We start from the raw sequence: 131,838 nt of genomic DNA, 5'->3' as shown, positions 1-131,838 counted from the left end.
GTAGCGGTGACGTCAGGCGCGTCGGAAGCTACTTCGAATCGGCGGCGGCCAGCTTGATGGCCTGGACCAATCAGCGGGCTCCAACTAGCAGCGCCTTGACCAATCGGCGGCCTCCACGACGGGGGGGAGGGTATATAAGCGGAGTCGGGGGCACCTCGCGGTACTGTCCGAGTCTTTACACGCTTTCTGGTTTTTGGGTTTCGCGAGTGCGAGAGGTTTGCGAGGTAAGCGCCGCGGCCTGCTTTTCCTCACCCGCCCTGCGTCTTGTCCACCGCTCCTCCTGACCCCGGGCCCCGTGTCCCCCGCAGATCGGTACGCTCTGTGCGTTTCCTTGCTTTGGGCCTGTGCTTGGATTGCGTGCGACGCCCCGCCTGCCTGCTGACCGACGGCGAAGGCAAGATGAAGCTCTCCCTGGTGGCTGCGGTGCTGCTGCTGCTCGGCGCGGCGCGGGCCGAGGAGGAGGACAAGAAGGAGGACGTGGGCACGGTGGTCGGCATCGACCTGGGGACCACCTACTCCTGGTAAGTCAGGGGTTTGGGGCAAAGGAGGATGGGGCTTGTCCCCGTGGACTGCGGTGAGAATGGCTTGAGCTGATTCTTTCCGTTCGGTTTTTTTTTTTTTTTCTCCCCGCCAGCGTTGGGGTGTTTAAGAACGGCCGCGTGGAGATCATCGCCAACGATCAGGGCAACCGCATCACCCCGTCTTATGTGGCCTTCACGCCCGAAGGGGAGCGTCTGATCGGCGATGCCGCCAAGAACCAGCTCACCTCCAACCCCGAGAACACGGTCTTCGACGCCAAGCGGCTCATCGGCCGCACATGGAACGACCCGTCTGTGCAGCAGGACATCAAGTTCTTGCCTTTCAAGGTTCGGCCGGGTTTTTTTCCACCGGATAGGAAGTGGGTGGTGGTGGCGGTGGTGTGGGAATATTTAAGATTGAGAATTTACGGAAAAACAGTTTTGAAGACAAGAAAGGATAGAGACATGGTACATATAATAATATTTATTTAATAATTCTGGTGTGTTACAAAATTTACCGACACACTTCAGACATAACTACTCTGTCCACAGTAGTTCAAGATTTAAGAGAAGTATTTTTGGTCGGTATAAGTTTGAAGTGTTGTTGCTTCTGTGTCTGCAATAATAATCATTCTTTAAAACAGGTGGTTGAAAAGAAAACTAAACCATACATTCAAGTTGATATTGGAGGCGGGCAAACAAAGACTTTTGCTCCTGAAGAAATATCTGCCATGGTTCTCACTAAAATGAAGGAAACTGCTGAGGCTTATTTGGGAAAGAAGGTAAGTTTCTCTAGAACATGTTAAGTATTTTTATTGTTGCTGCTCTTGATTGTGTTGTATAAATGCCTTCATTGTTTTTATAATTTGAATGACATTCATGTATATCAGTTTTAATTACGTGCATACTTGACTGTATGCCAAACCAAATGCTGGGGACTTTACCTGGGTATAAAACTATGATGCCCATCTTAAAAATAAACTGGCTTAGAAACTAAAGTGATGATTTCACTGTAACTGAAATAAGGGTAAGGCCATGTGATAAAAGACAATTACCGTATGTTATTTTTTTTTCTTTTTTTTCTCTCCTTTTTTTTATTTATTAAATTATTATCTGTGTACATATTTTAACATTGTCCCCCCTCCCATACATACCCTCCCTCCCCAGAGTTTTGTGTCCATTGGTTGTACTTATATGCATGTATACATACCTTATGTTATTTTTTTAGGTTACTCATGCAGTTGTTACTGTACCAGCCTATTTCAATGATGCCCAACGCCAGGCAACCAAAGATGCTGGGACTATTGCTGGATTGAATGTCATGAGGATCATCAATGAGCCGTAAGTGTTAAATTCAAAGGGATGGTATAGTTGCTAAGTAGAGAAATTGTAAACTTATCTAACTTACCTGAAAATTTTTTTTTTTTTTTTATTCTCCTAACAGTACAGCAGCTGCTATCGCCTATGGCCTAGATAAGAGGGAAGGGGAGAAGAACATTCTGGTGTTTGACCTGGGTGGTGGAACCTTCGACGTGTCCCTTCTCACCATTGATAATGGTGTCTTCGAAGTTGTGGCCACTAATGGGGACACTCACCTGGGTGGAGAAGATTTTGACCAGCGTGTCATGGAACACTTCATCAAGCTCTACAAAAAGAAGACTGGCAAAGATGTCAGGAAAGACAACAGAGCTGTGCAGAAACTCCGCCGTGAGGTCGAAAAGGCCAAGCGGGCCCTGTCTTCTCAACACCAAGCAAGAATTGAAATTGAGTCCTTCTTCGAAGGAGAAGACTTCTCTGAGACCCTGACTCGGGCCAAGTTTGAAGAGCTGAACATGGTATGCTCCTTGTTTTCGCTTTGCTGATGAGATCTAGTAAGATTGAGACAATGCATTTAGAAATCTAGACAGTAAGTCAGTATGACAGGCATCACGATAGTAATTATTGTCTTTTATTCTAGGACCTGTTCCGCTCTACCATGAAGCCTGTCCAGAAAGTGCTGGAGGATTCTGATTTGAAGAAGTCTGATATTGATGAAATTGTCCTTGTTGGTGGCTCTACTCGAATCCCAAAGATTCAACAGCTGGTTAAAGAGTTCTTCAATGGCAAGGAGCCATCCCGTGGCATAAACCCAGATGAGGCTGTCGCGTATGGTGCTGCTGTCCAGGCTGGTGTACTCTCTGGTGATCAAGATACAGGTAGGTCCATGTTGTAAGCATCTTCCACAGTTCTTCAGCAGCTTGCTGGCAAGAGTATAATTAGCTGTTGCTTTATAAAGCAATGGAATATGAGCAATAAGGTCACATAGCTAGTAAAGGGTACAGTAAACAAGACCTGGTGCAGTTTTAAGATCCTTGGCAAATATATTATTTAACTGCTTCTAAAATAGTTTTGTATAGAACCTAACCAAGTAGAAAGATTGGGAAGATAAAGTTGTAATGGTCATGAGGAGACTGCTTAGTAGTAATTCTATGACTCTTTAATTAGAAATTAACTCTTATCATTACCTTTGCAGGTGATCTGGTACTGCTTGACGTGTGTCCCCTTACGCTTGGTATTGAAACTGTGGGAGGTGTCATGACTAAACTGATTCCAAGGAACACTGTGGTGCCCACCAAGAAGTCACAGATCTTTTCTACAGCCTCTGATAATCAGCCAACTGTTACAATCAAGGTTTATGAAGGTAATTGCTTATATTTGTTAATATCATGGTATGTGTGTGAACAACATCACTTCTTGCTTTTAATTTATTCTATTGAATTAAAAAGAAATATCCGTTTTTCAGATGGGGTCCCTAACTAGTGTTGAATTTGATATAGTTAGCATTAAAATCCAGTTCTTATCTAGCTTCCTAGCACTACTGCCCATTAAAACAGTTTCTGAGTTAGCTCTAAATTATAAGAAAAAAAAAAAGCTCATGTAAAGCCAGTGAAATTCAATTAAAAGTTAGTAGGAATGCCTGTACGGCATGGCTCAGTGGTTGAGTGTTATCCTATGAACCAGGATGTCACGGTTCCATTCCCAGTCAGGGCACATGCTCGCAAACCCAGTGTGGGGCGTGCAGAAGGCAGCTGATCAATAATTATTTCTTATCATTGAAGTTTCTATCTCTCTTCCTCTCTGAAATAAATATATATACATATATACATATATACTACACACACACACACACACACACACACACACACAGTAGGTCCTCTGGTTATGTCTGACATCCCTTCCTACAGCGCAACATAATGTGATTTTCGCCATAAGTTGAAACCCACCTACTTCACTTACATGGAGCACATACATAGCGGTAATGAAGTAAAACGGTAAAAAAATTTTTTTAAAGATAACAATTCCCGATCTTTACTTGTGGGAAACAAATAATAAAAAACAAAGCACATAGGTCGAAATGACGGAACTTTTTTTTTATATAAATAAATGGGAGATGGTAATGTAACCACGAAATAACGTACATCAAGTTCAGCGTAACTCTAGGACTGTCTGTACATGTATATATATATAAGTATAAATACATATATATGTCTGTATATATATGTATTTTTTAAGGAGTTAGTAGAAACTTAATTCACTTAGTCCATTTGTTGCTTCTTCTAGATCAGTGACCTACTTCTGGCTTGATAAGAACGCCCTTTTCACTGTAGGCTCTGACAGACTGAAATGTAGGGATCCACATGCACTAATGTTGGTCATTAACAAGATTTTTATGTGTCAATTCTAGGTGAACGTCCCCTGACAAAAGACAACCATCTCCTGGGAACTTTCGATCTGACCGGAATTCCTCCTGCTCCTCGTGGGGTCCCGCAGATTGAGGTCACCTTTGAGATAGATGTGAATGGCATTCTCCGAGTGACAGCCGAAGACAAAGGTACAGGCAACAAAAACAAGATCACAATTACCAATGATCAGAATCGCCTGACACCTGAAGAAATTGAAAGGATGGTTAACGATGCAGAGAAGTTTGCTGAGGAGGACAAAAAGCTCAAGGAGCGCATTGATACCAGAAATGAATTGGAAAGTTACGCCTATTCTCTAAAGAATCAAATTGGAGATAAAGAAAAGCTGGGAGGGAAACTTTCCTCTGAAGATAAGGAGACCGTGGAAAAAGCTGTAGAGGAAAAGATTGAATGGCTGGAAAGTCACCAAGATGCTGACATTGAAGATTTCAAAGCTAAAAAGAAGGAACTAGAAGAAATTGTTCAGCCAATTATCAGCAAACTCTATGGAAGTGCAGGCGCCCCACCTGAGGAAGAGGAACCAGCAGACAAGGATGAGTTGTAGACACTACTCTGCTAGTGCTGTAATATTGTAAATACTGGACTCAGGAACTTTCGTTAGGAGAAAATTGAGAGAACTTAAGTCTCAAATGTAATTGGAATCTTCACCTCAGAGTGGAGTTGAAAATGCTATAGCCCAAGTGGCTGTTTACTGCTTTTCATTAGCAGTTGCTCACATGTCTTGGGGTCGGGGGAGAGGAGAAATTGGCTGCCGTAAAAAGTGGGTAAAAAGCTGTTTAGGGCGTGTGTTCACCGTGGAAATGTTCTATTTAACAATTGGGTCATGTGCATCTGGTGTAGGAACTTTATTTTCTACCATAAGTGACACCAATAAATGTTTGTTATTTACACTGGTCTAATTTTTGTGATAAGTTTTCTTACTGGGTCAATAATTTATTTTAGCTTTAGATTCATATGGGCGGGGGTTATGATTTTGAGGTAACACTGGGAACTTGTGTAACTTCAATTTAATTCACCCATATCCTCACTTAGGCAAGGGTCATTTCACAATGCCCAAGAGTTTCCTTGAACGTGTTTGAAAAGTCCTATTTCCCCTTTATAAAATTTACCTTTCTGGTGGCTTTTATTATTTTTGGCTATTAATGATACTTTAGGTTGTTTGCATTTTCTCAAGACTTGTTAGATCACTGATGTTAACTTTACACACTTGAATTCATTATGGTGTAAAGGTATATATATATATATATATATGTATATATATATATATATATAAATAAAATATGTTTTATTGATTTTTTTACAGAGAGGAAGAGAGACGGATAGAGAGTTAGAAACATCAATGAGAGAATCATCGATCAGCCGCCTCTTGCACATCCCCTAGTGGGGATGTGCCAGCAACCAAGGTACATGTCCTTGACCAGAATCAAACCTGGGACCTTTCAGTCCGCAGGCCTACGCTCTATCCAGCTCTATCTACTGAGCCAAACCAGTTTTGGCTTAAGGTATATTTTGAATTTCACTATGTCAGAATCCCCATCTGAAATTTCTCACTACCAAGTGCTACTGGAGTGGGAGCTAGGACGGTGACCTTAACCATATAAAAATCCACTGCAATTTTGGGTGAAAAGCAGTCATTTTTGTCATGACCGGTTCAAGATTATTTGGAGTGGCTTTCTAAGCAAGGGGATGGTCATGAATAAGTAGTGTGATCAATAAAGGGCAGGCTATTTGGCACTAACATGATATCCAATAAGACCCAAGGATAACTGTTTTTAGATGGGCAACTGGCCAAAAGGTTAATTTGCTAACTGGCAGAACTGGGACCTGACAGCACAATTGTGTTACTTTGAGGCCAGAACCTTGGCTGCAATGCCCAGAAGCGTTTGGCTAGGCCTGGAGTAATACTTGTCTTCAGGCCAAGTTAAAGACAATCACAGCAGTGCTGTGTGCAGTAAGTTCAGTGGGTAGTTGAGGGACCAGTCTTTCCTGACCCAATGGCTCTCACTACCAAATGCTAATGGTATGCATCTTTCTGAGGAGCAGCTACTGAATATTAAAAACACAGTTGAACCTGTAAAGCCCACTCTGATTATACAGTTTGTGTTGTACCTAAGAATCATGATTTGTTCAACATTTAGCAACCAATCTCACCAAGTTGTATTGTTGGTAAAAACCTTTGTTATAGGTTTTTGCACTGGGCTGTCCCAATTCATTTCCTCACCTCACCAAAGTAGATAAGAGTTAGAGGATATAAAGTCAGAATATTTTGGAGTTATAAAACAGCTTAGGTTTTGCTTTTTTTAAGAGTGACATTTAAAAGTATCAAAAACGGTGGGTTTTATTAGTCAATTACAGTCACAATACAGTCATCGTAGATTTCCCCTTCGGTATTCATCCCACCAAACACAAAACAGAGCAGTGAGTCAGCCTGACTGTCCTCATGTGAGTCGCCATCTTGAGTCACTCCTTTGTCAGTGGAGTTCCCTTTCTCAGCATCACAATTCAGAGTGACAGGATCTGGATCTTCCTCAGAAGTGCACTTCACTGGCCATGGAATGACACACATGCAATGGTCCAATCGTCCACGGGGTAGAGAAGTATCAAATTTAAGTAAGGTCCAATGCTGCTTCTCTGTTAGGGACAAAAAAAAAAAAAAAAAGAAATGAACAACAAATACTAATGGTAGTGTTACTGCTTTGATGAAGTCATTTCCTAAAAGTTTGGTTTTCATTCCCTTGGATTTGGGTGTGGAGGGACCAAGCAGAAACCAAAGCACTGAGGGCACTTTTAAAAAATAGTCACATTTGTTTATCAAGACCCATGGCTCTGACCACATAGCTCAGTTGGTTAGAGCATCATCGTGATACACCAAAGTTGTGGGTTCCATCCCTGGTCAGGTCACATGTAAGACTCAACCAATGAATGCATAAAGCATAAATAAGGAACAACAAATCGTTTCCTCTCTGTCTCTCCCCCCTCCTCTCTAAAAATTCAATAAAATTTTTATAAAGACCCAGGGTACACTACTTACCTGTTTGATATTGGTACATTGTGTCCAGCGCTCCTGTGGGAGTCATCCCTCCGAAGACATACAAGTGTTTCCCCACAGCCACAGCTGAGTGGGCAGCACAGCCGGTGGGAGCTGTCCCCGTGGGATTTAGTTTCTGCCACTTCATGTCGCCTGCCAAGAGAAAGAAAGTGGGCATAGCCTGGAACGTGCTTTCAAACTTGGCAGATTCCTACAGTTCACAAACCAGTCGCTGAAGGTCACTGCCTAGGAGCTCAGAGGCAATATAGCAAGGTTAGTGTGCCTTGGGGGTTGGGGGGAGGGTTGAACTCCAGTTTGGGTCTCCAGGAAGGGGACTTAATCTGTAGTTTTAAGGAGCATTCCAGATGATTCAGATGTAGGTGGTCTTCAGAGCACACTGAGGTCATCTTTGGTGACTATCACCGTTAGCTATCTTAGAGCCCAGAAGTAAGTGAGGTTACATGTGCATGCATGTTTTAAATATTAACAGTTCCTTAGGAAGCATCTTTGCCAAGTACTAGCTAGACACTTTAAATATCTTGCTTGCTTAATTCTCATAACGGCCCTATGAAATTGCTACTGCTTTTGCCTTCCCTCTTACTTACAAAAAAGATAACAAAACAGGATTAGAGAGGGAAAGAGACTTGTCAGAGATCCCACGGCTAGCAAGTGGCAGAGCTAGAATTGTACTCGGGTCAGACTCCAAATCCTATGTTCTCTATAATGTAACTTTCTGCCTTCCAACCTGTTTCTGCATCTTTTCAAACAAGCATTTAAATGAGGCTGGGAATCACTGGATTTTAGGGTTAGAGATCCATCTGGTTAGGAAAGAGCCAGGAAGTAGTTTCTCCGCACAAAAGAGGACTTCCTCTTTAAAAAGTAAGCATTTAAATATCTTTTGATGGCCTGCAAGAAACACTTCTGTGAAGATATTTTTCATCTGTCAATTCAAGACACGGGTCCAGAGTTGGAAGGGAGAATCACCCAGTTCTGACAAAATTCTAGTCAATGCAGGAATCCCAACCAGTGTCACCTGACCTCAGAGGTCACCAAACCAGAGAACCCATTGTTTGGCAAGGTAGATGGATACACTGCACAGCAGTTCTCATGCCTTCTGTCCTCCACTGTTCCAATTCTTGTAGTCTGGACCAACCGAACATGTTCATGTGCTCGTCCATCTATCCTTTAAGGCGGTCGCCACCAGTGGTCCGTGGTCGGAAAGGTTGGCGACCGCTGCTTTTACAGATAAGCACTCATCACCCAGACACTGAGCTAAGTTCTACAAATACAATGGGGAACAAGAGAGATCAAGTCTCTGTTCTAAGAGGCTCACAGTCTGAAAGAAGGACCCAGAAGGAGTCCAGGCTTTCTAGGGCATGTCAGCCCTTCAGACACTTTAGGACAATTCTCATGTCCTCCCTGTGTTTTTATTTTTTAATTTTTTTTCTCTGTGTTTTTAACTAGTTAGCATGATGCTTCTGGTCACCCACCTCCAGACACACTAGAAATTGCCCATGCCTCTCATGGGCCTGAGGTTAATGACTAATGCCTGGAAGAAATCCAGTTGGGGAACACAAAGTATAAGGAATTTTAATGAAAGAACAGGATTGTTGGAAGGATGAGATAATTAATAGCGAGGTACATAGCAAAAGCTCAGATGTGATTGCTTTTATTGTTACTCATTAGTAGTATTCAGGCCACATTTGACAGACTAGTGAAGATTCTGCTGGCTGAACAAGTTACCCTCAGCTAGGATTAAGGCTATATTCTGGCAAAGCACATTTTATTTAGTTAGTTATTTTTAAATTTCTTTATTGATTAAGGTATTACATATATGTCCTTATTCCCCCATAACGCCCCCAAACCCCTCCTCAAGGCACATTTTATTTCATTTTAAGCAGACAAACTCCCATGCCCTCCACCCTACTTACTTATATCGATGCAGTGAAGATCATCATAGAATCTGTCCCCTGCCAAGCCTCCATGGATGAAGAGCGTGGTCCCTGCTGCCACCATCACATGACCGTGCCGGGGGGAAGGAGGTTTTCCAAGTGTCTCTGGCTGTGACCAGGTCAGAGTGTCTAGAAAAGTAAACTCTTTACTCTCAGATGACAAAGCTACGAAGCAAGAACACAGGAAATACACCCAGAAAGCAGAGATGCTCCAAGCAGAAAGTGATGACCTTGGAGTCATTCACTCTGACCCATCAACCCGATCCAGGCCTCCCCCTCTCCACAGCCGTGCAGCCTCTGCTTGGCTACTCCTAGGGCTGGAGAGTTCACTACCTGACACGCCTGCCCTTTCGATGGGGTACATTAGGAAATCATCCCTAGGTTTCAATTTAAAAAGACCTCCATCTGGTTGAGTCCAGATCCTGTGGCTTCAAAGTTCATGCTTTCAACCACTAAGATCTATCCATATCCCTGCAAATAAAGCTGCACAACAGTATAATTTTATTCCGTGTGTGTTTTTAATAATTTCAAGATTCATACTTGTTCATATATACAATACTTATATACATGACGTACAAATGCATAGGGGAAGTCTGGAAGGAGAAATCAGGAACTGCCAACAAGGTTTACCTCTGTCTGGGGAGGGAAAAAGAAAGGCTAATGGAGGAACTTTTATCTTTTTACTTTATAAACTATACTGCTCCAATTTTTAAAATTGACCATTTATACCTTTTTAAATGCAAATTTTGCTATGGGAAGAAGATATCAGCTAAGGGTTATACTGAATAAGTCTAGAAGTGAGACACTCAGCCAGGATGTCATTTTCTTTTCTTTTTTTTAAATTCTCACTTGAGGATATTTTCCCATTGATTTTTAGAGTAGAAGAGAGGGAAAGACAGAGAAATATCAATGAGAGAGAAACACAGCAATTGGTTGCCTCATGCACGCACACCGACCAGGGCCTAGTTCAGGGAGGAGCCTGCAACCAAGTACGTGCCCTTGACAGGAATCAAACCAGTGACCCTTTGGTCTGCAGGCTGACGCTTTACCCACTGAAGCAAACCGGCTAGGGCCAGGATGTCATTTTCTTTTTAATATATTTTTATCGATTTTAGAGAGGAAGGGAGAGGGGAAAGAGAGACCGAAACATCAAAGATGAGAGAAAATCATTGATCTGTTGCCTCCGGCACAACCCCCAGTGGGGGTCGAGCCTGCAACCCGGCCATGTGCCCTTTACTGGAATTGAACCCAAGACCTTTCAGTCCGAAGGTTGACATTGCTAGGGCATGATGTCATTTTATTTATTTATTATTTTTTTAATTTTTTTGGATTTTTTTCTTCTTGTTTTTGGATGTCATTTTTTAACCTCTGCTTCCCACATCGGGTAAGCTGTGAGCCAGGGAAGTGGCAGCCCTGTGTTGCCCACCCGTCCATACTTGCGTCAAACACATGAAGCTTCACATCCTGCACGGGCTGGGTGCCTCTCTCTCCGCCCCCAAACACATACAGCTGGTTTCCAATGGCTGCCGAGGATGTGTGGAATGTTCTTGGGGATGGCGGGGGGGTGGTCGCCTCTGGTGTGGTCCAAGTCCCGGTTTCTGGTCCAAAGAGAATAAGGCACCTAGAATAACTTGGCTTTGGATATAGGCTGAGACTTGTTTCTAGAGCTACAGAGCTTGGAGAGCTTTTGGATCCTGGGGGCAGTTAAAAGGCCCACAGCCTTCAGGGTCAGAAAGCCCTGGGATTGTGCTGCTGCCAAGTCAAACAGTAGCACCAATGATCACAATAATCACAAGGGAGCTCTAAGCCATTTGACAGACTTTTGTCTTAGCAACAAAAGCAACTAATGATTCACTTTCATTTTTCCCATTTCTTGGGCACCGTGTCAAATTATGCTTTCTAGGAGAGAAAAGGGATCTAGTGGAGAATCAACTCCTTTGACAGACGCATTCCAAATTCTCAGTGTATTTTATTTAAACAGATGCCCACCACTGAAAATCAAAAGGCCAGGGTTCAGACGGATTTCCATCTGCCAAACTATAGTTGCATTAACCACAACAACCATTATTGGGCATTAACTTGGTGCCAGATATTGAGTTAATTTAAATCCTTGCCAAACTCAACAAGGAAGAAACTATTAATATCCCCAAGTGGCAGAGAAGACCAACTACTGTGCAAATAAGTCTACTGTTGACAGAGTTCACTGTCATGTCCAAGTTACTAATATCACCAAAATGAGTATTTAAACAAGATGTTTTTGCCTAATCAAATTAACAGTGTTTAAAAATGACAATATTTAAACACAGCTGGAGATAAGTTCAAAAAAATATTTCTGGCCAAAACTGGTTTGGCTCAGTGGATAGAGCGTCTGCCTGTGGACTGAAAGGTCCCAAGTTCGATTCCAGTCAAGGGCATGTACATTGGTTGGGGGCACATTCCCAGAAGGGGATGTGCAGGAGGCAGCTAGTTGATGTTTCTCTCTCATCAATGTTTCTAGCTCTCTATCCCTCTCCCTTCCTCTCTGTAAAAAATCAATAAAATATATTTAAAAAAAATCTTTCTGTAGAGCAACTTGGTAGCACATATCAAAAGCCTTAAAGTTTACAAGGTTTTGTTTTTTAAAAAATTTTCATTTCAGGGCATCAATTCTAAGACAATAATTTAAAATACAGTCAGCCGGGACCGGTTTGGCTCAGAGGATAGAGCGTCGGCCTGCGGACTGAAAGGTCCCGGGTTTGATTCTGGGCAAGGGCATGTACCTTGGTTGCGGGCACATCCCCAGTAGGGGGTGTGCAAGAGGCAGCTGATCGATGATTCTCTCTCATCGATGTTTTTTTTTTTTTTTTAATATATTTCTTTATTGATTTCAGAGAGGAAGGGAGGAGAGAGAGATAGAAACATCAATGATGAGAGAGAATCATTGATTGGCTGCCTCCTGCACGATCCCCACTGGGTATTGAGCCCGCAACCCAGGCATGTGCCCCTGGCCGGAATCGAACCTGGGACCCTTGAGTCAGCAGGCTGACGCTCTATCCACTGAGCCAAACCGGCTAGGGCTCTCATGGATGTTTCTAACTCTCTATCCCTCTCTCTTCCTCTCTGTGAAAAATCAATAAAATATATTAAAATAAATAAATAAATAAATAAATAAATAAATAAATAAAATACAGTTAATGTCTTCTGAACAAAGAGTTCACTGCTCTGTTATTTATAATGGCAAGAACCTGAAAGCAACCTAGATGATAAAAAACAGGAGAATTATTGTATTGTCATAAAATGGAGTGTTATGCAGCTATTAAAACTGATGTTAACAAAGTACTGTTGTTAATAAGACATAATTTATGTAATTATGAAATTAAAAAGAAAAAGGTACAATGGTGTAGTGTGAAAATAGTATGATCTCAGGCTTATAAAAATGCAGACAAAAGGCAGAAAGACCTGGATGGAATTGGAGAACATCATGCTGAGTGAAATAAGCCAATCAATGAAAGAGAAACACCACATGACCCCACTCATTTGTGGATAATAAAGATCATTATAAATTGATGAACCAAAAGATAGATATAGAGACAGTAAAGCAACAAGCAGATTGTCAAATTACAGAGGGGAGGGGAGGAGGATCTGGGGGAGATAATAGATCAACTGAAGGACTTGTATACATGCATATAAGTACAACCAATGGACATAAAACTCTGGGGAGGGAGGGGATGTCTGGGAGGGAGAGAGGGGGGCAAAAAAAAATCAATAAAATATGTAAAAATAAATAAAAATTTAAAAAGAAAAAAGAAAAAAAAAAGACAGAAAAGAAATACACAGAAATGTTAATAGCCTTAATGTCATAGGATTATGGATAGTGTCTGTCCACTTACACTTTTCTTCTTCTTTAAAAAAAATATATATTTTATTGATTTTTTACAGAGAGAAAGGGAGAGAGATAGAGAGCTAGAAACATTGATCAGCTGCCTCCTGCACACCCCCACTGGAGATGTGCCCGCAACCAAAGTACATGCCCTTAACGGGAATCAAACCTGGGACCTTTCAGTCTGCAGGCTGATGCTCTAGCCACTGAGCCAAACTGATTTCGGCACATTTACACTTTTCAAATGTTTTAGAATGAATATAAATTACTAAAGGCCTGGTACATGAAATTTGTGCACAGGTAGGGTTCCTAGGCTTGCCCAGCGATAGGGCTGATCTAGGGGGTAACCAATGGGGTAATTGGGGGTCCCCACTGGCACCTGCCTTGGCTGGCCTGGGGCTTGCGGGCTGGGGGCAGCTCCTGCACTGAGCACCTGCCCCTTGGTGGTCAGTGCGAGTCATTGTAACCGGTCGTCCGCCATTCAATAGATTTGCATATCAGGCTTTTATTATATTGGATATGATAAAGAGAAAACAACACTATTTTAACTGACAAAAGACAGTCCATCTGCCACGGGTGGTTCAGCCACACCTGCTCAGCAGTGACATTCCTAAACTGCCTCCTCTCTGATAAAATTGCCAGTGAGACTAGCAGGAACTTTGCACTTTTTGGCCACAAATTATACCAGGAGGATCTAGATCAGGCACTGTTGGCATTTTAGACCAGATAATGCGTTATTGTGGGGTGCTGTTCTGTGCAGTACGGGATATATAGCAAGCATTTCCGGTCTCTGCCCGGTAGATGCCAAGAGCAAACTCCCCTCAACCTTCCCAAGTTGGGATAACCAAAAATGTTTCCAGATATAGCCAAATGTCCCCTGGGGAGCACAATCATCACCCTGAGCTAGGTAACAGGTTCTAGCCTGGCTCAGACTCCCTCGAGACTTTAGGAAAGCCACCTCCCCTGGACTTGGGGTGCCCTTGGCATAACTGTTCTCTGAAGTCCCTTACAGCTTTGGCTCTTAAGAAGCTGATAACTGAATATGTTACTAGAAAAACAAAATGCAATTCTGCTATTTTCAGATTCTGCTAGAAGTTAAAATTCCTGTTTTCTCTGAGGTCAGCAAAGTTCAATGGATAATTCAGTACAATCCAAATGGGATTTGCTACAGGAAATGAACTGAAATTTTATTTATTTAGGTAAATAAGATAACCTTTGGCTACTTACCGGGATTCAGAACCTGTAGGCAATTTCGATTTCCTGACTGGTTGGCACCTCCAAACACCCAGATGCTGTGAGGTGTGCAGGAGGGAACGAAGCTGGCATGCTCATACCGCGGCAAGAGGCCCTCCGAGGTGGCTGAGTCCCACTGGTGCGCTTCTAGAAAACATTTCACCCAGTTTCTAGATTGGGGCTGCCAACTGTTTAGATTGCTTGGCAAACTTAGGGGAGGGGAGGGAAGAGAAAACAGTCAAAAGCATAAATGAACCACCATCAGATCACTTAGAGGGAATGTGGTCAGACTCCAAAGAGTTCTGTATTAGACACTTCAGGGGCTATCCACAAACCCTTTTCTATGGAAACTGTCCCCACTTTCCCAACCGCAGGGTTGAACACAGAACCTCTTTGTACTACACCTTGACTTTCTAGCCCTAGCTGATTGGGTCAAAGGTAGTCATGTGACCCCAAACGGGCCAATCAAATACTCCCTCCCAAGAGTCCAGAATCCAAACAAATTCCTGGATTTGGGTGGCCATCTTTACTATGTGTGGACAGGCAGAGAAAGCCAAAGTATGGAGGACAGAAGACGAACTATCTACATAAAGAAGATCTCCCCAAAGAGAGTGAGAAAGTAGGTTTTTTTTGTTCATTTGTTTTTTTACAGATCTGTAATTCCTGCTTCCTCTCTCTCATGAAATGAGATGAGGCTGTATTTCCAACCTTTGGATTCCTCTCTTTACTGGTTTAAAAGAGTTTCTATTACTCACAACTGAATTAGTTCTGGCTAACACAAGTTCACAGAATAATAATACCTAACCCATTAATTCTTTTAGCTAATAAACCATTTACATAGGACCTTCATAGCCTATTTTATTGAATCACTACAACCGTAAGAAAACTAATTTTACAGGATACTGAAACCCAGCTAGTTTAGACAGGTTAGCCAGAGCCACAGAGCTAGTAAGAGGAGACAACAACAATGTAACTGAACTAGACAGTAAGCTTCTTGGGGGCTAGAAGAGATTTATTTTACCTTTGATTCTGGTGCAGGGTGTAGAAATTCAAACACCTACACAGGAGTGGAGGGAATGTGGCAAATTGGAGCCTGAGAGAACCATCGATAGGTGGCAGTCAGCTCCAAATAACTGTTGCCATGTAGACACACAGGCCTACAGATGCCAGATCTTCCAAAATTATCAAAAGAAGCCAAACCATTTCGATTTTTATTTGTAGACTTTTGCACATTTGGTTGCTAAACAACTCAGATTAAAACAATAACAACAATGGCAGTTTTCTTCTGCCATTGTGTAGAGTACATAGTAGTTACTACTCATAAGTCCATCCATCCATCCTAATACTTATAAAGCACCTACTCTGTGCCAGGTGCTATTGTTAGTGGCTGGGGATACAATATGAGCAATATAGCCATGTTTCTTGTCTCCAAGGAGCTTATACTCTTATCGGGAAGACAGATGAGAAACAAACAGACAAGAAGGGAGATTAGGATGGGAAAGTACAAGATACTATGAAAATATAGAGGATGGTTGTGACATTGTGACTTATATTCAGAAATATATATATTTGATTTCCTTAAACCCTGGGAACTTCCTAAGTGGTAAGATCAGTAAAGGTGTCTTATGCAACAAGCCCCGGTCAGTCACACCTGAGTTTGCCAGGGCGGTGACTTTATAGTAGTAGTGGAAATGGACAGACATGGATGAAGAGAGAACTATCTAGGACTTAGTGATTAATTGGATTTGTGGGTGGAAGAGGAGGTGCAGTCATCAATGTCTCCCAGAGAAATAGTTGATAAAGGAATGGCTGGATGTCCAGGGCTCCATACGGTCTCTTTCTCTCTCAAAACACAATGTATTGGTTGGGCGCTCTGCTGAGACCTTAGGGACCTCTGAGTAATGTTCATTTTCTTATAGGAAAACCGGCTGTGTGTTCTGAACTGGTGTTCCTAGGTATGCTCTGGTCCTGCCAGCACCACAAAGCCCTGCTCTCTGGCTACAGGCACACGCCTGCCGCTGCTGGTCTTACCCAGGTCCATGGTGTGCACATCTGAGAAGCTCCTGTTTGGATCTGCTCCCCCAACAATGAAGACCCTCCCTCTCTTGGCATCACCAACGGGGGGTAGATACGAGCAGCTGTGGCCAACCCGAGCACATGGGCTGTCTCCAGCGGGGGTCAACGTGTACCTGCCAAAGGAAGGATGTATTCAGGAGGCCTGAGCAGAGAATAAATGCAGAGGCATGTTCTTCCTATTCCTCCTGAAATATTCCTAAGAATGAGGGTCTTTTACAGACACAGAACACTGTTAAACTGTGTCCGGCAAAGCAGCATTTCCACTTGCACATCACCTTTGACTTTCCCATTTTGTTATTACTTTCATTTGACATTAACCTAATGGCGATGCACTGGGGTAGTAACTGTCCCCATCTGGTAGATAAACTGACACCCAGAAAAAACGTTCAGTGGTGAGTCTGAGCACAGGATGGTAGTTCTGAGCATAGTTTGTGAATTCAGATGGACCCAGTTCAAGTCCCAGTTCAGGTGCTTTCTAGATGTCACATTTTGGAAGTCACTTAACCTTTCTGAACCAAAATTTCCTTATTTGTAAAATGATAGCAACAGTGCTTGCCTGTGAAGAGTAAGATGAAGTCTTGAAACAGTGCAGGGAAGGACTCAGTAAATGGTGGCTAGAGCTTTATGGGCAATCACACAGGAACCTATAGCCCCAGCGCTATTGCCACAACTAGACCGTGGTGCTTCCTGCTCTCAAGTAATATTCACCAGAGTTGACTGATTTTAAGAGCTGATGGAAGCCAAAGCTAGGAGTTTGGAAAGTCAAAACTCTGGTTTTGACCCTAAGATCAATGGGGAGGCACAAAAGGGTTTTAAATTAGGGAATGCCCTAGTCAGATTTCTGTGGTGCAGAGGGCAAAAGTGGACACAGGGAAGCCAGACTGAAGACTCTCTTCCAAGGTCCTGCAGAAGCTCTGCCCCAGCCATCTGTACAGCCTTCTATGGCCCCTGCTTCAGCACGGATCACATCTCATCACATCACCTGCTTCGACACTGAGACTATTCACCTACACAGCAGCTGCCCCTGTCAGGCCAGTGTCAGTTATGGAATGAAGGGTTGATGGAGCAAGCAGCCAAGAACCTGGGAAGCCAGTTAAATCCAAAGCCGACTCCCTGACTATCTTAAAAACGAGTCACAGCTTGGTGGGGAGACACAGTGCTAAAGCTGAGGATGCCAGATGGTCAGGGCCTTCCTCTTCCTAGTAAGTGAGCTTTAATAAAATCAACATCTGCTCTGATAATTACTGCCCCACTACCTGTCCTCTGAAGACCTCCTCACATGGTTTGAGGCTAATTACCAGAAACTGCAGACAGTTTTATCTCCACCCCTTTCAATAGATGCTTAAATATGTTAGCAAACCACCTATAAATGAAAAACTTATGGTTTTCACTGTCTGAATCCTTCCTTACAGACCATTTTGCTTTCCTGGGCTTGTCTCCTGGCTTCAAGACTGGCAGCTGCTTCATGGTGTCCTACATACAAGAAAAGAAAAGGCCCTTTTTAGAAATTTATGATGATCTTCTGCCTAAAACACAAAATTAGGTCACGTCCCTCTTTAAAACCTTTCCTGTTGCCGGGACTGGTTTGGCTCAGTGGATAGAGCGTCGGCCTGCGGACTGAAAGGTCCCGGGTTCGATTCCGGGCAAGGGCATGTACCTTGGTTGCGGGCACATCCCCGGTGGAGGGTGTGCAAGAGGCAGCTGATCGATGATTCTCTCTCATCGATGTTTCTAACTCTCTATCTCTCTCTCTTCCTCTCTGTGAAAAATCAATAAAATATATTAAAAAAAAAAACAAAAAAAAAAACCTTTCCTGTTGATGTACCAATTTCTAGGATCTGATAAATTGGAATAAGCATTGCCAACTTTTTAATAGCAAGTTATACGTGAGAGGCAAATATAAACACAACTTTCTTAACACAATTACAGAAGAGTTTTGGCTCAAGTTTTCAGTGTCTGCCCTGGCCGGGTTTGCTCAATGGATAGAGCATCGGCCTGCAGACTGAAGGGTCCTTGGTTCGATTCTAGTCAAGGGCACATGCCCAGGTTGTAGTCTTGATCCTCAGTGGGGGTGTGCAGGAGGCAGCTGATCCATGATTTTCTCTCTGTTTATCTCCCTTCCTCTCTGAAATCAATACAAATATATATTTAAAAAATAGATAAAGTGTTCAGTGTCTGTAATTTTCATGTAGAAGAGGCATACATCAAAATACATTTTCAGAGGTCAAGCTTATGTTTATCAAAAGATAAAACACTTCCAAAGGCTGACAAATGCTGAACTCTAGAATAAATCCTAGCCTCATCATCACATTTGAAGCTTTCTGATCTCAAACTTTTCCCCAGAAACTCACTCCACAGTTTCCTGCTATATTTTTCGTTCCTCTAACATGACAAGCCCTTTCATACCTTGCATCTCCCGCTGCTTTCCTTACCTGAAATGTTCCTTTCCTTCCTTTCAACCAGCAAACTCCTAGGTCACCTCCACAACCCGGTTGGAATGAATGAATCCTCTTCAGTCAAATCGTCACTGATTTGCTGCTTTTCACTTAACATCCCCAAATTACTTCCTTCTCCCTCCTAAGGTATCTATTAAACCACCATCACTGCAGGGGTCACCGTGAATGTAATTCCCTATGTAAAAGCCTCTAAACTAGATTCTTAGGCTAAATTCCAAGAAAGCTGGGCCTGTCGAATTCCTTCAGAAAACCTACCTCTGAGTCCGGCACAGAGTAGAACTGAAGGATGAGTGAATGAAGAAAGTGGACGAGATTTCTGGGAGATGAATGGATAAATGCAACTTTGGCCTTAAGCCACTGCCCCCAAGCTCAATGGGATAAACTTCGTGTGGGCGGGGATATCTCCAGTCTCTGTCCCCGCGTGGCAGTGACAGGAGAGAGGAGACAGGGTCTGGAGAGAGAACAGACCGGCTCCTTTCCATCCAGGAGCCCAGGCCAGAGCAGGAGGAGGCCCGCTCCAACCCGGCCCGGGCCCACGCCCGCTTCCCTAAAGGATCAGGCCGCCCCCACCCCAGGATCCTGCCCTAGGAACCCCCCCAGTCCCAGACCCACCGCATTACCTGCAGCGGCTGGGGCCAGTCCCGAGCTGTGGCTCCGCCCCACGTGGGCGTGGCTTAGGCCGTCACCCAATCCCAGGCCCCGGAAAAGCGAGGCAGCCAACTGCTTCCCTCCGCCCCCCCCTCGCAGGGTTCAGCCCCCAGGGATCGCCCTTAAAGGGGGCGGGGTTCTCCGGGCTGGGACGTAGACTATTCATTTCCGGGGCACCAATCAGGCGGGCAGTTTTCGGGGTCTTCACCTTCCTGGGGAGTCAGAAAGCCAGGGGCTACTTGGAAAGGATTTACGAGAGAAATGCTGGAGGCTGGACGTCCCCGTGGGTGACCCGATTGCGGGCTATCCTAAAGGGGCTGGGATAGTTCCAGTTCCAGCGGCTGTTAGAAATGGATGCTGACTGAGCTAGGAAGATGGAAGCCCAGAGTTGCCCAAGAGAGCCCGCCTGTGCATGAAGCCAGCACAGGAAGTAAGAGGGCCAGAAGGTGGAGCGTGCCTGGATCCAGCCATGCCTGAAGCCCACATTACCTCTTTGAACATTTCATTTATGTAAGCGAGAAGTTTTCTTTCTTAAGCTAATTTGACTTTTTCATTTGACTCCTAATAAATGACCTCTCGGTAGGAGGAAAAAAAAAAAAAGGAAATGGTTTCTGAAAGGGAGAGTTAAGGATGCTTTCCCCGAGTGAGAAATCTCGCTGCGCAGTCTTGGGGCCAGTTCAAGTTTTACCGCCTTAAACGGTTGACTCATTCCAGAATTAGCAAGTATAATAACCATGGCAGGCACTATGGAGAACCAGGCAAACAAGGTCCCGGCCCCCTGGAGTTTACAATCAAATTAGAGAGGGGGGTTAAACAAGAACAAACAACTAGGTACATTTGTAAAACGTGCAAGGAATAGAAAGTCCATCCATCAGAGTAGCTATCCTTGGGTAAGTTGCTTTTCTCTGGGCCTCGGTGTCGCTCCTGTAGGATGGAGCTAAGATTTCTGTCACGAGGTTATGATGGGGAATACATGGCTAATGTATTTAAAGGTTCAGTGCCCAGCCGCCGGTGCAGAGCTGGTCCTCCATGAAGTGTAATGTGCTTCCGAGCTATAAACCAACTCTAGACACAGTCCTCAATAGGAAGTATTCCATCTGCATTATCTCTGGGCTCCATAACCATTGGTTCTCTGTGGCTTTCCTCAAAATGGAGAGGTGGCTCACCTATGTCTATGTTTTAGAGAATCTCAAAATCACTTAGGAGGGTTGAGGCCAGTTGTATCCTAGGAAACAGCCAAGAAAAAAAAAAAAAAAAAAAAAAGCAACAGGAGCTCCTTAAAAACAGCTATGGGAGCTTAGTGGGAAGAAGAAAGACACACTTGGGTTCAAATCCAGGCTCCAGCATAAACCATCTAACCCTGACATTTGGCAAGTTCATTCCTCCGCTCCGAGCCCTAGTTTCCTTCTCTCTACAATGGGGAATAGTAATACCTACCTCCCAGAGGGAGCAGCTGTGAGGATTTGATCGTACCAAGATTTACCAAGGTGAAAAGCCAACTTGGTAAATTTTCTAGCTACAAAATGAAAATTTATTGACAAAATGGAATGTGAGGTCTGAGCCCTCCTCAATGTTCAAATACCCTATTTCAAACACCCGGAGTCTTTGTGAATGCCCATATTAATGGGAAATCTCCATGGACTGTCTTCCTGAGAGGAGTTTAGGAATATTCAGTCATTCTGATTTCCTTCAGCAAAGAAAACCAAGGCCAGGTTGGCTCTGCCATACGCTCATGTGCGTCTACATGGACATTTTTGCTCAGAGCTGCAGGATGCTTTGACATCCCCTATGTCTTTTGGCTAGATCCATTTCAAGGTGACATTCTGGAGTTGTGCAAAAACAAAAATTGGAAGAGGTTTATGGGTGAAAGAGCAACGAGTTTTAATTGTGGAACCTCTGCTTTTAGACTAGAAATCACATTTCAGAAAGTGCTGGAAGGAACTTTTTTTTTTTTTTTTAATATATTTTATTGATTTTTTTATAGAGAGGAAGAGAGAGGGATAGAGAATTAGAAACATCCATGAGAGAGAATCATTGATCAGCTGCCTCAGCACCACCCCCACTAGGAATGTGCCTGCAACTAATGTATTAATACATGCCCTTGACCGGAATTGAACGGGATCCCTCAGTCTGCAGGCCAATGCTCTATGGAAGGAACTTTTTTTATTTTTTATTTTTTAACTTTATTGATTTTCCACAGAGAGGAAGGGAGAAGGATAGAGAGCTAGAAACGTCGATGAGAGAGAAACATCGACCAGCTGCCTCCTGCACACTCCATACTGGGGATGTGCCCACACCAATGTACATGCCCCTGACGGGAATCGAATCTGGGACCTTTCAGTCTGCAGACTGATGCTCTATCCACTGAGCCAAACCGGTTTCGGCTGGAAGGAACTTTTGAGACCTATTTTTATAATGGAAATCAAGGCCCAGAGAAATTAAAATGACTAACTCACGTATATGGCAGAACCAGGAGCCCACATCTCCTGGTTTGTGCAAGGAAGATTAACAACATATTCCAGTCAGCAAGCTCCTCATACTGGCTCTGTAAAAACTACCCAATGCACCTATTACCTCTTCTAAGGACCTAGCCCACACTCAGGGATGCTCTCTCTGCTCTGGATGTCAACAGTGAGGTTCACTGAATGAGATGGGTCTGCAGAATGGAGCTTCTTAATGCCAGTTTGGCCATGTGAACACTACCCCCTATTTCACTAAAAGGGGATACCATCTGCTTTCATTACCTACCTGTTCACTGACTTATCGGCAAGGGAATGAATGATGCTGGTGACACCTTTTTTTGCAGCACTTTCTTTGTCCTCCTTCCCAATTCTGAGAAGGTATTTTGGGTAAGTTCATTCCCAGTTACTGAGGTTCAGAGATGAAAAGTGATTTGAAGCCGAAACCGGTTTGGCTCAGTGGTAGAGCGTCGGTCTGCGGACTGAAAGGTCCCAGGTTTGATTCCGGTCAAGGGCATGTACCTTGGTTGCGGGCACATCTCCGGTAGGGGGTGTGCAAGAGGCAGCTGGTCGATGTTTCTCTCTCGTTGACGTTTCTAGCTCTCTATCTCTCTCCCTTCCTCTCTGTAAAAAAAAAAAAAAAAAAAAAAAAAAAAAAATATATATATATATATATATATATATATATATATATATATTTATTTTTTTTTTTTTTAAAAAAAAAGAAAGAAAAGTGATTTGCCAGCTTTCCAAAAAGGACTGTAATTAAAAAAAAAAAAAGTTAAACAGCAGTAGTATCTTTTGCTCAATTGGAAGTTGTTTCAACAAGAAACTGAGCATATTCTTCCTATACATTTCCCCCCACTAAAGTCTTAAATGTTACCTCTTCAGAAAAACCTTTCTTGTCCACCCAATACTCAGAACTAACACATTGCACCCACTCTGTACATAACATTGTTTTAAACCTTTCCCATAGTAACTATTAAATTCCAATACAAGCTTATAAGGTAAGAAGTATTCTTGTCATCTCCATATAAAATAGACACTGTTATTACAATTTCCATATTGTAACTGAGTAAACTGTGAACAGAAAGGGTAAATAACTTTGCCAAAATAACATAATGAGTACTAGACTTGAACTCTGGCTATCTGATGCTTGAGCTGGTTGGAGCATTTTTAAAAAATCCTCACCGGAGGACATGCTTTATATTGTTTCTAGAAGGAGAGGAAGGGAGAGAGAGACATAGAGAAACATCCATGTGAGAGAAACATCAATGGGTCGCCTCCCGGGCACGCCCCTCCGGGTTCAGGGTTCAAACCGGCAACCCAGGTCTGTGTCCTGACCACAATGGAACCGCAACCTTTTAGCGCAATGTTCGGGTGAGGGAATGCTTAAATGGGTCAAAGTGAGAAACCGGGGAATAGCTAGGGTTACCTCCTTCGTTGTTTTGCTCGGAAAAGCCTCGCTGGGTCCCCTCAGAAGTGCAAGTCTGGAGAAAGAAAACTGGAGTATCTAGCATCAAGACTACAAATCCCAGCCTGCCCCGCGGCAGCCAACTACGGGTCCCGGCAGGTTTCATTGTCCCGGAGGAACCCCTCAGGGCCCGCCGCCGGAGTTCCGGGGGGGGGGAGAAGGTGTGGGGCGTGTCCAGGCGGCGGGGAGACCTAGGTCAAGCTCTACGTCGCCGCGCCGTCGTCTCTCACGGGCCGGACGTGACGCAGGGAGAGTTCCGGCTTCGGCCTCTGCCGCTGCGGCCGCTACTTCAGCCGCCGCCGCTACCGCCGCCGCCACCGCCGCCGCTGCCGTCGTCGGGGCTAGTTCTTCCTAAAATGGCGCCCCTCGACTTGGACAAGTATGTGGAGATAGCGCGGCTGTGCAAGTACCTTCCGGAGAACGACTTGAAGGTAGGCTCGGTCGGGGCGGGAGCGCCGCTGGTCGGGCTCGCCCCTTCCGGCAGCGGGGCGCCCGCCGGCCCGCCCTTCTCGACGCGGGACCCCCGCCGGCCTCTCGCCCCGTCTCGGCGGGGGGCCTGACGCGGCGCCGAGAGACCCGGTCCCTTTTGGCGTCTCGCTGAGGGCGGGGGTGGACGGAGGAGCCGGAGCCCTCCCCGGAGTGCCGTCCCGGTTCCGTAGCGGGGATCCTGAGGGATGTCGCGGCCTCTGCCCCAGGGTCACCGCTCCGCGCCTTCGGGCCGCCGCAGGGGCTCCGAACCCTGACAGCTGTGCAAAGAGGACTGCCCTCGGCTGACCCATCCCCGGTGTCCCGGAGTCCGAACCCTGCCCTCGGGCTGGGGTCATCCCTCCCGAGGCGGTGACAGGAGCGCGGGGGCCGGCGGGTGACAGATGCCCGGGCCTCGGGAGCGCGCCGCGGGGGCCGAGGTGGGAGAGAACGGCGGGGCGTCCCTCCCTCCGGCCCTGCCGCCGCTCCAATTGTTCTTCCCCGGGGCTGGCTTTCTCCTGCCCCGGCCCTGGAACCCCGTCTTCCTGGGCGCCGTGAGCTCAGTTAAGCTCATTGAGGTGGACCATTTGGGAGTCCCGCAGTAAATTACAAATGCTTTCCTGTTTTTTTAAGTTGTTCCCCCTTGATCCCTTCTTAACTCAGGTTTGCATTTTCTTGGTTTCCTAAAAGAGGTGAGTTTTTTGTTGCCGCAGAGTCCAAGGAACAGTGTGTGTGTGTGTGTGTGTGTGTGTGTGTGTGTGTGTGTAAAGGAACGAATGGAGGTCTTTTGACAAGTCTTTCTGTTTTTGTGCGTTTGTGGAAACTAGGGCTTAGGTGCCTAGTTAGTGCTACTCTCTTTTATTTGCTCAATTAGCATTGATTTGTTTGCTGTGGGTAAGTGGGTAAACCGCCAATAGTTTTTGAAATTGTTTTAATTCTTTAAGTTGTTTTTTAAAGCAATTTATCTTTGTGAATTTTTTTTCTCTTAAGGAAGATGTTGCTGTGTGTGTGTGTGTGTGTGTGTGTGTGTTGTTTTTTGTTTTGCGGTCTCTTTTGGTACAGGTTGATATTTAACGACAGCAAAAATGCAAGATGTTGAAAGCCAAAGGTGCTGTTGTGAATGTAACTTATTTGTATTTATAGGTAAATGATGTGCACTGTATTATAAGGGAGTCATTCTTGTGTGTATTTTCCCTTTAATAGGATAATTTTAAATGAGGACAAAGCCAATATTAGTAGAAATGGAGCTCTCATGCTCATCTGGGTCCTTTGTGGCTTCTTTAAAAAATTTTTTTTTAATTGTTTAAAGTATTACATGTAGTAGTACATACATCTCCATTTTTTCCCATTGACTTTCCCCCAGCCTCCCTACCCCTCATCCCACCCCCCAGAGTCTTACATCCATTGGTGTGCTTATATGCATGCATACAAGTCCTTTGGTTCTCTTTCCTCCTCTCCCCAACACTCCCCTGCCTTCCCGCTGTAATTTGACAGTCTGTCCTGTGCTTTACTGACTCTATATCTATCTTTTGGTTCAACAGGTTATAATGTTCTTTATTTTCCATAAATAAAGAGTGAGATCATGTGGTATTTTTCTTTCATTGCCTGGCTTATTTCACTTAACATAATACTCTCCAGGCCCATCCATGCTGTTGCAAATGGTAGGAGTTCCTTCTTTTTTACCGCAGCGTAGTATTCCATTGTGTAGATGTACCACAGTTTTCTAATCCACTCATCTGCTGATGGGCATTTAGGCTGTTTCCAAATCTTAGCTATGGTGAGTTGTGCTGCTATGAACATAGGGGTGCTTATATCCTTTTTGATTGGTGTTTCTAGTTTCTTGCCCGGTGGCTTCTTAAGGAAACAAAGATACAAGCAACATTGGGACCCAGATCATGGAAAATAACCAGACATCTTTTGGTAGCATTGTTTATCCCATGAGAGAAGTGGGGTTTTGCATGTCAGAGAGTTGAGGTGAAATTTTCTGTTCTTTAGCATATAAAGCTGTTTTAAGCTTTGTGTTTATATTAGTAAAATGTTGCTTATTATAAAAATATATGTTGAGCCGAAACCAGTTTGGCTCAGTGGTAGAGCGTCGGTCTGTGGACTGAAAGGTCCCAGGTTTGATTCTGGTCAAGGGCATGTACATTGGTTGCGGGCACATCCCCGGTAGGGGGTGTGCAAGAGGCAGCTGGTCGGTGTTTCTCATTGACGTTTCTAGCTCTCTATCCCTCTCTCCTCCTCTCTGTAAAAAAAATCAATAAAATATATATATTTAATAAAAAATGTTGATACTAATTTGAATTGGATATTAAAATGATTTGGATGATAACTAGTTGGATTTTCTTTAGACCTCTTAGTTTGATAAACAGATTTCCCTCCTACCTCAAGGAAATATTTAAAAAAATATATATATATTTTATTGATTTTTTACAGAGAGGAGGAGAGAGGGATAGAGAGCTAGAAACGTCGATGAGAAATACCGACCAGCTGCCTCTTGCACACCCCCTACCGGGGATGTGCCCGCAACCAAGGTACATGTCCTTGACCGGAATCGAACCTGGGACCTTTCAGTCCCCAGGCCGATGCTCTATCCACTGAGCCAAACCGGTTTCGGCTCAAGGAAATATTATTAAATCATTTCATTTCCCCTTGCAACACAAAATGGACTGTATTTGGCATGTATGTTTCTTAAGAAATTAAAAAATCTTCTGGGCAACTACTGGGGAAAATTATGAATTTTTCTTTTAAGCAAAGGCTTTTTTTTTTTGATCTTGGAAATGTTTTTGTCAAATTAATTTGCTCCTCTTTGGTATATTTAAAATAATTTAAATTTGATTTTACTTCTTGGCATGAAGTTCAAACTAAAATTAGGCAGGCCAAGAAAGTATTCCAGGAGCACCTTTTCAGAGACTTTAAAGCCAAAGTAAAAGATTCTGTGAGGAAGCAAAGTAATCATTGGGGCCACTTAATGATCATATGGAAAAGATTTGTTCTGGTAGAAAAGACAGAAACTCACTGTGTTTTAGACTGACTAGAAGTTGGAGGTACTAAATAAAACAAATGCATAGGATATTCTAAATCTAATCATGATTTCTCTATACCTAAATTGGAAGTGGTCCAATCACTAGTACTGAATCAAGTTAATATAACTGTTTTGAAGGAATAAGGATAAAATATAAGAGTAGACAAAGTATAACCTTTCTTTTAAAAGAGGTCATGTGATTCTCATCTACAATAAAGATTTCAGAGCTGCTCGTAGACGATACAGATTCCATATCTGGTTGTGGAAGACTGAATAATAAAAATCAGGTTTATTGAATATTTAAACTTAAGTACTTAGGTGGGTGTGGGTTTTATAACTTGAAGACTGTCAGATCTCTTTTTGTGGTCATCAAACTGCAGCTTGCGAGCCACATACGACTCTTTGGCCCCTTGAATGTGGCTCTTCCACAAAATACCATGGCCTGGGCCAGTCTGTTTGAAGAAGTGTCGTTAGAAGAAGTTTAAGTTTAAAAAATTAGGCTCTCAAAAGAAATTTCAATCGTATTGTTGATATTTGGCTCTGTTGATTAATGAGCTTGCCTACCACTGTCTTAGATGGTTCTTAGAAGGGACATGTAAACGAAGAAATTGCATGTTGAGTTGATATTCAATTTTCTTACTGAGGAACTTAAGACAGTTACCATGGTAAGGGTTGGGAGAATACTAGTGTCTCTCTCAGAGATGCAATACAAAGAATTGTGTAATTCCACAGTAACCACTTTTATGGGTTAATATTATAGTATAATCTTTGTAGAATTCACTTTTTTTTTTTTAACCTGTGCCATCCCTGAGTTTTTTGTATAAGGCTACTTGCTCTGCAAAGTTGTACCTCTGTCTGAAATGCCTCCATAAAGCTTCAAAGAATTCTCCCTTGCTTTTTTTCTGATATTTGTTGAACAGCATTTCATAAATTCTCATTCAGCCTTTGTCAGATTTTAGAGATTGTCATCATATATTGTAGTCTTTATCTTTCCATACATACTTGTCTCTAACCTTATTGCCTGTCTTATTGATCATTCTATTTACTTGAGTTGTTTGGTTTTGCATTACATCTTTCTTCAGGTAATATAAGGAAAACTGGACATAGAACAGGACTTTGGTACACACCATGACTTTATAAGGGACCAGAAGAGTGTTTTTAAGACTTTTTTATAATGCCTTACATTTTGTTTGTCATTTTGGCTACAGAATCACAGTCTCTTGTGTATTCTGAAAATAGTCTGTAACAGTGCTGTCCAGTAGAAATTAAAAAAAAAAAAAGCTTAGAAATATGAGCCGCAAAATACATTTTCTTATTTTTAAAATATTTTTAATGACTGAAGAGAGGAAGGGAGAGGGAGAGATAACAACATCAATGATGAGAGAGAATCATTGATCGACTGCCTCTTGCATTCCCCCTATTGGGGATCATCCCACAACCCATGCATGTACTCTTGACTGGAATTGAATTGCAGGCTGACGCTCTATCCACTGAGCCAAACCATCTAGGGTGCAAAATACATTTTTTAAAAAGTGAAAAAGAAACAGGTGAAATAAATTTTAGTACTATTTAACCTAATTTCAACATGTAATTAATATAAAATTACTAATGTAATATTTCCCTTTTTTGTACTAAATATGGTGTATATTTTACATTTATGACATATTACAGTTAAGACCAGCCTTATTATAGTTACTCAATAGCTACATGTGGCTGCAGGTATCTAATGGGCAGGGCACACCTCTAATAACTCCCCAGCCCATTTCCTAGAATTGCAGACCTGAGAGAGAATCAGAGTTCATCTAATTCTATACCCTTCTTTTTCTACTGAGGGGGTACTCAGCTTTGTAGTGTTTATGATTTGTCTGAGGATGCCCGACTAAGCCATGAATTAGGTTGAAAAGCCTCCTTGTGCAGCGCTCTTTCTGATACAGTTAATAGCCTTTTTAGGATGACAAATAGCTTGCTTTTTTATTATTTTTTTATTTTTATTTTAAAAATATATTTTATTGATTTTTTTACAGAGAGGAAGAGAGAGGGATAGAGAGTTAGAAACATCAATGAGAGAGAACCACTGATCATCTGCCTCTTGCACACCCCCTTGTCATGCTTTTTTAGATGTGTTTTCCACTTCATCACCTTTTAAAAAAAATCTTCCATTCTAAGCACATTGGACTGCTGTCTTCTGACAACATGCTCTGTACTTCCTTTCCACTGTGCTGCTGCTGCTTTTTTTTTTTTTTTTTTTTTAAGTCCCGATCTGGACTTTTTTTTTTTTTTTTTTTAATATATTTTATTGATTTTTCACAGAGAGAAAGGGAGAGAGATAGAGAGCTAGAAATGTCAATGAGAGAGAAATATCAACCAGTTGCCTCCTGCACACCCCCTACCGGGGATGTGCCCGCAACCAAGGTACATGCCCTTGACCGAAATCTAACCTGGGACCTTTCAGTCCGCAGACTGACGCTCTACCACTGAGCCAAACTGGTTTCGGCTCTTTGCTTCTTTTCAGTCTGTTTTTGTCACCTATTTAATATGTATGATACATAACACATATATTAAATTATTTAATACTCTGTGGGTTGAGTACTAATATTTACAAACAGGTAACTGAAGCACAGACAGATTAACTTTCCAAAGTCATGCAGCTAGTAAGTAAATGGATGAGTGGGGATTCAATCCTAGGCAAGTCTGGGCCCAGGGTTCATGTCCATAACTACCACTTATGCTTCCTCTATGCAATACCCTCCATGCCTCTTTTGAGCTTTGGCTCAGATGCCACTTTCTCCATACAGGGTTCCTGGATTCCACAGTCAGAATTATTAGTAGTGATTAGAATTTACATAGCTACTTACAGTCTTCTGAATACCTTCATGTCCATTCTGTCATTTACACAGTCCTTGTAATAGGCAGAGTAGGTACCAAAGCTAGGAATTGATGAGGTTTAAGTGATTTTTACCTGAGTTACTCAGCAGAGGACATGCCTGAATTTAATTGCTAATAAAAATTCCCATTCTTGCCTGGCCAGCAAGGCTCAGTGGTTGAACTTCGACCCAGGAACCAAGAAATCACTTGTTTAGTTCTGGGTCAGGGCACATGTCCACGTTGCAGGCTCAATTCCAAGTATGGGGCAGCCGATAGATGATACAATATTTCTCTGTCATCAGGTTTTCTATCTCTATCCCTCTCCATTCCTTTCTCTCTAAAAATCAATAAAAACATATTTTAAAAAATCTCCATTCTTTCTTTTCTATGTTAACCTTTACCCTATAGCACTTTTACTCGATTTTACCACTTACAGTATTCTGACTTTTCTGATAGCAAATATGTCCATCTCAGCATTAGAATACAAGCTTATTGAGGGCCAGGGCCATATCTTGTTTATTATATTCTCTACAGCAGTGTTTCCCAAACTTTTGACATATGTGCACCCCTTCTATAATTTTCGTAACGCTGAGTACCCCTAGTACTCATGAGAATGTAGAATTAGGCGCAGCTAAGCACGGTGCAGTGCATATCCCCACCAAACTCCGGTGCAACGCGTACCCCCACCAAACTCTTCCCGTCCCCCTGGGGGTACACGTACCACACTTTGGGAAACACTGCTCTACAGTATTAGAACATTGCCTTGTATGTGATAATCAGTTAATGCTTGTTGAGTCAAACTGTATACTGTTTAACAACAAACATTTCTTTAAATACTTCCTGTCAAGTACTGTTCCATGTGGGTGCTAGAGATAGAATCCCATATTTGTCTCTGCCTTTGAGGGGCTCTCAGTGTAGTAAGGGAGATATGAAAGGTAAACACATAATCATCGCATGGTGTGACAGGTGCTAAAGTAGAGGACTGTCTAAGATATTAGGAAACAGAAGCAGCATCTAATTCTGACACCATCGAGGAGAAATGAGAGGGATGAACAGTTTGTTCAGGTAAACAAAATAGGAAGGAAAGAACATGCAAGCAGGATAAATACCATGTGGCATGGCATAGCTTAATCTGAAAGAAAGAACATATTTGATTCGGGGAATCTGAGGCAGTTGATATGCCTGGAAGTGGTGCTGGGAGGACATGCAGAAGTCAAAATCATGGCAAACTAGGCTGTTAAATTTGGATTTTCATATTTTAAGTGGTACGTAGGAAAACACTTTGAAATGTTTTTATATTTTAGGGGAAAACATTCTGTGACTTTTTTATATTGTTTAAAATATGGCTAACTAAAAAAAAAGTAGACTCAAAGAAAACTATTATAGGAATACACTGTTGTGTGTAGTAGAAGTATGACAAAATCTTGATGATGGTACTTGAATGGATTATTGAAAACACTGCCTTAAACAGAGGAGTACCCTTGAGAGATTTTAAAGGAAGTGACAGTAAGTTTTAGAAATATGGCAACATTGTGAACTTTGTGGAATGGGATAGGAATCTCATAGACAAAGTGACAGGAGAACTTGAAGTATAATAGGATCTGTTGATATAATAGAATAAGTCTAGGTGATGAGGGAAAGAGTTCAGCGTAATCTTTTAGTTTCTGGCATGGATAACTTAGTTAATACTATAACTAGTAGATTAAGGAATGCAAGGGAGTTTGGTTTGAACATACTGGATTTGAGATGCTGCTAAGTCAAGACATTGAGGTAGAGATGTTCAGAAGACTTAGATACACAGGTTGGCTAGTTCTCAAGTATTTATTGATTGCCATATGTGCTCCAGGCACTGTTGTAGTATTATAGTATTAAACTCAGGAGAAGGTCTATTGCCAGTAGTTCTCAACTGGGGATGGTTTGCACTCATGAGGGTGTTTGGCAAAGTCTGGAGACATTTTTATTTGTCACAGCTTGTGGGGTGTGGGGATATAAATGTGGGTATCTAGTGGGTGTAGAAGCCAGAGATGTTGCTAAACAGCCTGTAATTCACAGAAGCCCTCCACAATAAAGAATTATCAGTAGTAATGCTATGGTGGAGAATTTAAGCCCAGTGTATCTGAGGGACTACAGGTAACAGGGAGACGGGAGCAGAAAATAGAATGGAACCACGAACAAGTATCTTGAGGAAAAGGTAGACAAGGGGAATAGGGTCTCCTAAGAATGGGGGCTATGAACCCCTACTTGTTTAAGGATTAGGAATTAATTGGGCACCATGTGGAGAGGTGGGTGTAGTTTAAATTTGGGATAAGATTAAGAATCTTGCCCTAGTGCCTGTTTTGGAGCAGTTAAGTATAACCACACTTCCTACAAACCAAGCAGCAAGACAAAGATGTGAAGGTCTTTGGAGGAGCTTCTCCCGTGGCAAGGTTGGATTCTAGGGGGCCACTGTATGTACTGGTATAGTTGGCTGACATATGTAACATTTGTACTGAGATTTCAGACTTCCTATTTTTGTGTTTGCTTGATAGGAATTTGTAAGCTACTGCTGAACTGGAGAGATGAGAGGTAGGGATTTGGCTTAGAGACTCTAAATCCTCAGTTGGGACTGTAGATGTGGCAGTTATAGGAGGCAGCTTTTACTTTACTCAAGTTAGTGTTCCTGCCTTCAGGTTACAGACGCTGCCTGAGTAATTTACTTTCTCAGGCCTTTGCGATTGGCAGGTTTCACAGTGATGTTCTTTACAGTCTGCTGTTACTTTCAGATCAGTACTGGAGTATGGGCCAGTCTCCTTCAGTTCTGGAGGCCTCATGGGCTAGGAGAGGCAGTCATATTTTGGTGAAAATTCTGGCACATTCAGATATGGTAACCATGAGATTCCATCATGAATTTGTGCTGTGATTAGTGTTGTGTTTTTTTAAATTTAATAAATCTTTATTGTTCAGATTATTACAATTGTTTCTCCTTTTCCCCCCCCCCATAGCTCCCCTCCACCCGATTCCCACTGTCCTTATCTATAGGTGTACGATTTTTTGTTCCAGTCTCTTTCTGCACCCCACACCCTTTACCTCCTGAGAATTATCAGTCCACTCCCTTTCTATGTCCCTGATTCTATTATATTCACCAATTTATTCTGTTCCTCAGATTTTTAATTCACTTGATTTATTCTGTTCCTCAGATTTTTAATTTCACTTGTTGATAGATATGTATTTGTTGTTCATAATTTTTATCTTTACTTTTTTCTTCTTCTTAAAGAATACCTTTCAGCATTTCATATAATACTGGTTTGGTGGTGATGAACTTCTTTAGCTTTTTCTTATCTGTGAAGCTCTTTATCTGACCTTCAATTCTGATTGATAACTTTGCTGGGTAGAGTAATCTTGGTTTAGGTTCTTGCTTTTCAGCTGTGATTAGTTTAAAAGTATTAATTAAATGATGATTCACTTTGTTTCCATAGGATACAGAGTGGTTAACAAAATTGCATTCAGTATAGCGAAATAAATATTCAGAATAAGTAAGAAAAATGAGACAAAGAAAAAATAAAGAGAGGAAATCAAGATGAAGCGAGAAATAAGAATATATGTAAAATAAAAGCTGTGATGATCAGGTTACTTCTTTGAGATTAGGCCCTGAGTTTTCTGGGAGTGAACGAAAGGTAGGAACTGATCAATTAAGAAATTCAGAGTCTATAAGATGATAAAAACAAACTTCTTAGGAAATCACATTTATCCTTGATAGAGATATTCCTTCCGTGGGTCCTCCTTGAAGGCAACTGTTTAATCACAGCATCCTGTGTGCCTCATTTATAGTCTGCACAGTGACAGGCTCTGTAGAGGACTGTTTCTACAGTGTCCCACACTACAGGTTGATGTCATGACTGTAAAGTGCATTTTGGGAAAGGAGGGCAGTATAATGCAGGGTGAGGACAGGCCTCTTTAGAGGACAATCTGACTTAATTCAGGGTGGAATTTATAATAGATTTTCTTGGGTAACATTTTAAAAATTGATCTTTAAAGGTGTATAAACAGTGGGACCCTCAAATTTACAACAGTACCTGAGAGTAAGCAAATAGAAAGATCAACATTGCAGGAAACAGAACTTTTCTTTCCCAGAGATGCATTCTGGAAAGAAGAGTGGAAGGTGAGCTTCTTTGGCAGCTTGTGTCAGAGGATGTGCTGGGGGGAGACATTTAAATTGTATTCATGGTATGGGCTCTCACCTCCATTGATGGACATTAGGACTCTTTTTAAATGATGTCAAATTTGAAAGGGAGTGTGGATAGGACAAGTGCCTGACAACATGCAGGTCTCATGGCAACAGACAAAACTCTGTCCACTCTTGTACAAATGACAGCAAAGCACTTCTACAAATACTTTAAAAAAATAGATTTTTATTGATTTCATAGAGGAAGGGAGAGGGAGAGAGAAATGGAAACATCTATGAAAGAGAATCATGGATCGGCTGCCTCCTGCATGCCCCACTCTGGAGATCGAGCCCACAACCCGGACATGTGCCCTTGACCGGAATTGAACCTGGGACTCCTTAGTCCTCAGGCCGATGATCTATCCACTGAGCTAAACCAGCTAGGGCTCTACAGTTACTTCTGGTGAGATTCTCTTTGAGGAGGTTTGGTTAGAGTACCTGAAAAAATATTCCAAATATTTATACCTAAGAAATATTCCAAATATTTATACCCTACCTGCTTTGGCTCATTGGCAGGTTGTGAGCTTGATCCACAGTAAGGGGCATGCAGGAGGGAGCCAATCAGTGATTCTCTCCCTCATCATTGATGTTTCTATCTCGTTGTCCGTCTCCCTTCCTCTCTGAAATCAATAAAAAAATAATTTTTAAAAAGGTGGGTAAGATCTTGAAATAGGTACTTTAAAACATCACTGTATTGTTTTATTTTTGAAATTATACAGTAGCAGAAAAAATTGTTTTAAATATTAATTGCTACTCTGTGAAGCGAACCTGAAAAGAGCAGTGCTCTTTATTCTGGCAAGATGAGAAAGAAGGTGGAAAAGAAAGACTATTGAAAACAACACAGGCCAAACATGGCATATTTGTTCTTTGGAAGTGAGTAAGAGTTGTAAACTTTGGGAGCTAACTACTGTAAGCATCCCCAGAATCATCAAAGACAGTTTCCTTTGCTATCAAACAATTTAAGTATTAATACTTGTCTTTTTGTCATGTGATCCTTAGTTTTAATATTGTAGTAAAAGCTTGCATTTTATCTTTTCTCCTTCTAGCGGCTATGTGACTATGTCTGTGACCTCCTCTTGGAAGAATCAAATGTTCAGCCAGTATCAACACCAGTAACAGTGTGTGGAGACATACACGGACAGGTAAAATTTCATAAGCAGATTTTTAGCTTTGTATTGTCCATAGTACATGTGTATTTCCATTTGTGCTGCAAACAACAAACAAAAACAAATAAAAAACAACAGCTGGTAGTTGGCTAGGTTACTTCAGTCTGTATGACTGTTAACTAAGTGAAAAAAGCAGTGGTCAAATTATTCATGGAGTTTGTTGAAATTATGCTTGCGAAGTAAATAGAATGCAATACTATTCTGTGGAAAGGGGGAGATATAAAACACAAATGTGACTGCTCATAGTTATTATGGTCAATAGGAGGTGCGAATTTCCTTGGTGGGAATGAGAATAGCAAAGGTTCAGAAAGAAAATTGTTGGCGTGTGATTTCCCAGCAAGCTACTGCTTAGAATTTATTTTTTCCTCTGCTGGGTTTTATTTGTTTGTTTTTAAGAGTTTCAGTGCAGGAAGGGCATATGTCATCTTTAGATTCTTAATGTCAGTGTTTAGTCTAGTTGGAAACCTGTGTGTTTATAAAGTTATTTTAAATAGGGAAATGAAAGGTGAACTGAATACTCATATCTTGCTATATGTATACAATGGAATTTGGGCTACAAGACAGATAAACACTGTGAACAATATAGTATTTATGAATACTAACAGGACTTACTGTCTTCTGACAATTTCCTGTTTTACATATGACTACTTAAAGGAGCAGAAGGGACTGGCTGCTGAATGAGTAAAAACTTACTTTGACTAAGAGAGTTGTTCATTTTGGCTTTTCAGTATGTTCTCTAAAGGTTGAGATTATAATAAATCTGACATCTGCATATTCTCAGCTTCTAAATAGATACTCCATTATGTCACATGTGATTTGTTAGTAGATTTTAAGAGTGAATTTTCTTTTGTTTTAAAAAATTATTGATTTTTTACAGAGAGAAAAGAGAGGGAGAGAGAGTTAGAAACATGAGAGAGAAACATCAATCAGCTGCCTCCTGCACACCCCCTACTGGGAATGTGCCCACAACCAAGGTACATGTCCTTGACTGGAATCGAACCTGGGACCCTTGAGTCCACAGGCCGGTGCTCTATCCACTGAGCCAAACTGGTTAGGGCTTGGAGTGAATTTCTGAATATTTCCATTAACTTCTCTCCAAAACTATAATAAACATTTACATTTTACATAACATAAAGGATATTAATATAAGCAGTTTCTTTTAAAAATATATTTTTATTGATTTCAGAGAGGAAGGGAGAGGGAGAGAAAGATAGAAATATCAATGATAGAGAGAATCATTGATTGTCAGCCTCATGCAGCATGTGCCCTTGACAGGAATCGAACCCGGAACCTTTCAGTCCTCAGGTTGACGCTCTATCCACTGAGCCAAACTGGCTAGGGCTAAGCAGTTTCTTAATACATTCATAAAAGCTGGAATAAACCAAGCAACATTTTCCTCTGATTATAACATTAAAGTTGCCTTAGCCGGCTTTGCTCAGTGGTTAGAGCATTGGCCCACAGACTGAAGAAGGGTCCCAGGTTTAATTCTGGTCAAGGGCACATACTTGGCCCACTCTAGGGCGTGTGTAGGAGGCAACCAGTCAATGTGTCTCTCTCACATCAGTGTTTCTCTTTTTGTCCCTCCCCCTCCTTTCCACTCTCTAAAAATCAATGGAAAAATATCCTTGGATGAGGATTAACAGCAATAATAATAAATAAAAATAAAGAAACTTACTGTACTGATATGAATTGATTAAAAAAAAAAAGTTAAAGGGTTGCCCAGCTAACATGGCTCAGTGGTCGATTTATGAACTAGGAGGTCACAGTTTGATTCCTTGTCAGGACACATGCCCAGGTTGCGGGCTTGAATCCTCAGAGTGGGGTGTACAGGAGGCAGCGGATCAATGATTCTCTCTTATTGATATTTCTATCTCTTCCTCTCTGAAATCAATAAAAATATATTAAAAAAATTAAATTGAGGGGTTATCAAGAACTTTTCAATATGTGAATTACAGTCATGATCAAAGATCAAGAACTTAGAGATAACTTCAGATTGTGAAAATTAATTGAAATCATAAAATTGTACTTCTGTATTACTTAAATGAAATGTACAGTATTTGCTAACATTTATCTTGTGTTTTGAGGTTAATCAAGTGCTTTTTAGCCGAAACTGGTTTGGCTCAGTGGATAGAGCGTCGGCTTGTGGACTGAAGGGTCGCAGGTTCGATTCCGGTCAAGGGCATGTACCTTGGTTACGGGCACATCCTCAGTAGGGGGTGTGCTAGAGGCTGCTGATCAATGATTCTCTCTCATCGATGTTTCTAGCTCTCTATCCGTCTCTCTTCCTCTCTGTAAAAAATCAATAATATATATATTTTTTAAAAATAATGTGCTTTTTAGCATATTCCATGTAAAATTTTCTCAAGAGTTCTATACAGTTGAGTCATTTTGTAGAGAAGGAAACTGAGACTAAAAGATTGAAGAATTAGCCCAAACTCTCACAGCTGTTAAGGAACAGAGCAGAGACTTGAAATTCATTTGGATGCCCAGTAGTACATATTAAGTTAAGTATACCACCAAACTGTGAACATTGTTTCATTTGTACTTGACCCTTTAAAACAATTGCTAATCAGCTGAAACCGGTTTGGCTCAGTGGTAGAGCGTCTGCCTGCGGACTGAAAGGTCCCAGGTTTGATTCTGGTCAAGGGCATGTACCTTGGTTGTGGGCACATCTCCAGTAGGAGGTGTGCAAGAGGCAGCTGGTCGATGTTTCTCTCTCATCAACATTTCTAGCTCTCTAGCTCTCTCCCTTCCTCTCTCTAAAAAATCAATAAAATATATTTAAAAAAAATAAATAAAAATAAAATAATTGCTAATCAAAAACATGGGGCTTGCCAAGGCCGGTTTGGCTCAGCGGTAGAGCGTCGGTCTGCGGACTGAAGGGTCCCAGGTTCGATTCCTGTCAAGGGCATGTACATTGGTTGTGGGCACATCCCCGGTAGGGGGTGTGCAAGAGGCAGCTGGTCAATGTTTCTCTCATCAACGTTTCTAGCTCTCTCTCTCTCTCCCTTCCTCTCTGTAAAAAATCAATAAAATATATTTTTTTAAAAATTAAAAAAAAAAACCACAAAAAAAAAAACATGGGGCTGGTAGAGCTTCTAACACTCTGTTGATTGAGTAAACTAAATGTAAGATATGTCCTTTGGGACTTGTATAGTTGTCTTTCCCATGGGCCAGTCCTGGAATTGCAGGATTGGGTTATAAATATAAATAAACATGCTGGCAAGCGTATACAGCTGTCCCTCAGTGTCCTCAGGAGATTGGCTCCAGGACCTCTCACAAATATCAAAATCCTGTGATGCTCAAGTCCCTTATACAAAAATGGCATAGTATTTGCATATAACTTATGCACATCCCCACATATACTTTAAATCTAGATTACTTATAATACCTAATACAGTATAAATGCTATGTAAATAATAGTTTAAGGAATAATGACCAAAAAAAAAACCCACAAAAAAGTCTGCACTTGTTCAGACCTACAATCATTTTAGGCCTAATACATGGTACATGTCAACAGAAACATAACATTCTCTGTTCACCCGCCCCTGGTCCCAAATATTTCGATACACTGCTTGTTGAATGGGATGAGTTCACAGTAAGAGTCTGGAAATCTGCAGATACGAATGACAACTACACTGCTGAGAAGCATTGAAGCAGTGTAATCTAGTTTGGAGATGGTAGACTTCAGTATCAGACAGAGCTTGTTTTAAACCCTGACTGGGCAATGCACTGCCTGTTTAAAAAGCCACATCAGCCCTAGCGTGAACCCATTTGGCTCAGTGGATAGAGTGTCAACCTGTAGACTGAAGAGTCCCAGGTTCAGTTCCAGTCAAGGGCACATGCCCAGGTTGCAGGCTTGATCCCCAGTAGGGGGCATGTAGGAGGCAGCTGATCAATGATTTTCTCTCATCATTGATGTTTCTATCCCTTCCTCTTTGAAAACACACACACACACACACACACACACACACACACACACACAAAACACAAAAAACAAGAAGTCAGACATCCCTCTCACAATCCAAGACTGCTGGCTCCCAACTGCTCACCTGCCTTCCTGATTGCTCCTAACCGCTTCTGCCTTCCAGCCTGATCACCCCCTAACCACTCCCATGCCAGCCTGATTGATGTCTAACTGCTCCCCTGCCAGCCTGTTTGCCCCCAACTTCCCTCCTCTGCTGACCTGGTCATCCCTAACTTATCTCCCCTGCAGGGTTGATAGCCTCCAACTGCCCTCCCTTGCAGACCTGGTCCTTCTCAACTCTCCTTTCTTGTAGGCCTGGTGCCTCCCAACTTGCCTTCCCTTGCTGCCTGATCACCCACAACTGCCCTCCCTTGCAGGCCTGGTGCCTCCCAATTGCCTTTTCCTGCTCACCACCTTGTGGTGGCCATCTTGTCTCCACATGGGGACAGGATCTTTGTCCACATGGGGACAGCTATCTTGATCTTATGTGTTGGGGTGATGGTCAATCTGCATATTACTCTTTTATTATTTAGGATAATAGAATCAGGGCCATAGAAAGGGAGTGAACTGACAATCCTTGGGGGAAAGAGTTGTGGGGGATACTGGAAGAGACTGGACAAAAATCATACATCTATGGAAAAAGACGGGGGTGGGGTGGGAGAGAGGGTAAGGGCAGAGGGTGGGGTGGGAACCAGGTGGAAGAAGCTATGGGGAGAGGGGAGGAGGAACAATTGTAATAATCTGAACAATGAAGATTTAATTAAAAAGTAGAAATGAAAAAGTGACAAAACTAGAAACTAAATATAGCTCATGGAAAAACAAAACAAAAAAAAATATTGTTACTGATTTCAGAAAGGAATGGGAGAGGGAGGGAGGGAGGGAGGGAGGGAGGGAGGGAGGGAGACAACAGTAATGAGGGAGAATCATTGATTGGCTGCCTCCTTAAGGTTAAAATTCTCTGCTTAAGACTTAAACAGTTACAAGGAGGGGAAATGCTTTATTTCAGTAGTTAACATTTAAATGTCAGTTTTGTTCACTGTTACTAAGATTCTTGTACAGTTTTAACCATTAGAAATTTGATATTTATTAGTGATATTTTCAAGTCTAAAAAATAAATATGTTGGAAATTATTAGTTGTGGTAGGTATAGTTGATTACAAAAAAACTGAAGTTTCTTTAAGAATTAGATTAGGGTTATCTATAGTAAACTGAAGTTTGTCCTTTACCAACTTTTAGTCAAGTAGAATTAGGTGAAATATGCAGTTTCTTTTTACTCATTATTGAGAGGACATTTTACATTTGTGGGGGCTAAGGGTACACATCAACAGTATTCTGTAGGAAGGTAGGTTGACCTGTTCTGTAGCGTGTAAGTTTATTCTTTGAAATAAAGTTTTACCTACTTGTTTACTTATCTTTCTCTCATTGAAATAGATGTTAAATATGTGATGGGATGGTTAGGTGAGCTTATTGGAAGTTATGTAACTGATAAATAATTTCAAATTCTCAAGTAATAGGTGAGGAGATAGATATATGAAAGAAACTTAAGAGGAAGGCCTATAGCATTAATGATATATGAATGACTTTAAAGGTAATTGAGCTTTATTTCAATGCTTTCTTTTTTAAGGCTTGGGAGCTGTGTGCTTGGCAACTTTGCTTATACTGTTTTCTTTTTATTGTTAGTATTTGAAGTCTTCATAATTAACTGCTTCTTTACACATTTTGCTCTCAGTTTTATTATTTTATTCCTTTATAGGAATTTGTAATCAACAAATATTGCCTTTCTTTTATAGTTTTATGACCTTTGTGAACTATTCAGAACTGGAGGTCAAGTTCCTGACACAAACTACATATTTATGGTATGTAAAAACCAGTCACATCAAGTACTCATTTAAAAAGATCAAGTACTTATTTAAAAAGGAAAAGATCTGTCTTATTACATGTAAATTACATAATAATTTTATTGCCATGTGATAATCACTATTTAAATATCTAAAAAGGTGATTCTGTACCTTTTTATATTTTTCTGGGTCCTCTAGTTGAGAATAATTGATTTAGTAAATTGCTGAATACCTAAGAATGGGTTGGAGCCCTCAGTAATGGTTGGGAAAAATAATAATCCTAGAACCACTGGTTTATAGCATAAATCTTTAATTTATTGTTACTTTACCAAACTTTTTGGAGTATTCATTTTTATGTTATTAATCTATGAATTGAGGAATAAGCACACAGACACATTTGCTATGAAGATGCATATTTGCTTACTTTTCTTTCAGAATGTAATGTTACTGTTTTATTTTTTCTGTATCTTCCTTCTGTAAGTTTCTGGGTACTTTCTTATTATTCGTTTAGCTGTTTTCTTATTGGTCTACTATAGGCCCAAGTAAAACATTAATGGGAAGTGTAAATAGCATGTCATCACATGCCATTGCTAAACACAAAGCTGAACATGGAACACTGTGGTAATTGTGGTGTTTGCTTTTTCAAAAGAAAACAAAAATATTTTATTCAAGTTGGTAGCTCTTCTGATTCAGTTAAAATATTTTTGAAATTTATTTAAAGTTTTTGATTTACACATCTTTTTGAAACATGTTACTGTGGGTAATAGAGAACTGAAAAATGGCAGTTTGCAGGGGGAAATCATTGAATTGTACTGCAAGTATCTGTAGGCCTCCTGAATTGTGGACTAACACAAACACTAGTAAAAACAGCCTATTTACTTCCATTGGAATTTTTGTTAAAACTCAAATTTCCAAATAATTCAATGTATAACTTCATTTTTGTTATTTTGGGCTGTGTCTCTGATTTATGTGCACTTTGGTATAATTTGTAAAATATATTGTTGCCATTGTATTGTTTGTAACTGTAATCTTTTGCTTTACAGGGTGATTTTGTAGACAGAGGTTACTATAGTTTGGAGACCTTCACTTATCTTCTTGCACTAAAGGCTAAATGGCCTGATCGTATTACACTTTTGCGAGGAAATCATGAGAGTAGACAGATAACACAGGTTTATGGATTTTATGGTAAGACCTTCTGTTTCTCTGATTCTGAACATTATTTTACATTCCTCTTTGGGGAGAAAACACAGAAGTCATACATGTGTTTTATAGTAAATTTAGAAAATACAGATAATCTTTTTCCACTTTCTCACTCTTTAACTTTCTCTCTTCCCCTAACCAATGGGAAATCTTACCATGGAGAGAGAACCATTCTTAAACTTTTGGTGTGCATCTTTCTAGATCAGTGCCTCAAAGCACTGTTCTTAGTTTACCTTACTGGAATCATCTGGGGTGCTTGTTAGAAATGCAGATGGCTGGGCCCCCATGCAGAACTTTTGGGACAGGACCCTTGAAGTTGTAAAGGTGAATGTCCTGCTCATTCAAGTTTGAGAATTTATTCTATATCTATTTCTACATATTTATGTGTGTTTGTTGTATAATATATGTGTGTGCATACACACCACACTAAAATGGGATCATACTTGCTTCTTCATTTAATATTGTGACCTGCCTTTTTACTTCATTAAAGTATTTTTTATGGCAGCTTATATTATACTATATGGATATCCTGTAATTGATTTAACCAGTCCTTTTAACATTGGATATTGGAGTTATTTTTAAGTTGCTGATATACACATATCTGAATGAATATCCTTTTATATCATATACATATGATATCCCAAGGATATATAAATATCCTTTTACATATATATTAAAAATGTGTGCTTGTTCCAGAGAATCTCAGGACATCAGAGATTAGAAATATAACTCAGAAAAACAATATCAAATAGAACTCATATATTAAAAACAGAATAGCTGCTGCCTTGGCCCGTGTGGCTCAGTTTGTTGAGAATAGGTCCGTGCACAAAAAGGTCTGTGTTTTGATTCCTAGTCAGGAGACATGCCTGGGAATGTGAGGAGGCAGCCCATCAATCTTTCTCTCACATCAGTGTTTCTCTTTCTCCCTCTCCCTTCTTTTCTTTCTAAAATCAATTTTTAAAAAATTTAAAAATTATTTAAAAGCAAAATAACTGCTTTTATAAAACTTTTATATGGTTGAAAGTTTTAATAAACATGGTTAAGAAGTTCTTTGAAGAGGGTAGACATAAGAATTGTTGAGCTTATTAATATGAATTTTTCCTTGAACACAAGGTAGATATTGAGTGATTTGAAAATAAATTTATAACCCTTTAGTTTCAGATTTTTATATTTTGAATTATTTTCTATCATTATAAAGATAAGCAGGACTATCTTACTGGTTTAAGCTGAATTCCTGTTGTCCTAGTATTTGATGTATTCTTTATTAACATTTTTATTTTATTATCATTTAAAAATATATTTGTATTTATGTCAGAGAGGAAGGGAAAGGGAGAGAGAGAGAGAGAAACATCAGTGATGAGAATCATTGATCTGCTTCCTGCATGCCCCCAACCAGGGATCGAGCCCGCAACAGTCATGTGCTCTGGTTCGTAGGTCAATGTTCAACCACCAAGTCACACTGGATGGACTATTTAAAAAAAAATTTAATTTAGAGATAGGAGGAAGGGAGAAAGAGAAAAGTATTGATTTGTTGTTCCACTTATTCGTGCAATGAATGATTAATTCTTGTATGTGTCCTGTCGGGATCAAACCCCTAATCTTGGCATGTTGGGAGGATGCTCTGACCAACGGAGCTACCTGGCCAGGGCTATATTCTTTATTTTTATCGGCACATTCAGAATTTCATTACTGAGAACGCTCCTGTTTCTTTTGTAGATGAGTGCCAAACCAAATATGGAAATGCTAATGCCTGGAGATACTGTACCAAAGTTTTTGACATGCTCACAGTAGCAGCTGTAAGTTTATATGAATCTTTCTAAAGCCACAACATATTTCTTGCCAATAACACTTTGCATATTTTTATCTAATTGCTATCTTAGTTATATTGATATTATTGATTCATTGGAGAATTTGGATATAATTGAATTTATTATTATATGTTCAACTCTTTGTTATCCTTTTTGTTAGTTAATAGATGAGCAGATTTTGTGTGTTCATGGTGGTTTATCTCCTGATATCAAAACACTGGATCAAATTCGAACCATTGAACGGAATCAGGAAATTCCTCATAAAGGAGCATTTTGTGACCTGGTTTGGTCAGATCCTGAAGATGTGGATACTTGGGCTATCAGTCCCCGAGGAGCAGGTTGGCTTTTTGGCGCAAAGGTCACAAATGAGGTAAAGTCAACATTTTCGGAAAAGTGGTCTGTTGGTTGCTAATGAACTATACAAAGAACTATGGTGGCTGTAGATGATAAACTTATAGTCTAGTGGTCAAACTATGGTGATTATGGATATAAAATTCCTCATCTAGTTTATCATGTAATATATAACTCCTTAGTAATTAATGAGATGAATCATGAAAGCACCTCCTTCAGCATCTACTTGGTAACATATATAAAATAAATGTTCCTTTTCTTCCAAATATTGCAGTTAAGTAATAAGATTAAACAAGGTCAAGAAAGGCAACTTAAAAAATATTTTTTTCCATATTTATGTTTTTAGTTGAGATACAATTGATATTTAACATTGTATTAGTTTTAGATATACAACATAATGACTTGCTATATGTACATATTGTGAATAGGCAACTTTTTGAGGTCCAACTATTTATACACACACACACACACACACACACACACACACATATGCTATATTGGGAAGTGATCGAATGTGGAATCAGAGAGCTAGGTTGAAGTTATCTTGTCTGAATCTCTGTTTCATTACACTGAAAAAGTAGTAAATCTCAGAATTTTTGCAAGAACCATATTAAACACTCAGTAAATTATAGATATGGTAACAATATGTTTATTGTTAAACCATAACAATTTTGTTTCATATCTGATAGTACTTGTAGGATGCTTTTCTTCCAGAAACTTCTAGTTATGTGACTGATGATTTCTAAGCTCTTTAATAGTCTCAGGCCAAAGTGACTCTTTAGCCTATAACTCATTTAAATTATTGGGGTTAACTGTAGAGTTAGTTTTATAGTCATGAGAACCATACTCAGTAGCAGGATTTATGCTTTATTTAAATGTTTATTGTATATAGGCTGGTATTTTTAAAAAGAATATGCTGGATACTTAACCAATCCTTTCTAAATTGCAGTTTGTTCATATCAACAACTTAAAACTCATCTGCAGAGCACACCAACTAGTGCACGAAGGCTATAAGTTTATGTTTGATGAGAAGTTGGTAACAGTATGGTCTGCACCTAATTACTGCTATCGTTGTGGAAATATTGCTTCAATAATGGTCTTCAAAGATGTAAATACAAGAGAACCAAAGTTATTCCGGGCAGTTCCAGATTCAGAACGTGTTATTCCTCCCAGAACGACGACGCCGTATTTCCTTTGAGGCCTGCGCCCATCCTGCTGACCGGTCACATTTTCTGCCCTCTTCTTACCCCAACTTTCGTGTATTACCCTCTATAATATACTTTTTATTGAGCACTTTGCTGCTGAAATGCTGCCTCTTGCCTTTTTTTATTTTAAATTATCTAAATTTATTGTTTGTTATGGTGTCTATAACAATGTTTTCCTATCAGTTTTCTCCCCCATCCCATCCCCACCTTGGACTCATCTGAGAAGACTTGAGAAATGTCTTAATACTCATACTGCTGCATGTAGCTCTTGCTTATTTACTGGTCTGGGGGAAACAAGATGTGTTTCCTTTTTAAAAAAGCCAATTGACAGAACAGACTACACTGAAATACTCCTTTTGTATCATTCAGCCTTTTGTTTTAGTTTGGTAAGTTTTAAGAAATTTCAGCAGCAAAGTTGTTATCCAGTGGGCACGATGGACTGCAAATGCCTCGAGTTATGTATACTTGTCCCAGCTGTAAACTTCATTGTCCTTTGTTGGATATTTTAAGTGGATATAAAATAAATTGGTCTAAAGGGCTGCCCTCGTTGTGTTTTTAAATTTGAGTTAAAAACTGCTACAGCTTATGATTTTGTACATTAAGATAATTGTATTGATCTTTTTTCAGATTCCTTGTATTTTTAAATAAAGTAATCTTAAATAAAACCCAGATAGGTTAAAAGTGTTAGAAATTTTAAACAGCTTACATTGTTAGCTTAAAATTACTCTTTTTTTTTTTTTTTTTTCCTAGTCAGAGTTCTTGACCCTTTGGTTATTGAGTTTAAAACTTCAACTGAAATTCAGTACTATTTATTTAAGAAAAAAATCACTAAACTGTGCCTAAGAACATAACTGCCATATTAATTAATGTTTTGGTTTATATCCTCTATAGTAATAGAAAAACATTTAATACTTGTAATGCTGATATGTTCATTTGATACCACTTGAGTAAAATGTGATCAATCCAGTTTACAATCTATCATGAGTATTATGAAGTAATATCTATGTACTTTTCAATAGGAATCATTTTCTTGCTGTAACACTTGACCTTAACTTTTAGAAAGTGTTCTTTTTTTTAAAAAAAATGCAACTGGAAAGGTTGAAAAGTCAGGACTTATATTTGTGAACTGTAATCTGAAGCAGGTTTTAAAAAGTGTGGAAAGAAACAAATTGTCCTTTTTTGTAAAGGTCTGTGATACCATGTTTCGGCTTTGTGTAAGTAATTTGAATATCCAAAGGATTGTTGGTGATCAGTCCTTGATATGCAACGTCCACTTAATAAGGACAAGTGTTCCAGTGTCTCTTATGACTGTGGTCATAAATGATGTTGGAATTTACCATTTTGTGAAATAGTTGGTATCCTTTTACTACTATAATTAATTTTTGTCATTCCAGGAAATCTTTGTGAAGCCAGCCAATTAATAAAGCACTTTAGTATCTGTTCAGGTAGTAGTTTTGAAAATCAACTTTTCCCCTTCAGGATAAGAACTTCCAGGTTACCTAAAAATGCAATAAAAATCTTTATAGTCTACGCTTCTTGGCACATAATTTTTCATCAGGGTTTTCTTTTATTAAATGAGCACAACACTTTTGATTGTTTCCCACAACCACCCAGCTACTTGTGTAGTTTTTAATTGTAAAGCTATATGAAAGACGTGACTAAGACATTTGCTGCACACACTTGAACTGTGGGGTCAGTATCTTTGTGTCATTGCCCTGACCTCAGTGTAATTCAGGGGGAAAGTTATTAATCTTACAGGGATATGTAGCTATGTATTTTACTAATTGTTAAACACTGGAAATTAATGATGCAGACAACTTGATGTGGTCTTTAAACAGCTCTCTGCAGTATTTTTTTCCTTTTACCATAAATTGTTCATTTGTTTTTGTTAATCCTCACTTGAGAATATTTCTTCCATTGATTTTTTTTTTAAGAGAGTGGAAAAGAGGGAGGAAGAGAGAGTAAAAAACATTTATGAGAGAGAGAGAGAGAGAGAGGGAGGGAGAGAGAGAGAGAGAAATGGGGGGGAGAGAGAGAGAGAAACATTGGTTGGTTGCCTCCCACATGCAGGGAACATAGCTGCAACCCAGGTATGTGCCCTTGACCAGGAATTGAACCGGCGACCCTTGTGGTGCGTGGGCCAACATTCCAACGCTGACACACACCTGCAAGGCTCCTGTTACCATGAATTGTATTCACGTGTTTGCTCTCCTCTGCTTTTAAATTGTACCAGTTAAACCAGTAACCCTGAGCCCTCCCTCCCATTTGATACTCCCTAGCTTAGATTGATGTAGTTTTAGTGATCCCTGTAATGTGACATTTTTAAGTCATTGCATACTGCATTTGTCTGTCACTAGTTGGGCATGTGCCAATAATGTTCTGTCCATTCCTTAACTGCCATCTCTGTTCTGCCTGATTTTTCCCCCCTCTTCAACCGAATTACAGCTTTTTGCATGGGAAAAAAAAAAAGCTTTTACTATTAGACATGTAAAGGGAAAAGAGAGTGAATGTATTGTTTTGTAAGCCTAAAAGGAATATTTGGATTCCTCTACGAAATAAGGGCTACGTACTATATACAGTAATCTTATGGTGGAAGATACTTGCAGGCCATAGGTTTGTAGGCAGATCTGTTACTCCCTGTGTCTAGGCTGAATGTAAAATCCCTTATATTGTATTATTGGGGATAATCACTATTTTTATTTGCCTATGATATACTTGGTTTCTAATAAATTGTCCTAGACTCTAGTGAGAACTGTCTACTTTTAGTTGCCAATCACTCCCTGTCCTTACTCCCTGATATACTCTTGGCTAGCTTTTTATAGGTTAATGCTTTTTCTTGAAATATCTCACCACTTTAAATGTGTGAATTTGGGTGTGATCCTAAAAAGCCTGGGTCAAGAGCATATCTAATATGCAACCTGCATCAGCTCCTACTCCAGCTGGATGTCTAGAACTTTTGGAAGATTTTGATGTCTTAAATCCTGGGTTTTGCTTTTGAAATAAGGTTTGAAATATTGTTCATTGCATTAAGATTTGTGTGTTTTTGCTTTGTAAGCCCAGCAGGTTTTGAAAAATGCCTGTATTGTGAAAGCAAATCTGAACTCTTTCTGAGCCTCTTTTATTGTGAGAAGTAGAATTGCTTTTCATCAGCCTCCAGAAAATTGTGTACCTGGAGTTGAGATTTAACAGCAAGAATCCAGATTTTTAAATGTAATTGTTTTTTAACTGCTAATGTTTGTAAAGCACCTTCAGTTCTTTGGATGAAGAGTGCTATATTCTCTCAGTGTAAATTAATAAAAATATTATAGGAAGTTTGTCAAAAAATTTTAATGCATAGTTTGTAGTATGTCCCAAAAAGAAGTTAGCATTTTATATAACACAATTTAAATTAAAAATGCTTGTTCCTCCACTTAGTTGCTTGACTAGTAAACAGAAGTGAAACTTTCTTGTTCCATATTTGACTCTGAGCTAAGGGTTCCATTTTAAAAATATATATATTTTATTGATTTTTTACAGAGAGGAAAGGAGAGGGATAGAAAGTAGAAACATCGATGAGAGAGAAACATCAACCAGCTGCCTCCCGCACACCCCCCACTGAGGATGTGCCCACAACCAAGGTACATGCCCTTCACTAGAACCGAACCTGGGACTCTTCAGTCTGCAGGCCTATGCTCTATCTACTAAGCCAAACCGGTTTCGGCAAGGGTTCCATTCTTTAAAGACATTATTCATTGTTACACCCTGGGTCTGGTGGCCAGAACCATGCTTCATGAGATTGTCACAACTTTCAATTGTATATTTACAATTTGCGGTCATGCTGAGAAATACACAGTAATAAAACACCAAAAAGAAGCATTTGGAAAGTCCCCTAATATGCAAACACAGTTGATGCCTGGCAAAGGTTGGTTTCTTAGTCCCCTCTTAATAATTTTCTCTTTCCTTGTCAATCAGTTGATGAATATGTGTCTTAACCTCATGAGAGCATGTTTATGCTGTCTTGGGTCATTCAAATATTTTCTTGACTCAAAAATGCATGACATTTATGAAGATTTTTTGTGTGTCAACAAAAATACTTATTGCATAAGTATATTCTACTTAATCCCTTGACACCCACTGTTGTAAGCAATCTGCTTTTATGTGTAAATGGGAATAGGGTAGAAAAGACTGCTTGGAGGCATCATGGAATAGTGGAAAGAATATAGTCTTTGTGATCAAATTTGGACAAAAACAGCAGCCATGCCAGGCAGCTGACCTGTATTGACTAAATGCTGTGGTACTCTGTTGTGGTGCCCTGACTATATGACTATATTACTTTTTTTTTCTTTCTCCTTTGAATGGGGAAACAGGGTAAGGAGGTTGGGTAACCCCTGTAGGGCACACCAGAGTAAACTACTTTAAGTCCCCTTACAGCACTTTTGAGTAGATTGGTTCTAGCTATGTGACCCTGAGCAAGCTGGATTTTCTGAATCTTGAAATAATGTATCTAAAACAAGAGAATATCATACCGGCTTGATAACAGGATTAAAAATAGCACTCATAAAGCTCACAGTCCTTGGCCCAAAGCTACTATTTATTGAGTATGTACTAATACAGCATTTGCCCCAAATCAATGTTGTTGCTAAGTAAGAATAACCCAAGGCAATATATAATTGCTGACGTAGTAAATCTTATGTTAGTGCAACAAATTTAGAGAAGGAAATATTTGCAGTAATTAGTAAAGGCTTAAAAGAGGAAGTATGAAATGTGAACTGGAATGAGATGTGCATTTCTTACACAGTATAAGCACAAAAGCAGAAATTACTAAAACTTGGACATGATGCAGTTTTCTACCATTATTTCATAGAAGGAAGTAATTTTTTAACATCAGATGTAAAAAGAGCCATTTCTGCATAAATGCAGCCATAAATTTGGTTTTATGAAAAACGGTAGTACCCTTTTTTGCCATTTGTGAAGATCAGTGAGAGACTTGTTTTCAACCTGAGTACTAATCTAGGCTATCTCATCGGTGCATAAAAATGTGTTCTAATAAAATGGAAGTAGTCGAAGAGAAAGTTTTTTGCCTCCTCCCAGCTTCAATTGGTAGATTCCACAAGGATCTACCAAGCAAACTGTTCACAATGAATCTAGAGAGGCTGACGGGGATAGCACCTTCACAGAATTTTATGTGTTAAATGAGCTATGTCTTATTTTCAAGTATGACCTTCTTAAAGGTAACATTGTGCTTATGTGCTAGTCAGTCAATAGCAAAAAATGCAGTGAAATTTATTTTGATTAGCGTGTAGAACAAAATCATCTGGTATCACAGGATGGTTAGCATACACTCGGAGATCTATTTAGGCCTTTCAAAATGGAAGACACTGTTTTCAGTTATGGCATCAATTGTTTGCAGCATTGCTCTTTCGTGGCAATTAAAAAGAATGCACACAACTCTTGCTCTCTTGGAAGTCCACTCTCAAGCTTGTGATCTTTTTCTGCTGAGGATTGAGCATCTAAACCATGATTTATATGGTAGCTTACGTTTTCTAGCTGGACCCTCTATGAAGGGTATCTGGGAGCTGTGAGAATATTTCATTCAGCATGATATAGAGCAGTAATTTTTCAATCTTTTCCACCTACCTCATGGCACACTAAGATTGTGCGGCACACCAAAAAGTATATTTTTTGACGATATGGTAAAAATTAGGTATAATTTTGGTTCATCCACACTAGATAGCTATTGTTGGCTGTTATCGTTTTTTAAAATTTGACAATCTAAGGGAAAAGAGGTCAGTGCCCCTGACTAGTTAGGTATTGAATATTTTAAAAATTCTTGTGACACACCGGTTGAAAATCGCTGATGCAGACACCGGGACCGCAGACAGGGTAGTTAAAAATGAAGCTCGTTTTGGAGAGTTGCCTCCCTGTCGCATCTGCCAGAGGAGTTTGGGAGATTGCAGTGCTTGGCTTTGAGTCCTGGCATGGTGCAGTGTTGGGGGCGCCAGCAGGTGTGTGGGTTGCAGGACACAGTGAGCAGAACCTGCCTGCAGGTGTCTGAGGCGGAAGGTGCAGTGTCCGCTTTCCGACGCGCGGTGGCGCTCAGTCTCCCCTGCCCTGCCAGTGGTCTCTAAGGCACCTCCGCCGCCACCTGCAGTCTCAACCAAACTCTAGGTGGCGGGATGTGACGGCCCGAGCGCCCAATCGATTACCAGCATTTCGGACATGCTGCGCCTCTAGCCAATGGGAGCCGAGGAGAGGCGCAGGGGAGGCGGGCCCCGCGGCAGCCTGGCCGAGGCGCGAGGCCCTCCTCCCGCCTCTCCGCCTACTCCATCCTCCGCCGCCTCAGCTTCCCCAGCGAGCCCTGCGGCCGCCGCAGCTGCTCCCGCGGCGGAGCCGGAGCCGGATGGTCAGAGGAGCCCGGCAGCCTCAGCAGCCGCGGAGTCGCCTGGCCGCCAGGTGGGGCGGGATCTGGGTGGCAGTGGAGGTCGGCGATGGGGGCGGGAGCGGGCCCAGGGGCAGCAGCCTGGGGCCGGGAAGCATTCGGGGCGCAGAAACTGGCAGGGCGGGGGGTTTCGTTTGGAGGGGTTCGGGGGGTTCGGAGGCTGCCTGGGGGTTGGTGGCGGGGGTCAGGGGGGGAGGAGAAGCTGACTGGGCGGCGATCGCATCCTCGAGGCGGGAGGGGCATGGGCGGAGGGGGCGCCGAGGGTGAGGCGGGGGGCACGGCCCGCGGAGGGGCCAGGAATGCGGGGGGGCGCGGAGGGGCGGGGCCCGGAGGGAGGGCGTGCGGGCTGGCGAGGGGAGCCGGAGGGGCTTCCTGGGGTGACGAGGCAGACAATGAGTAGGTAGGTGGTGGTGCTGGGTGGTTTTGGGGAGCCGGGCTGTGACAAATGGGAGCTGAGGATGGACGGAGGGGGAGACCCCGAGGCTGAGCGGGTCTGGGCTGAGCGGACGTTGCGGGGACGGCGGGCCCCAGCGCCGCTCGGTCTGGTTCTGGAGGGGAGGCAGCATGGGCATGTGGAAGGTCAGGCAGGGGCTGAGCGAGCCCTCGGCCCCGGAGGGGGGGACACGGAGCTGTTGACTGGCAGAGCAGGGCCCCGCGACCTGTTCTTGTGTGTGACTTGGAGTTGTCATCCCGTCTGTTTGCTCTGCAGACTGACTGGCACAGTGGAGAAGCCACCTCGGAAACGGAGAAGCAGGTAAGGCACAAATGCCTGCCCGTTTCGTGTCGTGTTTTTACATTCGCTTGACTGCACCTGTGCCAGACTGCATACTGCTACATTGTCAGCAGGTGAAGTCTTGATTTAGCTCGTTTCTTAATGAATATAACTGTCTGCAAGACTTTTTTGGGGGGAAGGGGAGGGAGGGGAGTAGTCTAAGATTATATGAGAAAGAGACATGGATAATTGAGAAATCCTAGTTGGTATTTTTTTTTTTTTTACGTTAGCCATAATTTCAACTTTTCCACCAGCTCTGTTTCAAAGCCAGTGTTTATTGCCAGATGCTGTGTGCTTTGTATGTGTTGTTTTCTGTAACCCGTAAAGCACCCCAAGGAAGTACATAGCGTTTTCAATGTTTTGCAGAAGAAGGAACTGAGGAACAGAGAGGCCAAGTGTTTACCCAGGATCACACATCTCCTAAGTGACAGAACCAGGATTTGAATCTAGGCAGTCTGACTCCAGAACTTATGCTCTTAATCAGAATGCTATCATCCCTCTAATAAACGTCATCTTGAAAATAGGTCTCCCAATTGCTTTTTCTTTCTTTTCTTTCATTGTACACAGAGTCTAATAACACATAGTTGAGTCCTAGGAAAATAGAAAAAAGGGCTGTGTAGTCTGCAGACAAGTGAGTTATTTCTTGAGCGATGAAGAAGAGCATCTGTCCATTTCATGAACATTTCTTAGTGCATGCAGCATGTCTGGTTCCATAGAGCAGTTCTGTATAGTCATTAGAAGATGCCTTTTATTTTATTTTTTAAAAAATATATTTTATTGATTTCTCTACAGAGAAGAAGAGAGAGGGATAGAGAGTTAGAAGCATCGATGAGAGAGAATCATTGATCAGCTGCCTCTTGCACCCCCCCCACTGGGGATGGGCCTGCAACGAAGGTACATGCCCTTGACCAGAATCGAATCCAGTCCGCAGGCCGACGCTCTATCCATTGAGCCAAACTGGTTTTGGCTATTTCTTTCTTTCTTTCTTTCTTTCTTTCTTTTTTTTTTTTTAATATATTTTTATTGATTTCAGAGAGGAAGGGAGAGGGAGAGAGAGAGAAACATCAATGATGAGAGAGAATCATTGATCAGCTGCCTCCTGCACTCCCCCTACTGGGAATTGAGCCCGCAAGCCGGGCATGTGCCCTTGATTGGAATTGAACCTGGGACCCTTCAGTCTGCAGGCCAAGGCTATATCCACTGAGCCAAACCGGCTTCGGCTATTTCTTCTTTCTTTCTTTCTTTCTTTCTTTCTTTCTTTCTTTCTTTCTTTCTTTCTTTCTTTCTTTCTTTCTTTCTTTTTTTTTTTATAAGATGGCTTTGTTTATTTGTTTTTTTAAATATATTTTTATTGATTTCAGAGAGGAAGGGAGAGGGAGGGAGAGAGAGAGAAACATCAATGATGAGAGAGAATCATTTATTTATTTATTTATTTATTTATTTTTACATATTTTATTAATTTTTTTTGCCCCCCTCCCTCCCTCCCACACATCCCCTCCCTCCCCAGAGTTTTGTGTCCATTGGTTGTACTTATATGCATGTATACAAGTCCTTCGGTTGATCTATTATCTCCTCCAGATCTTCCTCCCCTCGCCACTGTTATTTGACAGTCTGCCTGTTGCTTTACTTTCTCTATATCTGTCTCTTGGTTCATCAGTTTATAATGATCTTTATCATCCACCAATGAGTGAGGTCATGTGGTGTTTCTCCTTCATTGATTGGCTTATTTCACTCAGCATGTTGTTCTCCAATTCCATCCAGGTTGCTGCAAATGATGAGAATTCTTTCTTTTTTATGGCAGCATAGTATTCCATTGTGTAGATGTACCATAGTTTTTGGATCCAATCATCTGCTGACGGGCACCTAGGCTGTTTCCAAATTCTGGCTATTGTAGAGAGAGAGAATCATTGATCGGCTGCCTCCTGCACTCCCCCTACTGGGAATTGAGCCCGCAACCCGGGCATGTGCCCTTGACTGGAATCGAACCTGGAACCCTTCAGTCCGCAGGCCGAGGCTCTATCCACTGAGCCGAACCAGCTAGGGCAGAAGATTCCTTTTTCACAAGTGTAGGCACTGGCTTAGAGAAAGTATGCTGTAGTAGTGAGGATGTGACCAGCAGGGCTGCTGTCATAGCGGATTCTTGGTAAGTTATTGGTGTTAGTACACAGAAAACTTCAGCAGCAGGCAGGTGTGAAATGCAGACTGTGGACGTGCCAACAGCCATGGTTCCTTTGTCACTCATGAGGCCTATAGTGTTCAGTATGGTAGGCCTATACGGCTGTTGAGCACTTGCAATGTGGCTAGCATGACTGAGGAACTGAAATTTTAATGCTGTTAATGATAATTAATTTAAATTTGACTCATTATTGGAAAATGTTTCAGTATGTTTGGAGTAATTTCGGTTTGTGAATCTACATCTCCATCTGTAAATTTTGTGAAATTTAAATGCAGATTAAGTATTTCTAGTGAAAACTTCATGTCCATGTCCAAAATGAGGTGTGCTCTAAGTATAAAGTACGTGCAGATTTCAAGTTAGTACACAAAAAATGAATGTAGCCTTAGGCGGTTTGGCTCAGTGGATAGAGCGTCGGCCTGCAGACTGAAGAGTCCCAGGTTTGATTCCGGTCAAGGGCATGTACCTTGGTTGCGGGCACATCCCCAGTGGGAGGTGTGCAAGAGGCAGCTGATCGATGATTCTTTCTCATCGATGTTCCTAACTCTCTATCCCTCTCCCTTCCTCTCTGTAAAAAAATCAATAAAATATATATTTTTAAAATGACAATTTTCTGGTGAACCTTTGATGATGAATTAATTGCTGAATGTAACTCTATGTTCTGTTTGCCATTCCTGGAACTTATGTTCCCTCTTTGCTCTCCGTTTTTTTACACTTTTTCTTTTTTTTCTGTAATACTTCCTCCTGTTTCTTGGCAGACTCCCTCCTTTAAGTCATAGCTCAGATGTCTCATCCTCCATGCACACTTTCTCCACCCTCACCTTCTCCTTCCTCTGCTCTATCTTGTTGCTCCCCTGATAGCCTTTACATACACCTAGAAATAATAGTTTGGGTTGAATTTGAATGCAAGTTGTGAAATCATATGCAAGTTAAACCTTTCTGAGCCCTTATCTGTATAATAGAAATAATAATAGTTCAAACACAGAGTTGTAAAATGCTTAGTATAGTGCCTGGCATATAGAAAATATCTAACAATAGCCCAACTGGTGTAGCTCAGTAGTTGAGTGTTGACCCATGAACCAAGAGGTCATGGTTTGATACCTAATCAGGGCACATATCCAGACTGCAGGCTTGATCCCCAGTGTGGGGCATGCAGGAGGCAGCTGATTAATGTTTCTCATCATTAATGTATCTCTCCATTCTTCTCTGAAATCAATAAAAATACATCGAAGAACAAAAAGATTAATTGTAGAGAAAGGATGTAATGACTGTAGCCGGAAATTTTTACAGTTGTTACTATCAATTGCATGCTGTGGCCTTAAAAATTCTCAATATCAAATGGTATCTGGTGAGCACATCAAATGAATTAATTGCCAAATGTAGTCGTAAATATCCTTTTGAGTTGGCCTGTTGTGTAGAATTGTTGATTATTAAAATATATATCCTGTTACATTTTGAAAAACAGGTGCCCAAAGTGTGATTTTTTTCAAAGTGTGATTTTTATTTTAGAATGGTAGACATAAGTTAGGGCTGAGTTATCTTTTGAGAACCTTCCTAGTTCAGGTCAAACTATAATACCATTAAAAAAACAAAAACAAAAAAACTAGAGCTGAAACCGCTTTGGCTCAGAGCATTGGCCTGCAGACTGAAAGATACAAGTTCGATTCCGGTCAAGGGCATGTACCTTGGTTGCTGGCACATCCCCAGTAGGGGGTGTGCATGAGGCAGCTGATCGATTAGTCTCTCTCATCGATGTTTCTCTCTATCCCTCTCTCTTCCTCTCTGTAAAAAAAAAAATCAATAAAATATATATAAAAAAATCTAAAATAATTTGAGATAAGCAAGCATCTCATATCCTACTGTTACTGATTTTTAAAAATATATTTTTTGTTGTTGACAGTATTACAGATATCTCCCGTTTCCCCCCCTATCCCCCTACCGCAGCCCTTACCCACCCCTCCAAGTCTTCACCCCCCTATTGCCTGTGTCTATGGGCTATGTATATAAGTACACAAGTTCTTTGGTTGATCTCTTCTTGTCTCCCAGCCCCACATCAAGGTATGTCAGTCTGTCCCATGCCTTCCCGTTTTGGGTCTTATTTTGTTGGTCAATTAATTTTGTTCATTAGATTCCACAAATAAATGAGATGATGCGATATTTCTATCTCTCAGTTTGAATTATGTCACTTAGCATAATATTTTCCAGGTCCATCATGCTGTCCCAAAGGATAAGAGATCCTTCTTTTTTATAGTGGCATAATATTCCACAACTTTTTTATCCATTCATCTATTGATGGGCACTTGGGCTGTTTCCAAATCTTAGCTTTTTGTAAATAACACTGCTATGAACATAGGGGTGCATATATTCTTTCTGATTGGTGTTTTCAGGATATATTCCCAGAAGTGGGATCCCTGGGTCAAATGGAAGTTTCATTTTTAATTAAAAACACACATACATGTTTTTTTAATTTCAGGGAGAGGAAGGAAGAGGGAGAGATAGAAACATCCATGATGAGAGATAATCATGGATTGCCTGCCTCTGGCACGCCCCACACTGAGGATTGAACCCACAACCCAGGCATGTGCCCTTGACCGGAATCGAACCCGGGACCCTTCAGTCCGCAGGCTGACACTATCACTGAGCCAAACTGGCTAGGGCCATTTTTTATTTTTTGAGGAAACTCCATACTGTACCTTCCTAGGTACAACACACGCCCATTTCCCTCCAAGGACTTGCTGTTGTGCCAGAACACTGCTGGGAAGTGGAGTGACAGACCCCCTCTTTCTGCGGGTCCCAAAGACTCCTCCTTCCCAGATAAAGCACCCCAGTTTTAACGGCACTATCTTTCCATTCTTTCCGGAGCCTAACCTCCTCAAGGAGTTACCATTTTCAGAAAGCAAACACAAACCTCCCCCGAGGCAAGGGCTGTCTTCTCGGGGATTGGGGAATACAGTGAGAATAAAACATCCATCGATGTCTTAATTAATAGCTTATCCAGCTCCTTTCTCCCCTCAGCAATTCTTTTAGTCCCTGTGGTGGTTTTAAAGATCTGTTTACAATTTTTTTAAAATTTTTTATTCTCCTTTCTTTAAAAGATGAAACTTAGCCGAAACTGGTTTGGCTCAGTTGGTAGAGCTTCGGTCTGCGGACTGAAAGGTCCCAGGTTCGATTCCGGTCAAGGGCATGTACCTTGGTTGTGGGCACATCCCCGGTAGGGGGTATACAAGAGGCAGCTGGTAGACGTTTCTCTCTCATCGATGTTTCTAGCTCTCTATCTCTCTCCCTTCCTCTTTGTAAAATATCAATAAAATATATATTTTTTTAAAAAAATGAAGCTTAATTCTTCTCTTGAGTGTGGGCTGGACTTAGCGACTCACTTCTATTGAAGGAATACAGCCGAAGTGAAGAAGTCTAACTTCCCCGATCCTGGCCTTCTGGCTTGGGTGTGCATGTTCACTCACTCCCTCTCTCTCCTGAATCGCTGGCTGAGGGGTGGGGGTGTGGGAGGGGGGGGGAGGCTATAGCTGCCATGGTGTGAGTCAGCCCGGAGAGAGGGTAGCCAGTGGCCTTGTGAAGACACTCGGGCAGCCTGTGGGGAGGGTGGTGTGGTAGGAACGCGAGGCCTGCCAGCAGGAGTGAGCTTGGAAGGGGATCCCACGTTAATTGAGCTTGGAGCCGAGTACAGCCCTGGCCAGAGGCTTGACTTACAATGCTGGCTTCACAAGGGCTGAGTTATATGAGCCTGTGACTTATTATTATTATTGTTATTTTGAGAGTCTCCTTTTTTCTAGCACTAGACAAGCACTGGTTCCATTATACCCAAAAGGCCAAACCTCTGGTAAGCTTTTTCTCCTGGATAGGTGTCTGATGGTGTGTGTGTGTGTGTGTGTGTGTGTGTGTGTGTGTGTGTTGGGGAAACAGCTATCTTTGTATTAGAGGCATTGAAGGACAATTGCTTTCAGGTCGTGACGTGTGCCTAATAACTAAATCTCTAACTATTTGCTCTTTATCTTTAGTCATTGCTCTCTCCCTGGTCTTTTGTCCCACAGATTAGAAGATAGTTCCTGCTCATGTTCACTCTTTTTTTTTTTTTTTTTTTTTTTTTTTTTTTTTTTTTAATATATTTTTATTGCTGTCAGAGAGGAAGGGAGAGGGAGAGATAGAAACATCAATGATGAGAAAGGACCATTGACTGGCTGCCTCATGCACGCCCCCTACTGGGGATCAACCTGGGCATGTGCCTTTGACTGGAATCGAACTCAGGACCGGTTAGTCCGCAGGCTGACGCCCTGTCCACTGAGCCAAACCGGCCAGGGCTCATGTTCACTCTTATTAAGGAAAGTTAAAAGGTAGTTGCCCAGTGAAGAGTCTCTCCCTGGTGCCTGTCACCAGCTTTTAAACTCTTTTCAACCCCTTCTTGGCTGACTGGGAAGAATGGGCAAATCAGAGTCAGGCAAGAAGTGATGGTTAATTTTGTGTCAGTTAATTTTGGGCCACGGGATGCTCAGGTCAGACGTTATTTTGCATGTGTCTGAGGGTGTTTTGGGTGAGATTAATATGTCAGTCAGTGGACGGAGGAAAGCAGATTGCCCTCCCCGGTGGGGGTGGGCCTCATCTCATCAGTTGAAGGCCTGAAAAGAACAGAAAGACTAACCCCCTCCTGCCTGACGGCTTGAGTTGGGGCATCCGTCTTTAAAGCCTTTGGGTTCGAGCGGAAACTTGGCTCTTCTTGGGTCTCAAGCCCACCTGCTGCCGGACTGGAACTTACACCATCAGCCCTGCTGGTTTTCAGGCGAGTCTGGAACCCCACCATTGGCTCTGGTGGGTCTCCAGCTGATAGGTCTCGGCACTTCTCAGTCTCCATCATTGTGTGAGCCAATCCCTTATTTTCTGCACATACACACATGCACTCACGCACACACACGCCCTGTTGCTTCTGTTACTCAGTAGAACCTGACTAATATATAACCTACTCTTTTATGGCCCGTCTTTCACCCCTGCCTTCCCAAAGTGCTCTTAAACCTGTCATAGCTTCTGCATTGCCAGCTGTGGCTTTTCTTCGTGGGCGCAGACTGCCTTGGAATGGCCATCTTTCCGCAGGCCGAGCGAAGGGAGGTGTTTGTGTTTTCACAAACTTGGCAGCTGTTTTGGAAACATTTCCCTCTGAGGCTAGACACCACTCTGTGTTCTGTTTTGCAGCTGGGCTTCTTTCTTCCATCTTCTGTCCATGTGCTGCATGGGCCAGGCGAGGGTCTATGCCTGTTTGGCAATATCTTGGGAGTTCTCTGGATGGGCCCAGGTTGAGGTGCTCACACATGGTTCCCTAATGCCTGCAAAATGGCAATCAGAATTTTTATTTATTTATTTAAAATATATTTTATTGATTTTTTAATAGAGAGGAAGGGAGAGGGATAGAGAGCTAGAAACATCGATCAGCCGCCCTCTGCACCCCCGCTACTGGGGATGTGCCGCAACCAAGGTACATGCCCTTGACCGGAACCGAACCCGGGATCCTTCAGTTCGCAGGCCAATCCTCTATCCACTGAGCCAAACCAGTCAGGGTGAATTTTTATTATTTTAATTTTTTAATGTATTTTTATTTCAGAAAGAAAAGAAGAGGGAAAGAGATAGAAACATCAATGATGAGAGAGAATCATTGATCAGCTGCCTCCTGCATGCCCCCTACTGGGGGTTAAGCCGGCAACCCAAGCATGTACCCTTGACTGGAATCAAACCTGGGACCTTTCAGTTTGCAGGCCAATTCTCTATCCACTGAGCCAAACTGGCTAGGGCAGCAGTCAGAACTTTTAAATGATTGTGATAATTTGCAACCTACGGAGTGACCACATACAGATTTTAGAGAGCCACTATCAAAAACAAAGATTTTAGATTTAGAATAAGTTGCCATTAGCCTTTCTAAGAGCAGACAAGCAAGTCATTGATCTATTGAAGTAACTCCTGACTGGTGATAATAAAATTATAATCAGTAAATAGGGAATTGAGTGAATACAAATTTATGCATTCCAGAATTTAGAGGTTTATTAAAAATAAGAGGTTTTCCTAACCTTCACTGAAAAACTCAGTTTGTTAGAATAAATGCAATAGGCTGATATAAAAGGTTTCTCCCAACTCAAAAACGTTTACTTTTTAGTGAGAGATTACTCACTTTCTGTATTTTATCACTCTTCTATTCTGGAAAGTACCTGTCTTTTCTTCTCTTTTTCTCTATCTTTTGGCCCTGAAGTCAATTACTTGTAGGCTATTGGCTTTATTTTAATCTCAAGAGAAGAGGAACTCCAGGTTATTGGTTTCCAATCGCTTTACCTGTTGCTTTTGCAGGAAATGTCTACTTACTACAAACCAATTGACAAAAAGTTGACATTGATATGTTTTGGCACAGAACCACTCCATTGGTGTGATAGATTGTATTTCCCGAAGATGTCTCAACAGCATCTTTCATTCCACATGCTGTCCTTCCACTGTGACCTTGACATTCCTCCCGTTTAGTGGTGAGGTCTGTGTCTCATGTCTTCACCACAGGCCTTCGTAACTGTTGCCACCAACAGGGCCTGGCTTAAGGACACTATGTGACTTCTGGAGCCAGGTCACAGAAATGCCATGTACTCCCACCTTCCTCTCTTGGCACACTTGCTACCGGGCAGAGCTATGAGGGGCTCAAGAGAGAGGCCTGTGTGAACGATACTGAAGTTCCTGGCCCTCCTCCCCAGCCGAGCGCCCAGCTGACCTCCAGCATCAGCCTGCCAGCCATGCCAGTGAGATCTTAATCCTCCAAGTGGATCTTAATCCTCCAGATCCCCAGGATGCTGCCCCAGGGGGGCCCATGTGGAGCAGGGAACTGCCCCTGCCAAACCCTACCAGATCACAAGTTCACAAAGATAACTGAATTGGTATTCCAGTTTGCCAGAGTTTGGGGTAGAGACTGCACTATATATTAACCTGCCCCCACTTTAAGAATAAGACATACTGTATTTCTACCTCCAGGAGCACTGTTAGTCTCACAAGAGAAGAAAAACAGATTCTGTGCCCACTTTCTTTATAGATTTCTATGCCATTGACTCTCATTTTACATATTGATTAAATTAGGGCTTAAGGGTTCATTTAAGAGCTGAAGACCAGAATGACCTCTGGGAAAAAGGATTAGGGAGAAAGTGATGGAGAAATTTCAAAACCAGGGGTGGGCTGGTGCTGGTTCTTGGGCTTCTTGATAATGACTGGCACTTACTGATGGACTAATCAGTGATGTCTTATGTATTACCTTTTGTCATAGTTTATTTTTCTAACAAGCTCTTTAAATGTATTGATGAATACTTTACATGCAGTAACATGTGTTCACTGTGCGTTTTAATCAATTCTTAATTGTTTGTATTTCTGTGGGTCACCAAGTAGAGTAGTAAGTGACAATGAAAGGACAAGACCACAGAAGGAGACCAGTAACTTCATTCCCTGGGTGCTGGTGCCTTTTAGCAGATCAGGTTTGTCTCTGTTACTTCATTTATGACTGATGGTATCATTCCCTTTTACAAATAGAGAAACTGAAGTTCAGGAAAGTCATGCAGCACAGCTAGGAAGTGGCACAGTCAAGACAAGACACAATTTTGGTCTCGCTCTATAAAGCTTTTGCTACAGACTAAAATAGTAATATTGGAGATAGTTTCCTATCAGGCTTTATTAAAGTCCCATCCATAACATGAAAACAGTGCTTGATGTGGATGCTTCAAGCTTCCTCACATTTCTGAATCCACTATTTTCTATTTCACCCACTTTTGTAATTGAGATAGTGTCATTTTATCAGATAATCCTCTCCAGTGGTTCAGGTAATTAGATAAAAGTCGTTGTTTTGGGTAACCTAGTGCGTTTTCACTTTGAAATATCAAGAAAGTAAAGACCATTAAGAATGAAAAGAATTCTGTTTCTAGACAGTTCATGCTATTACAAGTCTCACAGATACAAGACTTAAAGGCAGAAATTCCTGGGCACAGACAACTGTGGTGATTGCAGGGCGTGGGAAGAGGTGGAAGAGGGTTTGGGGGGATAAATGGTGATGGACGGAGACTTGACTTGGGGTGGTGAACACACGATACAGTGTACAGATGATGTGTTGTAGAATGGTGCACCTGTAACCTGTATAATTTTGTTTACCAGTGTCACCCCAATAAATTTTTTTAAAAAAGAAAAAAAGGCATGTGCCTTGATTGGGAATTAAACTGTGACCTCTTGGATCTTAGATGGCCGCTCAACCACTGAGCCACACTGGCTGGATGGTCAGCTGTTTTTCTAAGATGACAAGTAATCTGATCAAAGCCATCCATCTAATCATGAATAAGCACATCAATCATGTGCTTTTCAAACTATGTCAAACCACCATAATGTATATGTTTAAATTTGTATACTCTTTTATCCTCCCTAGTAGATTATAAAGCAGCAGGCAGTTTCTGATAAAACTTAGTATTAGCTGAGACTTAGGGCCAAATAGGCACTTGAATTAAATTAAAGCATGCTTGGAGTTAGTATTGAGACTTTAAAAGGAGAGACCTTGACTTAAGTAATTGATTCAGTACTAAAGTCGGGTTCTGTCAGCCTCTAAAGCCTATGCTTTAGTATTTGTGGGTTGGTATTTGTACTGAATAGAAAGGTGGGGCTGGTGAACTAACTGAAAGTATAGTTCTTTTTTTTTTAATATATATTTTATTGATTTTACACAGAGAGGAATTGAGAGGGACAGAGAGTTAGAAACGTCAATGAGAGAGAAACATCGACCAGCCGCCTCTTGCACACCCCACCTCTTGCACAGGGGATGTGCCCGCAACCAAGGTACATGCCCTTGACCGGAATCAAACCCGGGACCTTTCAGTCCACAGGCCGACGCTCTATCCACTGAGCCAAACCGGTCCCGGCTGAAAGTATAGTTCTTAAACTTTAGAAGTACCATTTTCTAGGTTTCACTCAGTCCTATTTTTATAAAACCTTGTCAAATGGATATTTGTCTATAATCCTAGGGCAATCAAAGGAAAAATAACTCTAGTTCAGAATATGATTTACCAGAACCATTTTAAAAATTTATTGATTTTGGAGAGGAAGAGAGAGGGAGAGGGAGAGGGAAAGGGAGAGGGAGAGGGAGAGGGAGAGGGAGAGAGAGAAACATCAATAATGAGAGAGAATCATTGATTGGCTGATTCCTGCATGCCCCCTACTGGGGATTGAGCCTGCAACCATGTGTGTGCCCTGACTGGGAATCAGCCTTGACCTCCTGGTTCATAGGTCGATGCTCAACCACTGAGCCATACCACTGGGTCCAAAACCATTCTTTATTTCTATTCAGAAGGTATGTAACTTGAATTCTGTTACAGGGGAAGTTTAATGAATATGTAACATTTCGGTACTATTAATTGTGTCCATCTTGTTGAGTAGACAGTTTCAGCTTCACATGTTAGGGAAGAATGTGAGTTTGAGTGGAAAGGGTTCAATTAAAGGTCCATTTCTGTAAAGTATGTCGTCTTTTGCCAAAAGAAATATTACCTAGCAGCCGTTTACATGTGCCAAGAGAGGCCAGAGAAGTCTTGTAGTAGAAATTGTACAGGAGAGCTGTCAAAGCAGATCCCTGAGGATGTCAGGCAGGAAATAAAGCTCATGATGCTAAAAAATGTACTGGATGGCTAGGCCATTGAAAATGAATCTTCCAGTGCCTGTAAATATTCTATTTAAATCCGCACCTGAGGATATGTTTATTCACTTGAGAGAGGGTGAGAGAGAGAGACATTGATTGGTTGCCTCCCATCCACATCACAATTGGGGATGGGACCTGCAACCTAGATATGTGCCCTGACCAGGAATTGAACACTCAGTGAGGGACATTCCAACTCACTGAGCCACACCACACACCAGCTTATATTTCTTTAATCATGCTTTTGAGTTAAGTAGACAGAATTACTTTTACTTCTGTAATTTAAACTTTAAAAAACTTAAGCAAGTCCTGGCTGGTATTGCTCAGTGGTAGAGCATTGTCTAGTACACCAAAGGGTCACAGGTTCAATTCCTGATTAAGGGCACATACCTCAGAGTCAGTCCTTCTCTGATTCTGGGCAGGGAGTATTGGGGAGGCAACCAAATGATGTGTTTCTCCTCACATCGATGTTTTCCTCTCTTTCCTTCCCACTTTCTTCTGCTCTCTCTGAAAGAAAAAGCAATGGAAAAAATATCCTTGGGTAAGGATTAAATTTTTTTTTTTAAATATCAATATTTAAATTTTCTAAGATCTTACTGAATAAATATGAATGTATTTATAGTTTCTTCCAAAGTGTTTATATTCTGATATTAAGGCTTGGAACTATATTAGGAGAGGAGCTTTAAGTTCTTGGGGATGAAACAGTAAATAATTTTCTTCTCTGTGGCAAAAAATGGAAATACAGAAAGTGTAAATAATTAATTGTGTCCAAATATTTATCTGTGGTTTTCTTTATTTTTACAATACAGCATTTTCCATTTCTACTGTATATGTTTGGAGATACTGTACAGAATTGTAGGCATTTTGAGCCTGAAGCCCTTCTAAAGGCTATTTAGATTCCTTTTCTATATGATGGAATGAGGTAGGTCTGGTTGAAGTACAAGTAATTTCTCCAGTGCCATAAAGGGAATCGGAACATTTTAACACCTGGGGGAATAGAACCTGTCCCTTAATTACTGTTGAATTAGTGAGTTATTTGAAATCTTAAATGGGGCCTTGGTTTTCTCACCACCAGGTGGCTTCTAGCAGTTGGTATGTCAGCTTTTAGTCCACTGCCAGCAAAGGTAAGGCCCTTTGAGGGTCACTGTTGTTCAGGCCACAGAACAGTGCTGCCACTTCAAATAAAATTAGAAAGCTGTAGGGTCTCAGAATTGAGAGAAGTTTTGATGGAATTATTTAAGCCTAATGAACTGCTTCTACATTGGTGTCTCCTCTTTGCCCTCTGAGTGCTCCTTGAAGTTCACAGATATGTTTTAGACTAAGGTTATAAACTTTAAAAGGAATAGAGGGAGCCCTGTCGTTTCAGTTATAGGCAGTCCTTGTAACTGGTGTATGCTGAAATCTTAAAATCAGTCTAGTTCACTTCTAGGTCATAGGATGTTGCTATTAATGCTTTTTAAAATGCATACAATTCATGACAGCACTGGTGATTTTGATTTAAATTTGAAGACTGTTTAAAATATGTATTTTAGCTGTAACAGGTTTGGCTCAGTGGATGGAGTGTCGGCCTGCAGACTGAAGGGTCCCAGGTTCGATTCCGGTCAGGGGCATGTACATTGGTTGCGGGCACATCCCCGGTAGCGGATGTGCAGGCGGCAGCTGGTCGATGTTTCTCTCTCATCGATGTTTCTAGCTCTCTGTCCCTCTCCCTTTCTCTCTGTAAAAAAATAAATAAAATATATATTTTAAAATAAAGTAAAATATGTATTTTGTGCTTGTAACCAGTTTTTACTTAGGTGGGTTAAAACAATGATTATAAAGTTAGAATTTGACAAAATAAAACCGGACAAGGTTTTATTCCAATTCATTGTCAAATCATTCACTAAACGAATAGGAGAAAGAACTGTTTTGGCAACGAATGTCCAAAGTCGTCTTTGCTTAGATAGCAGTGGATGCTTTCTTTTGGGAAACAGCATGGATTACTTTCAGAAAGGTATTTGCTGATTTTGCCTGATTGGGTCAGGCCATTATCTCCATCTTATCCTTGACATTTCCTATGATGAATATTTATTTCAGGAAATGGTCCAGCCATGACCTGGGTTTTTAGAATTGTAGCAACACTATTATAATTTCATACAATCATTTCTCTGGCTTTATCAACTTTCATTTATTGCTAGTTTGTACTAGACTTTAATGTGGTTTTAGAGGTCAAAATTTAAGAAATCATCTACTCTGCGATTTCCTTACATCATTATAAAAAAAAGGATGAACTTAATTTTACAGCATGCTTTGACCCAGGTATTACGTTATTTGAAGTCATGCTAAAGCCTTCCTAACTTTGTGAAGATGTATGCTCAAATGGTTAATTTGGGAAAGTATTTGACTTAAGGCCAATAAAACTTTTGTGTCAGCTCTAGCCAGTATCTTTCTGCTGTAACAGTGCAAATAATTTTTTAAAGTTAAGTGCACTGACAAATCTTTTTATTTTGCCGCATTTGTTATTTTTTTGTTTTGTTTGTTTTTTCCTGTAATGTGTTGAGTGCCGGCAAAGACAATCTGATTGGCAGAATTAGACTGAAATCTTTTGACGGGGTTGGGATTGGGGGTAGGGGGTTGTGAAATATTCGGGTTCTAAAACCTAGAGCCAGAGGAAGTGATGGCAAGGGTAGAAGTATACACCTCAAAATGCTACTGATTTCAGTTGCAGTCATGGCTTTTCTCCCATAAGATTTGGAATTAACTAGGAACTCCTTTGTCATTTTTCCAGTTACTTCTGCCAGGTGGGGTCTCATAGGAAGAATGTGATGGCAGCTCCTTTATACTTTGGACTAGAATGATGTTGTTCTCTGGTCAGCTTGGAGAGTCCCATTGAGTCCCTCTCCAGTGACTGGCTTGATTTTTTTATTGTAGTTTTTAAGTATCCATTTCTACTTCTAATAATCGTGCTAGGAAACATATTGCCAACTGTATGTGAAGGTGTAGCTATATGGAGCATAAAATTAGCTATGCTTCCTTCCTTTGGCTTGCAATCTAAATTTAGTAGGCAAGAACCTCCTTTCCCAGATGTCATTAAAAATAGAAGATACCCATCTGTCTGGCATGGTTTCTGAACAATTCCGCCGGTAGGCTTGGCGAGGAACTCGAGGATGCTGACTTTCTTTTAGCCCTAAGATTCTTAGAAAAATAATGCTTTCTTTTCTATAGAGGCCAAGAGTGTACACTTTACATTTTTGACTTTAAGTGATCCCGTGAAATTCAGGGAAACCCTGAGAATTGAATTTTGAGGAGAAATGTAAAAGGTAACATGAAATAATATCACTTGATGAAGAAAATTGACCTTAAAGTAAAACTTAGTTCCCGTCCTATGCTTCTAATTTATTAGCTATGTGAGAAAGCTTACTTGTCTGATATTGTAAACTTGTTTATACAGCTGGAATAGTAGGGCTAACTTCAGATGGTCGTTGAAGAGTAAATTAAATGAGGTAGTACTTAGAAACTTTTCTTCACTGCCTGGCATGTAGAAGGCATTCTTTTGGTTATTATTATTGTTTATGTTAATATGACTACCTTTTTATTCAAAAAATTCTGCCACCTTGCTGTTAAAAAATCTCAATCTGGCCGAGACCATTTTGGCTCAATGGATAGAACGTCGGCTTGGGGACTGAAGGGTCCCGGGTTCGATTCCGGTCAAGGGCATGTACCTTGGTTGCAGGCATATCCCCAGTACGGGGTTTGCAAGAGGCAGCTGATTGATGACTCTCTCTCATCGATGTTTCTAACTCTCTATCTCTCTCCCTTCCTCTCTGTACAAAATCAATAAAATATATTAAAAAAAAAACCTCAATCTGGAGCTCAGGATATAATATGGGGTCAGAGATACAGAGAATTTCTAGGGGTTTTTGGCGCCATGGAAATCATTTAGGAGAGGACTGAAAATCATCCCTAACGGATGACTTGTGTTTGGCGGGTGCAGAAGAAACAGAGAAATGGCCAGAGAAAGCCACCAGAAGAGAATTAGGAGACCAGTGTCATGGAAATCAAAAGCTGGCTTGCTTACCAGGTCAGATGTTTTCTTCAGAAGTTCATTTAAAAAAATATATATATATTATTGATTTTTTACAGAGAGGAAGAGAGAGGAATAGAGAGCCAGGAACATCGATGAGAGAATCATCGATAAGCTGCCTCTTGCACACCTCCTACTGGGGATGTGCTTGCAACCAAGGTACATGCCCTTGACCGGAATCGAACCTGGAACCCCTCAGTCCGCAGACCTATGCTCTACCACTGAGCCAAACTGGTTTCAACTAGAAGTTCGTTTTAAGAAAAGTATGTATGTACTAGAGGCTGGGTGCATGGACTCGTGCACACTGAAAGGGAGTGAATTAGTAGGTGGCCTGTGGGGCAGGACTGGACAGGATGGACTGGACATGCCCTGGAACCAACCTCCCATGGTCCCTTCCCAGCAGCTCCAGGGCTCGAAGGGCATCTGTGGAGTGAGCGGGGTCCCAATAGCAGGTGGGGTCCCTCAGCTTGGCCTGCAGGGATGGGGCTCCCTCCTCTCTGGTTCCAGGGTGCATTACCGCAGCTCGGCAGCTCCTGCATTGAGTATCTACCCCCTGGTGGTCAGTGCATGTCATACCTACCAGCTGGTCGAACGGTTGGATGGTCGCTTAGCTTTTTATATATATATATATATATAGATATCTTTTCTTTTTTTTTTCATTTCACAGATTGCCTTACATGAGGTGAGGAAAAGTGAAGGCCACGAGTATAAGATGCATCCTTATGAAGATTTAGTTGTATAGAGAAGGAGAGAGAGGAGAAAGGTTTGGATTTGATTAGGAAAGAAAAAAAATGAGCATGTTTGGAACCCGAGAGAGAAATTAAATATCCTGGCCAGAGGATAACTGATGGGCAGGTCATGGTGTGCAGGTGGAGGCTGAGGGAGCAGCTGTTCTTTGGTAGAAGGAGGAGGACAGATTGAAGTAGGAGTGGAACATGAGGACATTCATGTTTATTGACCTCTATTTAAGGGGGAAATGGCAAGGGAACTTGAGATAACAGCAGATCATCTGATGGTGGTTTTGCCTCTCGGGAGACAGTTGGTCACGTCTGGAGATGTTTTTGTTGTCATAGTTGGGGAATGTGCTAGTGGCATCTCGTGTGTAGAGGGTAGGGAGCTGCTGATCTTCCTACAATCACTGTACAGGGCAGTCTCCACATCAAACGGTGATTTGGGTCCAAATGCTAAGGCATATATTTAGGGTAAGGGTGTCTTTTTAAAAAATCTGTGGTTTTGCCAATTGAGAAGAAGTGGGAACAGGAGTGAGAGTTTTGATATTGTGGATGTGGTTAAGGGACAGGAGCATGTGACACAAACCCAGGCATTATCTCACATCTGCTAACGTAACAACAGAACTCTCCCGTCTCCTGCTTCAGCCTGGGTAATTGCTTTTGGCATAATAGCTATTACCTCAGACAGACTGAAAGTTTAATAACTAGATGGGGGATTTCCCTGCGTGGTGCACAAATAGGAAAAACACCACCATGGAAGTTATCTCCCACATCTGTCCTCCTCCCTTCCTTCATTTACCAGCGGTGCAACGGTACCTCACCGCCATGCCTCATTTTAGCATTTTTAAACTGTAATGCGCCAATGGTCAGCTTTCCTAATTTTTTTTTATATTTAGCATTGAACAGCTCTAAATGATTTTAAAGCAATCTTGTAATGCATAATCGTTTGTCTTTTAATGGCTTCTATTTGATTTTGTGTACTCATTTTGTGCAAAATAAATGTTATTCTGCTTTATTAAATTTCTTTTATGCTTGCAATTCAGATTCAGTACCCAATAAGAGGTCATTTTTATTGTTATTTTTTTCAGTTAGGTTCTAAATGTGTTCATATTCTTAAATACTGTTAGTATTGAAAATTTCCATTACTTGTTGACTATTACTTTAAGTCTTTGAGATTCATGAAACACCCTTAAACTCTTCTTTGAAATATAGGTTTATTTCAGGTAATATACTCTTCTGAAATATCCAGAATATATTTTACCAATAACAGAAGGATATTACTTGGAAATGCAAATTTCACCGAAGAGGTAGAGAGAATTACAATACACAGACAATTCATACTATTCTTTCTTTTCTCTCTGCCTCCTTAAGTCACAAGATTCTCAGGAATCTCGGATGTCCTGAGTTTTTCATATGAACTATATCTGTCTCTAAGTATCTTTTTATATTTTAGCATTAACATATTGGTGGTTATGTATACATATAAAATAACATTAATGTTTTTCAGGCCTTTACATTTCTTCAGGAGTTTAAAGAACCAGAATAAAGAAGATATAATTTATCTGGTTTTAATAAATTCTGCATTGCTTCAGCAGAACTATAAGGATGAACCCACAAAGTTTTCCTCCTTTTAAAAAATTCCTTTTGCCTAGCTGCAGTGGCTCTGCTGGTTGGCATCGTCTTATGGTTCAATCCCTGGTCAGGGAACATGCCTGGGTTGTGGCTTTGATAATCAATCATTCAGCTGCCTCTTGCACACCCCCTACTGGGGATGTGCCTGCAACTAAGGTACATACCCTTGACCAGAATCGAATCTGGGACCCTTGAGTCCGCAGGCCTACGCTCTATCCACTGAGCCAAACCGGTTAGGGCCTTTGTCAAATATTAGTTGAGCATAGTGGTTTGGGTCAATTTCTAGGTTCTCTATTCTATTCCATTGGTCTGTATGTCTGTTCTTGTGCCAGTACCAGACTGTTTTGAGAACAGTGGCTTTGTAATACAGCTTGATATCTGGTATTGAGATCTCTCCTACTTTGTTTTTCTTTCTCAGGATTGCTGTGGCTATTCGGGGTCTTTTTTTTTATTTATTCCAGATGAATTTTTGGAGAGTTCATTCTAGGTATATGAAATATACCATTGGTATTTTAATGGGGAGTACATTGAATTTATAGATTGCTTTGGGCAGTATGGATATTTTAATGATGTTGATTCTACTAATCCATGAACACGGTATGTTCTTCCATCTGTTTATGTCTCCCTCTATCTCTTTTTTTCAGTGTCCTGTAGTTTTCTGAGTACGGGTCTTTTACCTCCTTTGTTAAGTTTATTCCTAGGTATCTTAATTTTTTTTGGTGCGATGGTAAATGGGATTGCTTTTTTTTTAATTTAAAAAAATATATATTTTATTGATTTTGTACAGAGAGGAAGGGAGAGAGATAGAGAGTTAGAAACATCGATGAGAGAGTCATCGATCAGCTGCCTCTTGCACACCCCCTACTGGGGATATGCCCGCAACCAAGGTATATGCCCTTGACCGGAATCGAACCCAGGACCTTTCAGTCCCCAAGCCGACGCTCTATCCATTGAGCCAAACCAGTCTCGGCAATGGGATTGCTTTTTAAATCTCTCTTTCTGTAAGTTCACTGCCTGTGTTTTTTCAGTGAACCATAGAAGAGTTGCCATCAGCTGAAAGTGAGGATGGGGATGTTTGAGGAGAGCGGAGAAGGTGTGGAACAGTGCTGTAGGAAGGTAAAGAGTGAAGGAATGGAGGGAATGTGGTGGGAGTGCCCATTCTGAGGTCTTGAATTGGAAATGAGACCAGTCAGTATGATTATGTTCCTTCAGCCGTGGTTAGCTGCTGAGATGCAAGCTCAGAGTAGGTAGAGGATTGGATTTAATCAAAGTAATAAATAAAACTCATTGTTCGCTTTGCAAGCTGTTTTTAAGAGGTTGATGATATAAATGGCATTTAGAATTCCAGCTTTTTAATTATATGCAATTTTGGAAGGCTATACTTAGTGAGTGACGGGTCATTTTTTAAAAAAGAAAGGAAAAAGGTATGGCATTGTTTCAGGAAAGGTTCATTTTTTTTAGAATTAAAATATATATATATATATATTTTATTGATTTTGTACAGAGAGGAAGGGAGAGAGATAGAGAGTTAGATGAGAGAGAGTCATCGATCAGCTGCCTCTTGCACACCCCCTACTGGGGATATGCCTGCAACCAAGGTACATGCCTTGACCGGAATCGAACCCGGGTCCCTTCAGTCCCCAAGCCGACACTTGATCCATTGAGCCAAACCGGTCCCGGCAGGAAAGGTTCTTGTTTGAGCAGTACAGGCCCTAATTCCAGCCAATTTAAGCAGAAAAGGAATTTATTGGAAGGTTGCCAAGTACCTCACAGCACTGATCTGGTTCAGAAAACAGGCAGGAGCAAAGGGAATTCAGAGATCTGGAATTACTGCCAAGGTCACACCACTGGAACACCTTGGTGTTTGAGGATGCTGATGTGGTCCGAGTATTTGTGTTCCCCCAAAACTCATATGTTGAAATTCTAACTCCCAAAGGTAACTCGTGGGGCCTTTGTGAGGTGCTCAAGTCATGAGGGCGGAACTTCATGGGACCAATGCCTTAAAAACAGCTCCAGAGGCACCTGGCCGGTGTGGCTCAGTTGGTTGAGCGTCGTCCTGTGCACTGAAAGGTAGTCACTGGTTGGAATTCCATTCAGGGCACATGTCTGGGAATTCAGGCTTGATCCCTGGTTGGGGTGCATACAGGAGGCAGCAGATCGATGTTTCTCTCTTCTGTCAATGCTTCTCTTCCTCTCCCTCTCTTAAATCAATAAAAAAAAGTAAAAAAAAAGTTCCTGAGACATCCTTGGGCCCCTTTCTGTATGTGAGAATTACAAGAATATAGCTCCCTGAACGTCAGCTGCAAGCAAGTTTGTATAATATGTGAACGGCTAGATCACTGCTTCTCCAACTACGTGCATACAGATCATCTGGGGCGCTTGTTAAAATGCAGGTTCTGTCTTAGGTCTGGGATGCGGCTGAGAGTGTGTTTCTAATAAGCTCTGGCTGGTGCTGATGTTCTGCTCTGCAGGTCTCCCAAGAGGCTAGGTAATGGGCTAGAAGAGGCTGTCCTTGGAGCATTTATGTTTGTGTGAGTTACTCTGCTTTGGGACTGTTGAGTTTGACCAAAGGCCAAGTTGTATATTTAAAAAGATTGCATTATGCCGAAACCGGTTTGACTCAGTGGATAGAGTGTTGGTCTGCGGACTGAAGGGTCCCAGGTTTGATTCCGGTCAAGGACATGTGCATTGGTTGCGGGCACATCCCCGGTGGTGGGTGTGCAGGAGGCAGCAGATCGATGTTTCTCTCTCATTGATGTTTCTAGCTCTCTATCCCTCTCTCTTCCTCTCTGTAAAAAATCAATAAAATATATATTTAAAAAAAGCCTCACCTTTAAAATAAATAAATATCAAGATTGCATTCTATAACCTTATAATGGTTTCCCCCTTGTTCTTGAAGGTGATGGTACTATATGTAGCCTAAGGTTTTTAGTTTCAGGCTTTGGAACTGAATAAAAAAAGTAATTTCAGTATTCAATCTGCAGCCGCAAAATTGGTTTATCTACTTCTGGTAGTCTGAACTACAAGTAAAGTATTCAGTAACTGAATTAAGAATAAGAGGGACTGACGTAATGTTGAGAATTATTATACATGCAAGATATACTTAAGGATTGGGAAATTTGTGTTTTGCAGAATTGAGAATTTTGGTTGTGATTTATCATATGTTAGAGCGTGTTTCTTAGGTGGGGGAGATTTTACCTCCTGGGCACATTTGGTAATGTCTGGAGACATGCTCAGTTGCCACGACGGGTAGGATGGTGGTATTAACTGGTGTCTAATGGGCAGCGGCCAGGGTTGCCGCTAAACACTCTACGATGCACTCGATAGCACCCAAAATGTTAGCAGTGACAAATATTAATAAACCTTATGTTAGAGAATATTCACAAGTACTTGATTAGTTTTTAATTAAGGATAATACAGAAAATACAAATAGAAAATAACCACTTGTGTTTCCACTAATCAAATTTAACTACCTCTCACATTTACCTTATTTGATTTTAGGCTTTTGGTTTAAGAAATATCATTTTCGCCAAAACCGGTTTGGCTCAGTGGATAGAGCGTCGGCCTGTGGACTAAAGGGTTCCGGGTTCGATTCCAGTCAAGGGCATGTGCCTTGGTTGCTGGCACATCCTCAGCTGGTCGATGATTCTCTCTCATCGATGTTTCTAGCTCTCTATCCCTCTCTCTTCCTCTCTGTAAAAAAATCAATAAAAATATTTAATAAAAAAAAAAGAAATATTCTGTTATTTTGGGGAAACTAAGTCACAATTAGTATTTTTGCTTTTGCTTTTTGGTTTTTAAGGTTTTGTTTTTATTTCACAATTAGTGTTTTGAATTAAAACAATGTAGAAAATGCAAGTAATGAAGCCATCTCAAATATCAGCAGCCAGAAATAACCGTTACTACCACGCATCATCCCAGGTGTCTTTCCATGTAAATATACATACAGCTAGAAGCATGGAGAGAAATGCTTTTATGACATTGGGATCTTACTGTAAATGAAGTAGGAAAAAATATTTTTAAATGAAAAAATTTAAACTCAGAATGAAATAGAATAGAATAGAATAATTATCTCCCATATCTTCATCACTCAGGCTTCAACAGTCACAAGTTCATGGCTGCTCTCTACCCACACCCACTCCCAGACATCACACAATTTCATCTGTTAATATTTCAGTGCCTGCCCTTAAAAAATGAGAACCCTTTTTTTGAGCCATTATCACACATAATTAACAAGTTCCCTGATTCTTCATTCTCTTTCCTTCTCCCTCCCTCTCTCTCTCTCTCTCTCTCTCTCTCTCTCTCTCTCTCTCTCTCTCTCTGTATATTTTCTTCCAAATTGAGTTTTGATTTCCATTGAGATTGAGCAGTAATTCCACAAAGGAAGGAAAATGGGTGCTGCATAAGCCAAAACAGATGCGACCTGCCACTGCTCTTTAGTGTGAATTTTGGGTTTTCTTTCTAAAATGTCTTAAACCATTTGGCAGTGCTGTGTAAAAATAATGAAATATGCCTTTGTGTCTCTTTTATCTTCATTTTTTCTAAGCTGCCTTTCTCATTTTTTTCAATATTTCGCCGAGATATCTTCCTGTTTGGGTGTATCTGCTCTAGCAATGGCTTCTGGGGACTACAGACAGGAGAGCACCTGCAGGAATCATTTAACGAACTGGTGTTAGCTTCTTGAGGGCAAGGAGCAAGTCTTAGCATCTTTCTGCCTGTTACCATCATCGTCTGCTCAGTATGTGTTACATGCCTGTTATTAATCTGGAGGGGATTGTGTTAGCACTGATTGGCATATTAATCCAAACCATTTATAGCAAAACACCAAGCATGCTCATTTAGCTCTAACAGTGTGCACACAGGAGAATATAATCCAGTTGTTAATGTTTGCTACCTGCATCTATGGGTAGCCTCCGGTTAAAGAGGTGAGACAGGAAGTTTTACTTCCTCTGGTCACATTTTCTTTTTTCTTCTCACAGTATGTTCTGGTTTGCTTGACACGGTCTCCGTTTTTGCAGTCCTGATGTAATTACTAATAGTGTCCCTTTTCATTCACAGAATTATCCCAGTGGGTGGTACATTAAATGGGAGGCCTACTTAGATGACATTTAATGTGTGCCAGGCTCGTCTGAACTCCCTGTACATTCTCATTTAATCTTCATGAAAATCCTAAGTAGCAGATCCTGTATTTATCCTGTTTTACATTTAGGGAAGTCGGGGCACAAAGAGATTGCACAGTTGTGTTTGAGTAGTGAGTGGCGGAGCCAGGAGCTGAGTGCAGGCAGGTTCTTGCCAATGCGCTTACAGTAAGCACTCTGCTCTGGCCTCTACGCGGGTCCCAAGCATACCTGTCTTTGTAGAACACACGCCAGCACCCTGGAGTCTCCTGATAACTAATCCGCATAGTTTTAGGTCAGCATCTAGCTAAGGCTTTAGGAATTTGGGGCTTCCTTTTCTTCACAAAAAACTTGTAGGTTCCTCACATACCACAACACCGATCTAATTGTAATCAGATTTCTTTCTCAGAAGGTTGAACATTTGCCTTTTTCATTCTCTTAATGACAGCTACTTGGCATTCCTTCCTTCCTGGGTTTCAGTCACGAACATTCCAGCTTTTGTCGATTCTCAAGTCCCTGCCACAGTCACTTTCGGCCTCTTTGGTATAAATAAATTCATGGACACACACACGCATGCACGCACACAGTGTCTCCAGCACATGGAACAACACCTGTCATATGGCAGGAACATAAACTTTTTCACTACCTTTGATCAGTTCGTATTTTGGAATTATCTGGGGACAGTATTCACAGGCGCTTCACAGAAAACTTTTTTAGACAGCTACTGCTTTCAGGTAGCTTACAGTTTAGTAAGGAGATGATGGGTGTACTGGAAGAACTATATGATACAAGACAGCTGAGCTGTGTGACTCAAGTACTTGGGGTCGGATAACTATCCCAATAACTACCCCTTGTTTTTAAGGACAGGCTTTGAGTTTGCTAACAGTAGAGTCCTGACAGACGAATAATTGTCAACCCAGACGAGAGGAAGACTCTGACAACTTGATGCAGTCCTTTTGTAAGAACCCTCCATCAGCAGTACTGTCTGTCTTTAAATGTACGTCCTCACACAGCACATTCTGATCTCTCAGTGGTGATAAGCAGCAGGAACAGCTAGAACTGCTCAGCAGCAGACAATTTTATTTTTTAACTAGAGGCCCAGTGCATGAAATTAATGCACAGGTAGGGTCCCCAGCGGCTGCCGGCTGCCAGACGGGGCCTCCCTTCCCGCAGTTGGCCAGCCGGCCCCACTGGTCAAACTCCCAGTTGAGGATTTAGGCTTTTATTATATAGGATGTGGAAACCTGGTGTTATTTATTTGACTTTTTAAAACCCTTTTTAGTTTAAAGTGTATTGATATTCACATGGTCTTTTTCCTCAATAAAAACATTGTCTACTTGTATTATAATATAATTGCGTTTTGCTTTTTTACTGAATATTTTAGTAAGAAGATATTGTTACATTTGAACAGAATTGATCACAATAGCCTGGTGAGAGAGGGCAGCAGCATTCATTATCCTCATTTTACAAACGAGGAAGCTGCCAGGACCGGTTTGACTCAGTGGATAGAGCGTCGGCCTGCAGACTGAAGGGTCCCGGGTTCGATTCCGGGCAAGGGCATGTACCTTGGTTGTGGGCACATCCCCAGTAGGGGGTGTGCAAGAGGCAGCTGATTGATGATTCTCTCTCATCGATGTTTCTAACTCTCTATCCCTCTCTCTTCCTCTCTCTGAAAAATCAATAAAATATATTTTAAAAAACACACCAAAAAAACAAACAAACAAACAAACGAGGAAGCTAAGTTCAGTTACACCGTTAGCTGTGTGACTGGGGGGAAACGCACCATTGGGGCTGGTACCTGGGTTTTAGAATCTAGATTCAGTGTATGTCACATGGCCTTATTTAACTTGTTAGATTGACTTCTTTTTATCTATATCAAGATAAGGACAATGAAAGTTGGGATTATATCACCTCATAAGTCCTTTTTAATGATTGTCATTATAGAATCTAGTTCAACATAATTAGTCCATTTCTATTTCTGAGTGGACAGGCTTATTAACATCACTTTGATGATTGTAGAGCCAATAAATTCTATTGGAAGGAAGTCCTGTATGGTACCTATGTGCAAATTAGAAAAAGGCGGTCCCTCTAGGTGGACTGTCAGTTAGGAAAAGGCATACCTACTAGGGGCAGGTTGAGCCCGCACCAGGACACTGGACGTGGGAAAAACACATCTAGGTTTGTCTACTCTGTCTCCTTTTTGTGGTACTCGAAAAACAGTATCATGAATCTTATTTATATCAATTTATTTAGAAAGAGCTAGTGGTGTTTTTTTTAAAAAATATATTTTATTGAGTTTTTTACAGAGAGGAAGAGAGAGTTGAAACATCGCTGAGAGTCATCGATCAGCTGCCTCTTGCACACCCGCTACTGGGGATGTGCCCGCAACCAAGGTACATGCCCTTGACCGGAATCGAACCTGGGACCTTTCAGTCTGCAGGCCGATGCTCTATCCACTGAGTCAAACTGGTTTCGGCAAGCTGGTGGTTTTTAAGAGTGTTTTCTTTATAGACAAAACCTCTTGCCATTCCTCAGTATAACAAGTACATACCTGCCTCAGCACCTCGTACTTGCTCCTGGCACCTGGAGCCTGCACTCCCCCCTCTTCTCTACATGTACTTGGCTCACTCACTTCCCCCAGGTCTCTCTGCTCATATGTCAACTTCTCGGTATCACCTCACCTATCCTAACTACAGCATGACCAATCACACTCTCCCTTTCTGCTGTATTTTCCTCATACTATAGCATGCCACCTGGATATTATATTTTTTAATTTTTGTCTCTTCACCAGAAAATACACTGTCTATTTTCTGTTTTTTTCACTGCTGTATCCAAACTCCCAGAATTACCAGTTCTAATATTTGCTGCCTTTTATTAATAGTGTGCCCTTTTTGGTCTATAATGTTATGAATGTGATCTAATTGAATCTTATTAATAGCTGTATGAAGGGCAAATATTATAATTCCCATTCTGGAATTGAAGAAATCCAGAAGCTTAGAAAAGTATTGTACAATAACACTCCCAAAGTCAAATATCTAATAATCAGTATCATTCATTGACAAGTAGATCTGATAGCCAAAGTTCATTTTAAAAAATTTACTTTAGTGATTTCTTTTGTTTAAAAAAAATATATTTTATTGATTTTTTTTACAGAGAGGAAGGGAGAGGGATAGAGAGCTAGAAACATCAATCAGCTGCCTCCTGTACACCCCCCACTGGGGATATGCCTGCAACCAAGGTACATGCCCTTGGCTGGAATCGAACCTGAGACCTTTCAGTCTGCAGGCTGACGCTCTATCCACTGAGCCAAACTGGCTGGGGCTCTTTTGGGTTTTGTAATGCTTTTCAAAGAGTGATATCTAATTACTGGAGAGGGCTTAAATACTATCATCTATGTTTAAGGGAAAAGAGAGGTATTTGGGATTTAAAGCCTTGGGATGAGATATTAGACAACCCCGTTGTGGGGTTGCAAACTGGTGTGGCTACTATGAGAAATAGTATGGAGATTCCTCAAAAAATTAAAATTAATATAATATTGTATGTCAGCTGTAATTTAAAAATAAAAAAAGAATAAATTAAAGGACTTGTATACATGCAAATAAGTACAACCAATGTACACAAAACTCTGGGGAGGGGGGATACGCCTGGGAGGGGGGGCAATGTTAAAATATGTACACAGATAATAATTTAATAAAAAAAATAAAAAATAAAATAAAATAAAATAAAAGGAGAGTACTGTGAAGGTGAGGAATACAATTACTAGTGCAGTTTTCTGCCACTGCTTTGATTCCTGTTAAGGTGCCAGCAGTGTTACCTACTAATTACTTTGCACCATCATTGCAAATGTACACACAGTGAAAAAAGTAAATAGCATCTGAGCATTATTATTAAAAAAGAAAAGAAAAAAGAAAAAAGAATAAATTAAAAACAGAACTACTTATATGACCTAGCAATCTCACTTCTGGGTATTTATCCAAAGAAATAAAGAGACTAAACCAAAAAAGATATATACACTCCTATGTTCATTGCATCATTATTTACAATAGACAAAATATGGAAGCCATCTAGGTGTCCCTCAGTAGATAAATGGATAAAGAAGGCATGATACCTATGTTTTCCATTTGTAGGGTTATTTTTCTGAATGGATTTGTAGAATGGAACAAATAGATAACTAAGTTAAAAGGATAAACATTTTTTTCATTCTGAACCATGTAAAGGAGTGCCTGGGATGTAATAGTCCTTCAAATAATATTTATTGGATGAAAAAACATTCAAAAACTCTCTTTCCAAATGGATGTAACAATTTTCATTCCCTCGGATAATACAAGATTATCTGATCTCCCACACCATCATACATTTAAATTATCTGATGGTTTGCATGTAATCAGAAAAATTCTCCATCTTGAAGAAAAAAAAAGTGTTATCAGAAGGTATAGTTAAGGTCTGTTTCTCTTTTCATTTTCACCTTCTTGGTTAATGGGCATGTGTTTTCTTGCAGGACTGAATTTGCTCTTCAAGAAATCATGAGCGTTGGAGGCGCTGAAGATGACATCCCACAGGGAGAGAGGAAAACAGTCACTGATTTTTGTTATCTTCTGGATAAATCGAAGCAGCTATTCAATGGGTTAAGGTTAGTGGACTGCTGATAGCTTACATTTCCCTCTAGTTCTGTGTATTTTCCCCATGGCTGAAGTATTGTACGTTTCTGAAAGTTACGGGTAGAATGTTGCATAAATACCTGTACTATGATAGAAGTGATGGTGCTTTTTTTCTTTGACACTGTTTCTTCATTCTCAGATGAAAAAAACAGTAGGAAAAGAGGGTAACTTAGTGTTGTACTCGAGTTAAGGAGAGCTCTTGTTCCATGGGTTTATATACATTAGTCCGCATTATACCCGGTTTATATCTGATCTTACATATCGGGGTAAGGAGAGCTAAGCTGCCTACAAATGCACACTGCAGGTGAACGTGAGCCTGTCTCCTGTTGCAATCTTTGTACACTTGTTTATTTGCTTGTTTCTCTTATTCTTTCTTTTTCTTCGGATAAAATACCTGTTGACTACAGTAATGACAGAGTGTTTTATTAATAGATAGCGTTATTTTTACTTTAGCTGTGCATGCCCTGAACAGACTGGCAGCAGAAGCTATATGCACTTGGGTCCATATGTGTCTTTGTTGATGTGTTCCTGTGTGTGGTGGGTAAATAATTTTGTACTGTTGTGTTCTCTTTAAATCTCCCAGCCCTGCTTTTTCTTCTCCTCTTCCTCCAATTTATAGAGCTACATTTCATACAATAAAAATTCACCCATTCAGAGTTTACAATTATATGGTTTAGTACACTTAGAGTTGCGCAACTATCACCATAATCTAATTTTAGACCATTAATCACCCCAAAAGAAACCCCATACCCATTAGCAGTGACTCTCCACCGTCTCCAGTTTCTATCTCCCTAACTAACTTTTTGTTTCTATGGATTTACATATTTTGGACATTTCATATTAGTAGACTCATACAATATGTGGTCTCTTGTGATTGGCTTCTTTCACAAAATAAAGTGTTTTTTGAGGTTCATTTATGTACAATAGTAACATGTAACATTATGTCATTCCTCTTAATTACATATTAATATTCCAGTGTACAGATTTACCATATTTTGTTTATCCAGTCATCTGTTGATGGATGTTTGAATTATTTTACCTTTTTGGCTACTATGAATACTACTACTATGAACATTTGTGTACGTGGTTTCATGTGGACATAATGTTTTTAGTTCTCATGAGTATATGCCCAGGGGGAAACGGCTGCGTTACATGGTACTCTGTGCTTAACATTTGAAGAACTTCCAGACTGTTTTTCCAAGAGGCTGCATCACCAGCAGTGAGCGAGGGTGCCATTTTCTTCACCGACAATTGTTATTGTCTGTCTTTTGTATGATAACCATCGAAGGGGGTGTGAAGTGGTATCTCATTGTCCGTTTCATTACATTTTATAAAATTTTGGGGGTGACATTGGTTAATAGGGCCATATAGGTTTCAAGTGTCAATTTCTATGACACGTGATCTGTATATTCAGTGAGGCCACTACCCAAGGTCAAACCATCTTCCATCACCATATATTTGGCCCCTTTATCCTTTACTACCCCCCGTGCCCTTCCCTCTGAGAATCACCATATTGCTGTCTGCCTGTGTCTATGAGTTTCAGTTTTATATCCACACATGAGTTTTGATTTGCATTTCCCTAATGACTAATGATGTTGAGCATCCTCTCATGTCTCAAATTTGTTTTCCTTATACCAGACGTGTTTCATCTTGTCATTTTATTTATTTATTTATTTATTTATTTATTTTAATATATTTTATTGATTTTTTTACAGAGAGGAAGGAAGAGGGATAAAAAGTTAGAAACATCAATGAGAGAGAAACATCGATCAGCTGCCTCCTGCACACCCCCTTCTGGGGATATGCCCACAACCAAGGTACATGCCCTTGATGGGAATGGAACCTAGGACCCTTGAGTCCGCAGGCTGACGCTCTATCCACTGAGCCAAACAGGTTTCGGCTATCTTGTCATTTTATATCAGTGTGGTTTTTTTGCAGTACTACTTTTCTTAATATTAGGTTTTAATATTAAACTCTTCAGTTTAAACAAGCTTGATTATTTCTACAAAAATATGTATCTGTGGTGAGTAAGCATATATATTCTCTGATTGTTTTGGGGTTTTTGTTTGAGAGGAGTGTGGCCGTGGTAGTGCAGGTGTATGATTTACTGAGAGATTAGTATTTTGGCTCTTTTCACTTTTAAAGAAAATTCATTTTATACATGGTATATATAGAACTATTGAAAAAGATTTTAGTGAAGATATAAATGAAAAGTTGCCTATGATATGTAGTTAAATGTAAAACCAATATATTTTAAACGATTTTTTTAGAACAAAAAATTCTGTATTAAATAAATGTGGTGAGTCCTGTTTGCTCTTAGTGCCCATTTGGTCTCTTCCCTTTGGGGGTGCTGATTTTCTCAGTGTCTGGTGCACTTGAGTTGTGTATTTTCTGTGCTTGTTTATAGAAATGAAAGTGTTTTGTTTAGTGTTAGTCCTTGATTGGAAAGCAAAGGGAAAGGCCTCTGTTTGTCAGTCCTGCAGGCCCGTGACCGAGTTCTCCATGATGGGGGCTGGAGGCCCGGTGGCATGCTCCACATCACTTCCCAGTTCTGGTCCAAAACTCTTTGAGCATATTCTAGGTGTAGAGATTAATAAAGCGGATTTTTTTTAATATACGGAGTTACACATGTTGATATATATGTGATTTGATCTGTATGCTATTTTGTTGTATTGACAACAAGCTTCAAAACTTCATATGTCAAATTTTCTGAAGGTGTTAACACCATAGATATTTTTACGCTTAAAAATGTCAAATTTCATGCCAAAAAAAGAGCATTTGCGGGAAGTTTTCATTCATTACTTTATTTTGAAGAAAGTGCTGTTGAAAGGTTCGTGAAGCTTATGGTGAACATGCTCCATTTCAGGACACTTATGAACACCAGTTTAAACGCTTTAAACGTGATGATTTCGATGTGAAAGACAAAGAGCGTCCAGATCAACTGAAAAAGTTTGAAGATCAACAATTACAAGCATTATTGGATGAAGATGCCTGTCAAACTCAAAAACAGCTTGCAGAAAGATTCAATGTTACTCAGCAAACAATTTCTGATCGTTTACAAACAATGGGAAAGAACTTCAAGGAAGGAAAATGGGTGCCACATCAACTGAATGAAAGACAAATGGAAAACCAAAAAGTCATCAGTAAAATGTTGCTTCAACGGCACGAAAGTCTTTTTTGCATCAAATTCTGATTGGCAATGAAAAGTGGATTTATTTTGAGAATCCCAAATGCACAAAATCATGGGTTGATCCAAGTCAACCATCAACATCGACTGCAAGGCCAAATCTCTTCGGAAAGAAGATAATGCTCTGCATTTGGTGGGATCAGGAAGGTGTGGTGTATTATGAGCTTCTAAAACCAGGTGAAACTGTTAATATTGATCACTACCGACAAGAAATAATCGATTTGAACCATGCTTTGATTGTGAAATGACCAGAATGGGTCAGAAGACACGGCAAAGTAATTTTGCTTCATGATAACACACCATCACACATTTCAAAACCAGTTAAAGACACGTTAAAAGATCTTGCCTGGGAAGTATTAACCCACCTGCTGTATTCACCAGACCTTGCTCCTTCAGATGAGCACTTGTTCCGATTGATGGCACACGCACTTTCTGAGCAGCTCTTCAGAATGTACAAAGAAGTGGAAAATTGGTCTCTGAATGGTTTGCCTCAAAACAAGAAAAGTTCTATTGGGATGGTATCCACAAATTACCTGAAAGGTGGGGGAAACGTGTAGCTAGTGATGGACATTACTTTGAATAAAGCACTTTTGATGTTTCCCTTGAAATCAATTGTGTTTTCTTTGATTACAAAATCCAAATTATTAACCAGTTCACCCAGTAAATTAAACACCTTTCCACTTTCAAATATTGACTAGGTTTTGGGCATTTCTTTTGAAATAGAGACAATTTCTTTGGGAATAGTTTTTAAAAAGGTATTTTGTTTTTGTTTTTTATTCCCTCCCTTTTTATATTTGTTTTGGTCTGAATAGAAAACAGGTCACGGTGTTTATAGAGAACAAGAAGGACATTGGCGGACCAGTGTGTGCATTTGGAGAAATGGAGTGAAGTGGGAATCCAGCTAGAATAGCATCAGCTTCTAACATTGGCCCTTCTTTCCCGGCATTCCTTTCATTGTTTGAGCTTATCTTTTGGTTAGCTTTCCTATTTGTTTTTCTTTCTTGAGTTCACAAACTGGTAATTAAACTTGTTATTGCAGTGTAATGTGCTTGTAGGAAAGTATACATAAGGGTATTTTTTTTACAGACCGAATACGTCCATGTAGCTAGTAATTGGATAAAGAAATAGGACGTACAGCACCTGGGCAACCTCTCATGTTCCCTCTCACCTAGACTTTTAACTCTATATGTACAGAGTGAGAAAGGGCATCTCAGTGCATGAAAGGCCTGAGCGTTTCTATAGAATATCTTATTTGGGTATAGTAAATTCTCTTTTTACTCTCAAAGATATATATTTTCACCTTCTATTAAGCTATTCATCCAAGTTGTCAGAGACTTTTCAGTTTCGCAGCTGTGACTGTCTTAATGGAGCTCTTTTTTCTTCCTGAAAATACCTTCTGATGATATGTGCATGATAAATAAACTTCTTTCCACTTACTGTGTAAGGAATCATAGCCCAGAGAGTGAGAAATGGGCAGAATGAATGGTGGTGTGCTTAAAATAGCTCTTGCATGTAGTTACAGTAGTAATGAAGTGTTAGAAATAGCTTTGAATTCTGTCAGAAAAATGATCAAAGCCCAGGAGCTTGCAGGGTTCTGGTTGCCATGGTGACAAAGCAGCATAGAATACTGGTGGGATTATATAAGGCAGCATCTTGAGACATATTTGAGATACACAGCTGTGTCTACCACTGATATTCATGACTCTGGTGCTTTGAAACAGCAGAGGCCTCCAAGTCACTAATTATTTGATTCCAAAGGAGCAAATACACCAAGCCAAAATAAGCGTTGGAGCCCATGAGTGTATGTATGTACAGAGACATTCACCAATGTGAAATGTAATGGTCTTAAATAAAAATCATGGCAGAAATTAATTGTGTTAAATATGCTCCCGATATTTTACATTAAAGAAGGAATCATCTACAATGCTTCCTTTCAAAGCTTGTTTTTTGGAAGCCCTGGCTTCTAAAGAGGAAAGGATAATTGAGAAATTACCAATTTGCCACATTGTCTCCCTCTCCTCCCTCTCTCTCCTCTTTTTCTACCCTAACCCTAACCCTAACCCTAACTCTAACCCTCCCTCTTCCTTCTTCAAAACATTAATACTTTCCCAGAGGCAAGTTTCACAGGCTGGCAATAGTAAGGTATGTGTTATTCAGAAATAATACCCTAAACTATTGTACAAGTTTGTACTGTGTGCTTTCATTTTATATGACTTCCCACTCAAAAGAATTGCCCTTGACTTTGAGGCAGACTGCCACCAGAGTGTTCTACAGAAGCACTGACTAATAAAATTTTAATGTGAGCCACAAATGAGACTTAAAATTTTCTAGCAGCCAGATTTTTTAAATGTAAAAAGAAAAATTAATTTTAATATCTTTTATTTGATCCATTATATCAAAAATATTTTTTAAATATATTTTATTGATTTTTTACAGAGAGGAAGGGAGAGGGGTAGAGAGTTAGAAACATTGATGAGAGAGAAACATCGATCAGCTGCCTCCTGCACACTCCCTACTGGGGATGTGCCCACAACCAAGGTATATGCCCTTGAGGGGAATCGAACCTGGGACCCTTGAGTCCGAAGACCGACTACGTTCTATCCACTGAACCAAACCAGTTAGGGTTATATCAAAAATATGTTATTTCAATATGTAATCAATATAAGAAAATTGAGATATTTCCCCCACCCCCCATACTTGGTCTTGGAAGTACACTGAGTGTTTTATACTTACATACAATTCAGTTCAGATTAGCCACATTTCAAGCACTCCATAGCCACATGTGGCTATTGGCTCAGGCAAAGTCGCTCCCACTTTTAGATTCTGTTCTCAAAGTGGTCCAGTGTGCTGTGGGGTTCTTTTGGGTTCTTGGCTACTTTGGGGTTCTCTTCTTCACAGGCCCATCAGATGTCCCATTTGTGTCTCCTGTCTCTTCCTGTACTGATGCCGATAGCCTGCATGTTTTGTCTGTTGTTGATTTGTCTCCACCCACCTGTACTTTAGGATTTGAGGGGAACCTTATCACTTGGCTGTTATAACAAAATACCACAAACTCAGTGGCTTAAGCAATAGAAATGTGTTGTCTCAGTTTTGGAGGCTAGAAGTTCAAGATCAAGGTGTCAGCAGGGTTGGTTCTTGCTGAGGCCTCTCTCCTTGGCTTGTAGGTGGCCATTTTCTTGCTGTGTTCTCATGAGGCCTCTTTGCATGGCACCCCTGGTGTCCCTCTGTGCATCCTAATCTCTTTCTTATAAGAACACGAGTCAGTTATATTAGGGCCCACTCTTAAAGGCCTCATGCTAACGTATCTCCTGACATTCTCCAGGCACACTCATATTTTGAGGTACTATATAGGCATCAATGGTTTTGGCTGGTTCAGTTTAGTAAAGAGGGTTAATTGTAAAAACTTGGGAGAAAGTTCCTAAGTTTTGACATCTCAACATTACATTTAAAACATGTTTGAGAGTCAGGTTTAATCATCTGTACTACACTTCTTCCTGCCATAATTTCCTAACTTTTGTTGAGAGTTGAGAAGTTTAAAAAAAGGAGATCATTGTCATACTTTCATTTCCTCCAAAGCCTTGGGAAAAGAATAAGAGCAGCCAATTTATGACACAGGTGCCTTGGCAAAATGTGAAATATAAGGCCATTTAGCTTACAGGATAATTCACAGAGCCGCATTTCGTTTAATTCTATGGGCCATTAATTTCCCATCTCTACTGACAGTGATAAAGACCAAATAATATATTCCGAGTTTAAAACCAGAGTCAGTCTCTGAATAGTAGAGGAATTTGTCTGAAACTCTTCATAAAATACCTTAATTTAGACCCTAATCTTATCACAATGGTTTTCTATATTAATTTTCATGATATGTCTCATTAGAAAAAGGGTGATCATAGGATTTATCCTTTTAGGAAGTTAAAAAAAATTTAAACCCTATTTCAAAAAAGAAATTACTATCTTTATAGCAAGTCTTTAGACTGGAGTGGTAGATGTTCTAAGTTCTATTAAGGAAAAGAGCATAGAATTTAGCCAATAAATCATAAAATATTTGTATATTATGACTTACTGTCAGGAACTTTGTTCTAGCCTTTAGATCACTTTTTATGTGCTTTTAGCTCTTACACAAAATTCCCTTCCCATAAAACTCAGTCATTAATTATCTGAAGTTTTGTAGTCTGAAAAAAAAAAAAGAGTTCTGATTCTGTTTTTTCTCTAAATAAGATATAACTGAGGTTTATTAAATTTGTCAGTTTTAGAAAGTTAAAGGAACTTGCAGACAAATGCTTAACTTGAAAATGTGCCTAAAGACTTTACATGGTATCTTTAAAGATGCACCCAGGAGTTGTCAGGTCTCATGAGGGTGATGTGGCTGCCTAATGCTTTTACATAATAGCACAGTCTTCCTGGCAGCAGCTAGTTGATAGGAGTCTTAAAGATTCTAGCAGCAACTTCCATTTTTAAATATCTGATTGGCTCTTCCTAATGCAGCTTCTTACTAGAGATCCCTGGAGACAGGAAAAAGAGGAAAACTTGCAATAAATGTGGAAACTAGTATCTATAGTTAACTAATTTCTGTAATCTGAAATGAGTTTTTACTTATAAGGATAATGGAAATGGATTTAAAAATTGCAATTACTAGCTTATTCTCCTTGTGTGTGCCTGAAATTTTGGGAAAACCTTTTGCTTTTTTATTCATTTTTTAAACATCTGGTACAGAAATGTGAATCTTCTGTTAATGCATCATTTCTACTTACAGAAATTTACCTCTTACTCATCCTATATAATAAAAGCCTAATGTACAAATTGACCAAACGGCAGAATGACCAGTCGCATTGACTACCAGGGGGCAGATGTTCAACATAGGACCTGCCCCTAGGCCTCAGGCCAGCCAAGACGGGTGCCAGCAGAGGCCCCTGATTGCCCGCCATTCACCCTGCAGAGGGAGGCAACTGGCAGTGGTGGCAGGGGCGGGGCCGGCGAGTGGGCAACGCCAGGCTGGCCAAGGCAGGTGCTGAAGAAAGAAACATAGGTCTCTGTGATAGATTGTGAGAAGTCACTCCTGTCCTTATATGCATGCCCACAAGTCATCCCCGCTCACACTGACTCTGGGCTTTGCCATGAGATTTGCTTTGGCCAATGGTGCAAGAGACTTGATGCAAAGACTTGAAAAGAAAAATGCATATTCGAGCTGCCCTTTCTTTTACTGCTCTTTGGATGCTTACAACCAGTCTCAGATGAACAGACTCAAGCTAGCCTGTTGGATGATGGGAAACATGTGGCCTACCACCATAGCCACCACCCAGGCAACTGCTGGATGTTTGAGGGAGGGCATCCTCCACTAGCTGTGCACAGTTTCATGACTGATGTCTGGCCCAGACTTGTGCTACATTTAGCTTATAATTGCCTTTGTTTCTCTTAAATATCTTATATAGCCCTCTCTCTCTGATGATCTCTTCTTTCTCTTTTGCATATCCAAATCTATCTTCCATGCAGCTTTTCCTCACTATTCAAACCCTCAATAAATCTCTTTTCTGTACTCTTCTATTACTTTTACTGGGTGCCGTATAATTTAGTGTTTAATGTGCTTTTCCCCCTCTTTTTCTGTATATATGTTGGTCTTTTCTCTCTACCTAATAATAAGTTCCTTGATTGTATAGATCATATTTCACATTATTTCCTTGGGCTTTCATAATATTTAGCACTTGATAGAATTATATGTAGTGCCAGGTTTCCTCCTTCCATCCAGTGTCTTCAACATACACCTGCCTAATTGCAAGGCAGGTGCCACCAATGGCAGCATGACACACCACTGGTGCAAGGGAAAAGCTACACTAACACAAGCTGTATTTGCTTCTTCTCTGCACCTATCTCATTTCCACAAAATTATGTTTCCTTCACCTAGTAAATTTAAAAAAGCAGGTCTGTGTGTATGTATATGGTCTCTTTTTGCCAATCCAAGACATATATGTGTATTATATACAGTGCTGTACATGTGTGCATATTTGTTAACATGAAAAGAATTCTAATGATATAGTAAGTTTACACTGTTTACATTAATACTGTATATGCATAAAATCTGGAAAGAAATAACAGCCTTTCCCTCCAAAACAACCAATCTAAACTACTACCTCAAATTCCTTTGAAATTGTATACTGTACCAAGAACATTCAGCTTATCTAGTTATGTGAGATAAGTATTTATTTCATACTTGAAAAAGAGGTTTAAATGAGAGAATTTATATTTTAAGTCTTTTACTACTAAACATTGGTTTTCTTTATTTTAAGTATTTTGGTAGACACTTGGGTTATAGGGATTCATTCTGAAATATAGCCTGCTTCTTTTCTTGATTGAAAATAGTGCCCGTGGTGATCATAGGGGTATTGACTTAGACAAAGTGATATTAACACAGAGATAAACAATTGAACTGGTCAAAAGGAGTAGAGATTCCAAAATAAAAATACTAGTTTATCTGGCAACATCAGTGGAAGGGATTGGTCTTCTCCCTTCCTCTCTTTCTCTAAAATCAATAAAAACATACATATTTTTTAAAAATAGAGATATCTTTCACCAAAGTAATAAAAATATGAGACTTCTCATTAAAGTCTCCAAGAAATATTAGACCTTTATGGAAAAAGTTATAACATTTATTTAGGGACAATATTTTTAACATAAATGGAAAGGGATGCTATTTACATGAAAAGTTATTTTTATTCTGTTAATTTCCAAAATGGATCTTTAGATTAAGTCAGTCATTAAAACTCTACTATTAGGATTTTTGTTTCAGAATTTTGATAAGCTCAATTTAAAATTCATATGCAAGTACCAAGAACCACGTATAGCCAATTGAAAAAGAAGAAGCATGCCAGACTTATTATAAAGCTGTAGTAATTAACAGAATGTTAATGAGGAAATAGAAAAACAGACCAGTGGAATTAAAAAATAAAACAGCTGAAACATAAGCATAAGGAAACACTGGTGATATTAGCCAAAATAATATTTTACAAAAAAATCATTCAGATATAATTTATTTTTTGTTATGTTGAAGAGTTAAATTTGAAAGCCAACACTTTAAATCTTTACAAAGACTGTGTTATTGAATGGGTGAAATGCCTCAAAAAGATATTAAAAGCACTAAACATAAAGACTAAGATTGATATGTTGATAACTACTCACATCAGTCAAAATGAGAAGACAAGTCACAGGCTGGGATAAGAAGTGTATCACACTGTAATCAATGAATGATTGTTGTTCCTTATAAAACAAATTACTTTGGCAGTAGAGCTCTCACGAGATTTAGTTTCCTTTATTAGAAATACCGTGAGCTTGTCAGAATTCCACAAATCAGCAAAATCCTTAGATTCTTTTCCTTGATCTGTTTTGTCACTCTGAAGGAACATATTTGAGGCCACTCTCCTATGTTTATTCACAGGCTTTCGGTTTTGCCCTGAGGATGCGACAGTCTTAAACTAGCATTTCTCAAATTGTCTTTTTTTATACTCCCGCTTTAGAAACCGTTGTGTATTTCCAGTTCTGGAATGTGTGGCTTTTCACTTTTCCTTTCCATCCCTGTTTGCAGCTGGTTCTTTTCTGAGTTCATCTCTCATATTTTGTAAAGTACAACTGAGAGCATCCAGGGCTGGTAGCACCCCATCTCTTGGCTTTTTCCTATAAATCCACAAGTTCATTTGTCACATTATCTGCTTTCCAAGTTATTGCCAGCAATACAGTTCTGCGCTGTGTTATATGCCATCATTTTTCCAGTCTTCAGTAAAGTTACTTGTTGCTCATTTCCAGTGACAGTCTCATATAGATGATGTGTTTGGTACGGCAGTAGCCCGCTCCTGGTTCCATTTTCTCTATTGACTTTTCCTAAGTAAGCCTGCAGTAATGACTCCAAAATTACAGCGCCTTACTGCGCTGGAGGCTTATTTCTAGCTCCCAGGTTAGCCACAAGTTATGTGAAATGTGTCTTGCTCTGTGTTCCAGGCCTAGGAGCAGCCCTCTTTGGGTCTCAGGTCAGAGGGAAAGGTGAAATAGCTCTTAGATCTTCTTCTCGGATATGGTGTAGATAATTTACAATTATATTTCATTGGCCATCCCACGTTGCACGGCAAGCCCAGTGTCTGAATCCTAGAGTATTTGTGTCTAAGGGAGGCACAGTAGCTGTTGTCCAAAGGCGGAGCAATCGGTTCACCTATAGGGAAAGGGCAGACTAGTTGAGAACAATACTACCTGCACTTTCACTTCTAGAGTCCCTAAAGCAGTGTTTTCAAAGTGCGGAATTCTTAGGTGGAGATAAACATTTGGAAGTTATCATTGTATAAGTGAGTAAAATGTGATCACCCGGAGAGGGAAGAGAGCACTGGATCCCTCATGGGCACTAAGAATTAGCTGTCAGAAGTAGGGGAGAGAAGAGGAAAGAACGAGACTCTGGACCTTGTTGGAGCTATTCTCCAAAAATTATAATATTTTTTAAAAAGTAAAGTCTGGATGCAAATGTTTTTAAATCTATCCAATTTGTCAGCACAAGACTTAGTTTCCACATAGCATGTATTTAAAATTAAAATGTGTGTCTTTGTTCTTACAGAGATTTGCCACAATATGGGCAGAAGCAGTGGCAATCCTATTTTGGAAGAACTTTTGATGTTTACACCAAACTGTGGAAATTCCAGCAGCAGCACCGGTAAAGGAATTTTATAGTTAAAAGAGAGTGAAACTCCATTTTGTATTAATCACAGTTTTGACCTTTACTATCTTTGTGCTTTTTACCTGGATACATCTTAATAAATTTTATCTTCATGACCCAAATGAAAACAAATGGATTTTTTAATGTTTGTTTAAGGTTTTAAAATGTATGTTCTTAGGATTTTTAAAGAAAATGTTACATGTTAAATGGTTCAGATGAATTCTACCCTAGCATGGCTTGGTTGATTCATGGTTTCAATCTTAAATAGGTGTTGTTTATTGGCCAAAACTATTTGAGGGTGTTGCTTCTAATGTTCATGAACAAAGCTCAAAGAAGTTTCTATTTATGTTTCAATGTAAATGGACATCTAATAAATGCTTTTTGAGTATAATTGAATGATTATGTTTCAATCTCATGAAAAATTCATAAATCTGAATTCATGAATTTAAAATTTCATGCTGGATTGGGTATCATTATATCCTATTAAGTTTATAGATTTGGTTATTTTTGAAATTGATAGTCTCTTTTTTCTATTTTCTTATTTCCTATATAAAACAGACAAGTCTTGGATAATCGGTATGGCTTGAAGCGGTGGCAAATAGGGGAAATTGCTTCTAAGATTGGGCAGCTATACTACCATTATTAGTAAGTGAATTGCATATGGGAAAATCAAGCATTGACCTGATTTATTATAAACACAGCATGCGGAAGTATGCATGGTATATTATGTGGTTGGAGGGAAAACTAAAGGAGTTACAAATGAAAACCTTAGTAATCCAGATTATATTGGTGAAGACTGCATTATGAAATGACTTTCCACTATCAAAGTAACATTATTTGCTTCCATGGCTCACCTTCCAAACAGTTCATTTGGTCAGACTCATCTATAACTTAAAGGAGTAAGATCTTGGTTTTAAGTATATGAATTTATAGTTTGTAATTGATACTGTGCAGAGATATATCATAATTTTTATGTTTGAATACGTAGTTTTCAGGAGGACATTTTAAGATTCATACCTATAAGATATGTCTAAAAAGTTACTTAAAGTAGATAATGATTCTTCTGATTATATTCTTAGAGCAGCATCTACAGGTGCTGGCAAAAATAGGTCTACAATTGTTCTTATTGAAAATAATGCAATAATTAATAATATTGCCAGAATAAAATCTGTGTTTCGTGTACTCACAACTCTAAACCTACAATACTACCTATATGTAGTCCCACCCATGAGTCAGGGACAGAAGAGAACTCCTTTTAGAATGAAATCTCATTAGCATGAAGTAATACTGGTGTGTCATAAAAAGACTTGGACCATTTGTAACTTACTAGGACAGAAAAATTCCTTCCTCTTCCTGTCTTTTGGTATGGCACCATTCCCACCATTGAAATCACTCTCTTGGGTAGAGTATTTTCTTAAGAAGCCACTTGTAAAACTAGACATGTGGTGTGTTTTGTAAATTTTAATTAATTTAAAAAATTTTCAATTACAGTTTTCCTTCAGTATTGTATTGGTTTTAGGTATACAGCATAGTGGTTAGACAATTGTATACTTTACAAAGTGTCCCCCTGATATTTCCAGTACCCATTTGGCGCCATACATAGTTACTGCAATATTATTGGCTATATTCTCTATGCTGTATTTTACATCCCCGTGATTATTTTGTAAATTACTAGTCCCTTCATCTCTTTCACCCAGTTATCTAAACAGAGAGCCTAATTCATCAGCATCCTTTGAAGATTAATATGGATTAATCCATTTTTGAAATCCATGAGAAAAAAATAAAAGATATTAGTCAAAGGACAAGTGATTATGTATGGATTTGAGGAAGGTCATGAAAGGCCTGGTCCTGGTCCTGGGTGGAAATGCTGTTTGGAAAGTCACCGAGGAGAGTGAGGACAATGTGTGCTTTTGGTTGCCATCCAAAAGGATTGGGAGCAGTGGGGAGGTATTTTTTTTTTTTAATTATTGTTATTATTTTTACACATTTTAAGGGTGATATGTATATTGCTTTGCTGATTGAAATTTAGGACATACATTCCCATCCCTCATGTACAGAAATGAAGGAATAATGGGACAAGTATTGATCATAATGAAGAATTTGAGACATTGTCAAATTTAAAGATTTTTTTCTCTCATAGCTTACGCACATCTGAGACCAGCTATCTGAATGAGGCTTTCTCCTTCTATTCTGCAATCAGACAGAGATCATACTATTCTCAAGTCAATAAAGAAGACAGGTATGCACCTACTATAGTTTTAGAGACAGGAGGTAAAACACTTAATTTTTAGTTTGTGGGCAAATTATGAGGAAACGCACACATTTGTTTATGACTTTTATTCATTTCATATGTTTTATTGAATGCCTACTATGTACTAAGCCTTCTTAAGCATGCAAAGATATGTTACCTAATATAAATAAATATTACAGATGTAACAGATGTCACAATACCAGTGGAGTCAGAGCACAAAGGAGGGATGGATTACTTCTTTAGGAGAGACTGGGATCACACAAAGTTTCATTGAAAAGAAACAACTCCAGAGTGAGGCTTAGCTGATAATGTCAGGTCTCTTTAATTTCTATACATTCAGAAGCCTGTTGACGGTTGTCATGTAGGACTAACGAAAAGGCGCTAAGCTGTTTGAATTTTATTTTATAAACCCACTACTGCCATGCAGTTGTTGGGAGGAAAAACCCTGGTGCAAGTCATTAAATTCCCAACAGTAATCTATTGAGCACTCACACCACTGGCAGTGTGGCCGGTGCTTGGTGGGAAAACAGAGGAAGGAGGTGTACAGATTGTCTTTTCCTTTCAGACAATTACCTTCTCGAGGGAGTTATAGAAATCTTTGGGTCCCAAGTAGATGATGATGCTATTAATTCCAGAGGAGGGTGGAATTGTGGGAGAAACCAGGGACCTGGCACAGAATCTTTATTGCTAGTGTTTCATGAATTGTTAGAAGAGAAAGTTCAGGTCTAGAAGATGGGAATGTTCTCTCTACCTCCAGCAACAGAACTCATAGCTGTTATAAGCGAAAAGATGATATTCTCTTAATGCTAGAAGAAAACATGGTTTTGCCCTAGCTGGGTTGGCTCAGTGGATAGAACATTGGCCTGCGGACTGAAAGGTCAGGTTCGATTCTGGCCAAGGGCACATGCCCAGGTTGCGGACTCGATCCCCAGTGTGGGGCATGCAGGAGGCAGCCAATCAATGATTCTCTCTCATCATTGGTGTTTCTATCTCTCCCACTCCCTTCCACTCTGAAATCAATAAAAATATATTTTAAAAGAAAAGAAAAAGGAAACATAGTTTTGACATGGCTTTCTAGAGAACACTCTGTGCTTAGCTGTTATGAGCTTACCAGCTCTACGGCGACATTTTTTGGAAAGCCCCACTCTTGTACATCCCCTTCCTGCCCTTACAAGTCCTGTTCAGACTCGCCCGGAGGAGGTGATGTGACACAATGAGGTATGCAGATGCTGAGGTCTCTGTGTTATTGCCTTACTTCGCTCTTCTATCAGAAGTTCCAACAGTTATTTTTCCTTCAGATTTTCTTATGATTTGCTTTACATATATTCACTATAGATATATTTCCTACATCCCTCGCCCCCTTTTTGCATTTATGTTGTACAATTTGTCTGAATTCTTGGCGAGATAAATTGTATCTCTAAGAACATGCAAAAGGGCTACGTAATATTTTTACCAGCAAAGAGCTATTTTAAGCAATAGTAAAATACCTTGTATAATTCACTTTTCTAATTTACCAAGAGGAAAATTGGCCTTAGGCCCATTGGCTTAAAACTCAACAGTTTGATTTGTGGAAATCCTTTTCCATCCTGAGAGCAGACACCGCACATCAATTGTTTTCCTGTGCTGCCTCCTAGAGCAGGGCAGATGAACGGAGGTAGGATTATTTGGAACCAGGATGACACTAAATTAGAATCAACGGACAACCGCAAATGTTGGCCTTGTTTTCTGGAAGGACTGTTGAGATGGTACGTTGTTTGTTTCTTAGTTCACATAGGGCAGGAGTGCCAGTCAAGGTAACAATTGATGACAGCTCCTAGAATCAACAGCCAGTAGATTAAAACAAGAAAGTATTCCACAATATCACAGTTGCTTTATAAGGCAAAAATCTCTTCTCAAAGGGGCAAGTTCTCTCTGCACTCTCTCAATGCCTCAGCATTCTGTCAGAGCCAGGGGGAACGGACATTCTAGCCATCCACCTCCGTGACTGCTGTCACTGTAGACAACTCTCAGCAATGTCTCATTCCACAGGCCCACCCTGTTGTGTAAAGGGAGATGTTACCCCGTAATCACTTGTCCTAAGAGCTGCAAACCCCAGCTGTTGCAAATGGTTCAGGCTGACCGTGGTCAGAGTTAGATATGGAGAAGATAAAGCACACATAGGTCCTTTATTTCATTTAGCCACCAGGAAAAACAGTTTCTCTGGCAATGCGCAGAGTCCTGTCAATTAGTAAACACATTTCTAAGTAAGTCATGGGTCTAAAAGAAAATTTTTAAGTTTTGTTATGGAAAATGTCAAACATATATGAAAAATATGCTGTTATTTTTATTTATAATGTAGGATGTAGAAACCAGGAAGCAGACATTGGGACTGTCAGGTTTCACTTGATAAGGGATAAGTGTAAAGAGGTGCAGCATTGACTGTAAAAGCCTCTGGTAAGTGGAGGATGCATATTGCTACTCCTAGCGGCACTAAAAGAACAGTAATGCAGAGGTATGAGTAAGAAGCCATTAGAGGCTAATACACTAAAATATATCAAATTACCTGGAAAGCAAGCAAGAGAGGAGCAATAAGGGACACATACATGGAAGGGACAAACCGAAAACAAATAAAGCAAGGTGGAGACGCAAACCCAGGGACCTGCGTGTACGAGGCAGAGATTGTCACAGTGGATGAGAAAGCAGGACCTAACCATACACTGTCTACAGAAGAGGTGGTGAAATAAAAGGACAGAGGCACTTGAAAGCAGAGGAAAAAGAACAGAGATGGCCTGTAAGCGCTAAGCACAAGAAAACTGGCGTGGTGATATTAATATATAAAAGATAAGATTTCAAAACAAAGACTGTTCTTCCTGGAATGCTTTCCACCTCATGGTTTTCTGCCTCTTTTCTTCCCCTATTCCATATATATATATAACCTTAACTCAAACATTACTGTCTTTGGGAAGTTTACCCTCACCCAGGATCCTGTCCTGTGGGCTCAGATAGCACCCTTTGTTTCTCCTGGCATTATATTTATTCCACTGTGTTTTAAGTATTTATCTGTCTCCTCTATATTTTAAGTATTTTTCTGTCTGTAAGAGCTGAGAAGAAGGGACTGTGTAGTTCTGTGTGTGTGTTTTCACTCTCCTCCCAGCATCTAAGTTCTCAATAGGTATTTGTTGAATGAATGAACTATATAACGAATCAGTAAGAAATGTGTTAAGGCTGTAGGTTATATGCAGAAATATTTATAACTGCAGAATAGGGTTGAAGCAGCATATTTTATTTTTTAACCTAATGACTAATTTTCCATTTATCTACCCTAGACCTGAGTTGGTAGTTAAGAAGCTACGATACTATGCAAGATTTATAGTAGTTTGTCTTCTTCTCAACAAAATGGATGTGGTAAAGGATCTGGTGAAGGTAAATGTGCTTTATAATATTTGAATATCTGATAGTGTATGGGTAATTTTGTTTTTAAAAAAATAGATTTGAGGTTAAATAGTTTTTGGTATGTCTAAATCATTACAGCATTAAAAGTGTGGTAACTTCTGCCAAAGGCAATGATAAATTTTCTTTTCAATTCTCTTCGTATTTCCAACCCAGACTGACCAGAGACTATTATCTTAATTCCTTGCTTTTGTCCCTTCAGCACGTTTTACATTTCACCACCCATCCGTCGATGGTTGGGAAATGCAAACAAAAGTTAAAATATTTGTTTAAAAGAAGATAGTTAGCCGGGACCGGTTTGGCTCAATGGACAGAGCGTCGGCTTGGGGACTGAAGGGTCCTGGGTTCGATTCCGGTCAAGGGCATGTGCCTTGGTTGTGGGCATATCCTCAGTAGGGGGTGCGCAAGAGGCAGCTGATCAATGACTCTCTCTCATCGATGTTTCTAACTCTCTATCTCTCTCCTTTCCTCTCTGTATAAAAATCAATAAAATATATTTTAAAAAAATAAGATAGTTAAAAAGTTAGGTCAAGAAAAAGCACACAATGTTTGACAAAGGTATTGGGAAAGCGTTTATTTTTTTCCATTCGCTTAGTATGTCTGCATCACTGTCCTCCAGTAACTCAGGCTTTCGGGATTCACTTGCTCTCTGTAATGATTGCATACATTCCGGCTGCACTCTGTATTCATTCAGGGAGAGGTCTCAGCGGCATGCTTCTTAATTTTTGGTACTCAAGTATAACATGCTGGTTTTGACAAGCATTCCTCTGTCTTCCTCCACTCCTAGTTACTATTGACTATTTCCAGATAAAACCACAGTGCTATACTAGTAAATACAAAGAAAATCAGCTAGACAGTATTAATTTTTTTAATGTTAAAAATTGGGGACTTGCCGAGACCGGTTTGGCTCAATGGATAGAGTGTCAGCTTGGGGACTGAAGGGTCCCGGGTTCGATTCTGGTCAGGGGCATGTGCCTTGGTTGCGGGCATATCTCCGGTGGGGAGTGTGCAGGAGGCAGCTGATCGATGACTCTCTCTCATCAATGTTTCTAACTCTATATCTCTCTCCCTTCCTCTCTGTACAAAATCAATAAAATATATATTTTTTTAAAAAATTGGGGGCTTTACCTTTAAGAGTTTTCTATTAATAAAGTCATTGCTTGCCTGGCTGGTGTGGGTCAGGAGTTGAACATTGACCCATGAACCAGGAATTCACAAGTTAAGGCACATGCCTGGGTTGTGGGTTCAATCCCCAGTGAGGGGCGTACAGGAGGCATCCGATCAATGATTCTCATCATTGATGTTTCTGTCTTTCCCTCTCCCTTCTTCTTTGAAATAAAAACATTAAAAATAAATTTAAAGCCGAAACCAGTTTGGCTCAGTGGATAGAGCGTCAGCCTGCGGACTGAGGGGTCCCGGGTTTGATTCCGGTCAAGGGCATGTACCTTGGTTGCGGGCACATCCCCAGTAGCGGGTGTGCAGGAGGCGGCTTGTCGATGTTTCTCTCTCATCAATGTTTCTGGCTCTCTGTCCCTCTCTCTTCCTCTCTGTAAAAAATCAATAAAATATATTTTAAAAATAATAATAAATAAATAAAATAAAATAAATTTAAAAATAAAATCATACCTTTCCAGTATGGGTCTCTCTGGGTCTCTTAAAATCTTACTGATGTGTGTCATTCTGGAGCTTTTGATTTTGAGACAAATCCATGTAGTTTTTATTCTTTTTTTTTTTTAATTATAATTGAGACTGCATATTGATAATAAACTTCTTAACTATGTCAATTTCTCTCAGGAATATGATACCTCATAGCTGTCTTTCTTTTTTTTTCTTTTTCCTATACTCACTCTCTCTCTCTCTTTTTATGTGTTAAAATCAGGAATTGTCGGATGAAATTGAAGATTACACTCACCGCTTTAATACTGAAGATCAAGTGGAGTGGAACCTGGTGCTTCAGGAAGTGGCAGCTTTTATCGAGGTCAGTTTTGGACACGAAAGGCTGTCATAGAAGTAAATTCCTATGTGGTATACATTTTTACTGCGTGTGTATGTCCAGAAGGAATAACTTACTAGACTGACATTTTGTCTGGGCTCCTCTCTCCAGGCAGACCCCGTGATGATACTGAATGACGATGATACCATTGTTTCCACATCCAACCGCCTTGCTGACACAGGAGCCCCGCTGCTGGAACAGGGCATGATTGTGGGGCAGCTGTCCCTGGCTGACGCGCTCCTTATTGGTAATTGTAGTAACCAGGTAAAGAATTTGCAGGAAGTATGCCGAAAATCCACTTTGAAAAATAGTGCTTTTTATTATTACAGGATTATTATTTCCTTGTAAATATTCTAACACCCATTGGAGAGGAAATGGTTAAAAAAATTATGTCGTGTCCATTTATGGACTATGTTACAGACATTTAAATGGTTTAGAGAGGATTTTTAATCACAAAGGAAGATACTCATGATATGATAAGGGAAAAGAAATTTGTTATGGAGTCAGTATGTGAACAGAATTACCCGGTGTATGAAAGCATCTATATACATATATGCATAGGAAAAAGACCAAGAAGAAATTCACCAATATCATAAAAGGTTTACCTCTGAATAGCAGAATTATGGGTGATTTTTTTTTTTTTGATAGGATACAGCTTATTTATTTATTTATTTATTTTATTTTTTAATCAATCTTTATTATTCATATTGTTACAAAGGTTCCTCATTTCTTCCCCCCTCCACCAGGTTCCCACCCCACCCTCCACTCCCTCCCCATCCCCCATTGTCCTCATTCATAGGTGCAGTTTATGTTCAGTCTCTTCCTCCCTCCCTTTCCCCGATAGTAAATCCCTTTTCAGATAGTAAATCAGTTACTTAGCATTTTCTCATATCAATAATACCACCACATGCCCAATGATACACTTCACACAAAAGACATTTCCAAATAGGTCAACCAGCCTCATCCAGGCCCTACCCAAGGCACTCAAAGATCAACACCCTAGCCCTATACTAACTCAACACATCCAGATCTAAGCCTTCATCTCTTGATTCAGCAGACCCTCAAGTTCCCACAAAAGTTTCCAGCCATGTCTGAGAGGCAGCCGTGGGGCAGGGGCAGGCGAGGAGCGAGCTGTTCCGGGCCTGGCTGCTCCGGGCCTGGCCTCTGTTGCTCTGGTTCGTTCCACAACCAGCTGCTCCGGGTCTGGTCACCGCCGCTCTCGACCTAGTTGCTCTGGACTTGGCTGCTGCTGCTCCGGGCCTGGCAGCACCAGACCCGGCTGCTCCGGGCCTGGTCGCTCCCAGCCTGGCAGCCGCTGCTCCGGGCCTGGCCACTCCCAACCCGGCTGCTCCGGGCCTGGCCGCTCCCAGCCTGGCAGCCGCTGCTCCGGGCCTGGCCACTCCCGACCCGGCTGCTCCGGGCCTGGCCGCTCCCAGCCTGGCAGCCGCTGCTCCGGGCCTAGCCGCTCCCAGCCTGGCAGCCGCTGCTCCGGGCCTGGCCGCACCAGACCTGGCTGCTCCGGGCCTGGCCGCTCAGAATTATGGGTGATTTTTATTTTCTTTTTCACAACTTTTCAAATCTGTATATACTGTGATCAGGCAAAAAGAGAGAGGTTTGTGTTTTTAAAAAAAATATGTTTTTGTTGATTTTTAGATGGAGAGAAAGAGAGAAGAGGAGAGAGATAGAAACATCAATGAGAAAAACACATCAATCGGTTGCCTCCTGCGCACCCCACACTTGGGATTGAGCCCACAGCCTGGGCACGTGTCCTGATCAGGAATCGAACCTGGGACCTTGTGGACCATGGGACGATGCTCAATCAACTGAGCCACACCAGCTGGGCAGAGGAGGGGTTATTTTTAAATACATTTGTCAAAAGCAAATTTCAAATATTTTTTCATGACAGAATAGTTGCATAGTTAATTTAATGTACTGGAAATGTAATTTACTGGATATATGGGATATTGGAAAAGTCCCTAGTGAGGATATTTTCCTATATGCATCAGTTATACATTTTAATTTTGAATACTTCTTTACACCTATCATTTTTGTTCTTGTTAACTTTTTCTGGTACTCTTCCAACTTTGGTTTTTATAGCTATTAATTCACAGATTTCTAAATTTTCATTTAGAAATTTAAATACAGTGTTGTCTTTTCAAAGTAGAAAAAGTATGCAGTCTTAAACATTATAAAGTACCAAAATGTAATGAAGAAGTTATAAAATATGGGCCACGGCCATATTTCAGCCTCACTGTTTTGCCAAAAATTAGCATGTTTTATAGGATCTAAAATAGGTCTCTGTTTACATGACTACTTTTATTTGTTTCTAAAAGTACCCGAGGAAATGGATGGATTGATAGGCAGATAGATAGATGGAGATACATATGATAAAGCAAAAATAGAAAAATGTTAATGTTGTAGGATCTAGTTGATAAGCATATTGGTGTCACTGTATAATTCTTTTAGTGTTCTATGTTTTGAAATTTTTGATAAGAAATTCTGGGAAAGAAAATACCCAATGTCATTAAGTGCACATGAATGGCAAGATTAATAATATGACTAAAGACTTCAAGGTCTGCCTTCTGCATCAATGGTCAGGTTTGTTTTCCTTGCAGGTTAAATTCAGTGAACTAACTGTTGACATGTTCCGGATGTTACAAGCCCTGGAAAGGGAGCCAATGAACTTAGCTTCCCAGATGAATAAGCCAGGAATGCAGGTACCTTCTCCCTACTTATTGCCATTTTGGTAACACTCTTACTGCTTCTGCTCTGCATAGAATGCTATTATTATCCAACAAGGCTTTGAGTGTGAATAAAGAGCTCCCTTGCCGGGTAGCTTAGTTGATTGAAATGTTGTCCTGATGCACCAGAGTTACAGGCTTGATCCCGGTCAGAGCTCATGCAAGAGCCAGCCAATGGAGAGGTGAAGCAGTGGGTCGCTGCTTCTCTCTCTTAAAGCATCCAGCCGATAAATTTTTAGGAAGAGCTCTCTTGTCAGCACATGCCGAGCTGGTGGAAGGGCAACACTGGCAGGAGCGGAGCCCAGGCAGCCCTCCAGTGCTGGCTCTGCTCCTGTCAGATGACTTTCCAAGTTGGCTCTTCTGGCACCACCAAGTTCTTTCCCTGTCTCCTCTTTTTAGCTTTTGACTACCCCCCAAACCCCACTCCTGGAGCTCGGAGAACCTTGACCTCACCTAAGAGGTGCCTGATGGATTCACGAAATACTTCCTAAGTTCTATTGCCGCCTTTGGTAGAAAGATAATATGCACAGAATACATAGGAAAAGATGTACTAGCTAATATGAAATATTATGGAACCAGAAGATGCTTGCAACTTGCATAAAGAGCAGGCTTTACTTCAATGTCCCATGAGTAAAGGTCCCTGGGTCTCATATATGACTGTGTGGGTCTATGGAGGTAGATGTTGCTTTGTATTTTCCAGATTATTGGGGGCGGGGGGGGGGGAATACACTAGGGGGGAAAGACTCTCTTGATGAAGAATAGGAAATATCGATAAGCATAATAATAGTAACAAAAATATAGTTGATGAAGAGGATAGTAAAAAAAAAAATAGGCATTGATAATACATCTGTCAAATACAGCTTGTATGAATATTATTTTCTGTGTGTAAATACAGGATTCAGCTGACAAGCCTACCAGGCGAGAAAATCCCCACAAGTACCTACTCTACAAACCCACCTTCAGCCAACTGTACACATTCTTAGCATCATCTTTTAAGGTATATTTGAGCCAGTATTTTTACTGTATGGGAAAAGTGTGCCCTAAATGGAATCTGAGAGTCACTCTGCTCTTTGAATATCTGAGTCAAGAATTTAAGCAAAGTATGAAATTGAAACTGCCTTTACAGTATCCTAATCATAGTTATTTTCAGGATGGAAATTGCTCATAGGCTCTGAATGCTTATTGCCATTCATTAATGAGACTATTGCTTAATTACTTTCCTTTCTCCAGATTTCTATTACCCTGTTTCCCCGAAAATAAGACAGTGTCTTATATTAATTTTTTTCTCCCAAAGTTGCGCTAGGTCTTATTTTCAGGGGATGTCTTATCTTTCCATGCGCTAGGTCTTATTTTCTGAGGATGTCTTATTTTCGGGGAAGCACGGTGCTAAACTACTGTAGGCATAGGAGTCAGCGCAGAACTTAAAAATCCAGAGCAGGTTGCACAGACCTGCTCAGAGGAATATTTTGGTCATTGAAAGAGCGCTGAGAAGTGGGGAATTCCTCCCAAAGTTTAATAATGAAAAGCCATAGATGGGAGTTTGTCTGTTAGACCTAGAGTCAGGATATTTACTTCTCCATTTCAAGTTTTCCAGAGGACATTTTCTTAATGATGGGCGTTTTACAGCAGAGATTGTCCTACAAACGTTTGGCAGTCATTGTAGATCGTAGATGATAATGACTCTGGGCCATGTAGACAGCAGTTGGAACCAGCAAGAGTGGCTCTTCTCTTGGAGAAGGCAGTACTATGTCAGATTAGGTGCTTGTTTTCCCCACACCTTTAAAGTGTCGTGAGTTTTAAATGAAACTGTTGTTTTCCCTGTTTGTTGTTTGGTATATGTGATTTTCTAAATTTCAGGAGCTGCCTGCCAATAGCGTGCTTCTGATTTACCTGTCAGCCACTGGCGTTTTCCCAACAGGTCGTTCTGATAGTGAAGGTACAATAAAGGAATGCTCCTGTGTGAGCCGGGCTTGAATTCTCTTTATTTTCTACAAGACGATGGCCCGTAGCCCACAGACCACCTCCAGCTTTCTAGAGAGGCTTCTAAATTGGAAACCCAGTCTATTTGTTGAATTGGCAATCTCATAGATACCCCAGTCTATTGTACATTGAAGTCCACAAATGATCAGCAAATTCACATACTAAATATGTGTGCCTCTCTGTCAGATTTGCCAGAAGCACACATACCTATGAAATAACTAAGCCTAATGATCTGCTTCATTCACATCATTAAAATTTTCTGAGCCTTCGGTGCTTTAGGGAATCTGGTCAGCGGCTTCGGGTGGCTGAAAGTCTTTGTAGAAATCAGTACACTTTTGTAACTGCGAAAGTTCAAGTCCTTGTCATGATTTTGTTTTCTGTCCTTTCTTTATTTGGTTTTTATGGATTCAACCTATAGACTATTGGGATGCTGTTTCAGAATAAAAACTTAAAACTGTCCAGAATAAATGAGTCCAGAATATATGAAATTGGTCAGAATAGGTGAGTAACTGGGTTGTAAATGAGGCATTTAAATCTCTGTCTGGACAAAAAAAAAATTTTCCCCCCTTAACATCCTTAACATTTTCCTCCTCATGTTTGTTGAAATTTGCATTCCTTTATACAATGCATGTCCCTGCCATCTTCCTTGCATGACCAACAGATCCTCTTACTGTGGGAAAATGAAAACAGAACAAAATGAACCTCAAAGCCTTTTCATTGCAGTGCTTTTTTTTTTTTAAAGGGATAAAATATAACAGCATTAAATGTGGTATGAAGTCATAAACTAAGTTTTTTATAGTAAAGTTTATTTTATTTACAATATAAATAATTATTTCCATTTATCTACTGTTGAGTCAGATTTTCTGAGCCCCTGCTTAATATATTGACCTCATTTTACTTTTTTTTTCAAGGTACATTGGGATTGCAATAGGCACTAACTGAATAATCCCTTTGAGATAAATTATTCCTAACACCCCTTCGTTGCTGTGCCATTTAGGCAGGAGTTTAACTAACTGATATAACCAGTGGGCAAAGGCTAACTTCAAAACTGGAACTACAGTGGTTGGTATATAATAGTAGTCATCATAGATTTTTTCACACACTGAAATTTATTATTTTCTTAAAATTTTTTTTCAATGAGAATTTTCAAGCTTTATTCCAATTTCCCCCCTAAATTTTACAATAAATGGCTTACAGTTATATTTAAGAAATTATTAAGATTTCAGTCTGAAATTTCTCACATAATAGTTTTGTTAAACTTGAGGTTTTAATTTTTGCTTGAAATTAAAATTTTGAGCATCCCAGATCTGCATCACTTTTATTGCCCAGAGTAATGGGGTGCCGTGGATTCTTGTTTTGTTTCTCATTATATTCTGTTTGAAGAACTGATGAGTAATTAAATGATTTTTTAAATGTTGAACTAGGCAACATGCTGAAATCATTTAAATACTGTATTAAAGGAGAATGTTAAATTTTAAAATAATTAAAATGTTTTGTAATTATCTTCCACTTTTATCAGGGAGAGAGTCACATAATACCTTTGAACATCAGAATCATGTTACTCTCTGATTGAAGTCTAGGATTCTTCCCTTTGTTTTCATAGGTCCTTATGATTTTGGAGGGGTACTTACTAATAGTAATCGGGATATTATAAATGGAGATGCCATCCACAAACGCAATCAATCCCACAAAGAAATGCACTGGTATGTATTCTAGTGTCTCCCTATCATAAAAATTGTAGTTCTCTCTTATGAAATATTAAATGAAATGGGGACTTTTCTAGCACTAGAAATGTTCTCCTAGGCTACTATTAATAACACTTATTTGAATTCTAGCAATACTTCCATCTTGACTATCCTAGGAAATTAGAATTTTTGGGCTGATACACACACACACACACACACACACACACACACACGAGGACCATTGCACAAAGAGATTCCTTCCCCTGGCTGCCTGCACTGGGACCCAGGCCTTCCTTTTGGCTGCTGCCTTCAGTCTTCGCTCTGGGCGGAGGTCGCTCCTGTAGCTCCCTCTGCCCGACCCTCCCCCTCATAGCAGGTATCTTCTCTGCTGAGCCACTCCGCATATGTGCTGCCCAGAGTGGCTGGGGGGTGGGGTCACTACCATATTTGTTGGATTAATTTGCATACTCACTCCTGATTGGCTGGTGGATGTAGTGAAGTGACAGCCAATTCACATGTTTCTCTTTTGTTAGTGTAGATATTGAGTATCAGTTATATTTCAGGTACTGTTCACACACACACACACACACACACATTGTCCACTAAGCTAGAAAGAGCATGGATTGATAGCCACACCAAAATTGTGACCTTCTTAGTCAGTGGCTCTCAAATATTAGTTGCTGGACTTTTAACCTTAGGGTCCAGTAGATCTTTTATGGGCCAGTGAATATAGGTGTTTAAGAATCAAGCATCTGATTCTGATACAATATCCAGAGAAAACATAAAGAATACCGTGTTTCCCCGAAAATAAGACATCCTCCGGAAATAAGACCTAGCACATGGAAAGATAAGACATCCCCTGAAAATAAGACTTAGTGCAACTTTGGGAGAAAAAATTAATATAAGACACTGTCTTATTTTCGGGGAAACAGGGTAGTAAAGAGAAGCCCCTATTATTTTCTGAAATATTAAGATATAGCTTGAAATACTAAAACTCTTTAAACTAGGTATAGATTTAAAAGACTCATTGAAATACAAATCTGGTTGTGTTTTATATGTTTGTTTTCAAAATATGTTTTTAAAGGGGCTTTTAAATACTAAAGTACCTAAAAGCTGACTTCTGAGATTTTCACCTTGTATGTTTAATACATCTTTAAATATATAGACTTCTTTTTAGCTTAGAATTATTTCTTGTGAAATAATTATCTCTGAATTTTTTCCCCAAATGAAACTTAATACAGAGATTTTTTTTTAAATTGTCTTTTGCTTCATCTTTGTTTTTCTCTCTTACTACGATGAAAAGGAGACACGAGCAGACCAAACTGAAGAAGAAAAATTCTAAGACTTGGCGGTATGGTTACTCAGATATTTATCATTGTTATTGTTTTCCCAGCCTCCATCCTGGAGATCTCTACCCCTTCACGAGGAAGCCCCTGTTTATCATCGTGGATTCATCGAATAGTGTCGCATATAAGGTGAGTTCCGTGAGCGCCAGGGCACGTGTTAGCCACTCTGGCACCACCCCGAGGTAACCAGTCTTAACATGTGCCTTTCATTTTGCTTTATTTTATTTCATTTTACACTGTTTGTATTTAGTCTTTCTTTTCTTTTGAGGTTGTGCATGCTAGTCAGGATCTGGTGCTATGAATAGAAACAAGAAGAAAACGCATGAATGGACACTCAGTGGAAAATAATAAATCCTCCTGCAGGAAAAAAAAATTCAAGATTCCCAAGATGTCTGGTGGAAGGTTTACTTTTGTTGTATAACCCAGAATAACTTTCTTTTATAGAAGTAGAAGTACGTGGGCATATTTTATTTTCTAGTTTTGAGACCTTTTCCCCATCTGCACACTTGAGTTGCTATGGTTTATGTGCCATGTTTTACAGTTACAGCCATTGAATATCAAAATAAATGGTTTTATATGCACTTATTTAAAAAAAAATTGTGAAAACAAGTAAAATGCTGAAGTAAGTGACAAGGATATAACTTGAAAATCCTTTGTTTTATATTTTGCTATAGAAGCAATGTTTTGCAGTGATTATACAAAGAACATCAGCAGCAAAACACTTTAAAGTAGGATAGTAGATTTCAAACTATAGTAATTTATAGGAAAACGAAAACAGAATTTTTGGAGTCCTTTGTATGTGGTTGGAATATTTCATTAGTAAACAATATGTTCGGAAATATACTTGGATTTGCACATTAACACTATTTCTGTTGTGGATGCTTAGATAATTAGATGGAGAAGCAAGCGTTGGTAGGTTTTTTCCAGGAGAGCAGGGGGAGTGTCTGGTAGCCAAGGGAGCTGACCGCAAGCATATATTTTTCTAATTTTTTACGTTTAGTTTCATTTTTTAAAGTCTGAATGCCAAGAGCATCCAACCTACCCTACACTTTTCAGCATATTGCCTGAAAAGTCAAGTTTACAGCTTTGATTTTGGGGAAAACTAGCTGACACTTTTCTTAAATCGGATGTATGTTGTTTTTAATCTTTTTGAAGGGGTGATAGGTTGCTGAAGGAAAGGTTTATTAGCTATCCCACTTAAACTTGTAAAACGAGGGGAGACCAGGCATTCGGTGTCTTCACAGAATTCCCAAGAAGCGTCTGTGTCTTTGTCAAAGGAGTTGTTCGCTACAGTTCAAAGATGTGGCAGGATGTGTCGATGCACCAGGTCAAATGTATTGTGTATAAGCTCTAGCGTGCATTGAGAGTGGTTTAGCAACCTAGTAATTTCTCTCAACTTAACTGGACATTATTTGGTAGCACCTTTTATAATGCCAAAATATCTTCCATGATACATGCCAGCTATTTCGAGAGTGCACAGGATGGTGCTCCAACCAGCTGAGCCACACCAGTCAGGGCTCTCAGTGACCATTGGAAACGTTCTCCCTGATGTCTGCTTCCTCAAGGCTGATGTGTTTCTGTTTGGTTTGCCTGCATATGTCATATCAGAGACTTTCTCAGAGTACTGTAATTTTTGCCTATCTGCTCAGATTTAAGAGTGGGAGCTAGGAAAATAGAATATCAGGTAGTAGATAGGGCTTGTCACGCTGAGCTGCTCCTGTGACAGTCTAGTGGGACCAGTCAGTTGGCTTGTCTCTGATGTGTCTTTAGGTCTGTCTTCATGCTCTCGTTATATTACCCAGAGCAGACTCAGCTACTCTGCCTGGAATGTAAAGGTTGGATTATCAGCAGTAGACTATATTTTCCCTCAAGCCTCTGTGCATGTGTTTATCTTTGTATACACGTGCCTTTATGTCCCGAGGCCTCAGACCTAAAAGGTTCTTAGTAAATATATGTTGAATGCTTAAGTGAAGATAGGTACTGTTATCCTTATAGCTGAGGAAACTTTGCCTGTGGAGATTAACCTGCCTAACCGATCCCGGCAGATTTTGTCATTCCAAACCCCCAGCTCTTCCCACTTTGGAAAAGAGGAGCTTTGCGTGCTCGTCTGAGCCTCACTGAATAGGAGAGTGACTGAAATGCCAAGATCTGGGTAACATCTGGCCCACGTTGTGGTTCTCAGATTTCCACTAGAGAATTGGCAACTAGAAGTGACCTTGTCTGCACTAAGGTAGTACTATGGGAGTGAAAACAATCCCATGGTCATTCTCAACACTTCTTTTAGTACTGCCTTCTTTCTTTTTCAAAAGAACAACCTTTGAGTGTTTTAGTAATTATGACAAGGCTGGATCCCTGCCAGTGCACATGAATTACTCATTTGTCAGACAGTCATATTTATCTAAACAGCCTTATCCTCGTTGACTGATGGCTACAGGTTGCTACAGTCTATTAAGGCAATCACTCTCCCAGCGAGATGATGAAAGCTCGTCTGCCAGTCAGCCCCACACATTCTGTTTCTTTCTTGCTCCTTTGAAAGTTTTTGGCATTCTGTAGTTGCATTGTGAGGTCTAGGTTTTGTTTCTTTAGACATAATCTATTGTGACTTGTTAGACTTCCTGAATGGGAAGGTTGAGGTTTTGCATAAATGCTGGAAAATTCTCATTGTGTCCTCAAACACTGGCTGTACCCTAGCTTCTCATCTCCTTCTGGAACTTTGAAAAAACAAAAAACAAACAAACAAACAAAAAAAAAAATATATATATATATTTATATATACACACACACACACACACACACACACATATTTCTTGCTGTCTTCTACATCTTTTGACTTCTCTTGTATAATTTCTAATTTTTTTTCTCCCTATTTGAGATTTGGATAATTTCTTCTGAACTATCTTTCAATTTACAATTTTTTCAGCTTTAATTAACTTGCGGTTAAACCCATTTGAGTTAGATGTTGATTGTGGTTATTTTCATTGCTCAAGTTCTCTGGTTCTTGGCTCATGGGTCTAAGCATATAGTCATACTCAAAACAGTGTATGTAGTACAGTAAAGGGATACGGAGCAAACTTAGCAAAAGAAAACGGTACATAGGATGAAGTCCAGACAAAATAGGCTCGGATTTCCAAGAGTTTTCTCCCAGTGCAGTCACACAGGGTGTCCATACTCCCCTGGCAGCAAGCTGAGGCAACTCGGCTAAAGGTGTACCAGGACAACTCAGGAGGGCCTTGCTGCCCAGGCTGTTCACTGGGGACTGATCGTATAGGCACCCTGTGCCTGGCACACACCAAATGCCAGGCTCCCGGAAAGAAAGCAGGTGCTCAGCATAAGCCATCTTGTTTGTACAGTCTGGGTAAAGCGAGCCATTCTTATCAGTTCTGCTCACGGTGGGAACCCACCAAATTTAAGCTGCCAGAAGCCAGCCAAGGGCCAACGCTTGTAAGCAGGCTCTTTCAAAGGACGGCAGGCAGTCAGGTTTGCTATGCTAACCCTAACTCTTTTTTACACAGTATTTAAAAAATCAGATGAGAAGTTGATGAGCAAGGGAAGCAAAGAAAAAGGAAGGCGTGGGACATAAGTAGCGGCAGTGTTCCTCTGGGCACTGTCCAGGAGCAAGAGCCTCATGGCCAAGGACGCAGAGGCCATCTGAGTGTGGGAGAGTGCCCATGCCGCCTTCTCTGAAGGGTGCGCCTCAATATCATTCAACTTTCTCCCTTTCTTTTGGTTATAAGACATTTATCATTTATTTTAACTATTTGTTTAAGTTTTTTTTTTTGTATTGATATTATGTTTACAAAGTCATAAGATAAAGGCATTAGTGAAATCTCTTCATCCCTCCCAGACCCAGTCCACTCAGTTTCTAGCTCTCCCTTTAAGTGAGCACTATTGTCTGTTTCTTGTTTATCCTTCTAGAAAAAAATTTTAAATACGTATGTAAGCCAAAACACATATACTAGCAAGTCTTAAGTAAGTCGATAGTAAATGGTAGTAGCATGCTGTACACAACTGCTCTATCTTACTTTTTTTTCACTACTAAGAAATGTTGGAGATCTATCCATGTCCATTCATAAAGAACTTATTCTATATATATATATATATATATATATATATATATATATATATATATATATATATATTCTATTGATTCTCTACAGAGAGGAATGGAGAGGGACAGAGAGTCAGAAACATCTATGAGAAAGAAACATCAATCAGCTGCCTCCTGCACACTCCCCACTGGGGATGTGCCCGCAACCAAGGCACATGCCCCTGACCCAAACTGAAATTGGGACCCCCTAGTCCGCAGGCTGACACCATCCACCAAGCCAAACTGGTCAGGGCTGAACTTATTCTTTCTTGCAGCTGCATAGTATCCCATGGTATGGATTTGCCATAATTTATTATACCAGTCTCTTATTGCTGGTTATTTGGTTATTTCCAGTCCTTTACTATTAATAACAATGCTACATGGACTAATTTAGGACTTGCAGGTTCTTTTATAGGTTTAAGAGTATATTGACAGGGTAAGTTCCTAGTTATGGGATTGCCGTGTTAACGGAATATGCATTTGAATTTAATAGATCCTGCCAAATTGTCTCCTAAAAATTTGTACTAATGTATACTCTTATTTATGGGTATTTGTTTTCCCATATTTTTGCCAACAGCATATATTTTCATCTTTTAGTGTATGTGCTGCCAATGAGAGCACTATATTTTCAAACTTTTAGAAATTTTGCTAAACTGATATATTAAAAATGGTAATTTAGTGTAGCTTTGATTTTTCTTTTATCAGTAAGATTGAGTACCTTTCATACATTTGAGCCAATTGTATTCCCCTTTCTATTCTCTTATCTTTCACCTATTTTTCTATTGAGTCAGTAGACTATTTTCTTACAGATTTGGAGAAGTTATTTCTATATTAAAGAGATGAATCCTTTGTAATGTGAGATGCAAATATATATCCCAAAACATCATTTGGCTTTGATTTAGTTTATGCTGTATTTTACTATATATAAGCCTTTGATTTTTTGTGACTAGTTTTATTAATTGTAATCATAATAAGGAAGATCTTCTAGGTTACAAAAATAACCCTTTCTTATATTTTCTTTCAATACTTTTATTGTTTAATATTTTACATTTAAATCTTCAGCATATTTTATCCAAGTGTGTGGTTTGAAGTATAGTGCCAACTTTTTTTTTCTACATGGCTTTCCAGTTTTTCCTCCCAATTTGAATTGTCATCTTTATCGTATATATTCAGCCCTGTCTGTTTTGGGAACTAATTTTGTACTCTCCATTCTCTTCCATTGGTCTTCTGCCCACTCTTATGCCAGAGCTTTATATTTTTAATTACTGAAGCTTTAAAGTATGTTTTAATATCTGACGAGTCTTGTTCCCTCTCAGCTCTTCATTGAATGCAGCGTTTTCCTGACTAGTCTGCTTTTTCCGTACGAACTTTAGAATTATTCTTTCCAGGGAACTGAACCTTTTCTTTTTTTGAGGTTGGTTTACATTTTAATAAATTAGTATAATGGCATCTTTAGAATGGGTTCCTGTCTAAGAACATAGTTTGTCTTTCCATTTGTCCTAGTCTTTATTTTTATGATTCAGGACTGCTTTAATTTTTGTTTTGTCCACATCTATTAAGTTCTGTCTTGTTTTACCAACCAGTTACTAGAGGCCTGGTGCACAATATTCATGCACTTGGCGGGAAGTGAGGGGGCCCTCAGCCTGGCCTGTGCCCTCTCGCTGTCCAGGAGCCCTTGGGGGATGTCTGACTGACAGCTTAGGGGTGGAGGGCCACCAGTCAGACAAACTTAGCGCTGCGGGGGAGACGGGAGAGGCTCCCACCGCTGTGCCCCACCAGCCATGAGCATGGCTTATGGCAGAGCAGCTCTCCCCCTGTAGGAGGGCACTGACCAGCAGGGGCAACTCCTGCATTGAGCGTCTGCCCCCTAGTGGTCAGTGCGGATCATAGCAACCGGTCGACTTGCATATTATGCTGAAATCATGCAAAGAGTATTTTTTGAGTGTCAGGTTTTTTCCCTCACTGTAAATTAACATCATTCTGAGTGAGCAGTTAATGTGATTCACAGTGAGAGATGGATCTACGCTTCACAGACCAGTAAGTCAGGTTTTCAAGCCTGTGAGGCTGAGAGCCAGCCATTAGACCTTGGAAAATTCACCCTTGGGAATACATCTTCATCGTGTGTATTGCCCAGTGGGTGGCCTCGTGATGGATGGCCAGATGACCTCTCCCTGTAACACTGCAACCGGATCTATGCCTTTACTTTGAAAATCGATAGTTCACTTAGTAAATGTCACTATTTTAAGAAAGCCTATCATGCATAGTAGCTTATACATGAATAGCAGCCTCTTCAGCTGCTACTGATGTTTCTGCAGCTGCTTATGAGTCAAAGAGCCCAATCTGAACACTAATGATGTGCTTCAGAAAATTACTATCTTTGGTCAAACCTTTAATGAACATCTTAATTCTTATATATTACAGAATTTCACAAACTTATTTGGACAGCCACTAGTCTGCTTGCTTTCTCCTACAGCATATCCAAAAGCTTTACAAGGTACGTTCTGTTGTTTACCTCTTACATGCATAGGTTACAAGTAAATGCTGTCTGCATTTATAATAATACTTACCTTTGTTTTCCCACCTATCATGTGGGTTCATGGTGTTCAGAGTGGCAGGTGTCAATCTGAAATCTGCCCAGAAGTCTTGTGAAGCACCAGTCGTCTTTAATGTGCTACCGTTAGGCCTGAGACGGTTCTCAAAGAAATGGCAAAACGTTCCTGAGAAAAGGGTGGTTTTGGTCCCTTACTCATGGGGAACTCATGATTTATAAATTCTAAAATGTGTTCTGCAGCTGCTTGTTTGGGGGAGCTTGTCCTCTTCCATCTGGCCTGATGGCCTGTATCACCAGCTACACATTTAGGCACCGTTTAGGACTGTAAGGTTTCTGGTCGAGAGGACCCCTCAGCCTCTGCCTAAGAGTTAGGGTACCCTAACCGGCACAACTCAGGGCTTCTTTTATTCACATTTTACCTTGTTGTATTTTTAAAATAAAAGAACCTCTTCTCAGTGTGACAGAGAGGTAGTTGAGGGTTCTGGCCGTTTCTCAGACGAAGAAGAAATGAAAGGCTTTCATGGATTTGTCCTCAATTGGCAGTCCAGGCAGGCTGGTTCCCGTGCCCAGTCGTTAAGCTGGTAAGATACTAAACAAACCTTGCCGCTGTTTTAGCAGTGCTGGTCACCATTTCACTGTCGCCCTGACTGTGAACAGTGCTGCTGTCCCTCTGAGGGAGACGGCACTCACTGCACTTCCCAGCCAGAAGTCTTGTCTGCTGACATAGTTTGACACAGGAAGTGATGGTCAGCATTTGAATGCCTGAGAGAAGCTGGAGACTTTTCACCGTTGTTTCAAGGTAAGTTCTGCTATTTTACAGGGAAAAACATGTAGCAATACTAAGCTCCTGAATCCAAAAGTTCAGTTACTAAGGGATAGAACTTGCCTTCAAACAACGGTAAAATTCTCCTGCTTTGAGGACTCGGTTAGCCTGTTGCTTATCATTTCTGGAGAAGTGTAACTCCTTCCAGTTATCTGCGAGTACTCTTTGCTATCATTTTGTCCTGTCAAAAGGCAGCTGTAGCCTGGCTGGTGGGTGTAGTTCAGTGGTTGAGCATTGACCCAGGAACCAAGAGGTCACCAGGTCAGGGCACAGGCCCAGGTTGCAGGCTCAATCCCCTGAGTAGGAGGCAGCTGATCCATGATGTTTCTGTCTCTCTATCGTTCTCCTTTCCCCTCTCTCTAAAATTCAGTAATAACGTGTGTGTTTTTTTTAAAAAGAGGCAGCTTTAATTAATTAATTAATTTATTTATTTATTTATTTATTTATTGAGGAAGCTTTAGTTTAAATTGCATGGTCTAATGGTTAATAGCAAGATTATTTGGTCTGAAGGGCTTTATTTTTTATTTTATTTTTTAAATATATTTTATTGATTTTTTACAGAAAGGAAGAGAGAGGGATAGAGAGTTAGAAACATCGATGAGAGAGAATCATAGATCAACTGCCTCTTACACACCCCTACTGGGGATGTGCCCGCAAACAAGGTACATGCCCTTGACTGGAATCGAACCTGGGACCTTTCAGTCCGCGGGCCGAGGCTCTATCCAATCGAACCTGGGACCTTTCAGTCAGCAGGCCGACCTCTATCCACTGAGCCAAACTGGTTTCGGCTGAAGGGCTTTATTATGTATAGGGTAAAAACACAGGCTCTGGAGGCAAACTGATGGGAATTTGAATCCCAACTCAGCCGCTTACTAGCTGTGTGACCTTGGGAGGTTCCTTATCCATTCTGTGCCTCAGTTTATTTCCTATCAAATGGAGATCATAATAGCATCAGCCTCATAAAATAATTCAGAGTATATAAGTAGTATTCAGTATGTGCCAACTATCATTATTACTGATACGCTTGGTTGTAATGTATGTCCTTAGTGTCTTTAGTCCAGTGTCCTCTTTAGTGCTATGAAGCTTAGGCCTCTAATCCCTAAATATGCCCTCTCTGGACACAAAACTAGCAGGTACCTAAGTATTTGGAATCTCAAATTAGGTTCCTGCACCTCTGGTATCTAAAGTCTACAGTGTTTTCTTTTTATTTATTTCCTTTATTGATTAAGGCATTACATATGTGTTCTTATCCCCCCACTACCCCGTCCCCCAACTCATGCCCTCATCCCCCTGGTGCCTGTGTCTATTGGTTAGGCTTATGTGCATACAGTGTTTTCTCTATCTAAGAGTTATTTCATTCATTAAACATTTGTTCAACGTTTATTTATCAGGTACAGTGCTAGGCATTGGAGGTGACACTCGGGCCAGACAAACACAGACATGTTTCTCACAGAGCCAGTTTCCTGGTAAAAGATATAGACAAGTTAACAGACAGGCACTGTTGATGCTACTAGTGTCTCATAGGAGGAAGCCTGTGCAACACTTGAGGAACTCCTACCCTGCCTCTGAGACGGAAGAAAGAGCAGGAATGATGTCTGAAGTGGAGATGAAGGATGCGTAGAGTTCAGTGAGCACAGGAAATGGTTGAAAATTGGTATTCTAGCCGAGAAATAGCATGTGAGCCCTGAGATGAGAGAGTTTATGGGACATGTAGATAAATTAAAAGTAGTTCCTGCTAGTTAAAGGGCAGAGTTTGTGATCGTGGGACTGAATTATGAAAAAACCTCTTATGATTCAAATGGAGGAATGTGGAGTGTCATTGAAAGATTTTAAACAGCAGTAACATTAAAAAGCATTCAGTTTACCTTAGGTAGGGTGAATTGGCCAGGAGCATTGGTGGAAATAAAGAGATCGTGGTGGCTGAGCTAGGACAGTGGCTTCTAAAGGTCCCAGAGACCCAACAGGACTTGGTGATGGAGCGGAAGGAGGCAGAATGGACTTCCAGGTTTCTGGCTGAGGTACTGGCAGAAATAAAGATACTAAATAACAAGTAGATTTATAAGAGAACCAAAAGGGAAAAAATTGTCCGTTTTTGACATGCTGAGTTTAAAGTTACCTTTGAGAGGTTGATTACAGAGGTCTAGAGCAATTCTGTCAATAAAAATATTATGGAGTCATCTATATAATTTTAAGATTTCCAGTAGCCACATTTAAAAAAAAAAAGAAAGAAACTGGTGAAATGAATGTTAGTAGTGTCTTTTTGTACAGATGCTTTGAAATCCTATGTATATTTTTCACTGTAGTGTGTCTGATTAGACTAGTCACATTTTAAGGTGTTTTGTGTGTTTTTTTTAGTGTCCAGCAGCTACTGCAAGGCAGCACAGTTCTAGAACTAAGGAGCTTAATCTAGGCTGCAAATGAAGAACTGGAAACCAGTAGGCATATAAATGATAACCAAGATTATAAGAGATCAGTAATGTATCAGGATAAAGAGAAAAAAAAGATTGATATTTAAAGGATAGGTGGAGAAAGAACAACTCACCAGAGTGAAAGATTGGCAATCCTAGAACTCATCAGAGAATTCTGTCAGGAACTGCCTGTGATCCATAACTTGCCATATTTGAGTAAAATTTGTTAGTTGGGGTGAGGCGGGGAGGCAAAGAAATATGTTCGTGTCGTATTTCTCTTTAGTTTACTAGGCTTTAAAGTTAGTTCTGCAGAAAGCAATATGCCTGGGACATGTTTTGTAGTTTCTTACAGAGTCTACGTTGTTGAATTAAGACTTAATGATACAGCTTTAATTGTATACATTGTCAGTATATTAAAATGTTCCTCAAATGCATCTCTTACCTTTTGCAAAACTGTTTTCTATATAAATGTGTAAAACGTGTTTGTTATTGCAGATCAGTCTCAGCGAGGTAGCCTCTTCACGCTCTTTTTGAACAATCCTCTAATGGCCTTCCTATTTGTCTCTGGATTGTCAAGCATGCGCAGAGGCCTGTGGGAAAAGTGTCAAGAATATCTTCGAAAAATCAACCGCGATATTGCCCAGCTACTGACCCATTCACGTTCAATAGGTACCCTACCAACCTAATTGCACACGAAACAGAACGTACTGTAATGGTTTAAAATTGTTTGAATTTTCAGAAGTATTGGTTGAAGGCGGGAAAGTTGAGAAGGTTTTCCTGGAACTTTCCTTCCCCTTGGAAACCTATTTTCCCTTTAAGCATCTTTTTACTATCCCATTCTCCTCTTTGCAGATCAGGCATTCCTCCAGTTTTTTGGAGATGAATTTCTTCGCTTGCTTCTCACAAGATTTGTCTTTTGTTCAGCCACCATGAGGATGCACAAGATTTTTCGGGTAAGCAAAGAATATTTTAATGACCACCCCTACCATTTTAGGTATTTAACCATCGTGTATTATATTTTACCTGTATTGAATAAAGTTTGGATAGATCCAAAATCATTTCACAAATTAATATGTAAAGTACTAAAGGTGGACAAAATAAGCAACACCTGAGTACCTACCACCCAATTTAAGAAGTAAAATATTTTCTTTACTTTTGAGGTCCCCTGTAGGTTCTCTCTAATCCTATTTTCCTCTCAAATGTAAGTAAAATCCTCACTTTTTAAATTATCATTCACTTCCCTTTAAAGTTTTGCCACATGTATTTGTATTCCTACACAACATGTAGGAATTGATAGATCTGTGTTTTAGGTATTCTACAATTTGCTTTTTTTCACTCTTTATTATAGTCCTGAGATTCAGGCATGGTGATGACTGACTATAGCTTTTATTCATTTGTCTTCACTGCTATATAGGATTTCATGGTTTGGAGTAAATTACTCATCTTACTAATATTCTGATAATGGACATTTGGGTTATTCCCAGTTTAAAACTATAATAAACAATGCCATTGTGAAATCTTCTATAATTTTCCTGGTAAACATGTATAAGACTTTTTTTTGAGGAATACCTAATAGTGGAACGTGAGAACAGACAATTTAGGTGTATTCAACTTTAGTAGATAGTGCCAAGCATGTTGTAAAGTGGTTGTATCAATAATATACACGGTTCTAGCAGTGTGTAAGAGATGCAATTGCTCTAGTCCTTGCCAACATTTGTTGCAGTCATATTTTATAGTCTGTGTGAATCAGGTGGGTGTAAGGTAGTAGCTCATTGTGGTTTTAATTCACAATTCTGGAATTACTGTTGAGGCTCAGCAATTTTTCATGTGTTATTCTGTGTTCTTCTTTGTGATGAAGAGTGTTCGAGTCTTTTGTCTGCTTGGTTCTAAGTAGTTTGTTTTTTTCTGTGTATTCAGGTAACTAACTACAAGGCACTGTTTTTTGAGGTTTTTAAATTTTTAGCTATTATACTTTTCATTTCTCTCATACTTATATTTTCATTGTGCTCTTGAATGTATATGTAATAGGTAAAGTCCTTATCTGCTAACATTATATTCTCAATCATTTATAGTTTTATTTTTATTGTTTTTCCTACTGGTTATGGGTCTCGTAATTTCCCTAAACTGTGGGCACTGTGAATGTTAAGATGTTGAATTCTGGATTTTGTTGTCTTTCTATAAAGAGTGTTAGAAAGGGGGGGGAAAAGTGTTAGACTTTGTTCTGGCAGGAATGAACTTACTTGCAAATTTGTTTGACCTTTTCATAGCTTTTTTAAAAAACTTATTAGGGTGGATTTAGAGTAGTGTTAGCATATAGTGAGAAACTTATTTCAGTCTAACACTAAGAAGTGTGATTCTTTTGGCGTCTCTTTCATATGTTCCGTTTCAACAAATACTCTCTGCTCCGGGGAATGCTTGCTCAGAATTCAAACATCTCCCAACCCTGTGCGACCTGAGAGAATTGTTCAGTTTACACTAGTCCCCCAAGCAGTTCTTGGGGTTTTGTTATTGTTTTTAGGATTTTTGAACATTTTATCGTTAGCACTCACAATAATTAGTATAGTAAAACAAAATTTGGTCTTTGTAATGTGTAATGCGTGAAGCTTGTAGGAATAAGAGAAATAGAAATGACATTTGAATATAGGACATGTCTTGTGAGATGCATAGAAAAGTAGCAACTAATTCAGAAAACTTTAAATGTGTGGTAAAATATGGTCTATAGAAATTACCAAATGAAGACAAAATTCCAAATGAGAATTACCCGATTCTTGAAATTGTCATCTTCTTTTGCTTTCATGTAATTACAGAATTATTTTTCTCTCTTTTTAAAATTATTTTCTGTTCTTTTTTTTCTTCTTCTTAACTTCCACCTCCCTTTTTAGGAACTCTTTCTTTTTTACTCTTTGTTAATATTCTTAGAAATCTCATGTATTTTTATGGCTGCAATATTTCTTTCCTTGCAGATTATATCAGTGTTTACATATACTGCTCAAACTTATCTTCTAAGATACAGCCCTAAATTTTCAAATTCTGGTTGGGAAGCAGTTCTATTTTCACTACCCTGTTACCACAAATAAAATATACTTTGCCCTAACTGGTTTGGCTCAGTGGATAGAGTGTTGGCCTGAGGACTGAAAGGTTTGATTCCGGACAAGGGCATTTACCTTGATTGTGGGCATATCCCTAGTAGGAGGTGTGCAGGAGGCAGCTGTTTTTCTCTCGTAGATGTTTCTGACTCTCTAGCCTTCTCCCTTCCTCTCTGTAAAAAAATCAATAAAATTTATTTTAAAAAATAAAATATACCTAAAACCTGAAGCTTTCTACTATCCCCGGATCATCTTCTCTTTCACTTCTCTTTCTCTCAATTGTTCCCAACCCTTCTCTCAAGTCCTGAAATCTTAGTCATTTTGACACCACCCTCTCCTGTAGTTAATTTCAAAGGCCCATTAATTTGACCTTCTCATTGCTTCTTGTGGTTTTTCTCTCATTTTAATTTCTGCTACAAATCTTCTTATTCATTTACTTAAGAAATACTTGTTGAAATATGCTAGAATTTCTCCCCTAACAAGTGGTAATTTTTGGTTTCCACAGTGTCCAGAAATGATCGGCCCCAGTAAGTATTTGGTAACTAACCCACAAAATTAATAGATTAAGTTGAACCATATGAAGTTACCATTTTTTTATTTCATTGATTTTTCACAGAGAGGAAAGGAGAGGGATAGAGAGCTAGAAATATCAATAAGAGAGATACCTCGACCAGCTGCCTCCTGCACACCTGCTACGGGGGATGTGGCCGCAACCAATGTACATGCCCTTGACCGGAATCAAACCTGGGTCCTTTCAGTCCACAGACCAACGCTCTATCCACTGAGCCAAATTGGTTTTGGCAGAAGTTATCATTTTTTTAAGATCAAAGTGGTCACATGCCAGCAATTTTATATGTTCAAAATATGTTACCACTAAGAATCATACCAATATGGAAGAAAAATACAGATTGCTACTCCTTAATATTGTTAATGCTAACAATAATGTTAATGTTTCTAATTTTCTTTCATTAAACTATAAAACTTGACTTTTCTCTGCCTGTCAGGAAACACGGAATTACCCAGAATCCTATCCACAACTGCCAAGGGATGAAACGGTGGAGAACCCTCATCTCCAGAAGCACATTTTGGAATTGGCATCCATTCTGGATGTTCGAAACGTGTTCTTTGAAAATACCTTGGATGACTATTAAAACAAAAACTCTCTTGTCGAAACACTTTCATTTGCCACAGATTTTAAATGGTGCCGTTTTCTAATGTGATGACAGACACATAGTGGTGTTACTTCGTTTTTATTTTTTAATTTAGAACCACCATTTTAAAAACAAACCTAAAACTTTATTCAAACTTTTAGGGTGACTGTTTTAAAATACAATCTTTCAGATCTTTTAAAAACTCGCCTAATTTTGGGATTTTTATTTTTTATTTTTTGGTTTTGAGGTATGGATACTTGCCTCCAGCATCTCATCCTACACTCAAATATTCACTGTTCTCACTCTTCAAAGAGTAAATTATTTATTTTTGTATAATGAGGAAAATCCAACTCTTAAACTTGGACCTTATAGTGTAATTGTTCACAGAGATGAAATTACCAGCATGGACTACTAAAAATCTAGAACAGAGTCCTGCCATAATATTTCTTTTCATTCCAAGTTAGGAGGTAGAAAATGGGTGAAGAGTATAATCGAGACAGTTCTTGAAATCATTTAAATTGCTTAAATATTATCAGAATTTCAAAAACTATTGCAATATATAAGATTGACTTGCGCCTGAAAGCTAAAGCTTTAACTGGGATCTTGAGAATGATAAAAATATCATTTGAATGTGTGAATCCTGTCTTATGAGATATGTCTGCATATTTTGTTTTCTTTGTTAGACTTCGAGTATTAGAAATGAAAAAGAACAACTTTTAAATATTTTACTTAAAAATCAGATTGTCAGCTTTTTAATACAGTATTTCCAGTAGGAATTCTATTTAAATTCTTCATTCATAAGGTCAGATTTAAAGACTGTCTAGATTGAAGTCCATGGCGTACAGTACAGAGTTTGTAATCTTTTTGCAGAGTTAAAGTCTGTGAGACTTCAGAGTCAGAGATGGTATTAATTTTAGTTGGGGGCAACCGAATTGCTATGTAACCTAAGATGGAAGTTGTTTTGCATTGACAATTTGGCAATAAGATGTTTTTTAAAACTTCTTGTACTTAATATTTTATATTCACACACAAGTTTTTATCATTTTAAATAGGACTCAGTGTATAATATAAATATTTTTGTGTTCTTCCTTATCATCCCTTTCATAATTTCACAGGTACTGGCTATGATATTTGTCTCCCTCCCCCTTTTCTTTGACGCCACTCAGAAAGTTATGCAGCAGAAGCCCTTCTACTTACTTTTCTGTTACAGGCTCACATTCTACCTCTGGCAGGCAGTCCCAGGGGGAAATGAGATGATTGCTTTTGGTGCCTCTTTCCTATGTCCCTCGGGAAGTTTTATTGTTATATTTTACCTTAGTTTTCATAGAGAATTACTTGGGTCTGAGCTATTCATATACTTGTTCTAATTTGCTGATACTGTATCTGATGTGTTGAAGTTATTGTTCTTGGTTTTGGGGGACTTGGTTGTGTTTTATTAATGAAATTTATTTTTATTGATTTCAGAGAGGAAAGGAGAGAGAGGGAGAAACATGAATGATGAATAACAATCATTGATTGGCTGCCTCCTGGGTGCCCCTCACAGGGGATTCAGCTCACAACCCAGACACATGCCCTGACTGGGAATCAAACTATAGCCTCTTGGTCATAGGTTGATGCTCAACCACCGAGCCGCACCTGTTTCATTAATTTTTAAATTATTTTTGCTTGTTCTTTTAAACATATTTAAGAAAGCTTTGGAAAAGACATTCTGGATAGAGATTACCTTTGCTAGTGGGTTGTTTTCCATTATCAGATAGAGACCACTTTCCCCGCTTTCCTGTCACCCAGGTTTTCTCCTAGACTCCAGCAATAGACTGGCCTAGTCGTCTGACCTCTTGTTTCAATTCTCCCAAAGTTCTGTGCCAGTAATGTTTCTAACACAGGATTGCTTAAAATGATATTGTACATCCTGAGCTTTATCCTCACCTGTTTAGCATAAAGAACACTGGTCTGAAAACTAGGAGTCCTGAGTTCTAATCCCGCTCCCCTGATAACTAGCTGTATGTCCTTAGCAGGTGTCTATATGTCTCTACCTTTTTAGCATTCTAACCTGTAAAATGAAAGCATTAGCCCTAGATCCTGTCCAACCAATGGTTCTATAATTTGAATTCTTGGTTCCAAAAGATATTGATTTCTCCATCCCCATCACCTGGAAAACGAGTTTTCCTGATTTTAGTGTATACAACATTTTCTTTTCAAGATCATATTTAACTAGTTTTTATTCAAGAAAATATCAGGGTCTCACTTGTTGTAGAAACTAGTTCAGAGAGAGAATCTGAAATATTAGAGCTTCTGTGATTAGAAATCACAACTAGGGTTTAGATGATATCATTGGCTTTTTAAGTTAATAGTAGTGTAATTCCTCACTGGTAGTTAAAATTTTAAAGCGAACCAAAGTGATCTTGGGAGGAAAGGCTAAGCTATTGTTTCATTCAGGCCTTCAAAAATCATGTGTATTGAACAACTGTGCTACAGAGTTTGTGGCAGGCACTGGAGAAGCAAACAGACAGACATAAAAATTCTGGTCCTCATGAAGCTTCTTCCTAGTAGGAGGAGTCAGGCAATACATACGATGACTAAGTAAATTTATATTAGGAAGTTATAAGTAGCGTGAAGAAAATTCGGGGCCTGGTAAGGATTTTTTCTGTTTGTTTTGTGGCGAAGAGCAATGTAGAAATGAGCGATCAGGGTAGGCCTTACTGAGATTACATTTGTGCAAACAATCCATATTTATCTACTCTCTCTCTGTGTGTATCGTTTTACTTTTTATTGTGAAAGTTTTACACATAGACAGAATTTAATGAACCCTCTTGTACCCACTACCTAGCTTCTATATTTAAAAAAATATATTTCTATTGATTTTACAGAGGAAGGGGGAGGAGAGAGAGAGAGAGAGAGAGAGAGAGAGAGAGAGAGAGAGAGAGAGAGAGAGAGAGAGAGAGAGAGAGAGAAAGAAATAGCAATGATGAGAGAAAATCATTGATCGGCTGCTCATAGGTCGATGCTCAGCCACTGAGCCATGCTGGCAGGGTCAGCTTCTACATTTTGAGGTGTTCCTTTAATTAAGGAAGAAGAAACGTAAAAGGACAATCACCCCAGTGAGCTCTAGAAGGCAATGGCAAAGAATCTCGTTTTTTTCAGTGCAAACTGCCCCCCTTTTATAAATATAAAAATAGCAAGCTTATTATTTATTTATTTTTAGAATTCACAGAAACTTAAATATTGGAACTAAGAACAAAGCAAAGCAATAGGAAAGGGCACTCCTTTGTTTTCCAATTGCACAAACTCCCCCTGGAGATTCCGATAGTCTCTCACCTCTCGTAAGAATCACAGTAAACAAAATAGAAAGTGTAAGACTGCAAAAAGTCAGTTAGACACAAAACAAAAGTAAGCACAATGGAATTATTTTCTCTTTCTTTTCCCGTATATTTCTGAAGTCGGTAGAGCACTTAGCTTCCCTATTTTATAGAAGAGAAATCTAAGGTACTCCCCCCCCCAAAAAAAAAAATTGTTAGTTTATTCACAGTGCTAGTATTAGAACTCAGATCTCCTACTCTCAGCCCAGTCATTCCTAGTAGCTCAGGTTTTCTATAATGAATAAGAAAGAAATAAGAGATTTATATTTTGGCACAAAGATTATGGTATTTTTAATATCAAATATTAAAACCAGTAAATGAGTCAGCCCTAGCAAATTTTTATTTATTATTGTAACTTATAGTCCATACGTTAGACATTTTGTCTTTTATTTTAGCCAGTGTGTATGTGTGTGTGTGTATATATATATATATATATATATATATATATATATATATATATATATTGTGTGTCCCTGTGTGTCTGTGTTTTCTTCTTAGGAAGTGGTGCTCTCAAAACCTCTCAAAGCACATAGAATTTATTGTACTCTCTATATTTTTACCGAGTTGAAATGTTTTGAGATTATAAAAGCAAAGTGCAATCTAGTTATGACTGAATTTTTTTTTTTTTTAATCTAGGATCTGGGTTTTATTTTTCTTCACTGGTGGCTTCTGCCTTTTGTTTTTATAATAGAATTTCCTGAAAGTGATTAAGTATATTAGATGGTGATTGAACTGAATTTCGTTGAGGAAAAGGGAAAATCAACAAATACGCTTTTTTGTATATCTGTTATGGATCTTTCTGTAGCATTCTTCTTTGAGTTTAATCTCTGATCTTTGTGACTTAGCAACTTTCTGTCTCTTAGAAGGGCTTTGGACTCAGTTGAAAAACCTTGTACTTAGTTATCCACGGAGACTCGTAATCAGCCTGATACACAGAGAACATTCCTGACTGGAAATAAAGTAAGGTCTGCAGGTCTGCAAACTTGGCTACTGCCAGTGATTCAGAACCACTCCCCACCCTAAGTGAGTAAAAGATTTGATGTGAATATCATGGTCTGAGTCTCCTGGTGATATTTTGGGTATATTCTAGAATATGTTCCTGTGTGTGTGTTTGGAGAGCGTAAAGTGTATTTACATTGAGAGCTCTTTTGTTGACTTTATTTATTTGAAATTCTTATTTGTAATGGCATGTGTATATTTTTATGATGCTACATGCAATCTCTGTATACTTTTTGTATATATGTACATATTTGTAAATATATTGGTATGCAATGATATAGTATGTGTATATTATATACCCATATCCATTGTGGGCTGAATTTATTTAAGTTCTGTGAGGACATCATAGTGGCATTGTTCATGCTGCTATCATTAGGTTGTGGCTGTATCTCATTCATGAGCCTCTATTTTGAGGGGCTTTTGGATAAAAAGGGTTAATTTGGAGTTGAAATTAGGATACGAAGATCCTTAACAGAAAGCTGGATATGCTTAGCTTTAAAATCATCTGCCAATTTTCATTTAAACTGATGATAAATTAGTGACATAAACCTGGAAAACCTAAGTATGTGAAACAGACATCTACAGGCTCTTAAGCTATATTAGTCCTTTATTTTCTTAATCCATAGTTGAGTATTACTGAGTGGTAAAATATTTATACTAAGAATCAAGGGGCTATGGAAAAAATTGATCACGTTTCAAAGTACAGAGGAAAATGCCCATTAAATAGGGAATATGTTCCTAGTTGTCATTTTAATACCTGATACTGAGTTTAATTTTGGAACAATTTTTTTTCACCCATATGTCTCATATGTCTCTGTGAGGCAGAAAAGAGGGCATTAGCTAGGGGAAGGCTTTACTTAGGTGGGGTGGAATTTATTACAAAAAGGAGGCTGTTGATCTGTGTATTTACAGCAGCTGTGATCACGTTAGTCCTGTCTTGGCATTACGGACTATGGACATTTCTTATTGGGGCTGCATATCAAAGATGAGTACGTTCATCCGAGAAAATGCTTCCAGGGAATACAATGCCTCCAGCTGTGTCTATTTGTCTCTGTGAGACCACTTGTGTTCTGTAGATTGATGACATGTTCACACATGAGGGTAGGATTCTTAGTATGAGGCGCGTGGTGTGCTCTCTGATCTGGGCCTTCAAACCTCTACCAAAGATGACAGGTGGGGGAGGTAAGAGGATAGTGATTGTGTACATTGCCACTTTGTGAACCTATGAAATATCACAGAATATCAATGTTCAGTTACTTCTGTCTTCCCTGGGCAAGTTTATTTGCATGGAAGCGGGTAAAAGACTAATATACACTTGAATACAGTCACCACAGAAATTGAGGGTTTTTTGTTGTTGTTTTTGCATGATTAAACAAACTGCAAAGCAACTCTTCACCCCCTTATTTTTCAGAAGATTAAATCTATCTGATCCAACATTAAATTATCTTAGGGAAGTTAGAGTCAGGAGTCAATTTTACCACCCTCAAAATACTACATTTGCTTCTCCATTATATTTTTAATAAAATAGTCAACTATTCATAACCCTGCTCAGTGACAGTCTTACATTTAAAATAAAGTTAGAAATATAAAAAATTGGTAATGTACCATTTCTGAAAAATCGGTGGGAACATTCATAGTGTTTGATATCACCAGATCATTCATTGCAACTAGAGAGATGCAGAGCAGGTGCTTTTATGTTTAAAATTCATAGAACTGATTTGGGCTTGGTGCGGACATTGGTTTGAGGAGAGTGGCAGGAATAGATGCAGTAGATGAGAATGATACTGAATATAACCTCTGACTCCTAACAGTTGTAAAGTCAGTTACTTTTCAGTTACGTAAGGTAAGAATTCATAGAAAACCAAGCCTTTCCCCCCGTTCTCCTGTACTTCTAGACGTTGATACTTCATAGGTATTTTTGCTAGACCTTCTCTTCTTTGCTAGACCTCCATAGTGGATACTATGACCACTTAAAAAAAAATACACAACTTTTTTAAAAGGCAATTCGTCTTCCTCACTCTAGAATTTCAAAATAATATTAGATGTCCCAGTTCACTGAGTTTTTGAACACAGATTTCTTAAGCATGCCTTCTGTTGAAGGAAAAATAATTGATGTGTGAATGGAATCAATCACCCATTGAAGAGAAGGGTTGTCAAAAAGAGGATGTAGGGAGCATGCCCTTAATTGGGGAAAGATAAATGTATTAATATAGCTTTGTTGGTGCCATAGAAATTCTTCCATCTGTAGATATGAAATGTCCTCTTAAGCCAAAATTGGTATTTTTCATTTATTTATTCTTTTGAGAAGAATTTCATTTCTGTATTGTTTCTTAATCATTAATTGAAGCACCATATCTTAAAGTACATTTGTTAAGTTTGTGTGTTTTTAAAAGTTATTTCCAAATTTAATTATCAAGCTAACTTTGTGTGATTTTAAAAACATATTTGAATAGGTCAATTTTTAAATAGTTTGAAGTATATTAATTCTGCACTTCACATTCACTTAATCATAAAGCCTGAATTTGGTCACGGAACAGACCATAAATTGGGAATATTTTGTCCCAAATATTCAATTATGTCCAAATATCCTATTTTTGGACAATTCCAGTGTATCCTAAGACAATCATCTTTTTAGGTGTGGTATTGTTTATTGAAACATTGGTAATTTTAGGGTTCAGATTGTTACTCTTCAGTCAGCTTATGGAATGGAAGTTAATAGACTGATTATATCACTTTCAGAATGAGATAAGGAATTATTGCTAGCCTTCCTATATAAGTCTGCAGTAAACAATATTTAAAAATTTATGTTATATTACTAATACTTTCTCTTTTGAAGCTGTTGCAAATGTCCATTTGTCCATGATTGAAAATTAAGATGAGTAACCATTACAATTTTGATCCATAAGTTTTCTCAAACATCAAATCAGTATAGTATGATCAACCATTGTAAAATGTGAAATTATCATATATGATTATCCTTAAGTAAATATTTCCAAACCATAAATAACCACAGTAGTTTTCAAAATTGTATTCCTACCCTCTTTTGCATGTTACTGATTTTTTTCTAAGTTATAAAAATGTGTTGTAATATATTAAAATCTGCAAGGAAAATTGCTTTAAACATTTTAGGGCAGTAAAAATTTTATTACTATTTCTTGAAGAATGGGGTTTTAAAAAAACTTTATTAAAAATAACTTTCAATGATTCAATAAAATATTTTAGGACTTGGTTTTCATGGCTTTTTACAGTTATCGGGACACGTTCCTTTAGTCACTTAGACCATATGGCTAGTTTTCCAATTGTTTTTTGTTTTTAATAAACCAGCTATTCAGCAATCAGAGAGTCTTACATTTTGTAGATTTCTTCTAGTTGAGGTGGAAAGGTCTTAGATATTAGGAAAGGCAGGTACGATGTCCTAACATTTTCATAGTAGAGCTTACAAATGAATTTATCTAAATAGGTTACTTTTAGTGTGTAGCACCAGTACAAATAGGGGTTCCATTAGTCCTTGAACTTGATGAAGCAGTTATAGGTAATCTCTTATTTTGCTCTAAAAGTTGTCATTTCAGGCCACGTTATTTTCTCTGAGCAGTTTCTGTTGTAAGGTTGAATATCCTTTCGTTATGCAAATCATCGCTAAAGGTTAAAATAGTCAAATAAGAGTTAAAAATAAGTTGTGTTTGTTTTTCCTGAAAATAATGGTGAACCTATTGTCTGTATTATGGATATTAGGCAGAAATGCACTTGTTTCAATCATAGCAGAAATTACATTTGGAGACCATAATTACTGGATTTTCTAGTGGTGTGAAATACTTTTTAAAAAACTGTGCTTGTCTGTAGCCAAAATGTTACAGAATTGTAACACTATAGGGATTATAGTTATATTTATTAGCTCTCAAGAGATTGAAGCACAATAATTATCATGTAAAAGTTCTTATACAAGTGCTGCTAATCTGTCGTGAAAATAATGAAGCTATTTGGTTGCCTAGCTATTCACAAATTACTGTAATCCTTGAAACGTAGTCTTGTTGCTCATTGTATTAAATTTGGGGTATTGTGGGTAATACTTTAGAACAAAATCCATTAACTCAGCTCTGAGAGACAGCAAACCATTTGAATTTATTAGTTTTACATGTATTATCAGTAGAATAAATTTTGAAGGGGCTATTTAGTACCAATGACTAAGGGATAGAATTATATTGTATCATTTGACTTGAACTTCTGTGGTCTTGTAAAAGTCTTGTCTGTTGTGTTTCCAGATTGCTTAAGCCATACATACTTTGTAAGGATTTTTTTTTGTAATGTTCTTTTTCAGCAGCCTTTTCCTGCTTTGTCTATTATTAATACTTCATTGATTTTAGAAATTGACAGGTTATTGAAACATTTTTTCTTGAGTTCATAACTTTTGACTCTTGTGTGATTTGTCATAAAGAATAGCAAGCCTTTCACTACTTCACTAAATGAATTCCAGAGTAAACACTGTGATTCTGCAGAGTGGATTCTGTAGGCCCGTCTTTCCAATGTTTTCTTCTTTTATATGGTGCCTACCACCTTGAGGGCGTTTAAATACTAGTGGATGGAAAGTTAAACATTGTCATTTTTATGTTTATTGAATAACAAGATTACAGAATATTTGATTTTTGTTGTCCATGTATTGAAAGCATTTTTTTGCATTGATAAATGTTCTCTAGGAATGTGACTAACATTCATCTGTGTGAACTCTTGTAAATGAATTTTGTATCTTGAATCCACGTATATATTAAGTGTATCAATATGAAAATAAACATTATTTGGTTAAAGTTTTCTTAAGAATTGTTGACAACCTAAGTTCTAAACTCTTAAGGTTTTTTTGTGTTTTTTTTTGTGTGTTTTTTTGTTTCTTTCAGATAATACCTCAGACATTCTAAACTCTTTTTGGGTTGTGGATTCAATGCTTATTCTCCTAGTTTGTATATTTCTTCTACGTCTTGGTCTTGTTTCTTTCCCCTCCCCTGCCCCAGGCGGTCAGAACTGGGACCCGCGGAGGGAGGGATTGTTCCGGGAGGAGAGGAAGCTGCTGCCCCCCCCCCCCCTCCCCGCTGGTGCTGGGTCTGGGGCAGGAGCTGGAGCAGCTTCCATCTGGAACGCTTGGCTGGGTTGGCCTCGAGGGATCCGGAGACCAGAGGAAGGCTCCCCGTTTGCACTGTAACTTTGTACCAGGCAGTTTCACCCCTCTGGACTCGCCACCTGTCCAAGTCGGGAAGCCGTTAGTGGACAGCGGATAGTATATTGCATTTTCCGAAATGCAATATAACAGACTG

The 131,838-nt window shown here is 39.8% G+C and overlaps 4 protein-coding genes across 13 annotated transcripts; 3 read left to right on the top strand and 1 right to left on the bottom strand.

The window, feature by feature from the left end:
* The first annotated feature begins 109 nt into the window (after positions 1–109).
* On the top strand, positions 110–5,146 carry HSPA5 (heat shock protein family A (Hsp70) member 5). The gene is made up of 9 exons (XM_036411986.2): positions 110–224; positions 309–521; positions 635–866; positions 1,163–1,300; positions 1,747–1,859; positions 1,963–2,353; positions 2,476–2,713; positions 3,031–3,198; positions 4,243–5,146. The coding sequence occupies exons 2-9, from the start codon at positions 400–402 to the stop codon at positions 4,800–4,802; spliced, it is 1,962 nt and encodes a 653-aa protein (XP_036267879.1). The 5' UTR covers positions 110–224; positions 309–399; the 3' UTR covers positions 4,803–5,146.
* A 1,432-nt stretch (positions 5,147–6,578) lies between these two features.
* On the bottom strand, positions 6,579–22,402 carry RABEPK (Rab9 effector protein with kelch motifs). Of its 7 annotated transcripts, none has more exons than XM_045572060.1 (8): positions 22,259–22,402; positions 17,821–17,879; positions 16,362–16,519; positions 14,325–14,477; positions 10,675–10,836; positions 9,218–9,367; positions 7,290–7,439; positions 6,579–6,889 (listed from the first exon to the last, which is right to left on the bottom strand). In XM_045572060.1, the coding sequence occupies exons 2-8, from the start codon at positions 17,871–17,873 to the stop codon at positions 6,600–6,602; spliced, it is 1,116 nt and encodes a 371-aa protein (XP_045428016.1). In that variant the 5' UTR covers positions 17,874–17,879; positions 22,259–22,402; the 3' UTR covers positions 6,579–6,599. The 7 variants fall into 7 exon arrangements, with proteins under 7 accessions (XP_045428016.1, XP_036267884.1, XP_036267882.1 ...); XM_036411991.2 differs by lacking the exon at positions 22,259–22,402 and adding an exon at positions 19,765–20,012; XM_036411989.2 differs by lacking the exon at positions 22,259–22,402 and adding an exon at positions 19,483–19,581.
* Positions 22,403–23,569: 1,167 nt separating this feature from the next.
* Positions 23,570–46,606, top strand: PPP6C (protein phosphatase 6 catalytic subunit). Of its 3 annotated transcripts, XM_036411997.2 has the most exons (7): positions 23,578–23,874; positions 35,046–35,141; positions 40,922–40,987; positions 42,013–42,154; positions 43,886–43,965; positions 44,138–44,347; positions 45,278–46,606. In XM_036411997.2, exons 1-7 carry the CDS (start codon positions 23,800–23,802, stop codon positions 45,524–45,526), a joined length of 918 nt encoding a protein of 305 aa, XP_036267890.1. In that variant the 5' UTR covers positions 23,578–23,799; the 3' UTR covers positions 45,527–46,606. The 3 variants fall into 3 exon arrangements, with proteins under 3 accessions (XP_036267893.1, XP_036267891.1, XP_036267890.1); XM_036412000.2 differs by lacking the exon at positions 35,046–35,141 and having other exon boundaries at positions 23,570–23,874; XM_036411998.2 differs by lacking the exon at positions 40,922–40,987 and having other exon boundaries at positions 23,571–23,874.
* A 4,788-nt stretch (positions 46,607–51,394) lies between these two features.
* Positions 51,395–123,184, top strand: SCAI (suppressor of cancer cell invasion). 2 transcript variants are annotated; one of them, XM_036411984.2, is made up of 18 exons: positions 51,396–51,965; positions 52,661–52,705; positions 80,620–80,751; positions 92,554–92,649; positions 93,211–93,297; positions 94,793–94,891; positions 98,209–98,305; positions 100,212–100,310; positions 100,437–100,589; positions 102,941–103,042; positions 103,962–104,063; positions 104,924–105,002; positions 106,650–106,749; positions 108,125–108,206; positions 114,586–114,658; positions 118,442–118,615; positions 118,799–118,899; positions 122,037–123,184. In XM_036411984.2, exons 1-18 carry the CDS (start codon positions 51,913–51,915, stop codon positions 122,181–122,183), a joined length of 1,821 nt encoding a protein of 606 aa, XP_036267877.1. In that variant the 5' UTR covers positions 51,396–51,912; the 3' UTR covers positions 122,184–123,184. The 2 variants fall into 2 exon arrangements, with proteins under 2 accessions (XP_045427999.1, XP_036267877.1); XM_045572043.1 differs by lacking the exon at positions 93,211–93,297 and having other exon boundaries at positions 51,395–51,965.
* Positions 123,185–131,838: the final 8,654 nt, after the last annotated feature.

The sequence above is a fragment of the Pipistrellus kuhlii genome, unplaced genomic scaffold, assembly GCF_014108245.1.
Source record: "Pipistrellus kuhlii isolate mPipKuh1 unplaced genomic scaffold, mPipKuh1.p scaffold_m20_p_43, whole genome shotgun sequence".
Taxonomy (NCBI): Eukaryota; Metazoa; Chordata; class Mammalia; order Chiroptera; family Vespertilionidae; genus Pipistrellus; species Pipistrellus kuhlii.
The sequence above is the reverse complement of the archived record's forward strand: the minus strand, read 5'-3'. Positions and strand labels throughout refer to the sequence as shown.

Excerpts from the sequence above, each read along its gene's own strand:
- HSPA5 (XM_036411986.2), top strand. The coding sequence starts at position 400 with ATGAAGCTCTCCCTGGTGGCTGCGGTGCTGCTGCTGCTCGGCGCGGCG. Across the intron at positions 867-1,162 it reads TCAAGTTCTTGCCTTTCAAG|GTGGTTGAAAAGAAAACTAA; the intron begins GTTCGGCCGGGT and ends TCTTTAAAACAG. Across the intron at positions 1,301-1,746 it reads AGGCTTATTTGGGAAAGAAG|GTTACTCATGCAGTTGTTAC; the intron begins GTAAGTTTCTCT and ends TTATTTTTTTAG.
- RABEPK (XM_045572060.1), bottom strand. The coding sequence starts at position 17,873 with ATGAAGCAGCTGCCAGTCTTGAAGCCAGGAGACAAGCCCAGGAAAGCA. Across the intron at positions 14,478-16,361 it reads TGTGCACACCATGGACCTGG|AAGCGCACCAGTGGGACTCA; the intron begins GTAAGACCAGCA and ends AATGTTTTCTAG. Across the intron at positions 7,440-9,217 it reads TCTTCACTGCATCGATATAA|GCGACATGAAGTGGCAGAAA; the intron begins GTAAGTAGGGTG and ends TTCTCTTGGCAG.
- PPP6C (XM_036411997.2), top strand. The coding sequence starts at position 23,800 with ATGGCGCCCCTCGACTTGGACAAGTATGTGGAGATAGCGCGGCTGTGC. Across the intron at positions 23,875-35,045 it reads TTCCGGAGAACGACTTGAAG|CGGCTATGTGACTATGTCTG; the intron begins GTAGGCTCGGTC and ends TTCTCCTTCTAG. Across the intron at positions 43,966-44,137 it reads ACATGCTCACAGTAGCAGCT|TTAATAGATGAGCAGATTTT; the intron begins GTAAGTTTATAT and ends CCTTTTTGTTAG.
- SCAI (XM_036411984.2), top strand. The coding sequence starts at position 51,913 with ATGGTCAGAGGAGCCCGGCAGCCTCAGCAGCCGCGGAGTCGCCTGGCC. Across the intron at positions 98,306-100,211 it reads TGGTAAAGGATCTGGTGAAG|GAATTGTCGGATGAAATTGA; the intron begins GTAAATGTGCTT and ends TGTTAAAATCAG. Across the intron at positions 100,311-100,436 it reads AAGTGGCAGCTTTTATCGAG|GCAGACCCCGTGATGATACT; the intron begins GTCAGTTTTGGA and ends TCCTCTCTCCAG.